Source organism: Cygnus olor, chromosome 20, assembly GCF_009769625.2.
Source record: "Cygnus olor isolate bCygOlo1 chromosome 20, bCygOlo1.pri.v2, whole genome shotgun sequence".
Taxonomy (NCBI): Eukaryota; Metazoa; Chordata; class Aves; order Anseriformes; family Anatidae; genus Cygnus; species Cygnus olor.
This window is the reverse complement of record NC_049188.1, coordinates 3,339,927-3,457,062: the sequence shown is the minus strand read 5'-3', so window position 1 is coordinate 3,457,062 and position 117,136 is coordinate 3,339,927. Positions and strand designations below refer to the sequence as shown.

The 117,136-nt window shown below is 46.3% G+C and overlaps 2 protein-coding genes across 17 annotated transcripts; one reads left to right on the top strand and one right to left on the bottom strand.

Annotated features, from left to right (window-relative positions):
- Window positions 1-840: 840 nt before the first annotated feature.
- RFC2 (replication factor C subunit 2) lies at window positions 841-8,349 on the bottom strand. Its single transcript, XM_040532607.1, has 11 exons — window positions 7,959-8,349; window positions 7,247-7,316; window positions 6,560-6,601; window positions 6,059-6,165; window positions 4,837-4,938; window positions 4,170-4,270; window positions 3,328-3,485; window positions 2,894-2,959; window positions 2,313-2,393; window positions 1,839-1,952; window positions 841-1,141 (listed from the first exon to the last, which is right to left on the bottom strand). The coding sequence occupies exons 1-11, from the start codon at window positions 8,063-8,065 to the stop codon at window positions 1,031-1,033; spliced, it is 1,059 nt and encodes a 352-aa protein (XP_040388541.1). The 5' UTR covers window positions 8,066-8,349; the 3' UTR covers window positions 841-1,030.
- A 21,202-nt stretch (window positions 8,350-29,551) lies between these two features.
- Window positions 29,552-110,061, top strand: CLIP2 (CAP-Gly domain containing linker protein 2). 16 transcript variants are annotated; one of them, XM_040532886.1, is made up of 17 exons: window positions 29,584-29,793; window positions 45,754-45,974; window positions 68,896-69,434; window positions 78,590-78,714; window positions 82,189-82,402; window positions 83,315-83,512; window positions 84,665-84,768; window positions 87,188-87,248; window positions 91,569-91,673; window positions 93,258-94,202; window positions 97,857-97,914; window positions 99,545-99,628; window positions 100,047-100,203; window positions 100,704-100,863; window positions 101,459-101,644; window positions 105,358-105,420; window positions 106,053-110,061. In XM_040532886.1, the coding sequence occupies exons 2-17, from the start codon at window positions 45,863-45,865 to the stop codon at window positions 106,062-106,064; spliced, it is 3,123 nt and encodes a 1,040-aa protein (XP_040388820.1). In that variant the 5' UTR covers window positions 29,584-29,793; window positions 45,754-45,862; the 3' UTR covers window positions 106,065-110,061. The 16 variants fall into 16 exon arrangements, with proteins under 16 accessions (XP_040388824.1, XP_040388820.1, XP_040388830.1 ...); XM_040532883.1 differs by lacking the exon at window positions 29,584-29,793 and adding an exon at window positions 30,099-30,232; XM_040532885.1 differs by lacking the exon at window positions 29,584-29,793 and adding an exon at window positions 30,228-30,320.
- The last annotated feature ends 7,075 nt before the right edge of the window (window positions 110,062-117,136 follow it).

Below are 117,136 nucleotides of genomic sequence, written 5' to 3'. Positions count from 1 at the left end.
CAGGGGCCGGTCTTTAGTCTGGAGCTGAGTTACGCTGCCCACAGAGATCAATTTGGCGCTGAAACAATGTAGTTTGGGCAACTGGATGCTGGGGGTGGTATCTTCAACAGAAGGGGCAGGGAGACGAGCAGGCACTAGTAACTTGTACTTCTACCACGTTTTGTTTGACTGCTGTAACAGCAATGCACTTCATTAAGTTAAAAGCTCTGCTTACAGAAATATATCTGGCACCTGATATGGAGGTGGTCGAATTCAATTTATATTTGTTTCTACATTTCACACTTTATTGCTCCTCTGCACTTGTGAGGTGGTTTCCAAATCTAAGCGGAGAGGAAATCATGATGATGTAGTTTTTTGGTACGTTGAAATTACTGTAAAATATTACCTAACCTGGACAAGCAAAAACAGAGAACACAAATGCAGAGCATCCCAGAACTTGATGTATTTTTTTAAAGATTATAGGTGGAGTATCCAAAATAAATAGCTGGCACCATCAAGAAATGTGTATTTCTCCTGTACATGTTTGATGGAAATATCTTCCTTACCCCAGCACATAAAGAGCACCCAGAAATGGCACCTTCTCAGCATGCCTCAATTGTAACTCCATTCATGGCTCTTTCTGTGCAAAAGTTTTTCCTTCTTGGTCTTGGTGAGACTACCACTCTTGATCAATCATAAGGTGTAATCACTAACAAGGGGATTCATATTTTGTCTCTCCTGACGTTAGGTCTTGGTATTGTTACCTATAAGCATTTTTGCAGAGTACTAGAGAGACCTTAGTGCTTCTCCTTTCTGGACTGTCACATTCCTCTACTTCAACTACACAACAGGCAAGAATTCTTGGGTTAAAGATTTCAAAGCTTTATTGATCAAAATAAAAAAAATACAAGTTATTTTTACAATAGAACCTGGTTATTTTTCTGGGATTTAGCAAAACCAGGGGGACAGAATTCACGATACATGCACAGCTGCTGACCTTGCGTGCCCGGTCTTCACCTTCCAGAAGAGGGGTTTCAGCTCAGTCAGGTATCTAACTTGCTGCAGGGGCTGCAGTCTTCTGACACAGCCTGGCCAACAGTCCAGCCATTTGTAAAAGCGAGTTCACTCCTTCTGCTATTTTCATATGTGTGTAGCCAATTTCCTGATGAGGAAAACATTGTCAAACCTTATGTTTTTTCCCACAGTCTGCATGGTGTGACTAATGACACTCCTCTAAATAGAATGTATCCCTTACTGCTAAGAAACTATCTTCAGAGTCACTTAAAGATAAGAAAACTGTTTTCTGGCAAGACTATTACGTTCCCATGTAGACCAATTAGATCAATTTTTATTTATTTATTTTTGTAATTGAAGCCTGTGCTTCCCCATTTTTTTTTCATAAGGAGCAAGGTGCCTGTATTTGAGGACAGGTTTTAAATCTTAAGAGTGTTTCCATTATACCAGTTCACCATTTGTCAACTGGCTGTTAAAATCATGTAACATTTTACTATCCATTGGACTAGAATCTAGTATGCTCTTCAAGAAAGTTCTTAAGGAGTTTTTAGAGGCTTTGATGTAAATAATAAGTTCAGCCAACATTACATTTGTTATTAATCCATCGCTAAAGTAACTATTGGCACTTCTGTGGGTGGTTAGACTTTAAACTTCTGTTTCACAGACTGATGAGGCAGAGGAGGAAAGAAAACAGTAATAAAAACAGTAATAAAAAGAAATAATGTTTTGCACTTATATATAGCAAATCTCAAATGGAAAACTCTGAGGCTACCCCTACGTTAAGGAACACATCCTCTTTTTGAAAAGGGCAGAAAGACCCCACCAGTAACCAGGTTAACACTAACCTTGATAAATTCCAGTTTCAGATATTCGGGCATTTGAAAGGTTTTGCACACACGGAAGATGTTACCAATCACATCTTCTGGAGAGTATCCAAGTCTCCAAAGGTGAGCAAGAATCTGTGCAGGAAAGAATAATCCCGTGTTTATCTGCAAAACCTAGGTCGTGAGTAAAGTTGATTCGGTTTTGGGACAGCTGTATACAGCTAGTGGAAATATATGTGCTATTTATCCAGCAATTTAACATCAATTCTGTTTAGAAAGTAATTTCAAAACTACTTGGTTTTCCCCCCTCCCCTTTTTTTTTTGGCTTGATGGATTATTCATCAGAACAAACTGTTGGAAAAAACCAGGACTTAATTCATTAATTCATATACATGGTTTTGCCCTTTTTCTAAAGAGCAATGTACAACGAATTCTTCAGAACAGGCATTCTTTAAATAAAAGGTGTCTGCACAGACAAAACACATGAAAGCCAACCTTGTATGCTTCATCAATATTTGCATTTATGCAGTGTTGTATCATTTCTTTCACAAGCAGAGGATGAGGCTCGTCACATACCTGTATCAAAGAGAAATATCATATTTCAAAATACTAGAACACCCTGTATTAAACCCCCAAGTATTTTCACCAAGCTTCTGTACAGATGAAATACTGAATCAGACACAATTTACAATCCAAATTAAATTGATTACATTTTAAATAATACGACTTTTCAGGCAACACAGCTATCCATCCTACCACGGTGGACTCAATAGCACTACATGAGAACAAAAGTAATAGATTCAAAAGTTATCCCTGTGAAATTTCCCAGCAGTTAGGTGATTTGTGTGCTTTGAGAGAGCTGGAAAGTCCGAAAGCCTCATATGTGCCGTTTGGGACCGAAGCACTCTCTGCCTTTTCAAAAGGTATGCACGCTTTTTTTTGACTAATACCTGCTACATACATAGCATGGTCTGCAAATGGGTAAAGACTTTCAAAGTCTCATGTATCTGAAGGAAGGTCTCACATAGTTAGACAGTGTTAGACTTCCAGCTTTACTGTTTTACAGCATTACTAACCTTAAAGACATTTTCACTGTTTATAAAGCCAAATCCAGAATATGTGGACTGTAAGTTGTTTAATGCCTGCAAAAAGACAAACAAAGACTTCAGTTATTTTCTGAACTGCTGCACTTCTGGCTCCTCTCTTCGGGATGAAATACACTTTTTGGGAAATTATGCCAAATATGAAGTTGTCAGTTAGGCAACAGAATAAACCGTAAATGCATGCAGACATTGTTTTCTCCCAAAAATTCAGCATCTGATTTCCAGCAATTTGCTTTTAAGGAGCAGATTCACTTTAAAACCTTGCAAAACCAAGCAGTTTAGTTACTCTTGTGACATAGATGACATCCCCTTTTCTTTATTTCTCCAAAGATAAGACCTTGAGAGCAGCAATTTAAACTTTTTTGCTTTAAACAGAAGGCTTTGTTTCACTGCTATCCCTCTTCTACCTGTCTCATATCTCCTTGGGCTGTGAAGATAATGGCTTCCAATCCATCATCTGTATATGGTACATCCTCTTTCTCAACAATTTTCAGTAGCCTTGCAAGGATTTGTGAATCCGTCAGCTTGGTGTAACGCAGCACCGCACACCGAGATTGAATAGGCTCTGAGGACAGAGATGCATAATTAGCATTTCCCTTTTTTCTTAAAAATAAAATACCACCTTTTTCAGCTTTGAAGAAAATATCTGTTTCCAACTCTTCATTTGTCATTTTGTTGTGAAGAAAAAGAACATGTCAACTCCAGAGAGCATATAGCACCTCCTCAAGCACACACAATTCTTATACTCTTCCCTTGAACCCAAGTGTGGTACATGTATCAAGCACAATTTCTTTTGTTCTCCTGGCTTTCTGAATGTAGGTGTTTATCATGCTATTTTAACTGCTAAACAAGGGCAGTCTAAAGCTCTGCAATGTGTTAGCCTACAGGCCAACTCTTTCTGATTTCTGATTGTTTCAGGAAGCAGGACAACAAAAGGGGTTCAACATCCAGTTAACAATACACCAAAAATCATAAACTGTAACAGAGCTGGATGGAGATTAAGCCCAAAGAAATCTGCTTCTGCAGTCACGCATAGCGCTATCCATTAAAAACAGCTGTTCAGAAGGTTCACTGGCTACACAAACACGCTTTTCTTTTATTAGCTGGATGTTCAGATGGTTTGAGTTTTCTGAAGTACCACAGCTTCTTGCAATGAGCAGGCTCAACGTATGTCTGAAAACTGCTTGGAAATTACCCAGCAGTATGGGGAACGTCTAACTAAAACACCCAGGGACTAACAGCACCTTACCTATGATTTTGTCAGAGGCATTGCATGCAAGTGCGAAGCGTGTTGTTTTGGAATAAATTTCCATTGTTCTTCTCAACGCTTGCTGTGCTCCATCTGTCATGCTGAAAGAGAAAAGGAGTTAGGACAGATTTTACCCTTCACTGACTTATAGCTGCAGCCTAATAATTATTTTTAGACAAGCTTCAGACTTTACTGATACTAGACAATGCTTTGTAAATTACTTGGTATTCTGGCTTGGTAAGCTAGGCAGCTTTTGCTAGGCATGTGAACAGATCACCCTACAACACAGATAATCACTGAGACCTCCATAAAATTAACACACAAAATTAAATCATTAATACTCTGAAAAATACTTTTAATTACATGCAGGTAGAGGAGAATGTCCCATTTTCATCAGCCAGTAAACTGAAGGATGCTAAGATCACATCGAGATAAATCCTGAAGTGTTTCACCCCAATATTCAGCATCTCCTTTGAAGCAATGATCTCTACGTGATATGAGGAATCTTCTAAGAGCACTGCTCAGTACCCATTTATTTCCTCCTAAATTGTTTTGATAGCCTGATAGAAACATCTAATACTGTCCAAGACAGCAGCTCTGCAGACAGAGAACAGATAAAAAAGATTTCACACGGTAGCTGAGATCAAAAAAAAACCACACAACATACCTGTCTGCTTCATCAAGGATGATTATTTTATGCCGACCTTTCGGAAGTGTGACCTTTTGCTGGGCAAACATTTTGATTTTGTTTCTCACAACATCAATGCCTCTGGAACAATAATTCAAGTCATTTATGATCAGTTGGGTGAAATTACACAATGATTTTATTCGGCAGACACACTGGCTGAAGGGCTCTCGTGCTCCCCATTCTTGTGCCGTTTGTTTCCATTCCATCAGCTGTGCCAGTGTAATTGTTGTGAAGCTGTGCTGGTAGCCAGACTGCCGAGCAGAGTCAGAATTAAACACCGATAACCCCCCTTTTTGGAGGTTTTGAAAAAAGCAATTTAACAGCTTCTATCAGTAGCTTTACTGCCACAAAAGCACTTACGTTTGGCAAAAGGTAGGAGTAACAAGCGAACAAGGGCAGAACTGTTTAAGTCTGCACTGCTACTTTGCCAGTACTTCACAGAGCCGTACCAATAAACCCGGCTATAAATCAAGACAGTTTAAGAAAAACATCTGGACAGACTTCATCATTTTAGCACAACATGGATACCTTCCTAGACACAGTCCCACTGAAGTATTACTTTTAAAAGCAAAGTATTTTACTTTTTTGTTCTGTGTAGAAAATGAATGCTGTACTATCAGTTATAGTTATAGGAGAGCTACAGAATTAAAAAGGCAGGTACAAAGCATTGTACTCTTAAACCCCCCATGAAATGTCCCTAGACTATGTCAGGACAGGGTCTGCTACAGAACTTGGGAAATATAATCAGCCTTTAGTGCCTTATCCTCAGAGAAGAGTCAGTGCCCTCTATATACCTAACACCCATATCCTAGTTTTACCCCCAACTGTCCTTACTCTTAATTTCTATCACTTCACTTTTTTTCCTAAGTACTGACGAGTTTCATTATAAACAACTCATTCACCTTTTATCGGGATCTTCATGAATGCAGGAAGCATAACTTTTTGAAGTAAATCTGAGAAGATAGTACCGTTCTGCACTCCGTTTATGTGTGAAAGTATCAAGTTTATAAAAGTTGATAGATACTATGTTGCTAGTTGAACACCAAAAATTGCCTAAATTTGAGTTGGAAAAACTTATTAAAGTAAGTACTAGAGACCTTAATGTAACATTAAAGCTATCAAGTCGGCCTAAGTTCAACTAAAAATAAACATGGATACTTGCTTCTTCATTAAAAGCTTGACAAGGTTTGTTCATTCTCACCTGTCATTTGAGGCATTCAGCTCCAAAACAGCATCCTTTAATGCAGGACCAAGCAGAGCACGAGCCAAGCAGAGGATACTGGTGGTTTTACCTGTTCCTGGGGGACCCTAGAAATGCAACAATTGCTGTTTAATGCCATTTTCTAACCTGTACTCTCTACAGTGCTCCCCAGTCACGAAACATATCTGCAACAGAGGAACTGCTGGGAGAACATAGGTCTAAAAGTCGTCTGAGTTCAGCATCTTGCCTGCAACAGTGGAGGAGAAGCAGAAGTCACACTTCAATAAGCACCTGAGGACCAAGTTAGTTTTCAGTATCTGAGTAACAGAAGGTAGTTTACTTCTTGTGTATTCTGCTGAAAATACTGCTCTGTAACCATACAATCAACATCATTGTTACTAGTACACTCAGGTACGATGCAAACCGATACTGACAGGCTACTGTGCCTAGATTTCAGAAGCCAGGACCAACAACAGTGAAATCCCACATGGCAATACTTACAGCAATGATAATATTTGGTACATTCCCCTCTTTTGCAAAGACCTACGAAAGAATAATTAAAAATATATATATAAGAAAATGGTAGGAAGAAATAGTTTCCAATTCTATTCTGTTTTAATCATGAAAAACAGAGCTACCATTTATTTTCTTCCCTCCTGGTTTCTTTTTTTTTTTTTTTTTTAACATTGCAGCTTTCACGTTTTTCAGTTGAACTGTTAAGTCAGTTCCTAGAATAATATGGAAAAAGGTTAAAGTACTGAATCTCACAGGTCTTTACTCTTTCCTTTCTATTTGCTTTAAAAATATATTTGCTAGTATAAACATTCTGCTAGCAAATACTGTTTTTACAAACTAATTTGTCACAGAAAATATTTTTCTTCCAGACAAAAAAGTGATATTTCTGTTTCCTTCTGTAGTAATATAAACTATACTTACTCATTGAAACAATATAGCAGATACACATTTTTAAAGTTGTATCATAACTGGGCCAATTTAAACAACATCCCAATTCAAGAAGGCCTATTTCTTTAGGATGTTGTTCTAATATGTCCTAAAACTTGTAATTTCTTAAGTAAATCATAAAGTTTTTTGTCCATGTACTCAAGTATAGCTCCACTGGTCTGTGGATCTGTGCAGAATTATGTTTTTTGAGCTAACCCATCAAAAAATAAAGCAACAGCTACACACCTCCAACCTGCTCACCGTATCTTCATTTCCAACTATTTCACATAGTTTCACCGGTCTGTATTTTTCCACCCTGTAGAAGTAAAACACTTCAGACACACCTTGCCAAACTTTAATAGCGCTTTACATTGCTGGAAAATGAGGATCACACTAAGTTGAACTTCAAGTTGTTTTATTTTGACCAATGTAAGAAGGATGAAAACGCCACAACCACTTCGCGTTCGCCTTCACGCCTCAGCCTGACAGGACAGGGCTGAGAGGGGAGGCACCGCCCGCGCCCTCGGGGCCAGACCTCGACCGAGCTGGGTCCCACAAGCTTAGCGGGGGGTTTCTCGCTTCCCACCCCGCGGTGACCACCTTGCAGCCGGCCGCCGAGGGGAGGCAGGGGCCGGCCCTCACGGGTTCGTCCCGTGCGCGGCTCCTCCCAGCCCCCTTTCCCTCACAACCGCCCGAGGTGAAACGGCCGCGCAGAGCGAGCACCGAGCACCCAGCACCCAGCACCCAGCACCCAGCACCCAGCACCCAGCACCCCCCACCCTTCTTCCCGCCCACGGCTCGCCCCGCCCCCCGGCTCTTTCCATAGGCTCAGGCACGCCTAGCCCCGCCCCGCGCCCCGCTCTCCACCAATGGCCGTGCCGCTCGACCCTTCCTCCCGCCCACCGCCCGGCTCCATTTTCCCCACCGCCCCGCGCCCCGCAGCCCCCTCAGGCCTCACCACGGCAGCTCGTAATGGCCGCTGGCGGCGGGAGCGGGCCCCGGGGCGTCGGCGGGCCCTAGCTTCTCGCCCTGGGCCCCGGCCTTCTCGGTCTCCTCCGCCTCCATCGCGGCGGTGGCAGCTGCAGCAGGCCCGAGCCCGTCTTCCCGCCGCCTGCCTGAGGGGAGGAACGCGCTCCGGGCCCGCCTCGCGGGGCGGGTCGGATCCTGCCCCGGCCTCCCGGGGGTGGGCGCTCGGCGGCCGGGAACGGGGGCTCCAGCAGATCCGGGGGGCCACTGGGGCTTGGCTGGAGGGTTCCATAGGGGGCAGGCGTAGCCCTCGGCTGTTCTGGAGACCGGCTGTGTGTGTGTCCCTCAGTGATATGTTAAGATATTTAATAAAAGCGATAGTGTGTTTTCACCTTAGGAGACTAAGCCTTTGCTTCTTCTTCATCTAACCACGTTTATTTCCCCCTATGAAATGAGAACAATAAAAGATGCACCACAAAATACCATGTTATGTTACAATGGTGGGGTGCAGTGCTGTGAATGTTCACATATCGGTAGGTACTCATCCTAAATCCCAGTGGTTACTGGGGCCTTGGTACATCCCTAAGCTCTGCTTGTGTTCAGCGCAATCAATGACACTTGTTTTGTCTCGGTGAGGGCAGGGTCTGTCCCTTGGTCTGGGCTCTAATCCCTTGGGAATGTTTCTAATCTAAGAGTGGTGTGAGGCAGGAACCTGGAGCCGATCGTACTTGGAGTCCTGCATGAGCAGTGATGCTCTTCAGAGGGGAGGACTTCCTATCGCTGGCCGCAACATTTGCATCCTGGTGTCATTGTCAGCGCTTGTCACTTGGCGTTGTGAGGCTGGCACGTGAGCGTTCAGCCTTTGGAACGGGTTCAGCCTGTGGCCTGACAGCGATGGAGTCTGCTGGGTTTCTCACAAGGCTTCAAAACTCCGGAGGGTGAAGTTTCCATTGCGCAAAGAGCAGTTTTTTATCTGGGTTTTGTGTAGGCAGGATAGTCAATGGTTAAATCTTGTATATTTTTTATTAATAGCTATACGTGGCTCCTGGTGGTTTTGTGGCATTGCATAAGGGTGAATTTGTGGGTGATCTGCAGCCTTTCCATGCCTGTCTGAATTAAATGTGGATTAACTTCATCTCTACTAGAGGTAAAGTAGAAAACTAAACAAAGACGTAATTATGTTGTATATCATACAAGCACAAGTCAGTTAGCTTTTATTCCAGTGTTCATACTGTTTCTAGCACACATACTGGATGAATACGCTGTTCTCATAACACCTCAAACTCAACTGTGTTAGTCTTGGTTTTGGATTTAACTTACTGCAGAAGCCAACAGGAGACAGTGAAATATCGCAGCTGTGTACAGCACTGCTGGTCATAGCAATCTGTCAATACAACGTGCTGGTCATGCTTTGGTTTCTTGCCAAGTTATACAGTTGTTATGCTCTTGGGAAGTACCAGCCTCCAGATAAGATACAATTTTCCTGGCCAGCATTAATTCTCCCACTATATGTGGAGGATTACTGCTGATAAGCATCCAAAGGGCTGTTAGAAAGACTATTCATAAGAATTGTTGCAGAGAGCCTGATGACAGATTTTGTGATACATTTCTGCTAACCAATTGCAATATGCGTTTCTGTGGAGCACAGTCCTCTAAAACATTGCAGCCTCTGTGTAGGCAGTAAGTCCTCATGTATCAGTGACTCTGTAGTCCGTCAGACACAGCACAAGTATTTATTGAGGGCATGATGATATTAATAGGGATGTGTGGCAGGTGGATGGGAATATCTGAGCTGAAAGCTTTAAAAACTGTCTCTCCCAAGTTGTAAACTGTTCATATTGTCTGTCTGAGATCACAGGATACATCCAGGATAAAATGAGTTCCAAATTCAGTGCTGACATGGCAGAGCTCTTTTGATGTGTTACCAACAGTGCCTGAGTACACATGCACGCAGTGGATGTATCGTATTATCCTGAAAGGAGAATGACCCTGAATTTAAGACAGTTTCTTCAGACCTGCTTCCTTCCCACCCAAAAGATATATATATTAATATATATATATAATAAATATTATAAATAAATATTATAATAAATAAATACATAAATAAAAAGCTTACTAAGTATCTGTGATCAGTATATGGTACAGATAACAGCTTTTTGCTAATGATTTAGTTAACGAGAGGAGTGCTCTTAGATGTGTTCAGACAGCGTCTATTATCAGTAATGGAGATCACCGTGAGAGAAATAAATAGAGATCTTGTGGTTATCCCAGAAGCAAGGATGACCCAGCTGTAGGTGCTTGATATAGGGAATGAGTCCTTTAAAGACCATGTGGAGGCTCCTCTCAGCTTGGCTACAGACAGGAGGTTCTACTCTAAGCCCTATAGGGAAATGAGAGCCCCATGCAAGAGGTTTTGTCAGGGGGATGGGTAAATGCAGAAAGCATTTGTTTTGCTGTTTTGCATGCTATGGCTGGTGAAACTGAAGGTAGTTTTGTTTTGAGTTTGAACAAGAAGCTGAAACTGCTGAAGATACCAAAAGTAAGGCAAGAGTTGAAGATAGCGAAGAGCTATGGTGATGAAATGGTGATGGTGGATGTGAGACATAAAACACGAAAGGGAATAGAAATAAAGAATAAAAGAATAAACTAACTTCAGCCAATCATTAGTGAAAAATATGCATCTGTACTGTGTATTTGTTACAGATAAGCAATAAAAAAATATATCTTATAGGCAATGTTTGTGGGAGGGAGCGGAGAAATGTATAATATTCAAAGTGATTTTGCTTTTGAGTGAAAAGAAAAGAAAAGAAAAGAAAGCTGTGAGTTCAGCTTACCATTATTAGTAAGGCTAACACCGGTATACGTTACCCAGCAAGTCTACGATGCCAGGGGCTGAGACTTTAAATTACACTGTTAAGAGAAATGCAAAGTTCCTTTGGCTGTTTGCTCCCCATCCCCAGCAGCCCTCCAGTCTCAGTGAAAGCCGTCACCTCCTATTGCAGTGTGCTGTTGTTGTTCAGCAGCCACAAGTAGGTCACGTAGCACAGATGGCCTTGCTGCCAGGGAAATGCGGAGTCTGCAGTCCCCTCTGAGGCTATTCCCTGCTCTCTCTCTCCCCCTTTCACACTGCTAGCTTGGAGAGAGTGGAATGAATTCTGATGCTACCAACAATTTTGTCTCGTGTTCATTGAGGCTGAAAGCATAAAGCAAAGCTGGGAGAAATACAAGCAGTGCAAATAATGATGGGCTGGTTAGAAGGGAGGCTGGACTGGTGCTTGATGAAATATGTCATTACTGCATTAGGGTATTTCCTGAGCTTGGCATGTCTGCTCCCAGATTGACAAGGGCCTGGGTTCCTGTAGAGCTTGACCTCTAAGAGGAAAAAGGGAGATGATGCTGTCAGGATGTGCAGGTTATTTGTTCTTGCAGCATCACAGCATCCCTCTGTTCATGTGCTTTTCTGCAGAATGTCCCTGGAAGGTATGGCTGAGCTGATCTGAACTACTGTTAGGTGTACTGCTTAACACTTGTTCCCGCATATAATGGCTGAGGTCACACATTCAGACACTGCCATACCCTAGTTTATTTCCCTGTCCACCTCCTCAGCCTTCCTCTCACGTTAGCATCTCCAGTAGCTGTGGAGAACAGCAGATCACCCGAACAGACTGCGTAAATACAGCGTGACATCTGCCTGCTCTGCTACCTGAACGCTTTCATTTATGGCGTCTATTTGCTCTCTACATTTTCATAAAGTACCTCACCATGGTTTTTTTTTATCCTGCCACATAAAATTATAAGCAGTATGCTTCTCAGTCTGCGGTTAAGCAGTTCGTTCTGCTAGAAGTGAGGGAGGTCACAGACCACGATGAAAGAGAAGCTGGGAAGACCAATTTAAGGTAGTTGCTATCAGGAAGCTCTAATGTTGTTAAATAAAATAAAATTACAATTCTTTCCTATAAGTATCTAAAAACACTTTAACGAGTGGATTTAGATCATCATAATTTTAATCGAGGGAAGCTTTATTATGATTTTATGTGGGTGCTGAGGAATGAGTTTTAACTTGCTCAGGGCTTTACACTGGGCTGTAAAACAGGATTCGGGAGCAGTCACCTGCTGCTCTTACTTTTCTGCTCTTTGGATGCTTAAGACTAACAATGTAATTGAAATTTCCTTCCTTTTCTTTTTTCGTTCGAAGCGTGTAACAGAGAACTGTGTGTCCAGCGCAAGAGCAGGCATGCGGTTTCAGCTTCAGTCAGCAGAGGGAGTACGGACACCTGTGTTAGGAGCCACCAGGGTCACCAGTGACAGCTAAAAGAGCAGGCTCCCTCCTGGAATCCCTCTTTTGTCCGCAGAAAAGGGATTCAAGCCTACGTTTTCCTAGAAGCCACACTGCAGCTGTTGGCTGCTAACACTGTTGATTAAGCTAGAAGTTTCAGGGAGGGGAACGACTGTGCATGCCATTTCTCCCTCTTGCAGCAGTCCCTCGGAGCCTCTGGCTGCTTGCGCCTGCAGCTTGGGGCTGGTGTGGAGCTGCCCCTTTTCTCCTCTGTGTCAGGATCTGGTGTCACCGTAGGGACCGTAGCAAGGCTCTGTCTGCATGAAAACCTGGCTCCAGGGTGGGCACAGATCCTCCCTTTTACCAAGTAAGCTGAGGAAGCAACCGTGTGCATGACTGGTGTTGCAAAGGGTGTTCCTGCAGCAGAGCCTTGCAGGGGCTCCCTCACACAAGAGGAAGGAACTTGATGAAGAAGAAAAAACCCGATGGCTCTGTGGTCTGTGAGCCGCCTGCTTAAAGGCTCAGCTGTGAGCTGTTGCAAAACCAGAAGAGAGATTTGGGGGCTGTATCATTAACCTTTGATGAATGGTAATATCAAGTAGTTAGACTTAGAAGTAAACAGTCTGGGGTCATCCATTCTTTTGCCAATGTGACACTTCATGTGTGTTTTCAGACATAACGCTTGGTCTCATGGCCTCTGTTCTCCCATAATAATGGGAATGTGGATGGTCATTTGATTGATGTTTGCCAGAAACTTCAAAAGAAATTTGTAATGGAGTCGATACAAAGCAGTTTTTATTTATTCATTTTTAGTTGTTACACTATTGCTTGACTTTTGCTCAGGTACAGTGCAGCCGTGATATGGCATGATTCTTCTGTTCCATGCATTTGTAGTTTCTTGTGTTTGTTCCTTACGTCAACAGCCTGGTAATGTTCTCCACCAACTGCCCCCAGCTGGTACGGCATGACATTATGCAATTCATTTCAGTCGTGTGTAGTCTCCTAAATGCTGGCCAAAACTTGATCAGTGTCCTTGTTTAGCAGAATGAAACAGAGTAAATCTTAAATAATACTTGTTTGTGTTCATTTTCTGTATGTCAAAGATGAAAATACAGTAATGTCATTGTTTATCAGAAGCCCAAGAAATATCAGGCAGTAGCAGTCTGGATTCCTTCAAGTCTGCAGAGTGTGGATTTCGAAGTGTCAGAAGGAAGGGCTGCAACATGCAAATCAAACCAGGAAGTTCTTTAAGAATAAAGGAGGAATTGAGCAAAAGATGAGGTAGGGGTGGGGTCTGGCTTGCTTGTAAAGTGTTAATGATAGAGGAAGAGCGAAAAATCTGACAAATAAAAACATAATTATCTTCAGACTGCTGTGCATACAGGTGAATTTTATTCCAAATGTTTAGTGTTTTTTTTTTTTTTTTTGCACAGACTTACAAGGAAAAATAGGACATGCTCTGCATGGTTGTTGTAGTGGCTGTGTATCAATTTAGGATTTAAACAATGATTTGGTAGTAGTCTTAATATAACCATATTAATTGTAATTTTAAGACTACAGCACAATACTGAAATATGCACTCAGACTTTGTCCCAAAAATAAATGGCCCATGAACCTTTCCCTGGTCTGGAAGAACATGAAAGGGAACAGTCCTGAATTACTGGGTGAAGCTGGATTAATTCTGCTTTATGGGGTTAAAGTTTAGCGAAACCCAGGTGCTGCATGCAGTGGGGATCAGACGCTGGCAGCAGCCCAGTGGGGTGCCAGGTGGCCCTGGTGCTCCATGCAGCATCTTTCAAATGAGAAGCAACAAGATGCTACCATGGAGGTAAATCTGGATATTAACCCTGTAACCCAGGCTCTGTTCTTGGGCCAGCTCTCTAAATTTAGGGTCATTTATCTAAATTTCCCAATTTAAGGCATTTGTTATTCATTGCTGCTAGTGCTACTGTATTGAACCAAAGTTATCACAGGAGAGAAGTCTGAGAAGTGGGGAGAAGTTTCTCATAACTGCATTAGTCATCCAGGTATTGCCCCTTCCAAGTGAACAAGTAATATCAGATACATCCTTACTGAGACTCGCCTGCAGGTTTGAGCAGGCAGATTGGAGTGGCTTCTGGGCACAGTAACTTCCCAGAAAATCCCTGATCTCCCAGCTTCCAGATCACCCTTTTTCTACTAACCTGTTGTAATGTGACGTTACTCTGAAACAGAAACCCAAGAGAACAAGCTCCAATGTTGAGAGAGCTGTATTTAAGCAGCAGGGTAATTTATCACTGAGTTGGTACAGCATTTACGTGCTATGTAAGAATACAGGATATCATAAATAAAATCAGACAATTTGCCTGTCTTTTCTCGTATGCAGTAAATCTTGTTTTAATGGTGTGTCAAAGTAACAGTTATGCTAATCAAGTAAACTCAAGCATTAGTTACCTATCTCTTGTGTAATTTTTATTTTTACCTGCACTTCCTCAAAGCAGCTTTAACTGTAGCAGAAATACCTAGAAGTCTCCTTTGTTTCATGTATCCAAAAGCATCTGAGAGTGCTTTGGTTGCAGAGAAGCTGTGCATCATCAGCTTCCTCAGTTGTTTGTATAACTTTAATGCTGAAGGTAACAGGATAACTAAATTCCTGATGTCAGGATTAGCATGGAGGGTCTGATGTGCCAGCCTGAAACCACTTTTTACATACGATTTTTTAAATTATATTTTTGTTTGATAAATTGACAAGCTGTCTTCAGTATATAGGCAGATAACAAAACACACGTTTCTACAATTATGGGTTCTATATCAGATTTTGTAAAATGCTTTTGGGCTCCCTAAAGATAAATATAAGACTGCTATAATAGTCATTAGGCATCAGAGGCCAGCCAGGTACTATGATACAGTACACCTAGCATAAACATTTGCACTGTGAGGATTTTGTTCAACTTTTTAATAAAAGTTTTGTTTCCTAATAAGTTGAATTTTAGTGAAACCTTTCAAGTGGTTTGGATTTAAAAAAGAAGTCTATTTAAATCGGCTTCTGGTTACAGCACTTAAACTCTTTCTTCTTGAAGTTCTTAAAATTTATTTTTGTAATCTATTGTAGATATTTGTGAATAAGTTTTGTTGAGTTGGGATTCAGAATGCATACACTGGTAATGGAGAAATCAATGGTAACTGACGGGCGGCGAGCCCTGGCGCTGGAGGCTGACATTTCGGATAGCCGCACTGACTTTGCCTGCCTGAACTTGTAAGATTACACAGTAACTGTGTAGTCCTAGTCCTATGGGAGTGGAGGAGAAAACTCACATTCATTTCAACAAATCCAGAATTTAATTTGGGGGTTGTCTTTAGTTTTTTGTTTTGTTTTGTTGTTGTTATTGTTGTTGCTTTTTAAATTTTCCTGCAACAGTAATCTTAGGTGATGCTTGCACTGGTAGAGAATCACTTCCTCATTCTCCCACCCATTGTACCATAAAAAGCCCTTCAAATGCTAATTTATTCTTGATCTAATCCCACTGCATGCTAGAGTTTCTCCATATGTTTTACAGCCACCCAGGAAAGCTTTCCATATCAAATGTTGGCATTATTAAACGAATGTTAGCTGCTGCATCCCAGGGCATGTTTCTTTGCCTCTCCTGAAGGTTTTTTTTTTTTTTTTTCCTATTTTTTTGCCTTGTTTTTCCCTTCCTTTCATTCTGACTGCCCTGCTATGGCTTGTTTCTCATTTGCTTAGCCCTGTAGGGGATATATCCTGAGGACTAATATTAATTAGATGGTAATTAAGACAATGAAGGACGGATATTAATGTAAAATGTTATGTTTCTTTTGTAGTTTTCTGGAGATAAATCTTCTGCATATGTCCTCTTTTAGGAAGTCTGTCAAAGTAATACGTAGTTTCTTTCTTTCCCTGCATGTTCCAGAAATCTGGAGCCTTCTCAGAAAAGGCTTTTAGTGTCCTGTGCAAAATAATTAGAGCTCAGAAACAGTCATCCCTGATGGTAAGGCTTATGAAATTAGGAACAGCCGGTGTTGTACAAGTGTTAGGATCCCCGCTGTGAGGGGGACTGACGGCTGCCCCTCTGCAAACAATTAGAGTTGACAAGACACTTCTGTGTCTCCAGTCAGTGGTGGACAAATGACGTCTGCAGCTTTGTATCTGTCTGCTCAGGAAAGTGAAGGATTGCAGGCAGGAGAGTGTGTCCTAATATTCATAGAATCACAGAATGGTTTGGGTTGGGAGGGACCTTAAAACACATCTAATTCCAGTCCCTGCCATGAGCAGGGACACGTCCCACCACACAAGGTTGTCCAAAGCCCCATCCAGTCTGGCCTTGAGCACCTCCAGGGATAGGGCATCCACAGCTTCTCTAGGAAACCTGTGCCAGGGCCTCACCACCCTCTGAGTAAAGAATTTCTTCCTTATACCTAATCTCAATCTACTCTTTTTCAGTTTAAAGCCATTAATCCCTGTCCTATCCCTACACTCCCTGACAAAGAGCCCCTCCCCAGCTTTCCTGTAGGCCCCCATTGAGAGTTTTTACTTTTTACTGGGGGTGCAAGGGAATGAGAGGGCTGTCTGGCCATTTAGGAAGATAATATCTTTTCCCAGCAAGAAGCTTACTCCGAGCTCAGATGTGCTCCTATTCTGAAAGCATGTGCAAACAGCTTTTAGGGTGATGTAGTTTGGTGTGTGGCAAAGTGGGGAGAGTCCACCAGAACTCCAAGCAGTAGCTCATGCTATAACAGCTAGGGCAGATATCAGCCTCTCCAAACCAATCCTTGGAGGAATCCTGTCCTGTTGCTCACCCATACTGGCCCTCACGACAGATGCACTGAACCCCTGCAGCCTCGGCTGGATGGGACCCGCTGCAGGACGCGGTTTGTTCCCTGCTGCACCCCATCACCACGGGTGGCATGCAGGGTGCGGTTAGCCCTTGTGGTCCTCCTTAACCATCACAGGAAGGGAGGTTTCAGGCCTCCATCCTCCTTCCCTGCCTCATTTCTGATGCTTTGGACAGTCGCCAGATTGCAAGCAAGTGCCCCCAAGAAGTATTTTGCTTCCTGGTTTTGTTTTTTTTTCTTTTTTCCTTAGACCTCCAGAGGCCTCCTTTTTCATGAATAAAGCATGAGCTGTTCTCCTGGACCCATGAAGGGAGGAAACCACTGCCATCTGCTGTGGCTGCTGCTTTTTATTGCTGCGGTTGCTGATGCCTCCTCCCTCACAGACAGGGAGAAGAGGGGAAACAGCCCCAGGATTTAATCTCGTTACTGTGTCCAGTACGAACTCTGCTGCCTGTAGCTTGTGCCAAGGCACAACTCCCTTTGGAATAATGTTTCAATCAGTTTGGGACTGATGCATGTGAATGTTTGTGTTTGAGTGAAAGATAAACCATGAATGGTTGCAGTTCAGAGCATGTCACTGGCTGATGTTCAGTTTTCAGCCGGTAGCGACCAGCTGATATTTCCCTGGTGTCACCCTTCTGTCTTTTTCTGCACTTGTCCAGAGGAATGTAGAGTTCTACAGACATTTCTCCTAACTGAATCACATCTTATTTATTTATTTTTTCTTTTTGTTCATCTGTTACCCATACAAGTGTTCAGTATGTTCTTACTGGGTTGTGGCAACTATTTTCTCCCTAAACATCATTTGTCCCAGATATTTCTGGGCTGCTAAGCAAAGCATTTCATGTAGGTCTTGCTTTTGACTATTAGACTGGCACCAGAGCTGAGAACAGGGGCTGATTCCTACACTTACTGCTTCCCTCTGTTGATCATTCTCTTAAAATACTTCCTGAATTCAGTGCTCATATCAGTTGAGAACAGGCCAGTTTGCTAGGTATAAGCATGTTTTTAAATATTTTCTAAGTTCACTCTGTGATTTAGCTTTCAAACTCTGCCTGTGTGCTTGCTATTAATATTTTGATATGATCTTTAACTGAATGGTTAAAAACTTCATTCATCAAGGCACTTGCTAGAAAAAAAAAAAAAAAAAGAAGACAAAAAAAGACACTGCCAATATACAGGTGGCCAAACCGAAACGGAAAAGTATGAAATGTCTTCTCGAAAAGGAGAGTCTTGCTCTGGAATGTGCCCTTTGTCCACTACATTGAGTGTCTGCTGAGTTCTTTTATTACACAGTTACGTTTGTGCAGGTTTTATGCATGTTAATAAACATATCTATATGCAAGTATTACATGTTTGTACATGCAGAACTTTTGTGTATGATGATAGGTTTGTTTGTATAAATAAAAATGGACGCTTAGTTCAGAAAAAAAGTCTTTGATGCTAAAAAAAAAAAAAAAGCTACTTGGAACCCATAAACAGGAAACAGATTTCTGCTATGCTAGTAACCCACCACTGCAATGGTTATTTAGTGATTATTGGGTTATTTCACTTACTTCTCTGTGTGTTAAAATTAAACAAATGCAGTCATTCGAGTTACCCGTTCAGTGATTCAGTCGTCATTAATATCAATTACAGTTTACTGCTGCACCATAGGAGGATTCTTAATGAGGTAACAGCTTCCTGAGCAGGTAGGGCTATATACATTGTGTGCCATAAGCCCTCTGTGACTGTACTGTGCTTCAGAGACTATCTCTGTCAGATCAGTGAATTCCCAGTTAACAATCTTCTGAAATCCATGCTGACACTAGGCAATAAAGGTGCTGAAAGGCCAGACAATCTTACAAGCTGTCCTTGGACTGAATACGAGCTGGGTTTGAGCTGCTGGCTCCCTCTGCCTTTCAGAGGCTCAGCTCCCGGAGGCAGAGCATACAGCAATACAGATGCCACCTGCACCGTGTTACTTCAGCTTTGGAGCCAGGAACAGAGAAAGACAGAGCTGCGCAGTTAATCTTTGTTGTAAAATGAATATAGTAGCTGTATTAGCTGGTTTGTTTGTGCAGTTTATCAGCCAGGCACTTCACTGGGATTAACTGTTAGAGGATGTGGAGGTTTAATGTGATACAATTAGAATACAGCAAAATGTCCTCTGTGATCATCACATGTTGTTACAGTGCATTAAAACATATGGAATTGTGCTTTGCAAGCCTCATCTCTGAATGGAAATATTATTACTTATTGAAAATAACCTTATGATAAAGGTGCTATATAATGTAATGTGCATATGAATACATGTGTACTGAAAGAAAGCAGTATAAATGTGTTAGAAGTACATGATGCAGTACTGTAGAGTATAAAATGGTTTATTATAATTGGAATTTTATGGGAATTAATAACTGAAAAGACATCTCATCAGTCAGAGGTAGTTCTTTGCCCAGTGTAAGCTTGACTTACACTGACGAGGCATTTGACTGCTTGACAAGGCATTTGACTTCCTCATAGCTTGGTCGGTACAGCCGGAAAATTGGGTAAAAGGCAGGAATATCATTGGAAAATCAAATGCTGAAGCAAAGTGGAGCTTTCTTGAGGCAATAAAGAATTCACAAGCTAAAATTGTAGAGTTGTCTCTAATGGCATCCCATCACACCTGTGTTCTGCTGCATCAGAACAAGGTAACACATTGGAAAGGTCTAATCCTGACAGGGTGAACCTGCAAGCCACAGTACAACAGTGTACACTTGGTGATCTAATTAATTTCATGGGGATTGTTCCTACACATGAATTTAAACCTGCACTTATGAATTCTGCTAATTTGGGGCCTACGTTCCCTATAGAAATTGGCAAACTGTGAGGCTGACATGCTTCCTAGGACCACGTGTTTGGATGTGATTTCACTGCAACTGGTGACAAAAACATATTTCATGTTGGTAGTCGTAGTCTGCTGTGGGCCAGAAGGTTGTAGAGGTGGAATGTGATTGCAAATAATCTTTTGATGTGGAGATCAGACTGGCTTCTTGCAGAGCTGGGTGACAACATGTCTTAGCTAAGCCTATGGCTTTGACAGGCTGCAGGCACAGTTCCAGTGAAAACAACTGCCAAAATGGTTGTGGTGCAGGTTTTGTTTCATGTTGGGGGTGATGCATGCCTCCTTAAAGCCCACACCAGTATGGGAGGAGTATTTTACCCTTCTGTCTTCTGTGTTGCAGACTTGGATGTTTTTTATGTGCTGCATACCTCTCAAAACAATACAGCCAAGGCAGCAATGATGGAATGAATCCAACAAGGTTATAATTTCTTTTCAGATCCTTCCCAGGCTGACCTGCAAACATACTTCGAGATCCATTAGTACAAAAACTGATCTTTGAATACAGTGACGTGATGTTTGTTTCTTTGGAGTGGGTAAGGAGAGTGAAGCTGCCCTGCAAGTTTGAAGTTCTGTGTGTTTACAGGGCTTACCATCTAATATCCTCTTTATTTCATTGTTGGAAACAATGACAGGACAGAGCCCAGCATTACAACTTTCCTTGGCTATTCTTTCCCAGGTACTTCATGTCAGCCCTGTGAAGGGTAATCTGCATGAGCTGGGGATTATGAGTGCAGAAATTGTCAAGGAGTTGAAGCCTGACTATTATTAGGACTTGAAGGTCATAGCAGTATGTCATTCTCAAGGCAATTTTCTCTGCAATTGCAGTATAGTCATGGCTTTATGTTACAACCTTGATGTCACAAAGTATTGATAATCTCTTAAAACAAACCAAGTTGCAAAGAAAACAATGAGATTTGATCACTTGTTAGGTATTTTCAATTTTGGTCAGTGTTTATTGTATGCTTAAATATCATAGCTTTTGGTGTGTTACATAGGTATGGATGTGAGTAGGTGGATTTTTCTGCCATATTTGCATTTACACATCAAATAAATGAATTTTCAGTCTGTTGTGAGGGCACCTGTTTCCATCACATTTTAAGCCCAGTTTGCAAATATTTTTCTCTTTTCTTCCTTTAGCTATATATTTAATTTGCATGCTGGATAGCTGTGACATGGCATAATTCATATTCTGAAAGTATTTTTTACAGAAAAAAAAAGACCCTATTACCCTATTCATTTCTTATTTCCTTTCTTCAGTAAACATCTCTGATAGTAATCAAGTATTCCTGTTATTTTGCCACAAGCATTCTCAGATGTATTGCAAAGAATATAAAACAAAAGGTACAGACAAAGTGCCTACTGGCACTTTTGGGAGACCAGAAGTCTGTTCAGCAAACATCCCATCAAAGAATCTGTCATCATAGGCTTGAAGGCAAGAGGGGCAAACCTTAAGTGTCAGATCAAACTATTACAGAAGTTGTTCAGGGAAGTTTATTTTTAACCAAGACTTAAGGGTTGTCTCATACTTTTTTTTATTCTAATTAGAATTAACATGGCTACAGCTGCAATATAATTATCATTAATTATCCTTAATGTATTCTGGCCTTGTATTCCACAGGTTAATTTAACTTAATTGTGTTTTTCCACTTGTTGACTTTATATTTGTTGCCACCCTCCTCAGATTCTGTTACTTCTAAAGAGGGTAAGTAACATTATTTACCTCTTTCCCTTTGCTTTTTTGTGCCTTCACAACTAACAAGTCGGTATTTTCCACTAGCCAAATCTGAAATGTGTATAGAGCGTTTGCATTGTCTGAAGTTATGACTACAATGCATGCTGGCATGACTGAACCCTGACATTTGCAAAGAGGAGAAAAAAAGCCAGACTGGGCATTGCTCAATCAGTTCATGCACTCAGTGGGCAACGGAGTTCAAAGCTGGGGTGCTCAGCACATTGCTCAGCACATTTGCTTTCTGTTACTGGCCTTGAAGGACTAGAAAATGTGATGCTTGTGCTGTATGTTCTCCATGTGCAGTGTAATGCAATTTTTTTCAGGAATATTGGGTATAATTATGGGGTCCCCTGTTTCTAAACATAGTTCTTCTGTGTCTGTACGCCTTTTGTTATAAACGGAGCAGGTGTGTACTTTATGGGACTTGTGAGGACCGACAGGTTAGTGGCTGCAGTGCACCCTGAGGATCAGGGCTGGCTGTCAGTTCGGCTGTGACTGAAAAAGACTGAGTATCTGCAGCCTTCGTGGAGCTTGCCTGTGACTGAGACAAATATTAGAGCAGGCAACATAAGCTATTTTAACATGTAGTGAACACCTTCAGTCTGGTCAGCTCAAAGCACTTTACAGATCAAGTCAGTATCGTTTTTCCTTGTTCGTTATTAGTGAAAACAGCTGAGGTGGAGGGAGTTTCCATTTCATACCAGCAGTAAAACTTGAGGTTAGATTAGAGTCCAATTTTCCTGCATCCCAGTGTACTGCTCTATTGAAAGCCATGCTGGCAGCTTGTTGAAATATAAAATACAATTCATGCAGTGCAATTAATAAAACTGAATTGGCAGGAAACTAAAGAAGCATGTGTAAATTCCTGGACTTGGGTTATATCATGGCATTTGACTGACAAAATCCACATTATAAGGGCTTTCTGTAATAAATATTCTAAAACAAAAACAAACACCTGGCAAACGGTCAGGCTTTCTCAGTCTTTCCTACACCTGTTTTTGTAAGGCAGGATTTTTGGGAGTCATGCCTGACCATTCTGCCTGGCGATCACTGCAGCAATATCCGGTCGCAGAATGAGGTCATTTGGGGCATTTTGCTGCTCTGCTGTCACAAGACTTGTTATTTCTGCATAAAGAAATAATCTCTTCTTTATAAAGACATCGCGCCGATTCTTTAAACCTTTTAATGTCTTCCTGAGAAATGACAGCTGGGATCAGTAGCTGGTTGAATGGGTTGATGGTGAAAACATAATATGGTGGGAAAAGCGAAATTATATGGTGGATAGTTCCTCTGTACCAGAATAGCATGTTTCTGTTGCAGATGGGCATTTCTGTGGAAGGAGTACAAAATGCAGTTTAACTACCATCCATCCAAGGGACAGGATAGCAGCCTGCTCCCTTGCATCTAAAACGAGATGGGCTGTGGGTTTTGAGCTTTGTATTTATGCTGTGCTCATTACTGGGGTATTTAAGTTAGGTTCATAAGGCTTTTTGGTTGAGACCTTTCCTTAATTAAAAACAGGCATATGTTTGGGGGAAGCAGAGGGCAGCCAGTTGTGCTGTGGATGGCCTCCCACCTTTTCTGCCGTCCTCCTGCCTTACACAAGAAAAGTGCTAATATCCACACCTCGGCTTGGAGCCAGCACAGCTCTAGCAGAGCTCATTAACAGGCTCACTAACATATCAGCTACCTGAGCGACTGCAAATCGGTGGACTGCAGGTGATCCTGCATGAGACTGTCATTTAAACATCTTTACACTGCACTCTTCTGGTCTACAAACTGTTACAAAGATAGTTTCAGGCGCGCTTTTGGATCTGCTGGGGAAGGGTGCTCACGTTAAATTGCAGTGTTGGCGCTCTTTCTGGGGATGGCTTTGCTTTTCTGGAGAATCAAAAGCTAAGGAATGAAGCCGAAGGGCTGGATTTTTCCATGGTCAGTGTCCACACTCAGGCCAGCTGTTTAAACCAGCTGAGTGCATTGCCTGCTGAAGACATTTAAAAAATAAAATAAAAAATCTGTCTTTCCTCCCAGTGTCAAAATTGGAGCTCGCTTCCCTCCCCTTCCCTATTAAACACAGCTTCAGCTGTAGATAACAAAATCTCTTCTAAAGTTCCAGCCACAAATAGGGAGATTTTTCAGCCTGGCTCCCCTCTCTCATCTTTGATCTTCTTGCACACTGCAGCTTGTGCAAAGGAAACAGGATTCTCCTGCCTCTCACAGGCCCTGCACGCTCTGGAGCTCTGGCACTAGAAAACATCTGGTGCTTCTATTTGGCCTGAAATAGTACTGGTGTCAGGACCCAAACAACAAGGAAATAATCTGATTTTTTCATGCTGTGCAGTCTGGCTCCAATTTGTTACAGACCCTGTTCAACCAGGTCAGAGATGATTACGGATGTTCACACACCTGACAACAATAAGAAAAGGTTGGTGGCATGCACTTGGAGCAGCAATAAATGAGGGAGCAATTTTATTTTACATACAAGGAAAAATAATCAGTGAGTCAGAAGTAACTTTGGTTTGCAAAGCACAGAGACAGTTTGGATGGTTTGCAAACTAGCAGTGCTGTTGCATGCAAATGTGATGGTTTGGCAACTGGAAAAATGTGGAGGTGCCCTATCATGACTGATCTGTCTCCTTTTTTATTCTTGAGGATGCACTGAGCTACCCAGGGGTATACAGAAAATTACCAGAGCCTTTACAAAATAGCCTGCTGCTTCATCTAATGATTACAGTGTAGGACATTGTGTTGGCAGGCCAAAGATTGGCTTTCTTCTGACTTGAATATATGTAGAAAAAAATCTGTGAACCGAGTGAGAATACAATGTTATAATGACCAGTCTGGGTGCCTAAGTTCTGTACCCACCTTAGTTGCTACTGAGCTAGAGCAGGCCTTGGGAAGTTAAACTAATCCCTCCCAGTTTTGGTGTCTATGGCTGCAAAATATAGGTGAAGTTTACTCAACTTTGAGGTCAATAGCCATAAAAGTTGTTTGTTTTTTTTTTTTTTAATTAGAGCAAGCCTGGCAGTGCAGCTGTCAATTGTCCTTTTTTTCTTTTCCTAAAAAAAAAAAAAAAGGCAAAGGACAGCCCAATCTTTAGTCTTGATTCAGACACACAACAAGCTTTAGGACAATAACAAAGAAAGAAAATGAAAATAAATATGCAGTACTGTGCTGGAATGGGAGGTCTGCATAGAATGTCTTCTTTGCTATTTTTTTGTTCCCTCCCTCCTCTACCACAAATAAGATGTTATACTTAGTAGAACCGAATACCCCTTCAGCCTCTACGTGTTCTGTACCTTCTATGTTGCTTTCTTTTGGTCAAGTTTACTTGCAGATGCTTAGCACTGAAGTGTGGATGTCAACCAGCATATTTCTGCTTCTGCTGGGTGATCACAGATATAGTATTTTTTCTCTCCATGACTCAGTTTCTTCCTCTGTAAAGAGAAGCTGCTAATAGTCCTCATCATTGTAAACTGTGATATTCTGTCAAAAGACTGACAATAATCTACTGACTTTAGGAAAAAAAAAAAAAAAGCTATTCCAGGTTCTCCACTGCCAGCACGATCTTGTGTAGATCCTTTGGACAAAAGTTGTACCAGAAGACAGAATTTCAGAAGGCCTCCGCTTAAAGGATGTTGAATTTCTCTGAAATCTACTTGCCTTTGGGCTTGTGGATGGGGAGCAGTTTTTGTAATGAAAATTACACTGCTTCAGTTATACAGCGTGTCCACGTTCCTCAGAATAACTGCAAATGCAGCAAGGAGGTTTACTTTAAAAACATAGAACCAGACTGTGCTAATGACTAAATTATACTGATGGTTGAAGTTTAAGTAACAGTTAATGCACTAATTTCAGCATAGGAAATATACTAAAAAAGCAGTAAGAGCTCCTCTTGATCCTCATAATTAATGAGAACTGCCATGATCCCGCAGTATATTTCCACCCACGCTTTCTTTCATGTTAGCAAGTGGGTAGGAATGCACGGTAGTCAACCCAGCAGAAAGCCTTCTTGCAGAGCACTTTGGTTGCATGGTACAAGCCATGCTTGCTCCCATGAAGGGTCCTGGACCCACATCTTGCCCTGTTGTTGAATCCTGGACGATGGTCTGACTTCTTTCAATGAACCAGAACAAGGCCAGGCCTTCAGACCAGAACACATCTAACGTGTGTCTAATTGACATGCTCCCAAATAACCATCATCAGTTGTGTTGAGCATCTCCGGAAGGAAGATGAGTGGAACTCATATCATTTAACTTTAAACATCTCCTTTGACCTAATTCTGGAGTACCCCTGTAATTCATGGGTGGAAACTGTCATTATTAGCAAGCAATTAATCTGCGCTACTTTGGGTGTCTGCAAGATGTTGAGGGGAATTGCACCCCAGTGCCTGTTTCTCTGCAATGTTTACATAGGAAGTCTAGACAGCTGGCTCAGATATAGATGCCCAAAGACAGATAAGAGGTTTCTTTCACCTAAGGAGCTACAACAGAATCTGTTGGATATTAGAGGCCTTGCAGTGGCTCTTGGTTGGGTAACAAATGCCTGAAAATCATGGCGCCACTTGGCTGAACTGTTGCATCTCCGCGAGATCTTAACAGTTGGAGAGCTGTTTACAAGACGTTTCTGAGCTTTAGTCTTGGCCTAGACTGGATAAGGCCTAAAGCAGTTACTGATCCCCAAGATAAGAACTCTTTCAGCAGCTCTGTAATCAAAGAAAAAATAGATTTTCTTTAAATCACTGCTTTCATCTTGTTTCTCCCACCAACGCTGGAATTTTGTGTTATGCCACTGAATGCAGCAGACTATTTGTAGTGTCAGCTTGAATGAACTTACGCTCTTGTGGCGGCTGCACTTCTGAGATGATGGAAGTCGCGTAACTGGAAGTAGACAACAGTGAAGTTGCACAATATTTTCATATGTTGCTGTTTCTGCCACCATTCAGTTCTCAGAGTACATTGGCAGGGAACAGGCATGCATCTAACAGGGATTTCTGGGGTAGGGAAAAGACTGAAGGGACTCAAATCTGAAACTTTTGCTGACTTCTGAGGTCTTCATATCACCACCTCACGTGGCCTGTAGATGCCCTCTGTAGCCTTTAAGAGGTAGCTGTCTTTGGGGGATGACTGCAGGACTGGGGATTTAGGAAGCTTAACCTCTTGGAAAGCAACAGATGACTTGTTTCATCATCTCATGGAGAGGTGCTTTGTCCCTTACTGCTGGGTAATAAAATGGAAAGATGCCTGAATGCTGTGGCTTCTTATCTGCTGTCCTTATTCAAACATAGCAACACAGATAATGGCAAAACACAATATGGTTTTGTTCCTTTCGTTTCCCTAGACGCATGTGAGAGTATTCCCTCTATTTTAATGTTACTTTGACTGCGTAATGCTTCAGCTTGCCAGGATAATTTAGAAGAGAGAGGCTGTGAAGCTTTTCAGTGATCCCAGCAGCTAATGCAAATAGTCACCAAATCAAAATAATGGATCTGTCAAGTAGAGAGGGTTGTGACTATTTGTGAGAAGCCACTTCTCAAAACAAAATCTATATCATATCACTTAAAGTAGGAGGGTAGCAAATGGCAAAAGGTTTGTCAGGCAAATGTGACAGCCCAGGCATGTCAGAGATTGGATACCAGCTTTCTGTGTGTGATAGTTTAATTGAAAGCCGTGGCCCTGCTCACCTGTGTAAAATTAACAAGTCCTCATATATTCATGTGCTGAGGCTTGATTGTCTTGTGTGCTTCTTGTCTGGGATTATCAGTGCAGGGTTGCTTGTCTGCATGCAGCCCCTGTGAATAAATAAATGGTTATCGGGAAATAGCAGTGCCACTCTGCCAAACAATGGGATCTCAACAGTTATTTTCAACCTGAAGCTTTGTTTGGGAAAAGCAGGGGCAGTGGAAGCTGAGTGGGGGAGCACTTGATGGAAAAGACACAAATTTAAGCCTGTGCTCTGGAGCAGCAAGAATGGGTCCTGTGGCCACACCGCAGTGGATGGTCCCGGCTGATCTTTCCCTCTGCCTCTGAAAATTCCCCTGAGAAAGTTTAGTCAGAAAGGCACGCTTGCCAAAATGACTCAAGGAAGTGACTTAAGAGCTGGGAAACTTTTCTGGTTTCATCTCATTGAAGCCAATAAGCTCGATTCTCCTCTGTCTTACATCAGCGTTGCAAAGCCCGTGGGTGTGAGGGAAGCCTAACCCCGTGGTGCAGGCCTGCTGCCTCGGGGAACGCGCCATGCCTGGCACCACAGCCTCTGGTGGTGGGATGCCCCAGGTCACCACTGGGACACAAATATGGTAGTCATTATAATATATGGCTATCTGAACAAAGGAAGTATAGTGGTCGTCGTAATATATGGCTATTTGAATGAAGATCCCTTGGGATGACGGTGTTTTCAAGAAGAAAGCAGGCCCTGGGCAGCCTGCTCTGGTGGTTGGCAACCCTGCCCAGAGCAGGGGGGTTGAAACTAGGTGTTCTTTACGGTCCTTTTCAACCCAGGCCATTCTATGATTCTATAAGAAAAAAGTGCTTTTAAGATTTGAGCCTTCTGCTTCTGAAACGCAGAGGTGATGAGCAACGTGCCAGCTCTTGATGTCGCGTGTCGGAGCTGGGCACTGGTCCTGCAACAATACGAACCTGAGGGCAGGAAATGGCATCGAGCCAAGGGCTACTGGCCGGCAAAACGTAACCCCAAACTTGCTGACCTTCTTTGTCATAACGTAGACGTAGGACGGTAAATTAAATGTTTACATAGGGGTTTTAGCAACAAGAACAAATTATAGAAGATAGAGCAGGAAATTGTGCAGTTGATCACAAATGACAAGGTTTAATTGCTGAGCTGTATTAGATCTGAAATCCATCTGAAAACATTAGTTATTTTTTTTTTTTTTCAAAACTGCTTTAAATTTACACTCCCCCGCCTTACAAAATGCCAGGCTGTGGGCAGCACTTCTCATTGGTCTCTCTGGAGCTAGCAAAGGGTGGTCACCATCACCACTAGCATTGCAATAAGTGGAAACCCTCAGACCCGAGGATGTGAACTGGCAGAGCTGGCAAGTCAGGGGTGAAGTCTGGTGAAGCTCCTTCTCCTGTTGGAGTCCAGAGAAGGACTCAAGAGGCACCTTCTCTTGCAGCTCCTTTCTCCTGGTGACACGCTGTCTCCCTAGGCAACTACAGATTAGAGAGGAGACAAAACATCTTGCATCCAAAACCGCAAAGCACTGACTTGGGTCTGGATGTAGGAAAATACCAGGGAAGTGGAGCGAACGAACAGTTGAAGCAGAGGCGTCGCTGTCGGGTGCTCCAGGTCCTATTTTTGGTTGAGACCAGCCGTTTCGCTTTGCTTTGGCTTCCCCTCCGCAAGATGGAAAATTAGGCTGCTCATGGCTGGATTGTCTTGCTGAGGCTGTCAGCTCTCATCATCGGGATGATGCTCTCTTGACTTCTACTGCTGCTTCTCTGCTCTGCTGCCTGCACATCCTTCACTTGCACTTCTATCATGTTTTCCTGGGCTCTTGCTGGGGATGTAGGGCAGAGTCAGGGCACCAAATTACAAGACCATTTCCAGGTGGGACCCTACTCCTCTGCCACATGGTTTGTGGCCTTCCACTGCAGTGTCTGATGTGCAAAGTCTGGTGCTGCCCTTCGGGCACTCGAAGGTGGCTACAGAGCTTGTGATGTGCATTGCGTGGAGTCGTGGCCCTTGCACAAAGCACTTTCTTTCCCGTCCAAGTTAAAGATTCAAGGTCAGGCACAGGCACTAGATACGACCCAGCGCAGGGTGTTTCCACCTGATGTCAGCCCCGTTATGGCTCTGGGAGTGAGCAGGAGGCGGTGAAGGACTAGTGATGCTATTAGCTCAGCCCCCCCTTCCTGCCATTGAATGAATGAGTTCCCACAGGCTGCAGGTGCTTTCGCTTTGCAGCGTGAAAATCAGGGCTCTCTCATTTTTATTTTTTTTCCCCCAGGAAGCACCTCCAGCCCTTCCTGCTCTCCCCGCATCCATCCCATTTGCTAGGATGTAAATTGGGGTGCGCTCAGCGCCCCTCCCTCCCGGAGCCCAGCCCCGCGGCCACGAGGGAAGGAGGGAGGGAGAGAGACCGCATCCCTGCTGAGCCAGAGGTAGGCTCGGCCGCTATTATTCTTATCCTTCCCCTCCCATCCCTTTAGGAAAGGGCTGCAGGCAGCAAACCTTTTATTTTCCTTTTTTTTTAAAAAAATTATTTTTCCTTTTCTTTTCCAATTTATTATTATTATTTTTTATTTTTTTAATTATTATTATCGCTTATTTTTTCGCCTCGGAAGGGAGGTTTTCCCAGCCGGAGGGAGCCGAGCCCTCCGCCCGCTCCCCGCAGGGCGGCCTCCAGGAGGAGCCTCCCTCCCGCCCTCCCGCTCCGCTTCCGCCGCCTCCGCGGCCCGACAACCACAAAGATTTCGGCGGGGGGGGGGGGGGGGCGCGGCTCGGGGCCTTGCCGGGCCCCTCCGCGCGGGGATCGCTTCGGCTCCGCTCGGCTCGGTTCGGCCCCGCTCGGGAGGGGTTCGGCGGCTCCCCGCGGGGAGGGTAAGGGGGGCGCCGGGCGGGGGCTCGGCGGGGAAGGGGCGGCCGCGGCTCCCGCAACAAAGGCGGGGATGGACGGAGGGAGCCGAGGGTGGGTCGCGGCAGCTCGTCCTCGGGGTGGGGAGGGGAAGGCGCTGCCCTGCCTACGGGGTGGGTTTTGGGGGGGGGGGAGGGCTCCCCCCTTCTGGCTCTGCAGCCCCCCTGAGGAGGGCACCCATCGTGGAGGGGGGGGGGGCGGGGGGGTGCGCGGTCACCTCACGGATGGGGGGCACCCAAGGGGCTTCAGCACTGGGTGGCAGCGCTGTAGGTGGGTGGGGGTGGTCCCGGGGGGGTGCCGGTGGTCTGTGGGGTGGGGGTGGTCTGTGGGGTTTGGGTCACGGTGAACGTCTCGCTCCGTCTCTGCTGGGAGCAGCCGGCCCCGCAGGGCCCGATGCCGGGGAGATGCAGGTAAGGGGGGGGGGGGGGGGGGGGGTCGTCAGCAGTCAGCGCCGAGCGAGTTGGGGTTTGGAAACGGGAATTTTCTTTTGTCTCTGGGAAGCCTGGCGGCTTGCTGGGCTCCGTCCTCTCGCTGGCTTTTTGTTCTGAGCGATCCAGGTATTGACACGGTCTGCGTGCTGAAGGAACGGACGTGGTGGGTTTTTTGTTTCTGTTGGTGTGATGGTGAGATGTGCCCTTTGGTAGGGAAGGCCCAACCGGGGGGGCTGCCGGCATGCTTGCGAATGAATGGCAGGATGGACCGGGCAGGTCCTGAGCCCCTCGCGTCTCCTGGTACGGAGCAGCGAGCAGCCTGCCTGGGGAAGCATCCAGGGATGGAGCAGAGGCCGGTGGTGGTAGCTCGGAGCAGCCAGGCAGCTGCAGCTGTGCTGGGAAGCGCTGCAGACAAAGCACCGTGTCGGTGCTGCCCGGGGCTCGCTGCTCTGTTCGGTGTCAGTCCCGCAGGCCTGCCAGCCCCGGCTCAGAAACCCATCCTGCTGGGGCGGATGCTGAGTTTCATCAGCCCAGCCGTGCGTTGGCTAGGAGGGTTTCCGTGGGGTGACTTGCATTTCGAGAAGGATTGGTCAGTGTGTGGACAGAAATATGTTTGGGGTGCCTGTCTGGGTTTGTTGGCTTTAGTTCTTCTGCCTCCTAGACAGCGTTCCTGTGCCTTGTGGTGCTCCGAGAGAAAACGCTTTAATCAGCAGCCTCATCGGTCCCCCCAGTCACTGCTGGGGTTGTGGTACATGGCGCAGCTGCCTGGCTTGTTCTTGAACTTGGGTCGCTCCAAGAAATTACCTGCCTGCTGTTAGAGCCCGCCAGGAGTGGGGAGGAGAGGGTCTGCACTGAGCAGCTGTGTTCTCACGAAGAGGTGTCACTGCGTGCCAGAAATCACCTGAGAGCACAGGAATTCAAAGTCATGGCTCTGAGACAAGCCATGAGTTAAAAGGTTAGCACCAGCCACTACAGGCTTGTCAGGGAGAAGTGGTGCTGGAACCAGTTTATCGTCCCAGGAGCGCTCGTGTGGGGGCCTGCCTTCAATTATGGGGAAAAACTGTGTTTTAAGGGATGCTCTTGGGGTACGTATGGACTGGATTATCTGCTGAGGTCAGGGGTTGGTATGTGGTTCTCTCTGACTTCCCGCTGCCTCTGGCCTTGGAGGCTGCCCTAATTTATGCCAGCAAGTAGCAGTTCCTGGTGCGTTTCCTCTTTCTCTCTGCTCGTGCTCTTTCACTGGCAGAAGAAACGATGAAGGACCCAGAGGGGGATTTTCCAGTGCTGAGGGATGTGGCTGTGTAAGAGTATGCACCCCAGTTCTTCTTCCCTTGTGTTACTGGCTGGATAAAATGGGTAAGGGCATAGATTCCACCTTCTGCTTGAGGTTGCTGGTTTTAATTATGAAAACGCCTCCTCCGTACTTGAAACTCAGGCGGAAATGAATACATCTTTTTTTTTTTTTTGTCCTCATCAGGATTATGACAAAGACAATATATAATGCAGACTCCATCCCCTGGCTGCATGCTGTCGGTGCCGCTTTGCGGAGCGTGCACAATGCGTGGCAAGCTTTATATACTGACTTCTAAAGCTCTGGGAAAGCCCAGGTACAGGTAGCTGGACCCGAGCACGACTTGTTGCTAACCTCTGTTAGACACTGGTATGGACTTACACAGACAGCAGTTATAGTGATATCTATTTTTGTCATAAATATCTTTTATAAGTATCTTGTGACCTGTTTTCCCCTCCATCTCCCAAGGGCTCTGAGCACAAGAACAATCAAGGAAGTTGCTGAGAAGGGCCAAGAAAATGTTTTCTAGTGCTCTGTTGCTGAGTTAGATGGCCAGCAATGTCTCTCTTGTTCTGTTATCACTGCTCTCATGATATTTACAGCAGAGTTTCAGGTCTTAGCTGGTTGAGAGAGCGCCTTGGTTGATGTTACTGGGAAGGTGGGACCCCAGCAAGACTGGGGCTTTGTAGTACTGGTCAGTTTCCTAAACCAACCAAATGAGGTCAGTCACTGAATGAAGGAGACAGGCTGTCAGAGGTCACTCGAGAAGCCCAGGTAGGAGAAAGGAATTGGATGTGGCGTTCCTGAGTCCTCCTCTAGTGCTGCCTTCTCCACATGCTGTCTTTTCTGTCCCACATCAAAGCTCTCATCCTTGTGGCTGATGCTGATGAACACGGAAGCCAGTCAGCGCATTGCTGCACAAAGGCTTTCTCTGCCATACCACCATGCTCTCAAAGCGTTTGCTTGTGCTCAGCTGAGAGTACCCCGCATGCCATGTTTGTGTGTTGTACTTTGTTAACCGTGATGATAAATGGGGCAAATCAAATTTGCTTCCTTCGTATTTGGCTTTAATTTCTTGCTCTTATTACTGTGCAGTTGTGCTCTTGCCGTAGCTACCAGTGGGAAAAATGACTTCATTGCATGTGACTCTGAGTCTGGCACCTCAAAGTAATACTTACTGCTATTCCTGAAGAAAACAAAGAAACCTCATTTAAAAAGGAAAAAAGGCAGTGTTTCTGCATCAGGCTTTTTGGAGCCCATTCCCATGCTGTGGCACTCTTTTCGTCTTTCTAAATGAGTGTCTATAAAATAAGCTGTGGTTGTTTCAGAAAGAGCGTAAGTAAAGAAAGATGTGTGAAGAAATAAAACGAAGCATTGTCATGTTTTGTTATCGCAGCTTCATTTTTTATTTTACTTCAGACTGTTGCAATGAAATAAGATGTTGACTTGGATCAGAGCTGAAATTATTTGCTGCTTTCCTTTCAGTGACTTATTTTTATTATGCTAAGCCTTACCTGCCTAGGTGGTTGTAGGGAGATGTGGTACAGACTGGGGAAATGCCTTGCTGGGGGTTCTGAGCCAGCACTACGTCCCCTTCTCCCCATCCCTATCTGTGCTGAAGCACAAAGGGAGTTTGACGTTTGCTTGTTTTGCTTTGAGAGTTAACGTTCTGAACTCTAATGTTGGCTCTCTTGATGACTCCATTTGCGCCTGGGAAAGTCAACTGATTATTTTAAAAATGTATTTATCCTCTGTGTCTATAAACTAACACTTCAGAAAGATTTCCCAAGTCTTTTGATGTGCTGGATGTTAAGAGATAATGGTGTCCAATAGAGTTGTGTTCATCTCTGCTGCTGCAGTTTTTTGAGTGATCTTGGGGAAAATCTTTTCTGTCTCTGTATCAATTTTTCCCAGGTGCAAAATAGGTGTTGTAGTTCTCACCTCCTTTGAAGTCTGTGAATGAAAAGCTCTGCAGGCGTTGGATATTTGGGCCTTGGAACTTAGGTGCTTTTCAGCTGTGCTTCCCCACTCAGTTCCTTTAAAGATAAGGCAAATAAAATTGTATTGCTACTGCCAGAGCTCCTGGTCAAAAGGAATGCTGTTTTCTTTCAGTGAATAACTTGTGTAGTGCAGGGATATTGGCTATACTGGAAGGAATTCACAAAAATTTGGGGTGGCATTGAGGTAATCTGATCCATCTGTCTGTTCCAGGTCTTCATTGCTGGCATTCAGGATGGAGGTTTGAAGATGTGTGTGTGTATATATTTATATGTATTCCTTTATCGTGGGCACTGAGGGAGGTTTTACAGCCTCTGTGGACAGTCTAGCTCAGAACTAACGTTGTAGTTAGAGCTGTGCAGTGTGCATCTTTCCCTTTTAGGTTGTTGTCATTGTCACTGTGTATCTGCCCTGTTTGTACAAAGGACCGGTACAAAGGTGTTTAATCGACGCAACCAGCACAACTTTTTTTGCAACGTGTCTGGGAGAAGGCTTCCAAACCAATGCACATGCTTCTGGCATAGTCACTAACAAAGGCTTTCTCTGGCTGATCTGTTCTTTTTCTCTCTTTGACATGCTCATCTCCCCTTTATTTGTTGCATCATGCTCCGAAAACTTCTGTGTCCGCCAATTAGTGCTGGAAACTTTTCAGCAATCCCAGGCAGCTGCCTGTTGAAACAAACTGCACTTTCCCATCCCTCGCAAACACTCCCCTTCGCGACCTGCAGGCACATCCCCTGGATGCAGAAGCTGTCCTGGCTGCTGAGACAAAGCTCCCTAGGAAAGGAGGCCTTTTGTGGAAGATATGGAGAGGCAGCTGCATCATGAGATGTATGTCATTGGCTATTTGTATTTGTATTTTGTATTTGCCTATGTGCAATACTGCCTCATTGGCTCTTGTCAGCCCCCTGCATGAAGCCTATCCTGGTGATTAAAGCCTGCTCCTTAGCTATATTTAGCTTATAGTTATTTGTTTTATAACACAGAGGTCCTCGCTACGCAAACTGGAGTAGGTCAATCTGCAACCTTGAGGAAGTACTTTTATTTCTCTGGATGCGTGCTTCCCAGCTGGAAAATTTGGGATGTTCTAGCTGGTGATCAATCCACCAGCATTCCCAATGGAGATTTAATGACTGGCAATAGGGCAGAAGAAGTATTTCCCAGCCTGGAATGATGGGATGTTTCTGCCTTTTTGTACTTCATCGTGTCTTCTGCTCAAGTGAGCCTGCTTAGCCCCATGCTGTCAGTACTTCCCAGAGCCCAGGTGCCTAATATGAGATGGAGTTGTACTGCTTTGTAGGGCTGCACTGCCTACGTATTCCCATTGAAGCATTATGGGAAACACCTTGACCAGGACCGTGGAGGAAGAGACATCTCTGAATCCACAAGATTAAACCACCGCAATGTGGCAGTTTATTTGCTCTGTGGAGGAATATAACGTTTGGTGTTATGAGCATCTAAATCTGGAATAAGAAACTAGGTCTGTACTTGAAAGAAGATATGGAAAGCATAGTCTGTTTCTTGCGTTTGCAACCTGGAGCACGTATAATAGACTGAAGGAGCAAAGGCCGCTGGATTGCTGGAGTTAGAGCTCTTGTGTGACTGCTCGTGGCCTCTTGCAAGAGGCTGCTCAAATGTCTGCTGAAAGGGCAGGCTTGTGTGGAGTGCGCTGCTGAGACGGGAAGGTGATGTTTTCCCTTATCCAGTTCATCTTTTACATGTCTATTTACGTAGGCTTTTACTGGGATATATGAAGGAGCTTTTTGAACTTGCTGAATCTGTTACATAGGAAAGAAATCTATATTTAAATGTGTATGTGTTCCAGTAAATGATACTGGCAATGGCAATGCCTCCTGTGAGCTTAATCTTGATGCATCTGAAGCATTTGCAAGCATGTTTCTTCCCTCTCCCCCCGTTATCTCTGAATCCCCCAACACATTGGCTCAGCAGTAGGAAGGTGTGGGCGCGCTTCCAGCACGCTAACGTGGCAATGTCAGTCAGATGGGTGCTTTTGGGTCATCATATGGTTTGGGTTTGTGAAATGCTATGATAGTTTCTGCCCTAGGGTGCTGGAAACTTATGTATTGCCTTTGCTAGAAGAGGTGACAGCTCAGTTTTTGATCTTCCTTTTTGTTTGAAACCGGACCGGTCTGCGTTAGAGACATCGAGACAGCGCTCCGCATTACAGCGTACTCAGGCTGTTGCCTGCAACTGCTCTGTGCTTGCTTGGCTAGATAAGATTATATCTTGGCCTCCTTGGAAAATCATGCTTGTGGTCTTGCTTGCGTTAGAGGAGAGATTAACGACACCTGCGGTATGTAAACAACCCATAGGTTGTAGGATGTATGTAGGTTGTATGTAGGCTGGTGTCGTCTTGTTTCACCCTAGAAACAGTCTCTAACCTCCTCTGGTACAGGTAGCCATCCTATGGCACTGCTGTGGCTCGTGTGTGTGGCTCAGTGCCCAAAGGCATTGAGCTGTAGGATCTCCTTCTCTGCACGTGGTACAATACAAAGTGACTGCCTCTGCGAGGCAAATCGCAAGGTGCAGGTGAAAGGAACCACAAGGCAGAAGGTGATAGTGTAACGTGACTGATAAGGATGCTACTTGATCCAACTTGCCAAAGTGATTATGATTTTAGGTCATTAACAGGGCCGCAGTTTGAATAAGAGATGTGTTTCCGTTTGTGTTAAGAAGTTTGTGAGCTGTCTAACTCCTAGCTCTTCTCAGTGCCTTTGTACTGGGGTTCTGGGTGGTAAAGAAGGAAACTCAGACTAATGCATACTGGCCAAATGCAAACTTTATAGGTTACTGGCCTCCCTGTCTCCACCACTGGTTATGGGGGGAGTTGTGTAGCTGTGTTGGTGTCAGCTGTGGTGCAGGGAAGCTGCAGTATTTGTAGAGGCTTAGGTGAAAGCAACAATTAGTGCATGTGGCCAGGGGTCAGCTCCTTCAGGGGGAGGCTGAGTGTGGGCTGGTGAGGAGGAGGAGGGTGCTGCAGGGAACTACGCAGCGATGGAGAGCGGGAATGCTTGATGGCAAGCAGGATGCTCGAGTACAGGTGGAAGGGATGGGGCTTACACAGAGCCTTGGTGCTCCAGAGAGAAAGAAGAGTTTGGCTCCTCCGTAGCATCTTTGGTGACTTCGTATCCCTTGATACGTATCAGTGGTGTAGCTCTTCTGGTTATGAGGTTGGTACTGTTGTTGTCACCCCTTGTATTTTAAGGAGCCTGCTAACCCCTCTGGCAGAAGAAAAGGGGAGTCCTGGCTGTCAGTGCTGCATTTCGTCCATCAGACAGTGCTTTGTATTTCATTTCTATCACGCCTCCTGCTGTGTCAGCTTACTGTCAAGGGTCACGGTGTGAGGATGGGTTAGTTACTCCTCCTGCTTTTGGGAGCAGTTGCTTTGTTTGAAGGAAGGAGGTTAGCTTTCAGTATTTGGCACAGAGACTGTCCGAGGCCTGGTGAGACATCTGGGATGCAGACTGCATTTTGGGTGCCTGTGTTTATAACAGACTGACTTCAAGTGATGCAGGTTTAGAGCAGGTCTGCAGAGATGAATGAGGAAATGGTGAGTGTCATCTCAGGACCTCTTGAAATGCAACCTTTTGGTTGCATTGGGACAGTCAGTGTTGCACAGAGGGCAGAGCAGGTACATGGACAGAAAGTAGGCTCGAATAAGTCTGGCCTACCAAAATCCAGCCAGCAAAGACTAAAACTAATGCCACAGAACTGCTGGAATGAAAACCTTGTAAGGTAGCTTCATAACTAAAGGAAAGGACTTGCAGCAGTTGCAAGTTAGGCTCTTCCCAGCTTTCATCCCTGCCTGAAGTTTCACCGCCCTGTGTATTGACAGGGCCAATTTTTGCTTTTTGGGGCTCTTCTGGGAGGGCTTCCATAACAAATGTTGCACCTACAGAAGCAGTGCCCTGCGGCAGGGCTTTGCTCTTGTTCTTGCTACAACAACCAGGTCTCCTCTGCATACCCAAGTGCGTTAAATGTGTCACTGCATTAACGCCATGCCTCTTCCTACAGCACTTGAGGTGTGTTTGTGGGGGAATATGAACATCTCGGGCAGCATCAGTGGAGCACAGCGGGGTATTTGGTGGTAAGCATGGTGTGTCCCAAGGGAAATACTGTCTGTCACACCAGAAATGTTGTGCTCTGCTCCTGTTTTCTCTGTTTTCTTTAAACTTGCCGATAATTTGGTCAAAACTGGTACAGCTACGCTGCAATCAGACAGGCTGTCATAACACCACGATGAAAAGGAAGACAAAATTTCTAGTTTTAAAGAACTTCAATGTGCACAGAAAAAGAAGGAACTAGCAAGACTAGCTGCTTTCTATTTTCAGCTCTTTGTTGCGCCAGCCTTTTAGTTGCACTGTACAAACCAGGGCTGGCCTGCAAAAAAAAAAAAAGCCTTGCTTGCAGGTGCAGGTCATAAAAAAAAAAAAAAGGGGGTGAGAAATCTAGGAGGGAGAGACCTGGTCCTGGTTTTGTTTCATAATCAAAGTCCTGGGCAGAGGTTAGATTACTGAAGTGCACAAATCAAACTCTGTGTGTAAAGTTGAGTTCCTGTGAATAACAGATGAAGTGCCAGGGTGAACTTTAATGCTGCATTAAATCAAGGACTCATCAGCCAGGAAATTCCAAAAGTTCAGCTCCTTCTGCAGCTTCGCGAAGGGTGCGTGGCAGGGCTGAGTTACAGTAGGGCTCATATTTAATGGCCAAAATGGTTTCTCCAGTGGTAAAATACCAAGCCATTATAATGGAATATGTTTATCACGTGTCATTGCCTTTCTTGCGCTGTCTGCTCTTCTGGTTTTGTCTTCTTTTTTTCTCCCAGACACTGCTTATGACAGATAACACTGCCTGTGCATAGAGAACTTGGATTTTGATGCTGCCCCTCGAATTTCATAGGAACCTTTCCATCGAGTAGAGTAGCCACTGGATCAAATCTGAATGGCTCTGTTACCAAGTCCGTCCTTGGAGGGTAACAGTTCTGAAATCTCCGTGTCTCTTCTGTTCCCTTCCCATGGGAGCTGTGCAATTTTGGTGTCATGCCCCTGTTTATTTCTGCAGGGACACTGTCCCCTGCCTCCAGGGCTTAATGCCAGGGAGCAGAAACTCCTTTAGTTCCAAGCCCTTCCCTGAGATTTTTCCCATAAATTAGGGAGAGTTTTGCTCTGCAATTAATACAGAATTGTTGCTATCTACAGTATCACTCTTCAGTAGGCGTTTTGCCAGCGTGGGGAGTGTGAGCTCATCAGCAAGCCCATAATTACTCCCCACTTTGTTTAGGATGCCTTCCTTCAAGGTCCTTTGTTTTCTCCCACTTTGCCTCAGGTTTTACATTGTGGTTTTTAGTTACAGAATGCAGTGGGGTGCTTTTGTATGTTCTTCCTTTTAACAGCCTTTGTTTTATACCTAAATCATAGGATGAGTCTATCCTAATGGTTAGAACTGGTTTTAAGGCTTTAAATAGAAGGCCTCTAGGCTTTCCCTTTGCGTTCCGTGCTAATTATTATAAAATTTGAGTGAGGAAGAAAACTCAACACAGGCTTTTTTAGAGGTTAATCTTCGGGAGATGTAAGGGAAACTGCGTAGCGACAGCAGAGCTCTCTGGATGAGGAACCTATGTGAGTTCTTAAAGTGTAAGTAGAAAAACTGGTGGCTGGCAGAGGGTACCGGGATCCCTTGGTTTTTCCTGGTGTGTAACTGATGGCAGTACACTAATTTTGTTCCTGAAGTACTCTGCCTGTTTCCTCTAAGGGAGAAGGAAATGTTTTCTTGGGAGAGGAGTCTGACCTTAATTAAGAATGAGGGTCTCTTATTTCCTCAGTGCCTCAATTAAATGAAAGGATTTAATCCTAATCTGACATGTGCTTCAGAAATAGTTTGCTGATTGCTTGTCAGAAGAGTAACTAATCAGGGAAGTGAGAAGGGATGGGATGATTACCTTGGATCAGATGGAACATCTTAAGGAATTAAAAGATAAAAATTGCCCTTTCTTCTCAGCATAAGCTTTTTCCCTACTAGCAAAGCTGCACTTTGGCTTTATCAGATCATCATCTTTATGTTGACTGGATTCATTTCCTGTCCTTTTTGCAGAAGAGTGAATGGTTTAAGTCTGGCCTTTGGATTTTGCTTTCAAGGCAAAATTCTCTTCTTAAATCCCCAGCCTGTCTCTGCAGCCTGGCCAGTGCTGTCAGGGTCATGAGCCTAGGGCACCAAATCTTAACCTGTACTTGCCTATGGCATACAGTCCGGGCAGTAACGTCTCCTCGAGTAACGACTCTAGGAGCTTGAGCTTTGTTACGTGAGAATCTCACTTTTCTCGGGAGAATAGTGCGCAGAAAAGCGTGAAAACATGAAATGGATGCAACCCAAATGCTCAGAAACAAGAAACAAAATAACTTTATATAACTTAATATAAGATACCAGTGCCTTTAGGCCAGTAGAGGTTTCTTTTATAAGGTCTAATAAATGAATGCAAGCTGACACTGAAAGCTTTTTGCCTTTGTCTTGTGTGCTTATTGTTGGAGTGCATGAAGAGCTCCTCCAGTTATCAGCAGACCCAATCTGTCTCCAGCAGTTGGTTTTCAGGGGTGTGTTGGGCTCCAAATACTGTTTTCAGCATTCACAGTGGCTGTTGCTGAAGGTTTCTACAACCAGTAACGCTGTGATCAAACCCAGAAGCTGTTGAATGCTTTGTACTCCTTCTGAAATATTAAGCCAGAACATGGGTAAAAAATTAGGTCCCTGCGTTTGTTTAATTCTCCTGAATGTACATGCAAAGGATGCGTCCAAACCAAAGTGCTGTTGGACTCAGCTACGCATTGTGTGGCAGCATGTGGGATTGTTTTTCCTTCCTGTAGAAGATGGGGATTTACCTTGTAATCATAAAATACAGTTTCCATTTCTCCATATGGAGTCGCTGTTATTACATTGTCAGAGCAGCTGCAGGCAGAATTCCTGGACTTTCCAATCTTTGTCTTTGTTATTAATGTAAGAGTCTCTGCAAATTCAGCCACACCATCATTTATAATAGCCCTGAAAATGGCTGAAACTCTTCTTGTGTTCTCTCTACTTGCAGACGTGCTCCCATAGGGCTGCACGTGAAAACCCTGGTGTTCCTCATCCTCAGTGTGCATATGAGGAAAGCTGGCTTAGTGTTTTAAATGAGGGCACAAACAATTGCATCACAAAATATCTTAGATGGGAGTAGGTAAAAACAGGAAGAGGTTATTATGCAAGCCTTTTTCTGTCCAAATAGCTGTCTTTTAAGACTCTGATTCAGGATTGAGCATGAGTCAAGATTGTTTTTAAGCAAAAGTGTTCTACTGCTGCTCTGCATTGTCTTTGCCTGTCGTTAACCCTCCATGCAATGTGACAACCTTGCTTTCCTTCACTCTGGTAACTAAGCACTTTATCTTTTTTATAGGTCATGGTCCTGACAAGGCGTCTGCGTGACTGACTGCAAACTTAAATTCACATGCAATAAATGAAATCTTACAAATTTAGAAAATTAGAAACCTAAATTTTGGCACTTAGGCTTTTGGCCACATATTTAATTAAAAAACAACTCCGTATTTCTCTACAAAATGTTGTAAACACTCATCTATTTGAGCAGTGCTCACCTACAGTCAGCTGAGCTCCACATGGGCCTGCATTCAGAACGGAGTCCCTGTGCCTTGCCTAGGGTTTCATGGTGGGTAAACACTTCTGGCATCTGGATCCATCCAGAAGGAAGCACCAGGCACAGGATGGGATTCAGGCCAACCAGGGATTCCAGGTGTCTGGAAACTTGTTCCTGCATTTTGCAGTTGTTTCATTCAATATGGCGAGGTGAACAGATCCTTAGGCTGTCATTTACCCATGAGGGTTTCCTTTTAGGGAGTGCATTGAGTTTGGGGGCATGCTTTGTTGGTTTTCCCATCTTGAGTTGAATGGTATTGCATGTGGCAAGGAGATATCCATGTGCCTTGTTGAGGGTAGGAGGGATAGATGAAGGAGAAAAATTATGGACAAACTGTGCTGCCAAAACTGACAAAGGCTTCCAACCCCGTTTTGTTATTCCTCTATACCGTTTGAGGAGTAGTTGATGTCTAAGAACCTCCACTTGCTTTTCTGTTTTTGTGTGCTGTCCTAATGCTGGCCCGTTTTGTGGAGACTTTATGTATCCAGATGTATTACTTCTCATGAAAGGTATTTTCTTGAGGCCTTTCTGTACTTAGCTGAGAGCTGTTCTCCATTTTGAATCTGAGCCTAGGTGACTCAGATTTGGCTGTCCCCTTTTCTGAAGGAAGGATGGGGAACAGAATGTTTTGGTCATTTGAAGCAGGCTTTCATATTGTGCATTCCTGGGATGTTTTTCTTGGTTGTGGGAACACACAGAGCCATTCATCCTGGTATGAAAAGATTGCAGGAAGAATCTAGCACAGATCTAGAAGATCTTTGTAGTCCGCCTCATCTTCGAAGAGGACGAAGCAAAACAGAGTAAGCTGAGCTGATGGCCCTGAAGTATCCACAGGAACAGTTGGCCTTTTTTTTTTTTAACCTTGTGTCAGGAGAAAGTCCCATTTCCGTGAAGTTATATTGGAATGGTAAACCTACAGCCTGTGTAGGTAATGTAAGGAATAGGGAAGAAAAGATGGCTCGTTGCTTATGTCACATGCAGCAGTGCATTTTGCGTGTGCTCAGCATCTGCTCTGGAGGCAGATTTTTCAGGATACTGTTAACAGAGGGGGACGCTGTGGATATAATCCAGGAGCTCTGAGCACGTTGTTGTCTCTAATGGAGCAGGACAGTGGCCTGTGGAGGTACTGGCCTACATCCCAGGCCTAGGATATTTCTGCAGCCCAAAAGCTGCACCGCATGCTTGGGAGCTAACGTGGGACTTGGCTGGCTGGGGGCAGTGCTGCCCTGGGTGGTGAAGATGAGCTAATGGCATAATTTGGAAGAGCCCCATGCCCGGATTTCATAGTTTCCTGAAAATCTGCTCATATATTTGTATGTAGAAGTGTGTTTGTGGGGGGGAACTAGGGCCAGAGAGGGAGTATCTGTCCATAGCAGTGTGTGTAGACTAGAAAATGTCCATCCTCATTTCCCTGTGTGATAATGTGAGTGTGCAGGTGTACCTCATACCCTATATACCCTGTTTCCTGGCTACAGCTACTGGAGATTGGAAGAAAACCTTTTAGATGTATGAGTTAACCCACATTTAACCCACATCAGACTCCTACGAACTGACGCTGTCTGAACTGACACACAGTGAGCATAACCAGGCCCAGGGCACTTGGGTGCGATGCAGGCTGGCGCTTCAGATGCTCCTTGAATTTGGTGTGTGGCACGGAGCCCCTAGTGAGTATGAACGTGCACTATCGTGGCGATTGTATGGTGGAATAAAAGAAGCTCTCTGCTCGGAGGGTAGTGTAATTCACAGCCTGTGGAGTTCATTTGTTTTTCAGCATCAGTCTGTTGAAAGCAAATGTGTTTGCTTAAACATTTCTGGTGGAATTTTTCATGCCGTGGGAATGCACTTCCTCTTATTTCTCTCCCCCTTGCGTAAAAATAAAATCCAGTCATCCTGAGAAGGAGCAGAACAATATCCGGTGACTTGTGTGGCCAGCTGGGATAATCAGGGATGTCAGGGATAATGATGGATGGAGGGAGAATGAAGTGAATCAAGCTCCCATCTCTTCATAGAAAAGGAGTGGAACAGAGGAACAGGCTAAATTCACTGTCTCCCTAAAGTTCGTGTGCTGCAAAACTAATGTATTAAGGCTCTTCCTCTAAAAGGCTGGAAAAACTAAGATTTTTTTATTCCTGTCTCACTTTCCTGACTAAATTCTTCCCTGCTGCTGTTTTATCCTTCCCTCATGTTCTCTTATCCTCCCTCCATCCATATTCCTGTCTGTGGATTCAACTAGCCACTAGTTTTGTTTGGGAGATGCAGCATTCCTAGCTTTCTTACTCCAAGCACGGCATCAAACCCCGTTAACTGGAAGGTTATGAGGCAGTGAGCTGTGTAAACCAGGGGTGAGGCCATATTGTGAAGAGAGCAATGCGTTCAGTCAGAGGTGGTGGAGGTGGGCGAGATCTCTTGGTAGAGCCCGTCACCCTTCCTAACAATCAGAGTTCCTCACCTCCAGATTCTGTTACTTATTTATCTCCCTATTTCATACTAAATAGAGCTGGGGACTGCAGCCTCATGTGCAGCTCTGTGGCAGCGCCCTGGCCTGGCTGACTCAGTCGCAGGCAGGCTGCTTTCTGCCTTCCTTAACACGAGCTGCTTGCTCTTGGCCATTGGTTCTGATCTGTTTGGATCCTCTCGGCATCCAAGCAGCTGTGATTGCTGTGTAGGCTGAATATTCCCAAGTTGTTGCAGTCCTGAAGCTGCCCCAGGTTTTGAACACCCATAATGGGGAGCGTGGGGAAGAGATGGGGCCTGATCCCTTGGGTTTTCACACAGGCTCCCTCCCCAGTCTATCTACTCCTGATTCCCCCTTCTTTGTCTCTTTAAGCTGCTGCTAGATGACTGTTATTGCCAAAACACTTTGGTGTCTCCGGTTTTGTGAGCACTCAGGAATAGTTTTGGAATTCTCCTTGTGGTTTCTCCTCCCCTGTGTGTCTGCCTGCAGCTTACCTTGGAGCCCTGCCAGCACCCCCTCACTCAGACCTGACCTGCCCTGAAATCCTTACTCATGCCTTAATCACTTCCCGGCCCCGCTATTGCAGTCCCCCCCTCGCAGCATCTGCAAGTCTTTGCTACGTCAGTTCTCTCAGAAGCTGCATGCATGGGCCTGCCTCCTTCCTTGGCCTAGGAAGCAGGCCTGGGTGTCCCCTGCCTTCGGGCTGCTCCCTGTGCTCTCTCCTAGCAATTCCCTTTGCTTCTGATGTTGCCTCAGCTCACTTTTCTGTGCCACCTTCTTCTGTCTGCATCCCAGCCTGCTTAGTCAGAGAACCTTAGCTTTCTTTTTGCTGATAGTTTCAATTTTGTGATTGTTTTTCTTTATCCTTTTTAGGAATGTGGTTTTTTTTTTCATTTTTCAGCAGCCTAGTCATTTCCTTTATTTTCCTTTTTTTTTTTTTTTTCCATCACCCAACTTTTTGTTTGAGGAGCTGTGTGCTTGTTAATGCTACATGCATTTGGAGGTCTTATTCCATTTGCTTACCGGGAAGGGAATGGCATAGGGAAATGCTTGTTTTCTAAACCCTTACTTTCTGTAACAAGGTTTTAGATTTATCCTTAATGAAAGGAGCTGAAAGCCCAGTCACAAACACTGGCCTCTTCCCTCTTCCTCCTATCAGTTTGGGAAGGCTGCCCTGAAGTTTTGTGAAAATGGGGGCCATGCAACAAAGGTCTGGTGTCAAGGAGTTGTAAGGTGCCTTTGAGGCTCTGGTGCTGCTTTTACAGAGCAGCAGAACTAGGTCTTAGCTAATGGATGAGACTCTAGAATCTAAAACAAGTCAACAATTTTAGTCACTTGAATCCTAAGCAGAATTCAAATACTTCTGTAGTGGTTCTGTGAGGTTTCCGCTTTGATCTGTGTCTCCAGGGTTAAAGTGGGACAGCAAGGTTAAGGAAAAGAACACAGTGTTAAAGTGGGAGACAAAGGGAATTATCACCCTTTGGATTAAAAGAAAAAAAAATCAGCTCACTTGCGTGATTCTCACAGGGATGTGACCAGAGCTGCAGTTTTCTGGAAGCCTGTTGGATACCCTCCCACACATTCTCTGATTTCTTTATTCTCTTTTCCCCCAGGTCTGTGACGATGGAAGAGAAAGTCCATCATCGAGAAGCCTGAACGGAGATACCAGGACAGCATTTGAAACCCTGGAGATACTAGTCTGACATACAGGAGGCAGCAAATATGTTGAAGCCAAGTGGACTTAAAATCCCCGGCAGGGCAGGGAAGCACTCCAGCCCAGTGGGACGAGCGTCGGGGACGACTGCAGCTGCTGTCACCACTGGTTCAAAAGAAGGTAAGGACTCGATCCAGCCGGGCATGAGCTGACCCAGGTGATTACCAGCTTTAAAGGCAAAGGCCCAGTGGTGCCAGTGTTCAATAAGATGTGGAATTCCTCATTTTGTAAGATCTTGAGCATGGATCAAATCAAATGTGTGGGGTTAGTTAAATGGCCTCTATCTCCCACCTAATGGTGCAAAATGGGCAAGTTGTGGAGTGGGTGAGATGGATGGATCCTCTGGTGTTTAGAGCTGACAGAGGTACTGTCTCCTGTCTTGGTTGTTTGTATATGTGTATATGTGTTCTAATCGCTCTAGTCATTGGACCTGTCCAGAAGCATGGGGTTCCTAAGATGCATAACCACTGGCCCAAGTTTGGGCAGATTTAGCTGACAGTGTTTTTTAGCTGCTCACAAGACGTTGTGCTGTGGTGCGCTCTCTGTACAGCTGCAGGACATTCAGAGAGGGCACTGTGTATGCGTGCCTTTACATACATTAACGAGGAGCTGGTAATAATTAGACAAACAGGAACCTCACCCTTGACCTTCTTAGATACTGTCCTATAACCATTTCTTCTGGCCTGTGACAATGCATGAATGAGAACCAGACAGTTAAGGTAATTTGTCCTGTGCTAATTATCTCAAATTAGTGCCTTTGTTTCAACAGAATCATTTGAAGCACCGGTGTGTGGATAATGATTTACCTAGACATGCGTACACGTGCTTCACTATCCACTTACCTATATCCAGTGTATACATAAGCTATACAGACTGCTGTTATGCAGCGTAACTGACTTCAAAAGAGTTTGTACATTTTGTTTAGCACTTGTTCTGGCTTCTTTGACTGCTGGGTTGTTTTCTTTATTAGGTACATTTTAGAAAACATTCAAGGTGCAAGTTTTGTGTGTAAGGATTGTGTGTAAGGATTTTCATTTCAATTGGGATTGTCTTTCCTTTTAGTTCTGGGGGTAAAACATCAGGAAGAGGCACTTGTACGTTTGGTATATTACACTGGAAACTTTCCTTTTGAGAAAGTTGCTGGCGTCCGTGTGAAATTTATCATGCTCTTGTCCCACAGTAATTCAGACCACTGCCCAAATCCATGGTAACTTTGTTGTTTGCTTCAATCCCAAAAATACATGGCCCTTGGCAGAAGCAGAAAAGCTTTTGTTATATGGGATAATACTAGACTATTTGCTTTAGTATGCTATGACAAATTAGTCTGTGATAATGATATTGCAAAAGTGAGGGTCACCACACAGTGCTGTCTCTTTTGAGTAATGCAGAAGTATAAGTTATTCAAACAAACAAACAAAAAAACCCACCTCTGTTAATTTTCTTTCGTGCTGGGACACGTGCTTGTCCCACGAACGCCCTCCATTGAGAGCTCTGGTTAAGGCACGACCTCTGCAGAGGACTTCCATGCAAAGACACCGCTCACCGCTGAGCAACCTTGGCTGTGCTTTGTTATTACCTGTCAGGGGCTCTCCTTTGCTTGTGGATTTCTTCAGCTGAGCTTCCTCTTCTTTCGGTGACAGATAAGGGCATGCATCATCTCCTATTCTGTTTAAAATAAACAAAAAAACACGTAGTTTTTTAAACTTGTTTTAGCATGTACTGCAAAGTCTTGATTGAGGGGCCAGTCACCACATGAGATCATGGGCTGAATTCCGGATGCTCTTGTGTAATACAGTGTTGTAAGGAGTGGAGCATCACCGTTTTTTCTCAGCTGGGGACTTGGTCCTAGTGGTTTTTTACATTAGAGTTATTTCTTAATTTAGCATCCAAATCGAAGATAATCAAAGCTCCTTACCTATGTTTGCTAGGGGGAAGCTCAAACTGACATTGGAAATTTTTAGGATAATGTTTATCTGTTTATTCTGAAGTTTTTCCCCAGATCCATTCCTGTTTTTCCCTTTTTTCCCACTTAGAACCTAGCTGTGATTGAGAAATAAACTGTGACTATGTAGCTACCACTAGTGAATCTCTCAAGGCACTTCATGCTGAATTTATAATCGCATGTGTACTGCGGAGTTAACTTCAGTTGATTTTTTTTTTTATCACGAGAAAAACTGAGGGAACAGATCCCAGGCCTGTCTTTCCATTCTGAGGCTTTGCACAGAGGCATCCCAGTGAACACAGCGCGTGTGTTGCAGTGAGTTGTCACAGAGAGCAGCGCTGGGGTCTGATGAGAAGCTGAATGCAGCACTTGTTTGCTGCAGCTTCTTTGTGCCTTGTTCAGCTACACCCATCCATCAGCATGATAGACGTTCAGCAAAGCCAGCCAAGCGCAGGCAAAATCCAGACCTAAACTGTTTGACCTTAGCGTGAGATGTTCTTTAAAAAAAAAAAATATATATATATTATTTTTTTTCCTGGAAAAATTGGGTGCATGGAAAAAAGTTTCAGGAGGGATGGTGTGGTGGTGGTCTGTAGCTCTTGAGGCACCCGCACTGCTAGTGCTGTTGGAGTGGTTGTTGGTCCTGTGCCCCTTGGGATGGTGCACTGGGGCTTTGCAGGAGCTGCTGAGCTGCCAGAAGTCACCGCACGGAGCCATTCCCACCTGGAAGGTGAGAACAGAGCACGGTGGGGCTGTTAACCTAGCGTGTGCTGTGACAGGGCTTGTAGTGTCACCCCTAGCATCATTTTCCAGCTTTTATATCCTTCCCAAGAGCTCCTGCTGTGCGTATCCCTGGCCTGTAACCACCCTTCCTCCTGCAAACCTCTCCAAAGGCCTGGCCAGCCCCTTGCTTCTTCCTGCTGCTCTCCTTTCCAACAAAAATCTAAAGTGATGAGAGAAGGGTACACCCCAAAACCTTGTTGATTTGCCTGTTTACTTCTCTTTGAGGGTGGCAGCGTCTGTGCTGGCTGTGGGGCCCAGCCACAATACAGATAGTAACGGGATTCAGCTTTTGGTTGGGGGAACCCTAAGAGAAAAATATTCTTTTTTTCTGTCAAAGTGATCTCTTTCTCTTTTAGAGCCACGTGTCCTTATCACTAAAATCCTAACCATAGCAGGCACTGACATAAACTTCAAGGATAGCTGCAGCGAAAGAATCTGGTGGTAGATGGTCCGGAAGACTGGTTTTCATTACCCTTCCTGGGATTAATCAGGTCTGGGTCACAATGAGATGACGGAGCTCTGCCCCGTCCTCACTCTGTTTTGCTGGCCTGCAAATATTCAAAACATATTTGAGTGCAAATTCCAGGAACATGAGTTTCATTGGTGTGTGATGCCCTATTCTAGGAAATGAAACTCTAATGTAACAGAAAAGAAGCTCAAACTGTTCAAGACTTAGCTGTGATAAGACAGTTTCATTTTTTCATTGCATGCAGGTTTGCGATATGTACTTGCCTGATTTCTTTGTCTTTTTCAGCCACAGCTGCCAACTTTAGCAGTTATTTCTGTGAAAAGTGAAAGCACCGTTAGCTTTAGGTTGCTTTGCATTACAGGTGGCAGCCTTTTGGCATCTCAGTGCTTTGCTGCAGTTAATTCATGGCAGTACTGGTAAGCCAACATCCTCAGGAGGAGGTAACTATGGCAGCCTGAGGGCTGCTACATCTGGAGGTCTGCAGTCAGCACCGAGTGCTTTCCTTGATGTCACAGCACTGGGGCCTTTTTAACATGTGGAGGGACAACGGCAGAGATGGGGAGGCTGAAAATAATTTTCTTTTGTGTTTAATGAGAATACTGGCAAGAGCTTTTTCTGCTTTACTTCCCTGTCCTGTCACTGCCCATGAATGTGTCCTTGTGATATGCTGGACGGCTGCTGGATAGAAGGATCCCCTAAAGGTTCAAACTGTACATCAGGTCTTAAAAAGCTGCATGAAGGAAATTATAGTGAGGTGTTTGAGAAGCCCTGCAGAAACCACAGGCTCTGCTCTGTGCTGCCCTTGAACACTTGCACGAGGTCTGTGAACTATTTCACCACGTAGAGAGCACATCCTGGGGGCTGTCAGGGTTTGCCTCCAGAGGCACGCAAACTCCAGAGGGTACTGGATTTTTCTGAATGCCTGTGTTGGCTCCCCATTTACCTGCTTTTTGCCACAAATGCATGCCAAAAGGGACTTTTCTGCATTCTTAGGTGTTTGGTAGACCAACTGAGTAAAGCAGCTTGATGGAAGGTAACCAATGCGTTTTGGATTACAAAATACAGAGCTGCAAGGTTGCTCCACTTGATTTGATACCTTGTGGAAAGAGAAGTCTCAAACTTGAAATACAATTGCAAAAGGAAAACAGAAGTCTATTGAAGTGTGGAATTGAAATGTGACAGTGTACAGTCAGTTGGCTCCCAGCATCTCTTGCCTGTGGAAATATGGGGCTGCCTCAGAAAGACCACGTGCCTGGGTTGTCTTCCAGATCAAAAGAAGGTGTTCACTCTTCAATTGTACCTGAGAGTTGTCAGAAAGCTGTTAGATGCCAGTGAGTATTGGAAAGCTTCACCTTTTCTTACTCCTACCTTTCCATAAGCTGGTAAGGCTTGTCTGCAGAAGTGCTATGTACTTTCTTTTATTCTTACTGGGGAATACACGAAGGTGCTTTGATTTCTTCTTTCTCTTTCCCCTAGTACTCTGTTCATATTCTTTTGTAGAAAGTCAAGAGCCTCTCATCCATCTTTTGTCTCTCTTCCTTTTCCAGGCAGTGGAGATGTACCTTGTTAAACCCTTCCATGGCAACTCACATCTGATGTAAAAAAAAAAAAAAAATATATATATATATATATATATTTATATATAGTCATAGCATGCGAGGAAAAATTGGCTCAGTGTATTTGAGTTTTGTTCTGGAAACTATTATTCAGAATCCCCAGTTTCTTATCAGCTCACAGTTTGTCTCTTAGAACTTCCTCAGTGTGGAAATTGTCTCCTACCTGACCTGGCACTTTTAAACTCCCATGAGGTAGGAGGGCTTTTTCACAGAAAAAAATTTTGTGGTGCTATTTTGTGTTGGGTGTGCTGGCTGGTTGTAGGTGTGAGCATTTCTTATTTATTTATTTATTTTGGTGCAAGGTAGAGCCGAATGGGCATTTCTACTGAAAGTCAGTGGGAGAGAAGCACCTGCCATGGATTGCTAGAAAACATTGGGTTCAAGGAGCGGTGGCCATGCTGACTATCCCTCTTCCTTTCTCTTCTGTAAAGCTGGAACAATGGAAAAAATAAGTTTTGCTTCTTTGTGGTGACTATTTTCCTTAAAACCAGACTGAAAATTCATCTCTAGCTGTCTCAGGAGCAGATTTCCCGCAAATGCATTGGCTTATTTCCCATGCTTCAGCTAAAGTAAGTTACTACCCTCAGCCCTGTGTGCACGAGAAGTTTCTGTGCAAATCTTCACACCTTTGGGGGTCACTGTAAAGGGCTCAACATAGCGTTTGGATTTCTCGTTTCTTAAAAAGCTCATATATCTTCCCCCCCCTCCTGGAAAAGTCTGCTTTTGCCTGGAGCTGTGAGGTGGAGAGAGAGTAGGAGCTGTGACAAATGGGTCCCCACAGCCCTCCCAGCTGGCGGAGCAGGTGAAGCTGCTGGGAAGGGAAGTGTTCACATTTCAGCATGTTTTTCTCTGCTCAGAGCAACATTGGAGTAACTTAGAGAAGAAAATCTTTCCTCTTTATGCTGCATTATCCCATCAGCTGGTTCTGGCATTCATTTTACAATGCTTTTTAAGGTTCTTAAATCTCTTCCTTGGTTACAGAATGTTGGCAAAAAGGTAGGGGGTAGGAAAAAAAAAAGTATACACAGCCAGAGCTGGGCAGCGCTGGGACTTCTCTGCTAGAGGCAGAAAAACCCAAACCTGTTTCATTTTCTGCAAGATTTAAATGCATCCAGTCTGAACCCAGCTTAGATCCTGAATTCTACAGATTAATCCCGTCTTTGTGAATGGGCAGATGCAAATATCTGTGACCCAAATATCATATTTGGACGTGTCTGTGGGTATCAAAACTGTTTTTCGGTATTATTGCTTACAAGCTGTTTTGTGATGGGTAAACTCTACAGAATTACCGTTATTTCTGATGAGAAACAAATGCTCAGAACTGTTAGTATTTGTTGGCTTAACATTTTACTTTGTAAACTCTGTATGATGCTTTTGTCCACTAAAAATCAAAGCAGACTGCAGCACCGTTGAAGGGCACGAGACAACTGGCTCAGCAGGCTAGTTAAACTAAATAAGTTGCAAGGAGGGTTTTGTAAGCCTGAGCCGTGCTGGTTATCGGGGCAGTCAGTTGCTCATGGCTTCAGGTTCCAAATCAGCCAGAGCTGATTACGTCCTGCTGTAGTTGCTGCTGTGCTGAGAAGACGAGCTCTGCTTCATTCGGGCAGTAGTTGGGATGGGTTTGCTGATGAAGTTGCTGGATGCAGTTGTAGAGCTTGCTCTGGGAGGGATGTGTGATCAGAGGTTTGGGATATTTAGAGCTGACACCTCAACCTGAATGTGATCCATCACCCCCCACACTGCAGAAGGAGAAGACAGCCAGGACTGCGTGGGCTCCATCCCACCTCTTCACAAATACGGGGGTTCCTATGAAAACCAGATGGCTTTTTTTTTTTTCAATCAGGGTTGGATCATGCTTTGAGGCTTCTGGGAGAGGGGTGAAAAGTTCTTGTTGTCTTCTGATTTGTTTTCTACAGATGCAGCTGTCTTCTGGGGGCTGCTTCTAGTTTCAGAGACTCAGCAATTCTATATGGAAATGTTTCTTTGCATAAATCTAGATCCTGTCATCTTTAACAAGCTATACCCGTGTGTGAATTCTGCCAAAGGAGTGTAAATCTCATCACCACCTTAGCTCCTTTGTAGGATTCATGCCTTGCTGCTACCTTCCCCAGTGGGAAATCTTAGTTCAATGTTTTTATTCATCTGCAGCAGGATTAATAGCAACGTCCTGGTAAATTGACTTGGAAATCAGTTGTTTGCCCCCTAAAGTTTCTCAGGCTTTTGTTGGTGTAAATTGTCTGGAGGCTTAGCAATAAGAAGTCATTTCTATCGCCTCAAGGTTTATTTTGCAATAAAACAGAAAGGCAAGGTGTCCTTGAATGAGGAATTCACACCTAGGTAATAAGAGGAAGCTTGGACAGGTTATTCTTAGGTAATTGCTGATGGTTTGGCACAGCTTTAGTGTAGGCTTTTTTATTAAGCTGCAAGACAGGGTGCTGAGGCTGCCTGCCTTTGTACCGATCTATTAATTCTCACTCTCAAATAAATATGAAAGACACTAAACTACTGTTTTGTCTGAAACAAAAGAAATGGGACTGTGGTGTCCGGAGCGGCAGATTGACTGGCACAGACATAAGGAGCTAATTCTTGTCTATTCAAAGGCTTTGTGGTTCTTTATTAATATTAACTTGGGGTGTTGTACACTGGCAAATTGAGAGAAAAGACCCCACACCACGGGGCCGGAGGCTGCTATTATTTCTAGCAAACGTTTGTTTTTGCCACTTTGCTGCAGGCCTCATGGCGTGATCAGCAATGTCAGCTCTCATCTGAGCCCTCAATTAAATCCAGGCTGCAAGCATGAATGGCAATTCCTCGAGTTAGGTCAGCAATCACCGCTGAAAATGCATCAGCGGTGCCTGTAAGGTTTGATTAGGCCTTGCTTTATCTTCGTGGGCCTGTGGTGTAGCGCCGACAGCAGCTTTAGTGCCAAGGGGAACTGGGAGGGCAAGGTGTCAAGGAGTGCGCCTTAAAATCAGATGCCTCCGACTGCTGCAGCATCAACAGGTTATTTAGCAGCTAGCGGTAACAGCTACAGCACCCACGGACACACAGGCAGTCGTCTGCCTCGAGGAGTCGTCAGGTACCTGAGGAAAACAAGTGTGTTTTCAGGGGCTGCACGGAAGAGAAACCGCTAATGAGTGTTAATGGCTTGTTAATTTAGGACGGAGAAATGGGTTGCTGCACAGTGTGTTCGGAAGGTTGACAGGGAATTGGTTATGGAATGCTTCTGTAACATTGCCTTCTCATAAATGGTGTGTTTAATAGCTTAATGCAGGTGTCTGCAGTGCAGGAAGGGGCCAAAGCCTCACAGTACGTTATTTCACAGTCAGTGCAGCTTCTGTCCCACTTCTCCAATAAGGTTTATCCCTGTGAAGCATATAATGCTCTGCTCCCCCACCAGCAGCCCTGAACTCCTGTGCAGCAGCAGGAAACCTCGGAGCCTCCTGATCAGCACAGAGCTGTGCAGGCTGTTGTAGCGTGCTGGTGGCTGCCTGCTTCGGGGAGGGCACAGCGGGGCTGGGGCTGGGGCTCAGCTCTGCTGGGATGGGAGACGTGTGGTGCCTGATGGTCAGCGTAGCTGGGGTGTAACCACTGCAACAACCACCGGAGAAGCTTTGCGAGGCGATCCCTGCATCAGAGGACACTCAATTTCTACCTCCCTTCACTTATCACTAACACGGGGTGTTTGCAGTGGCCCACACGTCAGTCACACAGCTCTGTTTAAATCCTCTTCCTCGCGGACACTGATGCTTTCGTGAGACTTTGCATATTTACTTCTAATGCCCATTGCATATCCAGAAGCCAAATGTTTTCTGGCATGGTCGTGGATCGACTATTTGTGTAGGACTTATATTCAGTTCACACATACCTTTCATAAGCCACTCTGCCATCCTGCAAGTGGGAGTAGGTTTTGTTCTGGGTTTTCTAGCTGTGTTTTTTTTTTCTTTTTGTTTTATTCTGGTGGTGGTGTTCCCCCTTCTCCATTCTGTTTCCCCTCTTTTGGAGGGAAGGGACCTTTGGCAGCCTTCCTCTCCCAAGGAGAAGTGATTTGATGCATTCCAAGCAATGCAGAAGGGCACTGAATGAATCTTGATTTAATCAGCTTTACAGGTGACATCTAGAGACGACTGGGAGTCCGATTTTAATTGTCTTAATCATTAGATGCTCTTAGCAGGATTTGATATAGTTAATCCTTAATATTCAGTGCGCTCATTGCGGAATGAGATGCGAGCACATGCTGAAGGCATATGGAGGTCAGACGCCCTCCTGCTCTCTGTCTGTAGCTCCTCACAGAACAGCAGGGAAAGAAAATCTGCTTCCCACAGATGTTCAGCTTATGGTGGTTCGAATCTAATGAACCAAATCCTGTTCAGCTGGGCTGGTGCGAGTCTGCAGTAACATCAGTGCGCTTACAGTTACACCCATCGAGGTGAGGGTGCGGCTTTGGGGCAGAATCTGTTCCTGCGTGTTGTGTCTTGAACAGTTGAACTAATCCTGCAAGAGCAGATTAATGATTAGAGGCCTGAGCCAATGTTCATTGGAATCAAAGGGAGGATTCCCTTTGGTATAGGTGGGTTTGGGGATGAGAACCTATAGGATTAGTGGCATCAGACCGTTGCTACATAGTGTGGGCTGTTGGTCTGAGATACCTATCACACCGGTCCTGCGTATGACTATCCCCCTTGCAAGCAGTTAAGTTGGTGAATTGGTTTCAATAAAAACCTTAAAATATTTGGAACACGGGGACTTTGCTGCCTTTGTTTTGGGTCTACTGGGTATTGACTTCTTTTTTTATAAAGGTGCTAGAAAGTAATTTGCTGTTAAAAGAAAAAAAAAAAAAAAAAACTTGTATGCAGTAGTAAGGCCTGTAAGAAAACTCCATGTATCGTGATACTTGCTATGAAATAATAAAATCTGTCAAATTTGGCTACCTGTGACGTAAGGTTCACAATACAGTCGGTCTCTCGACTGCAAGGTGTGGCACTGCTGTTTTCCAGCACAGTAGCTACGTGTGCTTTTATGAGTCTCTGGGTTGTAGATGACCCAGAGGATGCAGCAGAATGCTTTAGTTTGCAGAATTCTTTGTGAGAATGGAAATACTTTCTGCATGGGGATTTCAAATAGTTGCCAAGGAAGATGGTGATGGACTTTGCTATGACTAAGTCTTAAAAGATGAACCTACCCAGAGAATTTAGGAATTGGTTTGTCTGATCTAACATGCTGCCGGCGCTCTAATTCACGGGACCGTTAAGCAGTAGTTACCTGCTGCAGTGGGACTGTTCCCAAGCTGCTTTATGAATTCCTACCAAGCACGAGCTGTAAGTCATTCTAATTTTCTGTAATTATAGAACTGCTATTAACACATGAAACCTCCTCTCTTATAGATGCTCCAAATGCTTCGCCACCACCTGTGGAGCCTGGGGCTCTGATGTAGGTCAGTATTTGCACACACAACTTAGAGAACTGGGTCTTAGCCCACGTCATCCTGTGAGTCAGGGGTGAAAGTGGGACAGGCATCCTGGCCAGCGGGATTGTGACCTTTTGCCCTCTCTGTCCCGGCACCAGGAGCAGCAGCTTCCTCTGTGATGCTGCTTCCTCTAGTTCTTACTAAGGTAATAAATCTGCAGACACGAGTACGCTTGTGAGTTGACGGGGAGTATGCAGTCATTGAGCATGAAGGAAAATGTCTCGGCCCTGTACTTAGGGTGTGATTGTCTGGTTTCACGTTTAAATTCACATTCCCTGAAGATGACAGGAGCTATATTTATTGCTCTATAGCTTATTTCACAGAATTGCTGATTGCAAGAGTATTATGCTTGGAGGTATTTGCTTAAAAAAAAAAAAGTGCCAGAAATTAGAAGGGCTCGATGCAGACCTTGAACAAAAAAATCAGTTAAGAGACGGTGTGGTTTTGAGAAAAACCATATTTTTTTTTAAAAAGGGGGTAAAGGGGATTGGTGGCATGGTGATTTTCTGTCCTAGCAAAGTGTGTGTGATAAAAGCATAAAACTGATCGTCTGAAATCATCTGACGATGTTCTGAAGAAGTGGCATAAGAGAGGGTTGGTTCAGATGTGAATCTTCCAGACCAGTAAGACAGAGATACTGGGACTGGGAGCTTACTGTGTGCTCAGGGATGGCCAGGGTGGTACCTGGAGGGACCGTGTGTGTTTTCTCACAAGGAAGGGATTAGACATCCGCTGCAAATAGATCCTTTGGATTTTCTGCAAATAGTGCCTGTTTGTGTACAAATCGAATTGGATACTTAGCTGTTTAAGCCAGATATTTGGAATAAAGTAGATGACTCAGTGTTAATCTGCTCTCAAACATCTATTTTATTAGATTAGGCAGAACTCAAACAGCCCAGCAGATCCTGCATCCTGCGTCGCGCGGCTCTGCGTCCAGTCAGTCCATTGTGCGACCTCCAGGGGAGATGTATGGCCTGAGCAATCAGGGCACGGGTGTGCGTGTGGCCGCAGAAAGAAGCGGCTGAAGCAATGACTCAAAGCTGTGTTTCAGCAGAGTGCAGCCCTGGGGCTGTACGCAAGTTTGGCAATGAAGAGATGTTGGTCTTTACCTCTCCTGTAGTTCCCCTGGGGTCCTGGGGACGCTGCAGAAGGCCCCTAAAATGTCTGGTTTTCAGGTGAGTCTGACAGAGGGTTCAAAAGGAAGGTACAACTGTGTTGTTGTCATGTTTCTACTGAGTGGGGAAACAAACTACACGTGGTAAAAAGCACGTTGCTTGCCTTCGTGCTGGTACCATCCCCGTGGTTCAATTAACAGTGGCTTAACTCTGCTCTCTTCCAGGAGAGCTGGTTACTGCAAAAATGAGCCTCTCAGCGTGCTGATAAGGAGCTACCCGAGTACCTCCCCTCGCTGTTGCATGCCACTTGTCACATTTCTGCGCTCTTCCCTCAGGGCTAGCTTCAGACAGGGCATGAGAAGGTGGCTTGTATGGCTGCAGGCGGTGAGCTCTTGCAAAGAGAAATCTCTGGGCAGGATGTGTGTTACTTATTCGTCTGCAGCGTGAGCGTTCGCTTAATGAGAGCATGAGCTCTTGGGGTTTTGCCTGAATTTTTGCGTGTATTGATTAAAATGCTCCCCTTTCAGGCTGAGGAAGGACCTCCTGTGTCAGCCTTGTGAGGCACTGGCCTCAACTTACCTGCACTGGCACCGAGATCCGTTGGAGTTCAGAGTCAGTTGTGCCTCCTGGAGCTATTGCTGCCATTGCAATTGCAAGCGCGGGGTTTTCTCTGAGCTTCTGGTGTTTGTTCTGCTCTCCTCTGGCAGGAGTTGGGCTGCACCGACCAAATCCTGCAGGCTGTGTTCTGGTCTGTGTGTGCTGACCAGCTGTAATGCAAAGAAGTTTCTGCATGAGTGGGAGCAAAAGCTCAGAACAGGCTACTTCTAGGCTCTTGAAAGTTAAAATGTTAAGGAAGGAGGATTGGATGGCGCTAGAAAAGGAGTTTGTTAGTGCTTGGAGAGCTTGCTGTTTAGTATCTCTAGTTGCATCAGGCCAGTCCGGGGAAACTGAACTCTTGTCCTGTTCTCTGGCTGTGACACCTTCGATGATCTTCCAGGGCCTTTGAATCTGGAAACTGCACACGTACAATCAGTATCTCTGCCTTCTTTAAACTTATTCTTTTATTTCAGAGCATTTGGATCATGTTTTTGAGCTCTTTGCACTCAGGGAGCCTACAATTCTTTTGGTTTGTTTCTTTTGATTTTAAGTGAAAAGTGGTAGTTTTATTTCACTGTATGATGCTGCACGAGCAGTGTTTGGACAGACTTTGGTTAATCCTTAACCTTTGTGTAAATATGGCATGGGTGCGCAGAGCCCTGGGCTGGCCATGAGATCTTGTCCTAGGACTTGGCAGCTCTCTTATAGGGATGATTTAATTTGTCAGAATGATTAACGAACCAGCGCGCTGGGGTGGAGAGGAGGCCTGGGCAGCAGCTCCCACGTGTGTTTGAGCAGCGTGTGGCTCCATCCTCCTTTACAGACCAGAGCACAGCTCAGTTTCCTGGCTTTTGTTTCCTTTTACAGCTCTAGCTGGTGTGAGCTGTTGCAGTAGCCTAACTTGCACTCAGCAAAAGGGGGTTTGTGTTTTTGGGTAGTTCAAGTACTTTGTGGTAGAAAGGGAAAGTAGGAAGGAGGAAGTTCTGTTTTGGTAGGGTCTACTTCTGTTTACATTGTCATACATTAATAGGGAAGTGCAGCAGGGCAGCCTGTGGGCTGGCCAGGCTGGTACCAGGAAGTCTCGTCACTTTTATATGGCAGTTCCCTTTTTGTCTAAGTTTTCCATGACTCCCCAGGGCTGGTAAGGATTTGTGTGATAGTGTTAAGAAATAAAGTTCTGGCAGTGCTGGGGCATGTTCCAACACACAAGGCTGTGCAACACTGCAGTTTGGCAGTGACCTTACCTGAGAGCCCAGAGCAGCATTTTGTGTATTTCAAAAAATCAATCAAACTCTCAGCAACAGCAAATGCTTAATACCCTGCCGGTGCCGACTGGTATTCACATAGGTTTCATGCTACAGTTGAAAAACAGGACAGCTGGAATTAGCCGCCTTTCCTCACCCACGATGCTGTTGAGTGACGTGGGCAGGGTCTGCAGATGCCACGAAGCTCTGGCTCCTGCTCTGCTCAGCGCTGCCTCCAAGGACCAGCCACCTGCCACGCTCCACACCACGCTCGGGATTCCTGGAAGTGCACTGAGCTAATGAACGCACAAAGCCACTCGGGCTGCGGAAGGTGTGCGAAGGCGCTGTGGTGTTCCTGACTTGTCTTCCAGCTGCAGAAATGCACCCCTGGCTTGAATTCAAGGGTGGTTTAAGCTTGAGCTGGTGGCCTGCGGGTGTCTGAAGTGCTGCTGGTAATGCAGCAGAACACAGGAAGGAGCTGCACAGCTCATCAGCTGCCAGGCCAGGCAAAAAGCTGGCATTGAACGAGGCGCTCTCCTTCCATCCCCGTGATTTAACTTTCCTTTCCCCTGACTGTTAGAGGCATGGCTGGCTCTGCACCCCTGTGGCTGCTCAGGTGATGTCCTGTGAGTAGATTTCTTGAGTTACGCACACGCAGCATCATCTTCATTGTGTTCCTTGTACAGGCTGCTGTCCTTGGAGCGGCTGATCCCCTGGTACGGATCCAGTCTGTAAAGTAATAACAATAAGTGCTCTCTTGGTGGAATAAGCCAGGCTATTTTCTGGTACATTCCCTTCTAAATCTTATTGGCAGTGAGCTAATTTCATCATTTTTCAGTGAACAAGCCGATGGCCTTTCTGTGTACACCTGCTTGAGCAATGTGCTGCTTGGCTGCTCGTCTCTCTCAGTTAATGCTGTAGCTGGTTAGGAATAGCAGCAAAGCCCATCCGAGTGGGTTTTGTGTGGGAATGACGCCTGAGCAAAAATCCTACACTTAGAAAGGCTGTCAAATTCCAAACTGAGTTCAAAACCCTGCTGCTTGATTGCTTTTCTGGTGGAGAGAAAGCGCTGTGCTTTGCTTGGCTGCTCTTTACACTGTTGGGGTCTCAAGATAAATTTCTCCAGTTCAGAAGGTGTCCTGAGACCGCTCCTCTCTCCGTGCTAGCGCCAGCGCTCTGCCTGGGAAATCATTTATAAGTGCCTCATTAAAGACCTGTGTCTGCCTCTTTTCTTCCTTTTTGTCATCAGATCGGCTCACTGAGAGCAGCTGTCTTCACCTCCCTAGCAGCACCCCCTAAACCACACTCGTGCCGTACAAATTCCCACAGCCTAAGGAATCGCAGACAACTGTGGGTACACATGTGCCGGGCTTTGCAGACGTGGCGGGGTTAGCCCGAGCTCGTTCCCAAGCTTGTCTATGCTTCTTTGAAAAGAAAAGTCTCTAAGAAGTTAGCTTTGTGCTAGATTCTTTAAAAAAAAAAAAAAAAAAAAGAAGCCGACCATATGGCGTGATTACAGCGATGCAACCGGAGAGCGAGGTGCGTGCGAGGAGAGGCGGCGATGTGCCGTGAGATGCTCGGGCTGCCTGAAGGCTGGTCACCCGCGTGCTCCGAGTAAGTGCATCCCCCCAGCTGGTCTCCTTGCCCTCAGGGCCGTCTCGTGGGTTATCACAGCACTGTGCTACCTCAGGCTGCTCTCTTATTCTCCTTAAGTGTAAATCTGAAGTATTTTGCTTGCAATGACCTGGGCGAGGTGACCATTTGAGGGACTGGGGGGAAAAGAAGTATTGAATATTTATAGCTAAGGGCTTGCTTAAGTAAGAAACCATACCCTTTAGTTAAAAAAAGGTATAGTCAACAAAGTGAACAATGCTTCCAAGTTGCATATTCTATAGTTAAAGTGATTTTATTCATTATTTAAGAATGAAAACTGTATTATTCAGCAATGCACCAGGGATAGCTTCAACATAGCCCTAGGTTTTCAAATGGGTCTGTGACTTTTTTTTCCTAGAGGCTGGGGGTGGCGTGGGCTGGGGAAAAAGGCATGGGTGCTCCGTTCCTTCTGTCAAACCTGGAACACCCTTAATATTGTGGGATTCTTGTTTTCGTTATTTATCAGGAAAACAGGATGCCTTTCCAGAGGTATGATAGATGGGCCATGTTTTCAGGCTGGAAAATGTTAGATAACAGATTGAAACATGAATGTTGAAATAATATGGTTTTTAAAAATAATAATTATGTAAAAAAAAAAGACTGTAATCTTGATGAATAGATCCGTCCATATGCTGCAAGCTAATTATCACTCAGTGAAAGAAATCTTGTGCATTCTCTACTAGGCACTCACCTCCTTTCTGCCCTGTGCTGCCAAAAACTACCTGCTTTGCATATTGTGTTGAATACCACTGTTTATATGAAAAACTTAAAATCCTGACATATAATAAATTTCACAGTTTCTTTTAAGAATTACACTGAGCCAGCCTGCCGTTATCTGATCCAGTAAAGCTGTAAAAGCCCAGGGTCCTCCAGCCCTCCCGTCTCTGGCGGGCACCACGAAGGCACGTCTCGCCCGTGGCGGAGCAGATTTTGTACCAGTCAGCCTCTTGAATGAGACCTTTATAAGAAGGTCTTTGTTCAGGATGTCTGTTTGAGGTTCAGTGCCCTTCCCAGCTGCCTTGTAAAGACAAATATCTGCCTCAATGGGCATCTCCTTGCATTCCCTGCAGAGCTACTTTGCAGTAGCTCTCGTTTGTGCGCTCACTGAGTTCTCGGTTGGTTTCTTATTGTCCTCTTTCCCTTCCTCCTCCCGTCAGGTTTCTTTCTAGGTATTATCACTCTCTTCAGAGTAGCCAGAGCTGGCGATGCTGAAGTTGTCAGATCTTAATACCCACGCGGTGGGGCTTATTCCAGGGACCTGCAGGGGCAATAGATTTCCGGGGTGCCAGATGCAGAGTTCATCTCGGTGCCAGTCATTACATTCAGGTCCCACGAGATAGGCCTTACAGACCCAACTTTTCAGCTCTGAACTTAGAGAGCTTTCAGTCGTCGTTTCCAAGTCAGCCATAAATCTCTCGGGCTGCTTCCTCCCACAATGTGCTGCCAGGCACTCAGCTACTCCCTGCAAAGCATCGCTTTCTCTAGCGGTCACCTATCCCCTCTCTCTTTCTGCATTATCCTGCAGCCTGAAAAGGCCGTGATAAATCTTGCAGAAAACAGCTGCTTCAACAATTTGAGTTTGGGTAGAGCGGAGTGGGCTGGCTTTCACTTGGCTGCCAACAACATCATTTCTGTGTAATCCAAGCAGCTTTGAGAAGCTCCAATTCCTCTGTGGGAACCTAGAAATCCGCGCGGCGAGGCCTCAGCCCCCGAGCAGCGTGAAGGCAGCAGGCAGCCAGCCCTCCTCCCCTGGGAGAGCCCGTGAGCCCCCCGGCTTCTGCTGAGGCTGCCAGATGAAGCCATGCCTCTGCCCGCGCAGATGGCAGCTCCCGGAGGTACAGCAGGTTGTGCCTGCTCGTCTCCTGCCTGATAGTCCAGATATGGTATTCAACAGGGACGGAGCCTTGCCTCTTTGAAAACTGGTGCTGTGGATTGTCCTTTTTTGTTCCCGTCTCTGTATGGGAAGCTCTAATCAGCTCTGCTGCGACCATTGGTTAGGGAATTTCTGTAGCGTTGTGCTTGGAGGTGAAATGGTATTGCAGACCCAGAGAGGCTCACAGTAACCGGTACTTGCAATGGGTAAAGCCCAGGTTGCTGGGAGTTGACAGGTACTTGCCTGTAAAGATGCTGTTCTACAGCTCTGGCTCTTAGTGGAGAGCAGTAGTTCTGACAGAAGCGTGTCATCCATCCCAAGTGTTTCGTGCCCTGAGCACAGGCTGCAGCGTGAGCAGGGGCAGTACCGGGCACCCCAGTGAGACCAGATCCCCTTGGCAGCTGAGCCTTGAGCCCAGCAGTGAGCCAGGCACTAAGCTCTCGTGTCTCAAGCTCTTGCATAATCCTTGCAGCAGTGAAAACATAAATGATTCCTTCCAGCTGCAGGGTTTTCCAGCTGACAAAATCTGCCTTGGCTTCACATGAGCCTTACGGTCCCCTGGCCTTGGGACTGCCCCGAAGCACTGCCCAGTCTGGGCAGGAGCAGAGCTGGCCCTGAAGCTTCCTGGCCCCTTGGTTTGGCCACAGGGCTGGCAAATGTCAGGTGCTTGCTAGCCACAGGGCAAGCTGCCCCATCACCTCTTAGTTGTACCTATAGCATCTGTGGTGGGCTGCAGGTGGGTGAGGAAATAGCACCTGTCAGATAGGCATGGAAAGTTGTATGCACCCTTTGTCAGGCTAAATTGGGGCTGTATTAGGTACAGACCTATTCATTTGCCCTGTGGTTTAAATCAAACAAAAAAAAAACCAACATCCACTAAAAAAAACCTCTGAAAATTAAAATGGAGAAGGGAAAAGACTTTTCCTAAGGGTGTTGTAAAGCTCTTTTGTAAGTATCGTGGGTTTTCTCCTTCTGCCCTCCCTTTCTGGCATAAGACACGCTACTCTGGTATATCTCTTTTTCTTCATTTAAATGTAATGTGCCTCCATTTTATCAATTAACTGCCTGTCTCCTGGTTCCCATGGCAACACAATAGGCTGTTGAATTTCTGATTCTTTTGGCAGTCAGGGTGCCTGGCATGTGTCTCAGGAGCAGCGAGATCACAAAAGGTTTCTGCAGGGAGTAGGAAATACGTGGGTAACGCTCACTGTGCACCGCTTCTCGTGCTAAACTATTTTCTTCTTCCCTCCTCCCCTTCCGAAACAAGTTTCCTTTCTCCCTTTGTTTCCATTGCCCGATGATAAGAAACAAGCAACTGGGGTGCTGCGGGAGGTCGAAAGGCACGGAGGGAGCGAGAGGATGCCTGGTCTTGTTGGACGGGGATGGCTCCCAAACGCAGCGCGAGGCTGTGTCTCTTGAGGGATCCTGCACTGAGGGTTATTCCTGCTGATGCTGCAGGGTGATTGCTCTGTTCCTTCTGCTACAACTTTCAGAGCCTGTTTGCGAGGGGTTTCTCGCTCCTGTACCTGGACAAAGCTGCCTCTGCACCCCTTGCTATGGCAGGCGCTTCCAAGAGCTGGAGGACCCCACGTTCCGCTTACAGGAGTCCTTGTGCTCCCTGGGGTTTCAGACACGTGGCTTTCATTGACGCTGTAACGAGAGCCATGCGAGCAGGCCGGAGCCTCAGTTAAAACCTTTAGCCTCTCCAGTTCCCGGCTCAGAGGAATGTGTCTGGCTCCTGAAATGCTGGTGCCTGAACCACATGGGGTGCCCTGTGGGTGCCAGCCCCTGAACGGACAGGAGTTTGCAGAAAGGCCCCAAGGGCCGGGTCTGCTGTACGTGTTCTTGACCTGTCACGTGCGGGCTTCACAAAAGCTAAAGGGGAAACAGAGATTTAGGGTTGGATAAGATGTGCGTTTACTGGGCGCCGTGCGTGACTTTGATTTATAAATTGTTGTTCGGCCCTGAGAGTTGTGACCTACAGGAAGACCATTTAAACTGCCAAGAATGAGCTGGCTGACGAGCACAATAGGGTTGTAAAGCTGGAAAGCCCGAGTGGAAGAGATCCCACATGGTGCGTGTTATATCTTAGAGCCTGTGGTACGTGTGAGAGGGAGGGAGGAGCTGTTGCAGTCGTGTCCTGCAAGCAGGGTTTGCGCTGGACAGAGCGGCAAAGAGAAGGCAGCGATCCCCCTGGGCGAAGGAGGGAGAGCTCTCCATGCCGCTGGCTTCCAGGCGAGCTGCTGGGTTCAACGCCCAGTAGGGACGTTCGGGCACTCCCCGTGGCTTCTTGCTCAGTATCAGCTGGGAACTGCTGAAAGGTGGGTTGGAGCAGAAAAAAATCAATCTGCATTTTGTTTTTTCTCATTCCTCTGCTGTAACTCCGTTCTCAGCTTTGTGCCTGAGATCAGTAGCTCTGCTTTAGCAACTTCTCTTGGAACTCGTTTGTGTTCATTTGGGGAGCCCGACCAGAACAGGAGGGCTTTTCCCCTCCAGAAACAGCACCCAAGTGACACAGGCAGAGACCAGCTGTTAGGTGCCCGTGGGGTGAGGAGACCTCGGGAGTTGTGGACACCTGGGTGGCTTTCCTCTGAGCTGTTCTAGGAGGGGACAACTCCAGCCGTCAGGTCTCGGAGGGCAGTGCTGCTAGCTAGCACCAGTGCCTACTGTCAGCTAATTTCAGCCGTAGGCTATTCTAAAATACTCTTGGGATCGAAGATGGATTACTCATTGCTGCCTTTTGTCTTAAGGGCTGGTGACTAGATACCTGGCTTGGAGGATCAGGGCTTGGTCTTCTCAGACCACGCTGCTTGTTGTGTGGCCATGTAATTAGCGGCTCCACCAGACCTGAAGCCTGGAAGAATGGCTTTGGTTGGACCACTGTGACTCTTCATTTCTCTGGAAACTTAGTGCACGAAAGCCTGTTAGCTGTACCGTAGGAAAACTGGTGGCTTAGTAATTATTTTATATGTGGGTAACGAAGGCCATGTAAAATACCGAGATCCTGCCGTGTGGCCATGATGAAGAAGGTGATCTTTCTGGCAGTTCTTCATTTAAACACTATCTTTTTGAATTGTTCGGCCTCGTGCTAAAGAATTCGTAACGCTTCTGACTGCACTGCTTTGCTTGGGAGCCTGTAATTAGGCTGCTTCCCTGCGATGGTGTGATTACTGCAGCTTGGCAGCCCTGCCCGTCGGGCAGGCATCTAAAATGAACAAAGTCCTGCTAAAATTTTGGCTTCATTGGGGAACGCTATGTGGCACCATGAGTCCAGTGAACTCTTTTTTTTTCCCTGTCCAAGCCAGTTTTTGAAGGTGGTTGCTCTTACAGTGAGTCTAGATGTGGTTTTAAATTCTGCTGCAGTGTTTATTCAGCCTCGGAGCAGCCTTCCTGCCTTTCTTTGCTTCAGCTTCGCTGCTGAAGGGTTAGGTTATCCCAGCCTTTTTACAGAGGTGTTTGGGAGAGCTAATGTAAGCTCTATCTTGATCGTTAATGAACAGACCTAATAAAGATTCGTAGGGCTCCACTAGGGCTAGAAAAACAGCTTTGATCTTTTGTGAACTCAGACGCAGCCCGTCCAAAATTTCTGTGCTTTTAGTCCCCTGGACAGCAGAATGCAGCTTGCTGTTCTGCTTGGCACGTCGTGTGTGTCTGCTGCAAACATGTCAGCAGCGTGAGATCTGGGGATTACAACACTCTGCTGAGCGTGAAACCAGGATGTAAGTTGTGTTTCTCATTTACTTCATTCGCACACATAGAAAAGGAGAGAGAGTACGTCCATAGCGCACACACTGTTGGTGATAAAACCCTACAGCCATATCTGGCTATTAAAATGAAAGACTGACTTTAAAGTGTAATTTGCTGGCTCCTAATCTAGCTGCTTGACTGTCTTGTGCTCATAGGGGTTGAAATGAAAATGGTAGCACTTATTTTCTGCTTTTGGTTGTCTTTTTGGCACACCTGGATAGAGCCATGTTTCCTTTTCCATCCTTGTTATTTAAAGTCTTTACTAAAGATCAAAAGTCCTAAGCATCCTTATAATCTCTTTTTGTTTCTCAGTTTTTAAGGTGAACTTGGCTCTTGGATGTAAAGCCATCCCCTCTAATGGAGCTCCTTTTGGCGTACTGTCTTTTAAAAGTTTGAGAGGACAGGCAGCTGCCAAAATAAGAAGTTAATGAACATGTGAGTTGAGGAAACTTTCAGGGCAGGACGCTAAGGTCAGGAGAAGGCAGCTCAGGGACAACGACACAACCTTCTCCCAGGAAGCTGGCTGGGCTCCACTGGGAGCACTGCACACAGCTGCTGCTGAGCTTTCCAGTTGGGTATGGCACTTGTGTCACTGCCCTTCCTGTGCTAGGCGTGAGTTTTATGGTACTTGTTCTGGCTAAGTGGTGCTGCTGAGGCTGGAGTTAGAGCATACCCTGGAGCAGGGAAGTCTGGCTAACTTTCTCGTGCTGTTAAAGCTCCGGTTCACCAAGCCTAGTGAGCTGCTAGGGGGTGATTCCTTCAGGAGCCACGAATGAGCTGTTGCAATTGTGCTGCACAGATTTAAGTGCTGACTCTGGAGTCTAATGACAACTGAAGTGTCAATAGTAATCTCTCTTAAGGCAGCTGTTTTAGCAAGAACTCTAAAGTTCTTCATACTAACACTGAAGCACTGGTGCTCTTTTCTTTCCCCTGGCATTAAACCTTTAGCAAAGCTTGAAGTGTCCTGTTTTGAGAGCCTTTATTCTCTTTGGTCTTTCTAGGAGCTGGGCTTGATCCGTCAGGCCAGTTCTTTCTGGAAGAGCTGCAGCAGTGGTGCAGGCTGAGCAGTGGTGATGGCTGAGGCTGAGCAAATGTCACAGCTCGCTTCAGATAAGCACTCAAGTGCGGCTGGCCTCTGCAGCTATTTAGACTTTCTCGATCGGTCTTGTCCAAGAGCAAACAAAACTTTCTTCCTGGGTGTGCTTCGTGTTGGTGGCACCCAGAAATTTCAGGTTAAAGATTGGCTGAAGAGTCCAGATAGCTCTAACTGAGGGCCGAATGTGTGGGACACACACCCTAGGTCAGCTATAGGGGAGAAGCACACCTAGGATCTCAGTGCTGCCAGGTGCTGAGGATGACCACAGGTCTGGGGTATAGGACTTGCTGGATCTTAATTTGCAAACTTATTTCCTCAGTCTGTGTGTTTTAGGGCTTTACTTACTTAGCATTGCCCACCCCCCGTCTTTGGACTTAAGAGTGCTTTAATGAAGTCCATATGCTCTTTATTTTAGTTCCCCTGGGACCCAGACGGAAAGCACGTTTGTGATCGTTTGACCCTGGGGTCAGCAAGTGTGGGGTCACTGCGAGTTTGTTTGCTTGGGTTGTCTGTTACCCTTCAGATGCCAGCCGCGTACTTAAGGGTCTCCTTTTGTACTGCTGCAAGTTTGGCCCATCCTAGGAGATGGAGAGAGCGGCCAGGACAGTGAATTTACAACAGCATCTGCAGCTTTCCTCCTCCCAGCGAAGCGTAGCTGGAGGCCCTGCCGATGCGGGGATAAGCGTTCCCTCTTGCAGGTTTGCCTGAGTTCTGTGCGCTGAACCCCAGCCCTGGAAGGGCCGTGCTCGCAGGGGTTTGTAGATGTTTCCTGTTTATAGATGCTCTGTTTATATTGAGCATACCCCAGGTGTCTGCTTGCTGCTGGTCTCGGCTCTGCGCAGGGCACGGCAGCAGCTGGGAGAAGCAAGCAATGTGCGAAGGCAGCTGTCTGGTCCCACGGGGGCTGTTATTGCCCTCCAGCGGGACATGCGGTGCCTGGGTTAACTGTTTGCCTGCATCCAGACCTGAGGAGCTCTGAACACCCACTGAAACATCACAGCTCACCCTTTTTTGGGATAAAAGGGTGACTTCGGCATGTTTCGTTGAGCAGTCCCCTTGGATCCTTAGGTACCTACCTCCACTTCTGTCCTTTTGAGCTTATTTACACCAGCACTGCCATGCAAAATATCCTCCAGTGCTGTGGTGGGACTGGGAATAAATGCACATTATAAAAGGGGATAAAGACATGGTGTTGATTCTTATTTGTGTGTGAGACCTGCAGAAACTGGGCAGCCTGTGGAGATTTCAGTGCAAACTGCGCTTCTGTCAAGAAGATGCGTAAGTACCGGGGTTGCTCAGGTTCTAACTCCTGCCTGGTGTAAGGCTGCAACCTGAGTTGTGGCCCCAGATGTTTCCTTTTTGTAAGTGTCCCTTCCTGGCGTTGTGGCAGCCTCTAGGATTTCTCCTCATGCCAAATCCTCTCTTCCCTCGATTCACAGGCTCGCCCTTACACAAGCAGGGTACCACCTCCACCGCCAGCGCCGAGAAGTCGGGCTCAAAGGTCGCCGAGGTGGGCGACGATTTCCTGGGAGACTTCGTGGTGGGCGAACGCGTCTGGGTGAATGGAGTGAAGCCAGGAGTGATCCAGTACCTCGGGGAGACGCAATTTGCTCCGGGCCAGTGGGCAGGGGTCGTTCTGGATGACCCGGTGGGTAAGAATGACGGCTCGGTCGGTGGAGTGCGTTACTTCGAGTGCCAGCCGCTGCAGGGGATCTTCACCCGACCGTCCAAGCTGACGCGGCAGCCGGTGGCCGAGGGCTCGGGGAGCGACGCCCCCTCCGTGGACTCTCTCACGGCCCAGAACTTGTCGCTGCACTCGGGGACGGCCACGCCGCCCCTCTCCACCCGTGTCATCCCCCTGCGGGAGAGCGTCCTCAACAGCGCCATGAAGACGGGCAACGAGTCTGGATCGAACCTCTCGGACAGCGGGTCTGTGAAAAAAGGGGAGAAGGACTTACGGCTTGGAGATCGTGTGCTGGTGAGTTGGTTGTGGGGCCTTCCTTGAAAAGTGAAGGACGGAATTTGTCTCCTCCTTGTTCGAGACAAGTTAAAAGGATGGCAGAGTTGGTGGTGAGATGTGGGGCAGCGTGTGGCCTTGGAAAAGGGAGTGCTTGGGCCAAGCAGGCTTTGAACTTCTGCATTAATTGTTATTTGGGATGCTGTGTCTTGTGGACGTGCCTCTTTTAGACATTGATGCAAGAGTGCTTTTTGTGTTGGGTAAGTCCTGAGCAGTAGAGCGGGATCAGAGAGGGAGAGCAACTCAAATGCGAGAGGGAAATAGAAGATTATTCTATCCCAATGGTTATCATCTTCTGTCCCTGTGATATTCTCTATAACGGTGTGTGCCGGAGCTTTTGAGGAGTTAGCAGTGGTGTCTTGTTGCATGTGGTCATACTCTGCAAGTGTTTGCAAGAATCTCTCATGGCTGATCGCTCCCCTTCTGGTGCTTCAGTTTCTAAGATGCTGGATATGATAGTAATTCCTTTCCCGTACAGAAAAAAATTTGCAATTATTTTTATAAAAGGGATGAACTTTGGGGGAAATTATTGTACTGGCGGATGGATTATCCACCTCTGATTTCTGTTGTTGTTTTCATTATTTAAAATAGAGCACCGTGTGCCTTCAAGCCAAAGGGACATACTTGTGCTAAAAAAAAGTCTTACTGGAGGTTTGCCATCAAATTTGTCACCATTTGTGTCCTGTCAAAGGAATAGTGTTTTCAGTGGAGGTTTAGAAAGAAAGGAAACAGCACAGGTGAATTGAGTCTTATTATGTAGTTCTGTAAAATAATTTAGGTTTGTTTAGCGTGTATGATACGTGGCCTGAGATATGCTGGTGTCCACCAGCAGAGGGTGAGCTATTCCGAGCCACACATTTATTTGGATACACACAGCCTCCCCTGTGCTGATGAGTTCCGTGAGGACCCACCCAAACCAGCTGTTCTGCCACCAGCAGCCCTCCAAAGCCTCCTGCCCGGGCTCGGTGTGTGCATCGCTCCCCAGCAGGTAGCACAACAGGCTGGGGAAGGGGCCGTGCTGCCCAGCTGAATCGTGAGGGTCTTGTGCAGGGCGCTCAGAGGTGCTCTCAACGCGCCCGGTGGTCTCGGGGAGTGAGGCTTTTCTGCTGGTGATAGCAGCAGCCCTGGGCAGGCTGCAGCTCAAGCTGATGGAGTTGATTCCTTTTTCATTTTATTTAAAACATATATATATATATATATATATATATATATATACACATACACACACGTATATTTTAACTTCTTCATTTTCAGAGAAGTGCAGGTGAGTTCTGTCTGTGCCTATCGAGTATGGCATTTATTAAACCTGGTCTGAACATGCAGGCTTTCAGAGCTCACTGTAGAGGTGAGAACACTTTTTATTCTCGATTTTCCCACGGAAGTGCATTGCATCCTGCATCACAGCAGGACCCGCCAGCTGTTTAGAGGCTTGCTGCTCGTCTGTCAGCTTCCTGACTTTGGTCCTCCGGGGTCTGCCCGCTGTCAGCAAAGCTGCTGCTGTCCCTGCTGGTCCCAGGGGCAGGCAGGGAAAGCGTCAGAGATGTTCTCTGTTTGCACACACACTGATGGTTCAAAGTGAATATGCTAAAGCAGCCAGCCAAGGGAAAAATGAGCCTCAGGAATCTGTCTTCCTTTAGCTGGTTGGTTTGTTTGCTGCTTTACTTATTGCAGGGGGTAAGGAAGAGTGCTCAGGTGAAGCCTTTTTGCTTTTGGAGCAGCAGCCATAGAAGGCAAACTGCAAGATATAAAATCTACAGTAACATTGTCTCGGTTCCTCCTGAGCCAGGCAGCACAACAGTTTACCCCAGACTTAATTATCAAATCCCTCTCTTTTGTCCTGACCACGAGCTCACTGAGGCAGGGTCTGCTTGTTTAATACAGTGCTTACCTCGACATGGCTCACGCAGACTGAGACTTCAACACACTCAAGTCACACAAACTGTTAATGGTTTTTCCATGGTCTTGTGTATTTTTCTGTTTTTTGTTTTTAAATGAATAAAAGCCCTCCTCCCCTGCCAGCTGGCTTATCCAGCCCAGATGTTATAAAATACATTTTGTACTATGATGTGTTACTGTAATGAAGAACATTAAAAGAACAAATCTGAAGCGAGCTCGGCATCTCACGGGCACTAGCAGGAGCACTCAGAGAAACCTCAGGAATTGTTTGTGTGCGGTAGCAGAGGTCCAGGAAAAGAGCAGGTAATGATAACAAGAAACCATTTGCTGGTACGGTCCAGTAATATGTGCTTGGCAGATGTTTTTTTCCAGTAATGGAGACATCAGTTAATCATATTTGGTGCTTGAATACATAAGCAATAATTCTGGGTTAACCCAAATTGCCTCAAATTCCCTGAGTCAATCCTTGGTCTTGTCCTCTGCAGTTTGGTGTGGTTTTAGTTGTCTTTATTGCTCTTAGTCCGTGCATTCCCGTAAGATTATCTTTTTGAGAATGGCTTTGGGGCAGAGGGGAACCACCACAGGCTTTTCGAGGGAGGGGAGGACATGCATTTTCTGTAATTGCTCTGCCGACAAGCAGAAGGTTGCAGGAGCCCCTCCTGGGCCTGCAGGGTTGGCACCTGGTGCTGCGAGCGTCAGCGCTCTGCATCCTGGGCATTTTCTGCTAGTGGCTTTCGTTCACTTCATTGAAGTCCATTATAGCTTGAAGTCATTTTTGCTTTTCAATAACTTTGTTCCGAGACCCTTCCTGACTTTCCGGCAGCTGTTAAAAGCAACTTAATGGAGCTTTCCACTAGAAGAATTAGATAACATTTGCCTTCGGCACATCTGAACTCAGACATTTTCCCAGAGATGCAAAAATTGCATTAAAGAGATGAAGAAAAACCCTCCACCCTGATATTGTCAAACCTCATTTCTTGAGGTCTGGCAAATGAATGTGGAACAATTAACCTTTGCTTTAGTAAGAAGGGAGCTTCCCAACGCGTGGTAATCGCTGGAGTGCTGCTGTTAATGTGAGGCTGGCTGGCTGCCTTTCTCCAGGGAAGAAACGGATGGAAAGAAAGAGAGAGCAGTTGAGCGTTTTCTGCTTGAGATGAATCGCTGCTGTTTTTTTTGCCTAAGAAAATGTATTTTACATGCTGGGGGGGCTTTCTCAGCAGTTGAACTCATTCCACCCTAATGTACTTGCTGAAGAAGGGTGGGAAGGAGGTGACTGTTCTCTGTATGCAAGTCTAAATAAAGAATATTCTTTTGAGAGAGATGTTCCGTCCCTTAGCCATCCTTCTGTCTCCTAACCGGGATTGCTCTCTTCAGTACCAAAATCTAGTGACAAACAAGACTATTTAAGGGCCATGAAGCATCTTAATTGCTGATTGACTATATTCCTGTGAAGTGTTGCCCCAGTTACTCTTTGGATAGATTCTAGGTTTGCAACTTTGCCAGGACTTGTAGGCGGCCGAAACCAGAATCGCTGTTGAGATAGCAGGGGCGGTGCTAACAGAGGGATCCTGATGGAGTGGTGCTGGGGCTGGCTGGGGGCAGGACTGCTGTGGTGGGCTGGTTGGGCTGCTGCAAAGAGACTCCGGGCTCACCCTGAGCGCATGATAGCGATCTCTTTCTCCTCTGCACGCTGCCAAGTGGCTTTTTGCCTGTGGTGTATTGCAACCTCTGGCTCTTGGCAAATGACAAAGTTGTCATGAGTAAACTAATTGCGTCCTTTTCTTTGGTACCCCCCTGCAGCTGCACGCACCAATGTTGATCTGCCTGCCTGAAGCTGCAGAAAGCCTTTAACCACCTGAGTGAAAAAACATTCTCGTTAGGAGCTCCCCAGCAAGGAGGATCGCAGCATTAGCCTTTCCCCTTGGGCAAGTACGGCCAGGGGCTCTGCTGTCGGCTGGCTTCGAGCTCTTTCAGTGCCTGCAACTGGAGTCGTGCTGCTGGGAAGGCATGTGAGGTATTGGGAAGGAACCATCCGTGCTTTTTCTTTTCCTGGTAATTCAGCAGAGCTCTCCCAGCTTGCTAGGGTCTTACAGGTGCAGCGGTGTTCCTGAGTTTAACAGAAGGACAATAACAAGATGCACTCACGGATTGCAAGCCAGGCAGTGAAGAAAGGTGGATCCACGTTCTGTAGTTCTATTGGGACAGTATTGTCAGGAAAGATGTTAGTATTCATCACCTGCTTTCAGCTTGTGGAGACCATTAATTGCTGTGCCTTGACCGGAGGGTATGACAGCAGTATGGCAGAGCCCAGGGCTTTGCATGGGGATACGGCAACCTCCATCCCTGTGGAGGTTTGGGGGAAGGTTTTGGGGGAGGTTTTGGGAAGGTTTTGCCTTCCGGTAACTTGCAGGATTCAAGAAACAGGAAAACACACAGGTCTTCTAGTCCAAGCTTTTTTCTCACCATATAAGATTTGGTGTGAACAGTAGGTGACTGCTGTTGTCACAGAAGCAAGTGTTCCCTGTCCCTGCAGTGAAGCTAAGAGGTAATAAATAGCCCGGAGCTACTGCACTGCCCTGGTGCCATGTTAACTCTTTGAGGCTTTTTGTGCATGCACACACCCTCCTAACCATTCATTTGGGCTGATGCATTGGCCAGTCCTTGTCTTCTGCATGCTGTAGCTATCATTAAGTAGGAGTTGCAAGCGGTCTGTGGCAGAGCAAACTGTACGATTAACGTGGGTGGACTCGGTACCGAAGGCAGCCTCAGGAGGGATGCTGGAATTCCAGACTTCCCTCTTGCACCGCATCCCGAGGACATTATTTTCTCACTGGTGCCTGAAAGATAAATGTGCCCAGATGTCTTGCATCAGCAGCGCTGTCAGACTTGTCCCTGCGCAATACTGAGTTGTGCTATGGGGATGGGTTGGCCCCAAAGGTGTTTGGGTTAGAAGAGACTGTAAAAATCCCTGTAACTTCATGTAGGAGGGACTCTCCTGTAATTCTTGGCTGTCTCTTTCCCCCTCATCCTAAAAGCCAGTTCTGGCATTCACAGATGATGTAGCGAGTGTCTGGTCAGATGAAACTGCTGATGGTCGGATACCACCTGAAATGAGCTGTGTTTACAGACAGAGCTGGCTGCAACCAGACCTGCACCTTACTGCCAGCCTGCTGAGCGCTGTGCCCGGCTGTCAGCTGGGACGCAGCCCTAGTAAGCATTGACGTGCATTTCCCATAGGTATGTGTGTTTACTCCCTTGTACATAGAGCTGGTTATTTCAGATAATCTCTGTCTGGACACAAACGCCCACGCTACTGCAGAAAGCACTCTCTGTAAATCAGGCCTTGTATGATAATCTTCTGCCATTATGCTTGGAAGAGCTAAAGCACATGCAATTGGGAAACACAGCTGCTGCCGCTCAGCTCAGGTGGAAATACACTCCTAAAATGAGTACAAGAAAAAAGCCAAATGCCTGTTTTGCCTCTCCGAGGGAAAGGATGGCTGCTTCAGCTCACGTGCTGGGTAATGTCTCGGGAGCAAGCAGCACTTGTCCAGTAAAGACAAGCTTCAATTTCTTGTTAGAATCATCCAATAATACGAGTCCCGTGTCTGCCCTTTCCCCACCACCCCCTTCCTTCCTCTTCCCACAGGCAGGGGGGGTCACACAGCTTCGCAGCTCCGCAAGGACCTGGCATGAGATGTGAGGAGACGTGTTGGTACGTTTTACTTGCATGCTTATCATTCCCACCTTGGCCCTCTGGTCAGCAGCACAGTCCTGTGGAAATGGCTTGGAAAGCAGCTGAGAAAATAAATTGAGATGGCTAGATTAGAATTTTAAGCAGGTAGCACAGCATCGTCTCTGTGGTTTCTGCCTGAGGGTGTGCTCAAGCAGGGGTCTACAGCCAGCGCTGGCCCATGAATTGTGCCTGGTGTTGTGGGGAGCGGTCCCTGTTGGCCTGAATTCCACTTTTTTTTTTTTTTAATTTTTCCTGAGCAGTACTGGAGTAAATTACAGCACTGCACTGCTCACAGGCCCTGGGCTGAGGGCAGCTGTTAGGAGGTTCTTGCTGAGAGCATGAAACTGCAGTGGGGTGAGCAGGAATGGGGTGAGCAGGAAGGACGTAAGGAGAAGGAGCAAACTCGGGCTGCAGGGGTCTGACTTGCAGCAGCCATATCGAGACATGCCTGGTGCTAATCGGGCAAACTGTTTAAACGATATATCAGCAGCTCTGCTGAAGACAGCGTCTGGAAGGATTAGCATCATTGTCTTTTCAGCCCTGGGATACTGGTATGAGTCCAATTTTGTCATTTTGATGAGAAAACCGTAGTAAAACATGATGTCAGTGTTACTACAGATAGCAGGAAAGGCGTGTGGATGTCTCTTCTGTGACTGCACATTGCTTTTCTGACTCTCTCGTTAAGGACAGGAACCATTAAATATCCCTGGTTTTGTGTTCTGAATGTCAAGCCCAAGACGTTCTTGGGACTATTGGAGGCCTTTTGTTGAGGAAAGGCCAGGTCAGGACGATGGTCTCTAGTCAAAGGCATGGAAAGGGCCGTGGGAGCCAAGGCAGAGAACTTGAGGCTGGATCTGAACTCCCCAGGAGATTAGAGGTGGTTGTGTGGCTCCGAGGCTGCTGGAGTCCAGATGGAGAGGGTGGACCGTGGTGAGCTTGATTTAAGCTAATTATATAAGGGTTTCTTTGCTTCAGGTGAAAACATGGAACGCTAATGCTAATCAGAAACCCTCCAAAACAGAACAAAAAAAAATCTTACTATGTCAATACTGTTTGTTTTTTGAGCTTCAAAAAGGAGCTGTTTTAGCTGCTTTTCTGTAAAAAAATAACTATAACTGAAAGTAATAACACTTTACATTGAGTAAAATCCCATTCTCTTGGAAATGAATAATCTCGCTGACAATCTTGGTGAAGTATTAAAAGCTCTTCTGAAAAGGTTTGAGAGTTTTGCTCTGGGAGCATGGTATAGCAGCGAGGTGTGGGGAGAAGGGGCAGCTGAGCGGCTGCGAACCGCCTTGACTTAGGGTATGTGATTGCTGGCCCTGCTGGCTTTCTCAGGCTGCTTCTATCCTCCTTCCAAGGTGATACTTCTGATTTATTGAAGGGTCTAATAAAAACAAATGCTTCTGTTTTGATGAGACTGTTCGTTGTGCGCACTGGTGCGACCTGCCAGCTGGCTTTTTCCAAAACGCATTATTTATTTTAGCAGCATTAGCAGATTATCGGGGCTGAATAAATCTGCATGTCTGAGGCGGATGAATTTTCTAGGCTGTCCATCCATGAGACTTTGTGTGCCTGCCAGAAGCTGGGAAGTTCAACAAGGGGTCCAAATGCTGACCAGTGAGCATGGCAGCCCGATAGCAGCGCCTGACTGTGCTCCCAGCCCCATCGGGGTGAGGGAACCTGGGCTGTCGGGGAGCAGATGTGGGCATTTGGGACAGAACGGGGAGAAGATGATCCTGTGTGGCAAGTGTGTGCTTCATGGAAAAGACAGAATAATCAACCCTCAAAAGGGAAATAAAATCCATTACTTTGGAAACAAAGAATCCCATAGCCATCTGGGGGGCTATGGGATAGCCATTTATGACTTTTGGGTAGGAACACAGCCTGCTCTCTTACTGTCCTGCTCTGGTGCTCTTAGGCATGTATATATTAAGCAAACTTTCTTTGCTGTTTGGAGACTCACATTAGTGGAGGGAGCTCATCGGGTTTTTAAGGAGTTCACATGAGGTTCTGTGGGGTCAGAATCATGTGGCTCTGTATCTGTAATTAAAACTCGATTGAAAAAAAATAAAACAAGACTGCTGGTAAGCTCCCTCCATTGTTATAAATGGCGCTAAGATGAATTGCATCTTTATTGAATTCAGCTTGTAGCTAAAGAAATGTACTAGAATGATATTAAATCATTGCATTAATATTAAGAGAATAATTCTTTCTAGATTAGGATAAATCAAAAACGAGACTGCTGTTTGACTATGAGCAAGTGGTAAAGAATCTTACCGAAACTATTCAAATCTGTAACTTGCCAAGTACCCTTACCGAAATGAAGTTCTTTCGCTCCAGGACATGATGTAGGACCAGAAAGCTTTCTTCTGATACTTTTCCTGCTGGCTAATATTTTCTTCCTTCCTATAGAACTTCAGAGTGTTTTTTCCATGAGCAGCACTTTGCTACATCCCTAGTGGGAAAACTTACAGAGGACCAGCTCGAGCTGCAGCGCAGCCTCCCAGGACTTGAGGTAGGACCCAGGCTTCGGAGCTGTGCTCCCTGGTCCTCTCAGGTGCAGTTATTTTTAGGCTGGGAAAACTCATTTGCCTTTGCATAAGCAATTTCCAGAATATTTAGTGATTAAGAATTGGTAAAACTGTGACATCCCTGGAACGTAAGCTGGAGACTTCTGCATTTCTCCATCACTGATTTCTGTAGGGTAGTAATATTTGGTTTATACTGCTTTATGTAAATTTTAATATTAAAAAAAATTAACCACCAGTCATTGAAGTTAAAAGCTGCAAATTTAATCTTAACATTTTCAAGCTTTCTTCCTTGAACCTAGGCTTAACAGAGAAGCCAAAAAAGGTTTAAATTATATGCTGGGTTACTTGAAATACAGATCTTTAGAATATCCCTCCTGCTTTTCTGTCTTTCTTTTCTCAGCACAAATACGGAAAGACACCTGTAGACACTCTCGGTGTAAAGGCAGAGGCAGCTGATACAGCTTCTGCTCAGTGAAATGTCTTCTGGTCGCAGTGATCAAAACACAGCCTTGTGCATTGCTGACTTTTGCTGTCCTGGGGTCTACTCAGGGCATTGAGAGCTTTAAGTGCACACAGGGGAGCAAAAGGTGTGACTTCTCTTATTTCTCTGTGCTTTGCAGGAGGCAGGTATAAGCTGTGCGTGGAGAGCTTAAACTCCTTCAAGGTCTGGCAAGCAACTGCATGCAATTAGTTGGTGTTTTCATTATATTTGTCCTGACATCTTCCAGGCAGACACGTCCAGAAGTGGGAGATTTGCTTGTAGTTATTGGAGAGGCATCTTTGGTGCTAGGAGAACTTGACATGAAAACCGTCTGTTCTGGTTTCATTAGATCTGAATCAGAAAATGCTGATGTCTTTTTCTCGTTCTCTCTCCACATCTGTTCCAGCTTTAACTGACTTGCAGTAACGCTAGCGTTTGTCTCTAACCCTCAGCATTTTACCTCCAACAGGTTGGCGGGACAAAGACAGGAGTTGTTCGCTACGTGGGAGAGACGGATTTTGCCAAAGGAGAGTGGTGCGGCGTGGAGCTGGACGAGCCCCTGGGGAAGAACGACGGGGCCGTGGCTGGTACCAGGTACTGTGCGCTCCCAGCCCCAGCCTGTGGGTCCTGCGTGCCTCCTGCGGGGACTGGGTGCCAAACTCCATTGGGTCTGGGAGGGGAGAGTTGATGTGTTGGGTTGGATGTTATAAATTGGGAGGAAGAGTCCAGTTTTGAGTCTTTTAAGCTATGGACTAACTTTTCCGGGAGATAAAATAGAAGCCTCATTACCGGAGCATTTTATAGCAGAATCAGGTAAGGTCTGTACATAGAGAAGTAACCGGAGTGGCTGCAGGAAACAGGAGAGAGTAGAGAGAGAAGATACTAAATTGCACTGCACTTTGTTTTTTGCTAGGAGTGGGTTCTGTGATTGGGTTAGGTCTGCTTTCTACCACACATGTGCTTCATAAATAAACTTTCTTCTAGCACTGTATCTGAAATTGAGCCTGTCAGAACTATAGAGAATAAAGTTCTGACTTTTTTTCTGGCTTGATGGCCTGATTCTGGCTTTTCTGGCCTTTTTCTTCCTGGGAACAACTTTCCAAAGATCTGAATGAACAGTTGGTGGCCCTTGTCTGTTCTTGTAGTAATTCTGTAGTGCTACAGCTATCTGCTGATCGATCTTATCACCTCTGCCTCGATAGTACCTCCACTATTTTTGTTTCAAAAAAGCCCTTGTTAGTGTCTAGAAAACTAGACAGGGACACCTAGCAAGCTTTCTAAGAAGCAGTATTTCTTTTCATGTAGAAGCTAGATAAGGGAATGACCCCCAGCCTCAGGTGTTGAGTTTGGCGATGCTTAGACCTGAGTTATATACAGCAGTGCTTTGGCCTTGGTTCCAGTACAGGTGGAACTGATTTCCTGTCCTTCACAAGTTCCTTACAGGGGAAATACAGCTGATTTCTCAGGGCTCCTTAAGCAAATCTTACATTAAAGGTGAGATTTAACTTTGAAACTACTCGGGAACTGAGAGTTCTTCCATTGGTAGGTCTCAGGTTCTGTAATAAAGGCTTCTTGTGTTGAATCAGCCTCTTTTTGTCCAGCAGTCAAATATTTTCATTTTAAATAAGAGAAACGCTGCTTTGTTCAATGTCAGGGCAAGAAAGCAGTAAATGATTGGCAGCAGATGGCTGACTTCCAGCCTGTTCTCTAAAGAAAAGAACCAGAATGTGTCATGGAGTGAAGCCAAGTCGCTGCTTTCTTTGTCATGCACGATAAAATATCTAAGCTTCATCTTCAGGGTGCTAAGAAGTGATTTACTGTCTTTGTGCATGTGGAATGCGTGGAAGGCAGATGTGAGTGGTAAGGGTGCTCTCTCTGGCTCTTGTCCTCACGCTTCTGTTGCTGTGTTCTGAAATCCCAGTTTTTGAAAGTCATCTTTCTTCTGAAACCACTACATCATGGTTTTATTTTGCTGTGGTGTGCACTGTGTCTGCAAGGCTTCTCTTTCCTGTTTTATCAAAAACAGGAACAATTGATTCCCACAGCAAGGATCAGGGAGCAGAAGCAAATTCAGAGGTTTTGATTAAATAGAGGAGATTGAAGCAAATCTGTACGGCATGCCTGCGTCTTGTGTCTAAGCTGATTATGCAGATCTTGTAGCAGCAGTGAACGCTAGCCAACACAGCAGTGGTACACAGGCACTGTCCAGCTAAGGTCTGTCTACCAAGCATCTGGCTGCAGGTTTGCAGCACTGTCCCTCTTCATCCCTTGAGCCTTCATCTAACCTTCTGATTTTTCTGCAGTGAAAACGGTTCGCTGGCACCTAACAGGATGGACTGACTTCAACAGCAGGGTTCTGGAGGAAGGCCACCATACTAAAACCCACTCCCTTGGGCCACGCAGGCACTCCTCAGACAGTGCTCCCCACATTTGTCCTGGCCACTCAGGATTCCTGGTACTGCCCAGAGTTTGTCCTGCCAGAATCAGGCTGGTAAGAGGCTGTCCAGGGCTCCGGAGGCTCTCTGCTTTGGTGGCTGTTGCCATCTAGTGAGCATCCTTGGTCTGGCTGCCTACCACCAGTGCTCACTGCTGCAGTTGCTGTCTGATACAGCAGGAGAGCTGGGTCCAAAGGCAATCTGCTGTCCCTGAGTCGGTGGAGGCTGGTGGAAGGAGGGGAGGTAATGTGGAGGCAAATGAGCCAGCAAAGGGCTCCGTCACCATCTTTGCTGTCGTGAACTCTCCTGGTGAGCTGGTGGCAAAGCAGCCAGAACTTGAGGAGGGTCGCTTTTTTCTACCTTGGGTCTCCATTCTGGAACAAGGCCAGCCTGTGGTAGCGCTGCCTTTCTAAACCCAGGAGCCTGTGTTGACAGCAAGCGTAGGGGTCTAAGTGATTTTGGGTGGTAGGGTTTTTTCATTTTTTTATTTAAAAAAATTGAGTTGAGCAGGTGTTTGAAAATTAATCACTCATCTGGGTGGAGATGAGGCTGTTCTCTGGCCTCTCAAGCACAGAGGTCTGCCTGTGACACAGCCGGGTGACTGCCAGTGCTTACGAACAGAAGGCTTTTGGGAACCAGCTGCTTGCATCTGGAGAAAGAGCACTTGTGCTAGGAAAGCTGGGTTTGTCATTTATTCATTAGAATCTTTTTTTAATGCTAACATAGGACAAACTATTATATGGCCCAGTATTTTGTCCTAGCCTTGCTACTGAGGCTTTGAGAAAAAATTCTTAAAGTGGAGAGTGTTGTGTTGGCTCTTCCATTGACACAAAGGGACATGATGCCTGGAGGTTGTCTGGGTTTATTTGCTACAATGCAGCTGGCTAGCAATAGGTAGGCCCAAGTTCTAAGGGGGTTCCCAAGGTTTGACACTGTAAGTTTTGCTTATTTGTTCAGAGAGACGTAATCATCAGGCTCGCTGCAGTTACCTGATACTCCATTTTTTTTATGCTTGCTTCTTTTAAAGTTTGTTTGCTTGGGAACCAGTTTCCCTCTCCTCTCCACCCGGAGGGAACGGCACACACTGGGAGTTTGGGATAATGGCATTTTTAGCTGCAAAGTTAGGAGGGGAGGAATGGCAACTCTTGTTCTGGGAGGAAAAACTTACCCATAGCACATTGTACAGAGCTGTGTGATTTGTGCTTTTTTATTTGACACGCTTTGCTGTGTGACTTTTCTGCAAAGCAGGGTAGAGAGCACAGACATGCAGGTTTCGGGAAGGCTGTTTGCTTCTGGAAGGAAGGAGAGCGTGTGCTCTCGCTGTGTTTATATGCTGGGATCCTCGTGCTATCCGGGCTACCAGCTGGTTCTTTCCTGGCAGCTCATCAAAGCGTGCCTAGCAATTATCTTGGGCTTCCCTTCTTAATCACCACAAGTGAAAACATGGAGGTTGCCACTGCTCTAAGTGGCAGGAAAGGAGAATAATCCAGCCACTCGCATAAAGGGATCAGTCACAGCAAAGCACTGAGAGATGAGCTGGGGTCATGTATTGCTTGGCAGTGCTGCTCTGCAAGGCTTGGGCGAGGTGGATGCTGCAGCACTTGTGACCTGGAGCATCCCTCCTGTGTTACAGGTATTTCCAGTGCCCCCCCAAGTTTGGCCTCTTTGCTCCCATCCACAAGGTGATCCGGATCGGCTTCCCGTCTACCAGCCCTGCCAAGGCCAAGAAGAGCAAACGGATGGCCATGGGGGTGTCTGCCTTAACCCACAGCCCCAGCAGCTCCTCCATTAGCTCCGTCAGCTCCGTGGCATCGTCCGTCGGGGGCCGGCCCAGCCGCAGCGGGCTGGTAAGTGGCTTGTCCCACAGACTGCAGCCTCCGTCTGTGGCGGTCTGGTTCTACAAACCTGGGAGGGCTGGAGTTTTTGTTCCAGCAGCTGCACTGGGCATGCAGCTTTTTTTTTTCTTTAACCAGATGCTGAGCAATTGTGACCATTTAAAAAGTCCAAGGTGCTATTTGGAGTGGGATGAACCTCAGCTCCGCTGTTAAGAGCAGGTTTTATTACAAGATCCCTGCAAAACAATGCCATTGCTTCCTGTCCCATATGTTTGCATTGCAGTGAGCTATTCTGTTAAACAGTTATGCCTTCCAGCTCCTGCAGCGACCACGTTTTGCCATGAAGGGGTGACTCTGTCCTGGATCACATGCCTTGTGCTTTAGAAGGTGCTCAAGAAGGCAGACAGCAGAGCCGGCAGCAATATCATTAAAAGCTCTAGCTCTGACGTAGCATGTGCTGCATAGCACCTGCAGTCATCCTGGCTGGGGAAGAGAGTGCAGTACCCCTTACTGGGAGCAGATCCAACCAGCCCGTACCAGCCTCCAATTGATATAATTCCTCCTAGCTGAGCTTGCTGTTTGGGACTGCACTAGTGCTGGGAGTTGATAAAATGCATTTTAAAAGGCAGATGATACAATACATGGTAACCTTTCCTGACCTAATTCCCACCCCATGTCCTGTCCTTTGGGAAATTATTCTTCCATTGTAGTGTAGGAGAGCTATTGAGCTTGCAAGCAATGCCCAATCTTTTTGCAGACTCATTAACACGACTTGTAGGGCCCAGAGCTGGCACTACAGCTCTGTACAGCATAATAAATAATCAGTAGATGAGGTATGTTTCAGATTTGACAGGGGACTTTAGGCTGTTCTGGGCTGGGGAGGACACAACTTTACTCCTGCCTCTTTTTAACTCTGTTCTCCAGCTGACAGAGACTTCCTCACGTTATGCCCGAAAAATCTCTGGCACCACGGCTCTGCAGGAGGCGCTGAAGGAGAAGCAGCAGCACATCGAACAGCTGCTGGCAGAGCGTGACCTGGAGCGGGCTGAAGTTGCCAAAGCCACCAGCCACATCTGCGAGGTGGAGAAGGAGATTGCCATCATGAAGGCCCAACACGAGCAGGTAGGAGGTAGCACGGCTTCCTCGCTGGCACTCTTAGGGGAGTTTCAGGTCGTGATAACGTTATCCCTGTGCTGCAGCTACCTGATTTGGAAACTGGGCTCTGAATTTCTGCCTTTTTTGTGGGGTTTGCTTAACCCACCACACAGGAAGCTGAGGCTATTTCTTCATTCCTGCTAGTGGGATGTGCTCTCTCTGTCCCAAGGAGGGAGCAGAAAAAGGGCTGTGCCAGACAAAGGGCTGGTGATATCTCTGTCTGACGGATCAATACATCTGAATGCTGAGATGCAGGTGGAAAGCAAACTCACTCCCCTTGGCCACCCACTCTGGCCTTGGCCGTGACTGCATTGCAGTGTTTTTTGATGCTATCAGACACTGCTGAGGACACCAGCTCAGTTCTTGCACGTCACCGCTTTCCTGCCAGAGGGGAATGCTTCGATCACATTAACGGAGTCATCAATCATAAGGAAAACAGGCTGATCGTGTTAGCATTTTGTTTTTTCCACAAGGATTTAAATAGATGGTATTTTATCCACTCGAGTGTTTAAAGAAAAGAGCTACAGGTTTATGCCATTCATCAACGTATGGCTCTTTAACCACTGCTCTTGCCCTGAATTCCTTGCTTGTGTTTATAAACCCAATGCAGCTACCAGGGAGTAGGGGTGATGCTGTGTATCTTTGTGTGTTGGGCCATACCTGCCTGTCAGAAACGGAGAAAAAAAGTGGCAAATCAACTGCAAGCTGAAATCTTCCTTGTGTAAAATATTTCCCAGTAATTAACAGTAACAAATGAATTCATGCAATTCTGAAATGACTCTTGCTTCATGACCAGGGCAGAACTGGATCGGGCAACCCTGGGCCAGGTTTTCAAAACTGTTCAGGCTTGAAGTGTTTAAATCTGATCAGAGCTGGATTATCCAAAGTGTTCGAGTCAGAGAGGTGCTGAAACACAGATCAGATTTACAGCTGGAGGAGATTCAGCAGTTTTTTTGATACTTATACTGGGCTTTTTGGAAAATCCACCTTCTTACAACAGTAGCTTCTGAAACATAATCAGAACCTTCTGTTCCCTTGTTCTGATCCTTTTTTTTTTTAAACAACTCTGAACTTCAGACATGGTTAACTTTTGTGACTTGGGCTCTTTTTCCACTGCAGTACGTCACAGAGGCAGAGGGAAACCTCCAGCGGGCACGAGCACTGGTGGATGGAATGCAAAAGGAGAAGATCGAACTGCTGAACCAGCTGGAAGAAGAGAAGAGGTAAAACAGGAGTGAATGGGTGTGGGGGAGCTGAAATCATGGGGGAGATGAAGCTTGTACCCGAGAACATCAATCGTTGGATCTAAGGAGAAAAAAAAGTTACTGGGAGGGTCATCTTTGGATGTCTTCTCATATTTTAAATACGCTGTGCTCCCCTGTCTTGGCCACTGTAGTCTGCCTGCATGGAGGAAAAGGCGGTGCTGCTTCTAGTAACAAGTTCAGAACAATGTTGCTGTAGTTGCATATCTGGCATGACTTATTTAGGGATGGGAGTCCAGTATGGTGACTTCTCCCATTTGTTGACAGACTGCTGCTGATCACAAATGAACAAGGAAATATTTCTAGTTAGTCTCATACATTCCTGTCTTAAGGCTCTTAGAGGTCACTCGATGCTGTATCCTCCTGTTGGGGTTGCAGTGAGCTGATTTTCTGTGATGTGAGCAATATCAGGGTTTTTGAATGCGCTCTGTTGAACCTGCCCCCTGTTGCAAACTAACTGAAAGGCAGGAGACAAACAGCTAGGACAGCTCATACTTGGCACGGTGGCTGCTCTGCTTCTCTGCCAAAAGATGTTGCATGGTCGGACCCGCTTCCCTGCCAAATGCGTGTAGCGCTTCAGACAAAAGACATTATCAGCTTCCATTCCTGATTATGACTCCAAGCTGCTGGCACTCGTGTGAGGACCCTGGTAAATATTTGACAGGCTACTTGCATGTCCAAGGGCATTTGACAATGCTAATGATGCACTGACAACACAGTGTGGGCAGTGGTTTTATAGACCGCTGCTATTTGGTCTTCAACTAGCTGTGGTCTCCTGCTGGGCAGTGAAGTTACTGAGGGTTTCCAACCTTCTTCCCTGTTTTTTGGTTCCTGACACAGAGCAGGGAGAAGCAGCATTATTAGTCTGAAAGAATGGAGGGTTCTGGTGACACCAATAATTTTGGAATTTTGTACCGTAACCAGACTGAGCCATGTCACTGTGTAAACTGAAATTGCTCAGTAAAGAAGGGAATTGGGTATCAACAAGGAGCAAAGCCTTTTGCCTTCAGGTGTTCTGGGTTAACGATACAGTATAAAATAACAGTATTGAGTTGTAAAGAGAACTCTGCAGGCTGGGCAATCCCAGGTCCCCATACTTTCTCCACAGTGTGGCTTTGCTAAAGACTGTTGCTTTCCCCATCTATTTGTTGATGTGCTGCTAATCTTGCAGACCTTTCTCCTGAGGAAGGCAAGTCACACCGCAGTATGGCCTTGCTATTGTGTGATTCGCTGCCTCCCCACGTCCCAGAGGCCCCATCTATGTATGTATGATGATGCATACATTTCCTTTTTGGATAAGAGTGAAGATCTGCTTGTCGTTTTTGGAGGCCAATTGCTCCATATATATAATTGAACGCTCCAGTGGGAATGGAAGAACATTTCTGTGTATTAAGTAACTGGGGAAAATAAACTGAAAATGGTGTTGGTTTCAATTGAACAATGCTCCCTGAAGATGAATTGTTGTTTCGTGCACAAGTCTCCGTGTTCCCTGGGTAGGCAGCTCACTTTCCCAGCTCTAGGAGGCCCTTTAACCCAAGACAGCTGAGCTATTTCCTAAATATCAACAGATGCCTCTTCTAATTAGAGGAGGTTTAGACGAGGAAGCTTGTTTATGAAGTTAGATACGTACACCCACAGCTATTTTTATCTGTAACTGAATCAGAGTCCTTACATCTGGCTACCAGTGCAACATCCTCATTATTGCCTTTTTTAATCAGTAAAGAGAACAAAGAGGGATGAGTTTAGCAGGAGATTGAATTACTTTGAACAGAAAATCCAATCAAGATACAGACTTTGCAAAAGACTCTAGGCACTTTTGAGTTCGTGCGTGGGGTTTTATGCGTATTTATCCGTGATTGACCTGTACAGCTTCTGAAGGTTTTTCTGCCAAGGTAGCTCACCATTTCCATGTTGTGGCAACATGAAGCATTGCTCACCCTCTGCCAAGAAGGCAGAGGCTCTGATTGCCCTGGAGTATTTTGTATGGACCATTTGCATTTGGCACAGGAATTGCCCGGTGCTCTGCTGCGAGATAACAGGGTCTAAGTAAAACAGTGAAAACTGTGGCTTTACTATTTTCAGGATCCCGGTGTCAATGAACAGCAGTTGTGCTTGCTGAGAAATAGTACAGCAGGAACAGCGTGTCTGGGAGCATGTACCTTACAAAAAGGCAAATGCTTGCTACGCATGGGCTTGCTTAACTGTCTTGCTCCTTGTATCTTGACGTTTAGCTTCTGCAGAGCTGTTGATATATAAAGTTTGCATCATTTTTTCTCAGCTTTTTGTTGTGCAGGGAAGGCCCATGTGCAATGGCTGCCTGTAGGTGGGATGCTAATCTGGGTGTCACTGATAACTTTGTCTCTCCCTTTCCCTTCCTCAGGAAAGTGGAGGACTTGCAGTTCCGCGTGGAGGAAGAATCCATAACAAAGGGGGATTTGGAGGTAAGCCCCCTCACCGAAACTTGAAGTTGCATGTGTGGCCTTACGTTAGTAATTTCTGCCACCTTTTGTTCAACTCTGAACAATACAGTTCCTTTAGTGATGGCTGCGGACCTGCTGCAAACACTGCAGTATAAATTGAAGATTGTTCTTTGGTATGTTGCCCAATCACTAGTAATGCCAGGAGATGCCTAGAATTAATCCTATCCAGCCAGCCTGGCTATGAATGTTGCCATGAGTTGCCAAGCAGTGTTAAAAACTGATTATCTGAATGCATTTTAACGTATGTTTTTCCGCTGTAGAAGTGATTTGACTGCTCTGTCACTGTCCCTGCTGTGTCCTGGTAGAGGTTAATGGGCACGTGCAGTCTCTCAGGTGAGAGATGCTATTCCATTCGAGCCCAATGCCATGTATTGTATGACCTGTAGTATCCTCCTGTGGAGTCCTCTGCCCATGGGGTTTGACACTAGAATACCCTTTGGTTTGGAAAGGCTGGTGGTCTGAGCAGTGCTGCTGCAATGAGTGTTGCACAAACTGGAAGTGGTGTTAGGAGCTTGTCCTGTCTGAACATGAGACTTTTCAGTGCAAAGAAAGAAAAGGAAGTATTTCTGTGAAGGCAAGGGTCTGCTCTAAGTGTGTAAATTGTGGGATTTCCCTTATCTTCAGTTAGAGTGCTAGGTTAGTAACAGCCAGAAAAATCAAAGGACCTGCATCAATCATATCAATAACAGGCCAGGAGAAAGTGAAAACTAAGCAGTGGAGCATGTTGCTGTGGCTTTGACCCTCTTGGTTTAAACCTCTCCTCTTTATCCAGAAGAGAAAGCAGAGTAATGTGTTGGACAGGGTATAAATCAGCAATGCACTGATAGCAGACCTTTGCTAAAGGACGAGTGCAGTTTCTGTCTGGTCAGTGAGTACCAAATCAGGTTTCTGTTGATTCCTGAGGTCTTTAGATGATCAGTTTCCCCCAGTGCTTTAGAGAAGAAGGGTGATTGATCCATCAGTCCCTTTGAAATAAGTGAATCATTCCTGTATAAGCTTTAGGTGTTTAAGACTAGTTGTGGAGTAATGGCAATGGAGCCAGGGTTAGCTAGCAGGTGTATATATGTATTTTTTAAGTACATGTTCTAGCAAGATGGTAAGATGCTGTGGCATAAACGCTCCTGTGACTGCAGGTCCCAAACTGGGGATAGATCTGAATTTCAGTGGGTTTGGAAAGGAGCTGCTTTGCCATGAGGATGTGACCAAGCTTCTTGCAGGCTGACAAGGTTCAGTCCCAGCTTCCACCTTCTTCTGCTCAGAGGAACAAATACCTTCTTGAGAAAGAGTCATGGAGCAGCTTGGTTTTGGGGCAATCCACAGAACTGAGGGTTTCCCCAGGGGTCCAGCACCAGTGGCGTTGTAGGAGGGTTTGGCTGTGGTTAGTGTTTACATCCCATCCTGTCGGATTTGGATGCTCAGACTGGGTGATTGTCCCATTGGAGTTTAATTCTCACCTTCATTGTTTGTTGTGGAGACGGTTGGGATTTCCAGTAACAAGTAGATCGCTTAGCTCCAATCTCTGATTGGAAGGCAGGGTGATAAGTGCTCCTTCCTGTTGCAGTATGTTTCCCGGGAAATAGGTGTTCTGACATCCTTCTTGTAGTCACTACAAAGCCAGCGGCTGCCAGCACAGCTCCTCACATCCCTAGTTAGAGGTGAATTAACCACTGAAATACCAAAAGCAAAACCCAGTGACGGTTGTCTCCCCACGTAGGGTCTTCCAGCCCTCTTACACCAGGAGCCCCTCAGAGTACTGGGAGGTGAGTGGTTTGTCTTGCCCCAGTTTCTCACCAGAGGCTGTTCGTAGCGCCTCTGTGGAAGGCAGTTAAAGGCCATACCAGGCATGATGGTAAGAAAATATTATCCCCTTCTCTATGGATCTAGGGTTTCCCTATAGGACAGTATCTTCGTTGACACTCGGATTAGATTTGGAATTCTTCAGCATTTGGAGATACGGGTCCAGTACTTGGACTTTTGGAAAAGAGGAAGGAGCTGTGCATTTAGCCTTGAAATGTAGTCGTGAACTCAACCCTCTTGGTCCTGGTTGGCAGTGCTGATGCTGGAGTACCTTGGAAGATGGAAAGCAGTGGCAGAAAGGGGGCTGGGGACAACATGACTTGTATGAAAGGCTTTTTATGGTAGAAGGCTTGTTATAGGAAACATTAATCTCGTCAAGGAACAGTCTCATGGAATCTGTGTGGTACTTTGCACACCAGTGGGAAATCTAACTTGAGGCTGATAGCAAGAAGTAACCCTAAAATTCAGATCCAAGCTTCTTCAAAGTGCAGGAAAACTTTGGATTTGCGAATGAGCCATACTGACTAGGAAAATCAATTTGCATAAAATACGAAATAACACAGGACTTCAATGCAAATCTTAAATAAAGCCATAGTTAAGGACTGTAAAACAATTGATCTAATTTTCTTCCCTGATTTTTCTCCTCCTCTATTTTGATACATTTTTCCAGACTTGGAAAATAGCAGGATTGGTAGACACTGAGCAAGAATGCCAAGTGGAGCTGGGGTAGCTTGATTGGAAATATGAGTGCCAATCTCAGGAATCTCGAGAAAGTCTTTTGGGGAGAATCAGAGATTAGTTTTGTAATAGGTTGACATCTTCAGGTAGCTTGTATCTGACTTGCTGCCACCAGTTAAGGTAATTTCAAAAGTATACATTGCTGAAGTTTCACTTGGGAATTCTGGGCAAGTGTAAATTGATGAAAATTCGTTAGTGTTAACAGAATAATTATCCCTGTAAATAAAATCAAGCCTGGAGCTCCATCTTAGGATGTGGATCTTAAGCTGTGTAGAGAGTGGGAGAAGCCACTCAGTTCAAAATTAAATTTTCTTAATTTTCATGAATTAGGATGAATTCAATCAACTTTTCATTTCTGTGATATTATCTGGGGTGTTTGATAGTGTCTGGGTTCTTGAGACCATATCTTTTTCTTCCTTTGGGGTTCAAATAGGCCACATAAAATACGGAGTAGACTGACTATATCTGGTAGTTGATCTTTACCTTCTGTGAATACATGTAAAGTTATATCTTTCAGGCCATAAGAGAAACATGGGTTTTTACAAACTTCAGTTCCTATCATTTTTAGACAACTAGCTAAAACTTGGTTTAAAAAAAAACAAAAAAAAAAACCAAAAAAACTAGGACTGGTTCCAGTAGCAAGAGCAGAAAGCAATTAATTTTATGGAAAATAAAAGGTAAAAAAAATCCAGTTCTGATCAGAGTGGTTTGTTTTTTGGGGGGGAGATCTAGTTTAATTCAAAGGAATATATTGGTTTTGTAAGCTTAAAAAAATAAAAATGCAAAGACTGGAGTTTGCATGCATTTTTCCCGTATATTCCCCTCTTTTATTTATGGGAAATTTCACATGATATTACAGTGGTCACTGTGGATTCCTGAAGTTTGCCACCAACTACCGCTATTTGGTACTTCTGCTTTAAAGGGAAAGAGTCATGAAGCACTGCACTGAGTCAATGCTCTGGGATTTGGGCAGGTTATATAAACTTGTGTGTGTAGCTCACTCATTTGTGTTTTGTTGGTTTTTATTTAAGGTGTCTTTTGTACAAGGCTATTGGTCTTAGTGTTTAAAACCACTTTGAAATTCATAGCAGTCCTCTTCAAACCTGAAGCACTGATTTATATAGCAGTGTGGTATCTAAATTTATTTACTTCCAGTGCAGCATATCTTTGGTTTTAGCAACCTGCTGTGTACAGTATGACCTGCTTTTTTTCCACCTAGTGCAGGGTTCAAGCTGTCTCCGGAGCAAAAAGAGGAGGGGAACTTGCAAGCCTTTTCAGTGTGCCTTGTGACTTTTCTTGAGGAGAATGGAGAATCACTGCAAGGTCTTTGCAGGAGAATCCTTGCAAGGTCTTTGTATTCTCTTGCGTGGTGCAAGGGCCTTGTACTGGTGGTCCTCAGCGGTGGGAGCTTTGCTTTTTAGGAAGTATCTTCAGTACAGCATAGATACAGGAAAACAGTGAAGCAGCTTGTTAATGCAGAGGGATGTTTTCCCTCCACAGATACCACTTTCTTGTGAATAGCCTCTGTGAGTACCATGTAAAATCCCGTGGTAATCACTTTCTGTTTGGCTGGATTTCTCCTGCTTGTTTGGATCTTTATTCTCCTCCTGTTGTGAACTGCCTTTCCTTGTCCTGTACACTGAAGATGATGTTGCAGCCTTCTCTTTCCCTCTCCTCTCCTCTCTCTCTCCCCTCCCTCCCCTTTCCCATCTCCACTGTTCTTCTTTTTTCCCCATGTGTGACCAGACTCAGACGCAGTTGGAGCATGCCCGAATACGGGAGCTCGAGCAGAGCCTGCTGTTTGAGAAGGCACAGGCTGAAAAACTCCTCAGAGAATTAGAGGACACCAGGGTAATCTGCCCCCACTTGCCCTGCCTGCAGAGCGGCGTGCTTCTTCCCCGTGCTGATGCTCATGCTTTGGGTTTCTTTTCTGGTTTGTGTTGTTGATTGGTTTTGGCTTGAATTTAGGCTTCCCTGGTTTTTGTTTGGTTTGATTTTTATTTGCTCTCTCTCTCCTGGACGTGATAGCACTATATATATCCTAGCTTTGCTGCTTGTGGGGAGGATTCATTTCTCAGACTGAGTTTGCTTCTCTGCCCCATGCCACCATTTGACCCATGAGCTCTTCACAACTCATCATTCAATTAACATGCTGGAATAATACCTGCAACCCTGCACAATTCATTCTGCCTAGAGGCTCCCCGAGGCTGGGATAGGAAATAACATTGCAATCAGCATTCCCTGTGCCCCTGCTCCAGCCGTGGGAGCTGCGATTTGAGGTGGAGGATAGCAGTGGTGAGTCCAGGTGGAGCAGCTCTGATCCTCAGCCACGCTGAGCCAGCAGCAGGACGTGCTGCCTGTATGAACTGTGTGCCCAATCCTAAATGCAGCCCCACGTGGGGGAAAAAAAGCTTTTTCATGCTGTTGTTGTGCGGTGTGGGAAGCAGCAAACTTGCTCCGGTGAGCCTGCTTCCCATGTAATGGATTTGTTAGAGCTGTGGAAAACGCAAATGTGGGGTTTTTCCAAAGGGCTAAATGGTTCGAATGCCCCTGTGCCCATCTAAAAGCAAAAACACCCAGCCTCCCGGGCTGGCGGTTAGCGGGGGAAATGGCGAATGAAATAGAATTGATCGCTTGTGTTTTGACGCTGGAAGATTTACTTGGTTTCTTGGTTTCTTCAGCCTTTTTCTAATATTTCACCCTGTCAAATCTCCTCTTCTACATCCATCGCCACAGCACGCTGAACTCCCTGTGACCAGCAGGTAGTTCAGCCCCGTTAGGCTGTGTTCAGACTGTCAGGCACCAACCCACAGACCTTATGCTCAGTGTTAACCATGGCTAGATTTATTGTCTTGCATCCTCTAGCCTTCTGTGTCATTTTTAACTTTGCTAATAAACTCTAACAAGTACTCATATGTAAAATCCCTTCTCCTTTTTACACCAGGGTAAACAAATTACACTGCAGGTGTGGGGTCTGTAGGCTGAGGATTGCTGAGCACGAAGGGAAACACGATATGTTTAATGCTGGTTTCAATGCTTGTGATACTCCTGCATGTGCAGTCACATTTCCTCTGTGCATCATCTGGCAAGATGCCTGGTCTGGAAATATAATGGCCTTTCGGGACATTATTTTTCATAAACTGCTGTTGCTGCTCTCTAGCAAATTTCAAGGGTTATTTCAAAGGTATGTGTTTATCTCTTGAAAATAAGAGGTTCGTATTCGAAAAACAAATTGTAACTGGCACAAAGGCATAGCAGCTAGCTATAATTACCCTGGTGCAAAACTGTACTCAGATTGGAGGGCGCTGGGTTTTCTTTTTATTTGAACCTTGACTAATGTACTTTGGATTTACTTCCACTGAAGCACGTTTGCTAAAGGGAAGAGTGCAGCGATGAGAGGTGGGCACTGACTTTGTCTTCTCTGTCACGTTGCAGCTAACCACGGTAGCGGAGAAGTCCAGAATCCTGCAGCTGGAGGAGGAGCTGAGCCTCAGGCGCAGCGAGGTGGACGAGCTCCGGCAGTGCCTGAGGAGCTCTCACCAGGCAGAGGCTCCCGAGCATCACCTTGGCTTGCAGTCAGAGGCTCTTCGGTTACGTGATCAGCTGCTGTCTGCCAACAAGGAGCACCAGAAGGAGAGCAGCCAGCTAAAGGAGAAGTACGAGAAGACACTAAAGAAGTACCAGCAGGAGATGGAGAAGCTGAAAGCCATCAATGAGAAGTATTCACAAGAAATCGTTGACCTAAAGCATAAGGTTCAGCAAGCCACTAACGAGAACATGGGGCTCATGGACAACTGGAAGTCCAAGCTGGACACGTTAGCTTCTGACCACCAGAAGTCTCTGGAGGACCTCAAAGCCACACTGAACACTGGCCCTGACACCCAGCACAAGGAGATTGTGGAACTGAAGGCAGTGGTGGAGAGTATAAAGATGGAGCACCAGCTTGAGCTGGAGAACCTGAAAGCAAAGCATGACATTGAGACAGCTGTTCATATAAAGGAGAAAGAGAGCCTCAAACTGAAGTTGCAGGAGGCTGTGGATGAAGTGGAAAAAAGCAACAGCAACTGGAAAATACAACTGGAAACCAAAAGCAATCAGCACCTTCTTGAGCTCCAAGATATGAAGGACAAGTGTCGAGATGCGGAGCTGAGGGTGCATGAACTGGAGAAACTTCACAGTGAATATAAAGACCAGACACAAGCAATAGCTTTCTTGAAAGAGCAGATTTCTTTAGCTGAGAAGAAGATGTTGGACTATGAAACGCTACAGAAAACAGAAGCCCAGAGCAAACAGGAGATCCACAGACTGCAGGAAAAAGTGCTTGTCTTAGAGAACAAGCTGCAGTCCATGGAAGCCCTGCATCCTTCTCAGCATGCAAATGTATGCTTTTCGGGTCACTTTGCTTATTTGTTATCACTGTTAATAACACTTCCTAGGGGTAGTGCTCAGCTGCGGTCTTGTGCAACTCACTGAGGCTTCTGTGCCTCAGAGTATTTGGATGTTTTTAATTTCCATTGATAATGCTTTTTCTGCAGAGCATCTCCACGCTGAGGGTTTCTTCCCGTTCTTGAAAGCCAGTACAGTGGCACGGGTAGAAAAGTGAGAGTCGAGAGAAGCAAGTGGGCCACATCTGGGTTTGAGGCTACATTAGTTCTGTGGCAGCAGAATAGGGCTGTCACGGTTTGGTAGAAGCAGACTCATTCTGAGCAAGCAGCGTTCTTAGCTGGAAAAGCATCATTTCTACAATAAGTCTGTCCTCCAAGGAGCTGCAGCAGCCTCAGTGCATTATCAAGCAAGGCCCTTTAGGGGTAGGTGGAGGACAGGGTGAAAAAAGAGGCATTGCCCATGCTGAGAGAGAATGCACGGCTTGCTCAGCGTGTGGAGCATGATTTGAGAGCCTCTGTTAGGGGGACTGAGCTGATGTGTTGGATGGAAGGTGTGTGCCAGCAGCGTGGCCTCACAGCATATTAAAGAGACAGGGAAAATGCTGCCTGTGAGGATTGCAGCGGAAATGCTGCTGGCAAGGGTCAGGGTGACACCAAGCCTGGAAAATAAAATTGAATGAGAGTCCTGAGCCTCCCAAGGAAGGCTAGAATAAAAGCAGTAGTAATATAAAGAGGTCAATTTCTTTTTTGTGACCTTTGTGTGGTTTTGAGTCTTTTTTGTCTGTTTGCCATGGGATGTGATCCTGGCTTTGTGGCATGGCAGAGGGACATGTGTTTGTTCGTGGCTCGCTCACATCTTCTGCTCTAGAGTGAAGTGGGGAGATTGCCACTCCTGGTTCTAGACTGGACCCCTCTTTGTGTTTGGCTTTTGCATGAGAAATGAGCTAAAAGACAAGTTGCAAGTTGGCTCCATGGGGATGAGGAAAATGAAAACGAGCCATGAAATGCGCATGTTTTGAGAATATTCATTTGGTGTCTGTCCCTGGGGATACAATCTGTTCCGTGTCGAGGTGTCAATGAAGTGAACATAATGCCTGTGTTTAATTTTCCAACATGAGCAGTCCCACTGAAACCAGTCGCACTGCGAGGCAGCAAAGTCAAGCCCGCGAATTACTGTCGGCCAAGTCAGAGCTTTGTGCCTGCAAAGAGACGTGCTCAGCTGGCTGGGAGAGGAAAGCCTGAGGAGGGATCTACAGCATTAGTGGTGTTTCAGGGGTTGCTCAACATATTTCCTCTAGTAAAGAGAGTCATGAACAATAAGTACAGCTGTGGCCCTGGGAGAAGTGGGTTGTTATTACAAGACATCACATATTATAGCCAAGATTTAAACAAGAATGAATGTAAAAGAAGAAACTGGAGGCTTGTTCCAGAGCCATTTAAATAAATGAGAGGGCTCTGGGGGACTTTATTGGTGTTGGATTAGAACCAGGGAGTCTTGAAATAATTATTTTAAGTGTGTGTCAATTAAAGTCAGGAAAACATGGGAAGAAATGCATGGGTGAAAACTTTTGAGTGTCATAGGGTAAATTCTATTTTAAAAAGTCATAGCTAATTTAATGTGACTGTAGTATTAACTGTCCAAATATTTTAAGCAAACAAATGTGTCTTGTGATTGAATGTGCCTTCTTTCCTTCAAGTGAGAGCCATAACTCTGTTTCCAAAGAGCTGTTAAATAACTTTCCGTACCAGAAGTACATCAGGCAGGATATTTCTCCCCCCTTTGGGTGTGCTCCTGTTTCTGCTAAAACCGTATCCTGCAGCACACGCAAGCTCCTGGGGCTTGACCTTGGGGCTTTCAGCAGCGGTGGCCGCAGCAGCTGCTGGATGGGAACCATGTGCTCAGGTCCCAAAGAAGGCTGCTGGCCCTGAAGAGGCTTCAAGTGCTGAATTTTAGCCTCTGCAATGGGAAGTTTGGGTTTTAATCGCTGCTGTCAGCTGTTAGAAGACATGGGCTGGTAGTTGCATGGTACCAAAATTGGACAGGTATCAAAATTTCTTGCTGATGACTTACCTGAATCTATCTTTAGATGAAGCCTGGAATCTAGGAAATGGGTGTTAGGCAGTTGTGTGCAGCTGAACGGTGCTGTAAGGCAGAAACTGTTTGGTGCAGGGAGAAGTTACCCTGACGGGGGCAGAGGTAAAGTCTCCTGGGATGGGTCAGATGTCCCTTGGGCTGGGGATTGTGCAGTGGCCACCCTCTCTCCAGGGTGTTTGGGATTGCCCTGGGATCTCCTAGCCGCTTGCACTGGCTCTGGAGAGGTGTGGTGTAGGATTTTGTGGGAAAAGAAGAAGAAACGGGAAGGGATGCGAATGACAGGATCCCCAACTAGATGACAGCCTGTGCTTCTGGTGGGTGACCGTGCAGGACTGAAACCAATGTCCCTGAGAGCACACTCACATCTTATTGCTGTTGTGGCTTAGTTCCCGTGGAGCCTGGGCATAGTTTGATGCCATTTGTCTTGCTTTCTCATGGGACTGTCACTTTAGAGCAGGAAGGCAGGCAGTTTTTGTGCCTTTCCTGAGGTTTTCAACAATGCTGAGTGAACGCCTGCGGGGTTTTTATTGGCATTATTAACGTTGCAGGCAGTGTGATTCTGTTGGCAGTCTTGTGGAGCTAAGCCTGTGTGCTTCATGTGCAGGGTACCTGTGGGTAGCGCTGTGTTACTCCAAGATGTCCACCTAACGAAGTGTATTTGCACCTGATGAAAAGAAAGATCTCTTCCATGTTCAAGGCTCACTGAGATGACAGATAAGATGGAGATCCTCAAGCATTGTTTTGAGTGGGGGAACTTGCAGCATTGGTGACAGTGGGATGTGTCACCAATTTGGGACAGTGTCACCAACGGGATTGGTGACAGAACAGTCATCCTAAAGGGTGTGTTTTATGGAGAAGTGCCGGATTAGGAGACTAAAATACTAACATACCTGCATTGCTGGCTGAGTCGAGCTGTATTTGCAAGGCTGTGAGCTCTGCAGTCACACTTTTTATTGCAGTATGAGCAAAAGAGGGTGGGGAAAAGACAGAATCCTCTATCTGGACCAGCATTTGCTTTTAATCAATATCATTTGTTATCTATTAGTTATTATCTTATCAACATTTTATTGCTGTTCTTACAACTTTGGATGCAGTTAGATTCGTTAGAAGCCAAGGAAAACTTTGCCTGAAAGGCCTCAAGATGAATGCTGAGGAGCACTTGCAGCCTTTGTTCAGGCTGAATGTTGGCCATCGTTAGCCCCAGGAGACTGGTCTGTATCAGAGCAGCTCCTCCATTGCTCTGAGCACGTGGAAGCTGGACCCAGAGCTCGGGGGGGAAGTCTGATCCCTTCTCCCTTTGGGGTGAATCTCACTGCTGTGCTCAGTCAGCTCTTGCTTGTGGGCACTCTCAAACAATAGCTGTTTACCTTCAGTAGTACCCAACTGTAGAAGCAGCTCCACAAAAGCCTTTGTTTCCCACTAAGAAGGATGTAAAACATCCTAACGCAGATGCCAGGTAGACTTCTGCTTGGATGGGGCTTTGTGGCTCTTGGTTTTGCTTTGAATCCTTGGGTTAAGGGCTGTTCTATCTTTCATATTTTATATTTATTTCAGATGATTGAAACTAATGACATTTCAGAAGAAAAGATAAGGATGAAGCAGACTATGGAAGGTATGACACTGTTCTTTTTGTCATGGAGCACCCTGTCCTAGGGACCCTTTCTCTGACTTCCTGCTCTTGCAGGCACAGCTGTGTGAAAAGGGCTTAGGAAGTCGTTTCATCTCCTATTTTGCTGCGTGGCATTTGTTGTTTGGCTCTTCTCTGCCCTCTAAACTGAGCAAACGTAGAGGTGGATGTTTGTTTTTGTTGCACACTCACCATATAGGTGGTGCAGGTTGGAGACAGATCTGGGGAAATGGGCACACTCCATCCCATCAGGGATTTTACAGCAGGTAAAATGCAGTCACTAAATGTAATTTGTATCTACCATTAGCAGTACTCTCCTAGAAACTTTTCTTTAAGCTTACTAAAGCTCACTATAAATCAAATCCATCCTTTGAATAAAGCCCAAAGCTTAAGCACTAAGGAAAATTGTGTAACGTAGCTTTGAAATTGAATTGTGTTCAGCCTCCCTCACAAAGCTGTAACAGCAATCCCAGCAACAGCAGGCCTGGCAAGGTTACAGCTGCATGGCCCCGGCAGTCTCTGGACCCTCGCTCTTGGGAGTGATGTGCTGCCACATTGCCGTGGGTGGCTTCGGTCTGGGGCTGTTTGGGGCTGATGTGAGGTGCTCCCAGGTCCTGTCTTCCCTTGTTCATTCCCAGGGGACTCGTTTTCTTATTCCGTATTTCCTTAGGATTGCTTTTAGAAGAGAAGTCTTTCCAGTGTAGATCACAAAGGTGATCTTAAACCACTAACTTGTCACTTCTCTTTTCAAATGTGACTCGTGGTGTCATAGCTTTCTCTCAATTATGCACCTCTAAGGCGTCCATTCTTTGTACAGCCCTTTCTGAAGTCCCGCTAAGGACGTAGCAATCTAAACAGATTACTGTGACTCTCCCAGTAACTTATATTTTACCCGGTAGGAATTAGGTTAGTTTGAGTGTTCGTCTGGTTTTGTGAATTCAGACAGGGGTGCTTACTCCTATTTCCATATGCTGCTAGTGCTTGCTATATATTAGTGTCTCACATAGCTGGTTTTGCAGGTACAGGATGATGTATATGTTGTACCAAATTGTATGCTGATTGACAAGGGATTGTGCCTCATGAGGGCAGAACGTAACCAGGTCCATCAGCCACCACTCTTAAAATGCCCGCTCAGTTCGTGCTCATGTGGCCTCATGCTGAATGAACTACATACAGGATGTACTTTAAAGACAGACTTGAATCTTAAAAGCATCATGCTTCAGATCTACAGCTCTTGAGTGTGGAAATACAGTTCAAGATTAAAAAAAAAAAAAAAATCTTTTGAAACAGTGTCTGCCTTCCAGTGCAGTAGGTAACCCAAGGAAATGTGCTGAAAGATTTTTTATTTTTTTCCTATGTGTTTTTTATTAAAGTTTCATTCTTATTTATTTTTTCCCCATTGTGTTTTCTTTCTTAAACCTGTCCAATACAGCCTCCTAGCTCTGTATCCTGCCTGCTAATGCCTGGATAGGGTGAGAGGCAGTGAGCAATGCCCCTGTCACACCTCCTGTCTGGCACTATGCTCCCTGACCCATACCCCACGTTCCATACCTTCCTGATTTGCACAGTGTTTTCCAGGCTTCTAATCTCCCTTTTTCTTTTCATTCGTTTAAAGACCTCCAAGACAAGCTGAGTAAACGAGACAAAGAGGTGTCATCACTGGTGTCCCAGACTGAAACCCTAAGGGCCCAAGTAAGTGGTAAGTTTCCCTAATCCTGTGCCAGTGGGAACAAGGCGTTTCTCTGCTCGTCCTTTGTAGTTTTGTTAACAACGGCCCAGGTGCTCAAACAGGCAGGTGTAAGACATGACACTGCCTGCCTGTTAGTGGGCATCCATCGTTGCTAAGAATTTGTTCAGGGATTTCAGTCTGTGAAGAGAACAAATCCAGCAGAAGACATTTGTATGAAGTGAGGAGGGGTTTGGGCTCGCTGAATGTCAAAAGCTGAAAGAAATAGAGCTGGATGTGTTGTCTCTGAGATCTCCCCTTAAGCAGGGCCAGATCCAGAGCTCACCAGGCCTGTGTTTCTAGAAGTGGGAACTGGGGAAGGCAGAAAGTAGAAATGTGAGTAAAGAAATAAGCAACCTTTCTTCCTCCCTGTATCCTCTGCTTCTCTCAGCTTTGGAAAATAAGTGCAAAATTGCAGAAAAGAAGGCAGATTCAGTGTTAAAAGAGAAGAAGAGGCTGGAAGGTGAGCTGGAAGCCTTGACCAAGAAAACACACGATGCTTCGGGGCAGCTGGTCCTGATTAGCCAGGAGCTGCTCAAGAAGGAAAGGTCAGTGTGTGGGCCTGAGGGACAGGAGCTGGTGACAGGGGGTGGGTGGGTGGTATGTGTTCAGAGTCCTGTAACTCACCCCCAAAAGAAATCTCCAGGTTGAACTGCTGAAATCCAGCCCCTAGTTTTCCTATTCATGAGGGAATTTGTTTAAAAACAGGGGCAATTGATTACTGGAGGGATTGCCCTTTCACCGCTCATCAGGAGCGGCAAGATGCAGCTCAGTGCCCATATGGGTGCTGAATATCATCATCTACCAGTCAGCTGAGCTGGCTGCTACCCTGCTGTGAAACATGGTGCCTGTGGGGGTCTCAGACTCTTCAAAGCTGGCACAAAGAGGGGGAGAGGAGATCTGGAGCCCCTGTAGAAGTGGGAGTTGGGATGGGTTTGCTGGCTTGCCTTTCCTGGGGTTTGTAGCAAAGGTGAGAGGGAGCCTGGCACTCCAGTGCCAGTGGTGTGCAGCCTCTGGAGATGTCTTCACCTCTTTCTGCTTCTTCCAGGAGCCTGAATGAGCTGAGAGCACTCTTACTGGAGGCAAACCGGCACTCGCCGGGGCCAGAGCGGGACCTGAGCCGGGAGGTGCACAAAGCAGAGTGGCGGCTGAAGGAGCAGAAGCTCAAAGATGACATCAAAGGGCTGCGAGAGAAATTGGTCGTGCTGGTGAGAGCATCAAAACCAACCCCTCCTGGCTTTGGCCAGCGGTTTGGAGGGGTTCTGTGCTGTTCTGGGAGGATTTTAGCACTTCACCTTTACTCCAAGTTATGAGGCTTGCTGTCATTACTAGTGAGCTTCTGATGGGAACTTCCATGACTCTCCCTGTGAGCTGTGGCCTGGCCTAGCAGCACCTCATTAAGCAATGAAATGTCCATCTGTCCTCCACTGTTTCCCTGTTCCCACAGATTTTAGATCCATGGCTAAACAGGGCTAAAATCTTTGGCAGAAATTGAAAGCCAGTCAGTTTCCCTCATATTGCTTATTCCTAGATCAGAAGATGTGTAAAACAGTGTCCTCTAATTCCAGTGTACTTCAGTGGCCTCCAGTGGTTGAAACGTGAATAATTTGTTTGAACTCTGTTGGGAATAAATTTGAGCTTCTGCTGGTTGCATTTGATATGATTGCCTTTAGAGTTGTGCTCTGACCCCATCTACTGTTGAAATCAAAACGTGGTTATATTAGTTACTGCAGATTTGTGCTCTGTTTTGTTTCTGTGGCTATAGTTTTGTATCTAGAGCTTTTTTCTCATCGTTTTTATAAGGACAAGGAAAAATCAGTAACGGATCAGAGGCGATACTCCCTGATTGACCCCTCCTCGGAGTCAGAAGTGATCCGGCTGCAGCACCGGCTGGTCAGCACGGAGGATGTGCTGCGCAACGCGCTGGAGCAGGGCCACCAAATGGAGAAGCTCATGGAAGCAATGAGGCTTTCCTCAGAGAAAACACAGGTAGAGCACTCATTTCCCAGGTCACTCAGCCCTTGGCAGTCATCTGTCCTGAGCAATCCCCTGGGATCCCTCCCTGTGCTGTGGGAGGTGATGCAGTCAGCTGGTTTTTTTTCCTTTGGCTAGAAGCAGCCTGGCAAGATTTTCTTCTCTCAGATGTTGTTTAAAACTAACAAAAGCCTTGCTAGTTGGTAATTACAGATCCTTTTGTGCTCTGTAAGAATGGCTGCTAAAAGTGGCATTTTAAGGAAGGTTGCAGTGTGAGTAACTGTTCTCTGTGTACAGTGATGTGGTGGCTGCATACCTCTGCACTACAGGCACAGATCTCCTGAAAGATTTTGGGGAGAATTAAATTCACCCAGACAGGACTGCGTTTCCTTGCCCATGAACAATGGAAGAAAGTTTACGTACAGGTTTTGCCATCTCTCTTTGAGAGAGAGGTAATGGTCTAGAGTAGTACTCTTTGGGATGCGTTGTAGTTGTTTCCAAACAGCTGTCTGAAGAGAGAAATATTTCTTTTTTTGGATTTCAAAACAAAATAAATTGCAAGCCGTCATTAGGAAAATTTCTTAAGTGTACTTATTCTTCCTATACTGTCCTTAACTTCCGTACTGTAAGTGTTCTGAAGGACAGTGTCCTTCAGAACACTTACAGTACGGAAGTTAAGCATTTCTGCCATGTCTGTTCTTTGAGAGGATTGTCTTGCAGTCCTCAAGCACAAACTTTAGAGGTGACTCTGGGAACATGTTTTCCATTTCTTTTATGAGCTCCTGGTGGCATCTGTATCTGTTCTAGGTTTGCTTCTGTACCATTAATGTTCCTGTTCAAGTCACTCTTCTCTTCCTGACTTACTCTAGTATCCCCTTGCTTCTTCTGAGAAAAGCAAAACTGCTTCTGTTGTTGTCTTGCATCCTTTTTTGTGAAAATGAAGGCTGCAAATAAACTGATTCTTCATGTTTGGCCTCTTCTATCTCATACCTGTGGTGTCTAAGCCCTGACTGATTCCTCCTGTGAAGTGACCTGCCCCTCATGCCAAGCTTTTAGCTTCATGTCCTTTTTTTCTCTTCCAGTTGTATTTTCTGTTGTCTGCAATCAGGTCATGGCCCTCAGAGGCCGGATGCAGAGTGCTCCTCTGATACTTTTCACCTAAATTCTGAACTGGAAAACTTCTTTCTTGTGCAGTAATGAGCTACAATTCGGGCAGACACCTTGGAATAGTACAGAACAAGCCAGTAGACAGGGAGAATGGGCAGAGAGTTTGTTTTACCCAGCGCAGGTGGGAGTTGTGGGGGGTAACTTGGGGTATCATGTACCCTCCTCTCTCACTACCTTCCGTACAGTTAGCAGGCTCTCCAAACAGCTGTTTGCATGGAGGAGAGCACAAGGTAAAAGCTGCAGCCCTGAAAGCCTTACTGTCTCAGCTGAGCATCAGACTGCTGCAGACAGTCTCTTTATATCCCGCGGTGCAGCAGCCGTCTGCCAGCACCAGACAGGACAGCTGTAGTGGTGATGACAAGTTTGTGGCAGTCCAAGACATGCTATAATCCTGTCAGTACCCCAGAGTTGCTTTAGCTTCTCCTGTAATTGCTACGTGTCAAATGAAAATGCATCGTGACAACCTCATCTGTTGTAAGCTATGGGAGGGGCGGGAGAAGTTGTTCTCTGTTTGCTTTAATGCCGAGTCCCTTGAGAACAGGAAATCCTCCTGTTCACATTCCTGTCTCCAGAGGTGGTGCAGGTGGTAATTATTTTTTCCCCAGCTGTAGAAAATAACTAATCTTAAATAAAGTGAATTGGAATGGACCTTATGAGGTCAGCTAATCTATCCCCAGTATTACTTTGATACTTTCATGCTGAAGAAATCCCGGAGATACAACAAGATAGTATTATGCTTTCAACTACAAACTGCGGTATCAAGAGACAGAGAGGGGATTACTGAGGGAAGTTAAGCTTCAAACTTCTATTGATGTCAGATTTTTAAAGTGTCTAAGTTACAAGGAAGTCTGGATCAAAGCACTCTGGTTTCAGTATGATGTCTGTTCATCCTTTCTCCTATAAAGGGGAGTTGTTAACCAGGGGCTTTTGGGCTGAGCCTGAGGACATTGCTGGCCTAAAGAGATCGTGGCACAATGGTTTGGGAACTGATGTTTCTTCTCTAGAAGCCACATCTCTGCTCTAACCCATTCTGCACTACCTTCTGACCTCCTGTCTCCTCTCTGCCAGCAGCAGCTGTTGCCCAGGGATCTGGCTTGGCATTGCTCTCCCTTTGTCTGCAAAGCCTTCACAGCGTGCTCAAGGAGGAAATCTCCAATTACCACAAGCTGCTGCTGCTCTCCCTTTGCAGGCTTAGTCAGCCACTGCTCTGCAGCCCTTGATGTGCATGGCTGGCCTTGCTATTAGACAAGGAGGTGCAGGAGCTGAGGGAGCATAATGGCACTCTGTGTCTTCGTCTCATTGTCAGCTAATTGCTGCCTTGCTGTTTCTATGTCTGCAGCTGCAAAGTATTTGTCCTGTAATAGAGGAAGAGGCTCTTTCTGTTCTCCATGTCTTGGGAGACCATGATCTTGCAGCTTTGCAGGAAATGACAAGGATTTGGCACTCAGACCTTTTTCTGAGAGAACTTGTAGTGATTGTGCAGGGAGCTTTTTTATTTAATTTGAAGCAAATTACACCACTTTGTGTTCATTATTGTGATCGTGTACTGAGACCAAATTTCAAACCTGTTTCCTGGCACCTGAAAGCTGCTCAGTGTGCAGATTGGGTGTGCTGCAGGCAAGGTCGGATATATTGCTTCGCACAAGGCCTGTATTTCCCCCTGGCCATGGGTGCAGTACCCCAAGGCTGAGTGACCAGTGGCATCATTCTTGCCATCCATCCAGGCAAGCAGTGCAGGCTCTCAAAGCAGAGCTCAGTTTGTCTCTGTCTGGTTTTCCTGCCCAAGCTAACCCTCAGTTCTGTGGAATTGATTATGCACCTTCATGCACCGTCAAAGCAAGAACAGTAGCTGGGACTCCTATATGATGGGTTTTAAAATATGATGGGTTTTAAACCTTGCAGTCACGTCTCCCCATAACTTCTGGTTTTGCTGTCACCAGCAATTCACCAACTGTGAATCTGATTACTGAGACCCAAGCAACTGACATCTGGCATGCTGTGTCTTCAAGCTGCAGCTTTCTTCCCTTGTTTGTGCTGGTTGTGCTGTCATTTTGAAGCTGAAGGGCTCCATATTATCCCTCCTAAAGAAACGTTATAAATGTTTAAAGTTCTTGTGCTTTCTAAAGATAGAACAGCTTGTCCTGGCTGCCAGACTCGTCCCCAGAGATGGGAAACGGGGAACGGCAAATGTCCCTTTTGCTGCTGTGATGTTCCCTATGCTGTGTTTTGCAGCTAACGCTGCCCTTGGCTGATGGTTTGTTTACCAGGATTTAAGAGTCAGAAGTGAAGAGCTGCTCTGTGTCCATGTAGGAACCCGGGGGATATTTTATAGCTGGGAAGGACACAATCCCCCACGTGGGGATTGGGCCAGGATGCAGAGATCAGAAAATTTCTTGCCAAAATTGATGTGGGATTTTTGCATTCCCCTTTCCTTGCATGGAGTGGCTGCTGAGTGTTGGGCTGCTAAGAGAGGAGAAGGCGGTCTTGCCAGACCTCAGCCCTCGTAGGCAAACGCTGGGCTCTGTCTCTCTTCAGTAAATATTGTCTGTTCTCTGTTGCAGACTGTTGGAAATTCTGGGTCTGCTAATGGGATTCACCAGCAGGATAAATCCCACAAACAAGAGGTAAGCTATAAGCAGAATGTTGTTTAAAACTGTGACTGCTTGGTGTGATTTCTTGCCTGCTGTGCTGGGGACAGGGCTTGAATGGAGGCAGGTCTGCCAGCAAAGCTTGACCATGTCATTTCCAGTGAGAACACGGGGCTTTGCACAACCCTGGTTCCCAAGTGTGGTGGGAACATCATCTTACTGTTAAAAGTTCTCAACATCATCAGGAAGATGCTAGTGAGAGGCATGCTGAGGGACAGTAGGCACTTGCTCTAGGGGAATGCACTTGGAAGAGAGCTTCTCTTCCATCTCCTGGGTCAGTACCTGTAGGACTCCTGTCGGGATCAGCTAGGACATGCACTTTACGTGCCAACCTTTAAATGGGTTGCATTCCTGGAACATGCCCTGTTGGTGTCCCCTATTCTTTATGATGTAGGGCACGGTCTGTAGCCTCAAGCTTCATGTCATTACAGGCAGAATGGCCAGCCTGAGGAAGAGGCAGTGTGGTCTACTGGGCAGTGCAGGGGGTCAGGGCATGGTGAGCCTGAATTCCCTACTCCTGGCATCTAATTCTGTGGCTTAGTTTCCCATTTTGTAAAAAGACCTCTGTGCTTCCCCTCATTTCACTAACTAGGTCTCTTTTCTTCCAGGAGAAGCTCTGATAGAGAAGAGGTGGAGAGGATCATTTCATGCCAGTATCAGCTCCTGTGCACAGTCAGGAAAACCAATACCACATCTGGCTTTAGCACCTCCAAAAGACTAGACACAGTATTTTCACTTTAAAGCAGGACAATGTTTATAATGTACTAACTGATGTAATCAGGACAATCCTGGAGTCCAGTTTTCCAAGACAGCCATTGTTCCAGGAGGAAGCAGAAAGATCTCTCTGGGTTTGTTTTCTTACCTGTATTGATTTTGACTGTGGAATTTGTATTGTTTGAGCTGCCCTTGCCCCACTGTCTGATGTGATCTGGGTCACAGCTGCCCCCGATGGTAGCTGAAGTGTCAGTGAGTCCCTGTAACCCCACAGGAACTGCAAAGGGATCTGTTTGTGGTGTTAAGCTCCAAAGCACGTGCCCAGAGGTAGCACGCTTCCCCCATGGTCTGTCCCTTCCCTTCCACCCACCCCAGTGTCTTGAAGACCTGCACAAGCGAGTGAAACCTGCTGGGCTGACAGTTCGCACCGGTACGCGTAGGCTGAGGAGGACGGGGTGTGGGGAAGCGTCTCCTTCCTCGCCTGGCAGAAGACATCTGGTTCTGGAGCATGGAGGCTTCACTTAGTACTTGTATCATAGCATGTCATGGGAAATCTGGTTTTAGAGGGGTATTTATTTCATTTCTCACCCACTGCTGTGTGGGTAAGGAGCTGTGGTGGCTCTGAGATGAGGGGCAGGCACACCTCACTCAATTTTGGTTGGTCTCTCCCTGCAGAGAGGTCGCTGGGCAGGCCCAATGATACCTGGGCCGCAGCCAGGCTGCCCGGCCTGGTCTTCTTGGTTCACTTTCATCTTTTTTGGGTCTTCTGAGCACCAGGTTCCACAGCCAGCCACATCCCAGCATCACCAGCCCGAGGGCTCCCTGCTGGCTGCAGTCAGTGTGGGACAGGTGCCTTGAGGAGGTGGTTCCCTCCTTGCCTGTTAAATTTAACAGCTAATTGGGGATTGCCTGCCCTTGGCTTTGGTATAGTGTCTGTCCCCTACTTCTGGGAATGGAGGAAACTAAGGTGCTGCTGTGAGCATTCATGCAGGCTGTCTATAGCTGATGGGTACAGAAATGCTGTGTGTGACATGAATACGAGCAAATGTATTACAGAAGGAATCCAAGTCTGGAGCCCGCACAGCTCTCGGGTCTGCGCAGGGCAGTGCAGGCCCAGGCAAGCACCCAAATTTGCAGTTGGGATCCTGAGCGTGCAGGTGGGTGCTGCTGTCTCCTTGTGCCATGACAGTGGGTACTGGCTGGCTCGCAAAGGAAGCATGTGGTTTCTTTGGTCTTGTTCCTTCTTCTGGAGGCTTTTCTCCTCTCTGCATCTTTGCACCACAGCTCCTGGGGATATTAGGATGGAGTAAGAGGAGAATATGCTCTTAAAGCTGTGAAACAGCATCCTATGAAAGAGTCCAGTTCAGCTTCACTGTTTAGTACTACAGGGAAAAATAACAATATTTTACCAGGCTTCCCTTAGTGCCTGACTCCTCCAGTTTTCAGAAGCTCTTGTGTTATGAGTGGACATCCATGAACGAGAAGAAGAGAAGAGGCCACTGAGAGGAGATCTGAGCCAGGCCACGGGCAGACGAACACCACGGCATGTCAGCTTCATTTCTTCTTGCCCTGATTTCCTATGAAACTGTGCCACTTCTTCTTAGTGGGTTGCAAGGCTGCATCCAGGCTGCGATATAGTGCTGGGCCCTGCTCACTCGCTGCAGGACTGATGAGCTCTCCCCCCACTCGAAGGAAGAGAGAGGGAGGTGACTTCAGGGGAGTAAAGTGGGTCAGAAAACATGGCTTAAATCTGGCTCGGGGTGGGGGGGGATGTGGGATTTAATTGGCTGGAAATGGTTCAAGTGGGATCCCATCCTGCCTTGTAGAAGTGTTTAATCAGTTCTTACTAATCACCAGGAAGATTACCACCAACCTGCCTAGCACTGGGATGTTTCAGGGGATCAAAATCCTTCTGGTTGGTGTATTCAACTCCATCACTTCAGAAAATCCCAGAGAGCGTTCCTTGTTACAGCTTGCAATAGCAAATACGTCAGCAGGAGCTGCTGTCTTTAAGAATTTAGGGTTGGTGTTTCCCAAAGTTCTCCTGTTGGCTGAATGGCCCCGAAGTCACTGTCACAGCTCCTGATGGCAGCAGAGTGGGGACAATGCTGGGTGCTCCTTGCCCTGCTGCCTGTCTCCAAGCCCAGCGCTTCACGGACACCCACGGGTGGGAGAGCCCCTCCTGTTTCATAATTTATTTTCCACTTCCCTTGACGAACCTTTGGCTCCGCACAGGGCAGGATCCCCCAGGAGTGGTTCTGGGGAGCATGTATGTGGCTCCATGAAGGAATTCCCGAGTCAGCACTGGTTCAGGCTGGGGGAGAAGCTGGCCTCTGCCTCCCCGCAGGGACCGTCCCCTCTGAGCGGCTCAGTCCCACGGCTCCTCCCGGTCAGCTTGGGTGAGACTGCAGGACAGCAGCAGATGGCTCAGAGCAGGTTTAAAGTTAATGCTGGTGGTCTTCTCCGGCTGTAAATAGCTGTGCTGTTCCCTATGGCTCAGCCAGGAGCTGATGGCACTTCTCAGCAGAGGCTGTGCCAAAAAGGGCAGCGGGGTGGAGCTGGGTCCCTTGTGTCCGTACCCCCCTTGAGGTGCAGGTCCATGGGAGCTGCTCCCTGGGCACAGGACACGTTATCACACACTCTGGGCTTCAGCTCACCCCTGTGAGGTGGCCAGGAGGGGGCTGGCCACCAGCCATGTCCTCCCTCACCAAAAGGCTTCCCAAGGATACCTGCCTCCGGTGGCTGCTCTGCAGAGATTGTCAGAGACCAAGCTAGGGGCAAACTTGGAAAGGACAAGGAGATTCCCCGGCTCTTCTATTTATTTGTAAGTTTAATTGCTATTTTTGCCTATTTGTGGTGGTGTATAAAGTATTTCTCAATATTTGGTCTTACTGGCTTTGTTCTTTGGGGGAGGTTTCCAAGGGCAGTGCAGCGCTGATGCACCCATCTCTTGTCGTTGGTCAGGGACTGGTTCCTGTTTGTGCCTTTACTCCCCCTTTGGCTTCAGCCATGCTCTTGTCTCCATCCCTGAGAGCCGGCAGGGGGCTGTGTCCCCCCAGCACGGGGCAGGGTGCGGAGCAGGAGCTTGTCCCGTTCCCGCCAGGCTCCTTGGCTCACTACCACTACAGTTAGTGACAGATTTCTGCTGAAGGCTGAGAAATTCAGGTATATCATGGCTCCGTGCTGGGCAGGAAAACGTCCTGCTCCATCTTCAGTCATTTCTTCTATAACCCTCTTGACCAAAGGGTAAAAAAAAAATAAAAATAAAAATCAGTCTTGGTTGGTGATTTCAGCTTTATTCATCCTGCAGCAGCTGGAGACCTGGACCAAGGGGCAGTACCCTGCTGCTGCCCTACTGCACGGTGGGGTGAAGGCACCAGCCCAGCCTTTATGGCTCTTGCCTACCCCAGCGGTTCCTCTGGCTTGCAGAAGAGGTGCATGAGGGTTTCAATAAAACACAGTAATGCAAATGACACTGTAAACATCTTAACGAAAATTCCAGTACTCTGTTGTTTGGCAGCTTTAGCAGCTCAACACTATCTTGTAGGGAATTATTAATACACTAAGATCATATAGGCCTCATGTAAGTTACCAGAATAAAGGTGATACTAGATGTGTAAATGGATGATAACCTTTTACCCGTACAGTATGTATTACAATTTTGTAGCTTAGTCATTTTTTGGCTATCGGATTTTGTTAGTATGATAAAAAAAAAAAAGACAAAAAAAGGTTTGACTGCTAATGTCTATTTTGTTATGATTCATTTTATTTCTTCCTCTGTACAAAAGCTGTACAAATCTTGGTCTGTGTAACTACTACAGATATGTATTCATGTACCATCACCCCTGTCCTGGCTTGCTGGTGTGGTGAGCTCATTACTAAACAATAAACTCTGTGGCTGAAGTCAGGCACCTGCTGCTGCTCTCCCTCCCGTGGGATGAGAAGTGATGGGCACAGGCACATGGCCCACATGGCCCTGGCCCTGCTCCCTGTGCCCCAGGTAAGGACCAGACCCTGCATCTTCCCCACCTGTCGGCTTCTCCTGGCCCCATGGTCAGGTGTCTTTGAGCCGTGGGGTGCTGGGAAACAAAGGCAAAACTGCAGAAGTTCGGGCATTTCTCTGCTATAGGAAAAGAAGGGGCTGGAGATGGCTGCGCGGGGAGCACAGGGCATGGTCCTCGTCCAGCTTTGCTCTGGGGCTGGGTGCTCTTGTGCTCTTTGCTGGGCGAGCCCTTAGCTGCTGTTGAGCCAGGGCCTGACTTGGCAGCACCCCAGGAAGCAAGGAAACCCCTGTCTGTGCTTCTCCAGCGTTTCCACACTCCCATGAGCCATAGGCACACGGATGAACACTTGCCCAAGCCGACTTTCCCAGTACTGCACCTGTCGTATGACTTAAGAGGAAAAGGTGCTGCTGCCTTGCTGCCTTGCCAGCTGCTTTCTTTTTTTTATTTTGGTCCCCCACATCCCTCTCCAGTGCACTCTGGCACCAGGAAGCTTTAGGCTGTTCCTGAACAGGGGCTGAGGTCTGCAGGCCTTGGCCTGATCCCAGGGCCAGGCCCCAAGAAAACTGCACACAACAGGCAATGAAACCACACCACCAGGCACCGTTATCCCAGGCAGGGCAGTAAATGGGCTGTAGGATAGGGGCTGTGATGTTTTCCTGCTTTTTTTTTTTTTTTTTTTCCTGGGGGGGGTGGTTCAAAGCAACCTAGGGCTTTTTGCTGCTTCAGCAGCACCCTCACCTTCTGTATTGCAAGGTGCTGGGGTCTCCTACAATAGCTGGACAAGAGCAGGGGGGCCCTCGTCACTGCATTGCTCATTTCAGGATCAGGGGGCGATTGCATCCACCGACTGCGTGCTTCACTGGCTGGAAGAATAATTCATTTGAGCTCAGCCTGGGAGAAATCTGAGCAGATGGAGGCTGGTGCCACTAGGGCACCCCCAGACACCCTACCCCCGGGGGTCTTTTCCACGTGCTTTTCTTCCACAGGCTGTTGCTCCTCACTGGTATCAGAGCCTAAAATGCTGCAGCAGCCCAGGAGGGTGGGCACCGAGACTTGCGTGGTGTGGGAAATCCTGCTTCCATCTCTCATTGAGCACCGATGTGCATGCAGTCGGGTGCCCCAGCGCTGGTGCCTCGCAGAGGTAACGCTGTAGCACACACCTTTGTTTACCGACATAACGTTTCCGTGCCGTTAATCATTCGGCGAAGATTAATAAAACATGAAATTTGAAGATGCCTAAATCGCAGTGGGGGAGCTGGTAATCTCTGCCAACAATAATATTTGCACTTTGTTTTCATCCTAGCGTGGAGCCGTGGAGCAGAGCGCGGGCCGGGAGCGGCAGCGCCGGGAGCACGCGGAGGGACCTGGGCATGGGGACAGCGATGTGGGTGCAGCCCCGGGCTGGGATGGGGAGGAAAAGGGAGGTGGCTCTGCATGGGGACCTGACCCCAAATCCCTCAGGAGCTGCCACCCCAGGGCACGTCCCTGTGGGATGTCCCTTCTGAAGGGGTGGATGAACCAGGTCTGAGGGGGCAGTGGGTCCAACAGACCCTCAAAGGCACAAATCTGCACCTTCCTTCCAGAAATTGCTTTGCAGAGGCTGCCTGTGCCCTTTCCCCGCTACCACCCCAATGCCAGAACCCCAGTGCTGGATTTGGGACCAGGAGCATCCTTCGTCCATCATAAGGGTATTTCTTCCCCATCTCGCTGCTGTCTAACGAGCATCCTTGTCAAAACAGCTAATTTCCTTCCAGAACAAAAAGTCACCTGAATACATTTGGAAGCTGTATTGCGCTATCAGAGTAATCAGAATTTAATTTGATGCAGTCAAGGCTCGAAAAAGATGTTATCAAGGGGAACATCAAAGCCGGATTCCTGTGCTGGGAAATGCAACTGGAATGCTTAGTCCAGATTTCTCATTTTATCGGAGACTTTCAAAACATCAGCCTAAATAACAAAAAATGAATATTGAGAGTATTTGCAAATTAACGTCTTTTGTAGCTGAACAAAGGCCACTGTCTAACCTACTTCTTTCGCATGTCTGGGATGGTCTCTTAATAAATCCTAATTATACAGTTTTGTTGTGTCTAATTGTTTCTGCGCTTGCAGAAATTAAAACCAAAGCCCATTGCCGCATTTGCTGGCACCGCACTGATCTTCTGGGGCCTGATCCCGCAAAGTGGGGCTCATCCCACTCCATACCGGGGGTACCTACGGGTTGGTGACAGTCGGACGGGGACCTTGTTGCTTCTGCCCCATGCCCGTGTGATATCCTCAGGGCTGTCGGTTGCTACCTGTGCTCAGGATGGCTGATGAGAAGCTCCAGCTCTCACTTTTTGGGGAGGTTTTGTTCCATTTGGGAAGCAAAACCGTATGACGGCAGCAGCTGATGCTGGGGCAGGGGATGGCAGAGCAGCAACCTTAATCCCATCCACTTCAAAGGTCACTTTTTCTGTGCTGAACCCAGGACGTTTTGCTGACTGCTCCGTGGGCAGTCGGGTGGCAGCCCCTGCCCGGCAGCAATTCGCCCCTCTCTTTCCTTAGCTGATATTTCTGCAGAGCTCGAGCCCAGACAGCATCACCCTCCCACCTGCGGGACCTGGGGACAGCTCTGTCCCCAGCTTTCGCCCTCGGAAACATCGCAGGGGAGCTTTGGGCAAAAGGAGGTTCAGTCAACTTCGTTAGGGAAATAGCACGGATCTTGTGTTCAAACCTTTTGAAGTGTTAATTAAAAAGAATTATGCAAAGGAGTGAGGATTTGAAACATTCATTTGAATCTCAATAAGGCATCTGTATTAAAAATAGCAGGGGGATCAACCACAGATCCAGCCGTGCTGGAGGAAAAGGGGTGCGAGGGCCGGCGCCGTGGTCGGGGTGCTGGAGGGCAGCGGGTCCTGCCCGCTCCCTGCCCCAGCAAGGTCTCAGCAAAATGCTTCTTCCCCAATATTTAGGGATTTTGGAAGCATCTCATTTAGAAAGAGCCGGTAAGGTGCAGCATGGCGCTTAGCTCTGAGCTAAGGGGCGAGCATCATTCCTGGGCCACCGGTGAGGTGGGCGCAGGGCTGGGACCAGCCTGGGGGCACCCAGCATCAAGTCCAAGGTACCCTGGGGCGATCACAGCCCCTGCGGACCCCAAACCAGCCCCAAACCACCCCCAAGCCCTGGCACATCCCCTTCCAGGGGAAAGCAGGGGCTGCACCTCTCCATCACAGCCCCTCATTAAAACCCCCGGCATGTTCTGGCCCTCGCTTATTCCAATAAAAAGCATCCAGGGCATTAATTACCAGACTGGCGGATAAAGTCGTTAAGTTTACTTCTGCGCCATGGGGACCCGCTGGGAATGCCAATGCCTCCTGCCCTTGGCGTTGGTGCTGCAAGGGCGTGAGCAGGTGGGTGCCCCGAGCAGAACCGGGGTCTGCACGGGGCGGCAGCTTCATGGGGGCACCGGCACCGATGTCTGTGGGTCACCCACAGTGTGGGAGCAGGCTGCCAGGCCGTGGGCTCTCTGTCGGGGTTAGCTTTGCTGGGCAGCAAGGTGGGGAGGTGCAATTGGGGCTGGAAGCAGCCTGGGCAGGGGGGCCAGGAGCTTCGCTGGGGCTGCCCAGGGACCGATGGGGCCCTATGTTGGGAAGCAGCTCCCTGGGAATTGCAGATTTGGGGCTGAACATGCAGTGATCCCATTGCCACACCTCACTGAGACCAGGGACGCTGCTGGTACCCACAGCAGCCTTCCCAAAGGATTCAGCATCCCTTGCCAAGCCAAAAAAAAAACCTGAAGGTGACAACTTCAGCTTTGGGAAGGGTGCTGGTGCCGCGTGTCGTGGAGCTGGGCAGGATGGGGGACAAGAAATGGAAATGTCCCTGCTCCGCTCCCCAGGACGCTGTCTCGAGGCTCCGTTTTGGGAGTGCCTCCACGGGGCTCTCATTAGCATGGAAATAATTCAAGGGAGCGAACGCGAGACAACTGGAAAACCATTTTATCTGTTGCGCCAGAGCAAACTATTTCTGCAGCACAGCGTTCAAAGAAGTGCACAAATGCAGACAGCTGGCAACACAGATAGATACGTTAAATGCAGACAGACAGAGTAAATATTCAATATAAGCCATCCTCTATGCCCCAGCAGGCAGGGAATGGAGAGACTTTTATTTTTTTTTGCTCTTTCTATGAATGTGTTTGCAACCAATAGATACCAGCTCTGGTTTTGCAGGGAATTCTTGCCAATTTTACTCAATAGCGTATATATCTTGCAAAAGAGCTAATAGTAATTTTGGCTCCCTGGGCTCACCGCTCTCCCCGTGGTAGCAGTTTTCAGTGCAGAACAGAGTTACCGAGCGTGACCTCGCTGCAAACAGCCTGGAAAACCAGGGGTTGTTTTGCTGCAGCCCTCTTTGCGTCCAAAGCCTCGCTGCTCCAAGCGTGGGAAATGGATTGAAAAGTTTTTTTTTTTTTTTTTCCCCTAAAATTCAACGTTTTCCAGCTCAGGAGGCAGACCCTGATATCTTCTCCTCTTGACTTTTCCTCCCATGGTTTCTTGCCGTGGATTTTGCTTTCTGCCCCACCTGCTTTCCTGCATAACTCACCTGAAGCATCCAGTGGCAACGTCCTGCAGGACACTTCCCAAAACCGTCCTGCTCTTGATCTATAATTCAGAAACCATTTTGTTTTGTCTCGGTAGTTTTCACCAGCAATTTGCTATAGCTAAGGAATACAATGCCCCTTTAGGAAAGAAGAACTGAAACTCACTCTTTCAATTAAATTTCTCCCGACCTTACTGAAACTTTTTTCCCTATTCCCTGTTCTAAAGAAGCAGCATTTTTTTTTGTGATCTCCAGTTCCACCGAGAGACAGAATAAATCAGCATATCAGAGAAAACAACGATTCTTGTGATGCCCAGCAGTCACTAATTAACGAATTAAAAAAAAAAAATCTTTATGCAGATATAATTGTTTTCTGGCTATGTTGCCTTTTCTTTTGTCAGCACCGCGACAAGGAAGTTCTTTATTTCTACTGCGAGATCAGATTAAAACATCCCTCTCAAACCGCATTCTCCTCGTCGGATGTTTTTGTAAGACTCATTGTTTCAGCCCCCAAATGAAATGGCTTGCCCACTTTCATCCTTTCGTGGTGTGTTTTTTTTTTTTTTTCAGAGACTTTCACGGACGTTAACGCCGCAGAGGAATGTGCCAGCCTTCGCCTCCATCCTGCGGGCACATCGGGAGCCCTTTGGGTGATGTCCCTGGGGGAGGTGGTGGCACCGTGGCACAGGGTGGGGGCTCAGAGCCCTGTGCCTCCATCTGCAGAACATCTGGAGAACATCTGGGCTGCCTCCAGGTGGTCCCCCCGGGTCCAGAGCCCCACAGGAGAGCTCGCAGCCCTCACCCACGCTGCAGTCCCAGGCCGCTTCTCCTGGTTTTCAGGATGGTTTTGGCCTCTCCCCCTCCAACACATCACAGCCCCATGTGGGGATCATAGAATCAGAGAATCCCAGAATCATTAGGGTTGGAAAAGACCGTCAAGATCACCTGGGCCAACCATACTAGCCCCTACCACCAGTATCACCCACTAAACCATGTCCCCAAGCACCATGTCCAGCCACGGTGACTCCACCACATCCCTGGGCAACCCGTCCCAATGCCTGACTGCTCTATCTGAGAAGAAATGTCTCCTCATTTCCAACCTGAACCTCCCCTGGCACAAATTTAAGCCATTCCCTCTAGTCCTATCACTGGTTATCTGCGAGAACAGGCCGACCCCCAGCTCCCCACACTGGATGAGGTGCCTTTGTTAACCACTGGCAAACAAAGGCACCTGCAGCCCTCGAACATTACCTCACACACACGCTTTATTACAGAGGGCATGAGGAACAAAACAGCCCTGCACCAGCCAGCGCTCCCCAAAACACCTGCGGATCCCCATGGGCATAGCAGAGATACAGAGCGGGGACAACCCTGGACAACGCACCCAGGCGTTGCATCAAAACATGTTTTTTTACCCTATTTTTCCCTTAGCATGAGGTTTCCCCAGTCAGGTGCCCGAAATTTTGGCTGGCAGCATGCCGCAGAGCCCCGTGGTGACAGGGGGAGATAAAGTCACGGCAAGGAGCTCCTCGCAGCTCCGTGCAGCTGCTCCGCAAGCGACTCCGTTGTTTGGCTCCTGTGCCCGGGTGACCTAATTAAATTAATTTTGTGTGCTCTTTTTTTTTTTTTCCCCCTGGTCTGGCTAAAAGATAATTAGCCAAAAAATGCCCTGATTTCTTTCTTCCGAGTAAGACCTTCCATTTAATTATTCAGAAAAGCGAGCTTGTCATTTCGCTTGCCATTTACGCTATTTAGGTCCCAGGGACAGATGATGCCCCGAGCATCTTTGGGACCGCGACGCACGCAGGTCTGCCTGGCTCTGGCCACCAGCGGGACAAATTCTGTCCCAGGCATCCCCATCCCATCAAATTCTTCATTCTCATTGGGGTTTTGTAGGGATCTGGGATGTTTGGGGGGATGCAGGGTGATGCACAGCCCCTCGCAAGGGGTCGATGAGGGCAGTGGGTTTGCCAGGCCTGGTGCCACGGGGAGGGAGCCAGGGGTAAGGGGGCTGAACCCCCTTTTCCTGCTCCTTTGGAAACCCAAAGCGAGTGTTTTCTCCTACGGTGTCTTCTTCTCCTTTTGACCCCGGAGCAGTAATAAATCATCACTTATTTAATACAAAACGCAGCTAATGGAGCAGCTCCGTGATATGTGCTTCGAAGGGGCGGGGGGGGGGGGGGGGGGTAGGGATGTCAGCGGCTTTAAAACTTCGCAAGTCAAACCGGTCTCACGCCCTTTTTAATCATTTTTGTCTTATTTATAACTTAATTTGCCTCTGCTCATCGGGCGGCGAGGACCTCGGGAAGGGGGCACTGCAGTTCCCTGCTGCCGAACCCAAAGCCGCCCCGCTCCTCTTGCGGCCGGGCCAGCGGTTCTGGTGAGCGGAGCCGTGC

Excerpts from the sequence above, each read along its gene's own strand:
- RFC2 (XM_040532607.1), bottom strand. The coding sequence starts at position 8,065 with ATGGAGGCGGAGGAGACCGAGAAGGCCGGGGCCCAGGGCGAGAAGCTA. Across the intron at positions 6,166-6,559 it reads TACCAAATATTATCATTGCT|GGTCCCCCAGGAACAGGTAA; the intron begins GTAAGTATTGCC and ends TTGCATTTCTAG. Across the intron at positions 1,142-1,838 it reads TGAAACTGGAATTTATCAAG|GAAATTGGCTACACACATAT; the intron begins GTTAGTGTTAAC and ends TTTCCTCATCAG.
- CLIP2 (XM_040532886.1), top strand. The coding sequence starts at position 45,863 with ATGTTGAAGCCAAGTGGACTTAAAATCCCCGGCAGGGCAGGGAAGCAC. Across the intron at positions 84,769-87,187 it reads CAGCTGGAAGAAGAGAAGAG|GAAAGTGGAGGACTTGCAGT; the intron begins GTAAAACAGGAG and ends TCCCTTCCTCAG. Across the intron at positions 97,915-99,544 it reads GATGAAGCAGACTATGGAAG|ACCTCCAAGACAAGCTGAGT; the intron begins GTATGACACTGT and ends ATTCGTTTAAAG.